This window comes from Pan paniscus, chromosome 13, assembly GCF_029289425.2.
Source record: "Pan paniscus chromosome 13, NHGRI_mPanPan1-v2.0_pri, whole genome shotgun sequence".
NCBI classification, from domain to species: domain Eukaryota; kingdom Metazoa; phylum Chordata; class Mammalia; order Primates; family Hominidae; genus Pan; species Pan paniscus.
In genome coordinates, this window is record NC_073262.2 from 121,695,634 (window position 1) to 121,835,108 (window position 139,475).

Genomic DNA, 139,475 nt, shown 5'->3' on the forward strand with positions numbered 1-139,475 from the left:
TAAGGAGGCTCATGTGTGGTGACCCAAGACAGCAGTGGTCATTAGCAGCCACTATCTCTTTCTATTAGGGAATATCTACCTTGATGCTGTAGTATAATAGGCACATAAGAACACAGAATGCAAACAGAAAAGTAGAAGATACAGTTGTCCTTGAGGAATTTACTATTTAACCTTAAAGACAAATCATGAAAATAAAAGACAATTACAAAGCCACAAATGCTACTCATAAAAGAATACAGAATAATGCATTATAAACTAGATAGGCTAATAGATTAGATGAATTTGGTCTAGGAGAATATGGAAATAAGAAATGATTAGCCTGGGATTAGATCTCTTGGATAAAATCAGTTCTGAAGGAGGGAAGGGAATGACTGAAAAGAATGAAGAGGATACTCAGGAAAGGGGAGCGGTACAAGCAAAGATGATGGCCTAGTAATGATGAAGAGCCAAGTTAGATGATCTAAGAAAGAGAGGAAACCCTAATATCATCTCACAAAACCTTCACAAAAACCTTGTGAAGTTCACACTATTATCTTGATTTTACAAATGCAGAAACTCAGGTTCAGAGCTTGTCCAATAGGGAGCTGGAGTTGGAATCCAGGCCCTTGTTGACTCCACGGTAACAGTCTCTTGGTGAATGATTCCCAGGGCAAGCATGCTGGGTTGTCCACCTCTGTTCAAGTCAATCATTTTCCTTCCTAAATCGAAGAAACTGTTTTTCCTCCTTCTAGAACTGTTACCTTCTTCTTGGGCTTTTAACACCTTATACTTTATTTGACTGACCACTTCCCCAACAGAATGGTGTCACTCTGACTTCTACTGTTGATTTTTTGAAAAGGTAAGCAACTCCACCAAATTTGGCCCCATATGCAGAAATAAAAGCATACCTGTCTTTCAAGCCTCTGATCAGTCCAGGTCACATTTGGAGATCCAACTAGAGCCACTCAAAACTAACAATGCTTTGAAAGCTGGCTGTTGATTAGAAACGGGAATGTCAAGTTACCTTTGCTCAAACAATAAGCTCATTACAAGGTACTTCAGAGAGAGTCAGGCATTAAAGACCTTGCTTTGATGACTTTGAAAAGCTAGGAAAAGGCAGAATTAGTTACAGAGTGTTTTCCCCTCAAATCAGAGACCAAAGATTGTGGGAAACTCTTATCTTATAGAAAGACATTTACAGAAAAAAAAAGACAGACGTCTTTTTTTCTAGGGCTGAGCTTGGTGGCTCACACCTGTAATCCCAGCACTTTGGGAGGCCAAAGCCAGTGCATCACTTGAGGTCAAGAGTTCAAGACCAGCCTGGCCAACATGGCGAAACTCCTTCTTTACTAAAAATACAAAATTTAGCTGGGTGTGGTGGTGCGCGCCTATAATCCCAGCTATTCAGGTGGCTGAGGCACAAGGATGGCTTGAACCCCGGAGGCAGAGGTTGTCGTGAGCCAAGATTGCACCATTGCACTCCAGCCTGGCCAACAGAGCAAGACTCTGTCAGAAGAAGAAGAAGGAGGAGGAGAAGGACATGGATTATAATATATTGACTAACTAATGAGCTTTATTTCTGAGCTACCACGCCCAGCCTTTATTTCTACTCCAGTCTCTATTTGAGAAGAAATGAGCTGCTTAATAGAAAATCTTAGAAAACACTAGTTCAGTGAATGTTCAATAATACTCAAGTGATTCCCTGGCACGCCTATCAGCTTTCTGTAACTGGGTTTGTACTAATCTACCCACACTCTCTCACCCGGTCCCTCTGGGTAGAGATGGTACCCTAAGGATGCTGGGGATCTGTAGCCAAAGAAAGCAAGAAAGGATATAGTCATTTGCTTTTTAGTAACTTGTATTCTTAGCTTCTGCAAAATGACAAGTTTATTCTATTACGGTTATAACTAACAAAAGGGTATTTAACACTCACACCCACCCTACAACAGAGTGCCCCAAACAAAACAGACTTCATTTATATCCACAAATTCCTAAAACCACCCAAGATACTGCTGGTGTGAACAGGGGTGTCTTATGTGTGTGATAATCTTTCTTCATTTATTCACTCCATAAAAAAAAATTTTGAGAACCTACTAAGTGCCAGACACTGTTCTAGGTGCTTGAAATGTGAGAGAACAAAAAACAAAACAAAACAAAATCCCTGTCCTCATGGAACTTTATTCTAGTAAAGAGGAGTTGGGGAGACGGACAATTAAAAACGAACATAAGAACAAATAACTCACTGAGCGCCATGGCTCATGCCTGTAATCCCAGCACTTTGGGAGGCCGAGGCGGGCAGATCATCTGAGGTCAGGAGTTTGAGACCAGCATGGCCAACATGGTGAAACCCCGTCTCTACTAAAAATACAAAAATTAGCCAGGCATGGTGGTATCCACCTGTAATCCCAGCTATTCAAATGGCTGAGGCACCAGAATTGCTTGAACCAGGGAGGCAGAGGTTGCAGTGAGCCAAGATCGCACCACTCCATTCCAGCCTGGGTGACAGAGCAAGACTCTGTCTCTAAATAAATAGGCTGGGCGCGGTGGTTCACACCTGTAATCCCAGGGAGGCGGAAGTGGGTGGATCACCTGAGGTCAGGAGTTTGAGACCAGCCTAGAAACATGGTGAAACCTCATCTCTACTAAAAATACAAAAATTAGCTGGGCATGGTGGTGCGTGCCTGTAATCCCAGCTACTAGGGAGACTGAGGCAGGAGAATCACTTGAACTCAGGAGGGACGTTTCAGTAAGCCGAGATGATGCCACCGCACTCCAGCCTGGGCAACAGAGTGAGGCTTCATCTCAAAAAATAAAATAAAATATATAGTTGCACTTCAGTTTACAATGGGGTTGTGTCCCACTAAACCCACTGTAAGTTGACAATATCCTAGCTTACCTTAAACATGCTCAGAACACTCACATTAGCCTACAGTTGGCCAATATCATCTAACACAAAACCTGTTTTATAATCCAGTGTTGAATATCTAATGTAATTTACTGAATACTATACTGCAAGTGAAAAACAGAATGATTGTACGGGCCCTCAAAGTACGGCTTCTACTGAATACAGATGGCTTTTGCACCATCATCGAATCAAAAAATTGTAAGTTGTAATACACCTAACCTAGCAATAAGAAAGGACTATGGGCAAAACACCACATTCCAAGCACAGGGTGAAAGGACTGGGGTGCAGCCAGCTTGTGGCAGGAGGGGGATGCAAGGTCAGAAGGCAGATTCCTCCGTTACGTAGAGTGGTTAATGTTGGTCTCATTGAGAAGGTGCGATTTGAGCAAAGGCCTGAAAGAGGTGAAGGTTTTGACCAAGCAGATACCTAGAGGAAGAGCACTCTAGGCAGACAGAACCACGGTATGTCAGGGAAATAGCAAGGAGACCATTGCGACTAAAGAAAATAAAGCTAGGTGGGAGAGTCGCCGGAGAGGAGGATGGAGTGAGTGAGTTTAACTTTCTACTTTCTGATCACGAGGGTGTTTTTCAAACTTTTTGTAAAGCTCAGAGTGAAGATAATTTACCCTTTAAAGAGATTTATGTATTGACATGTAAATATAGACACAACATAATTAAGTAAAAGTAGGTAACAAAACAGTATATACATATAGGATTCTTTTAAACTTTAAAAAAGAGAGAGAGAGAGACCCTGTCATGGTTCTCACTTTCTCCTTTGTACACTTAATTTTTTTTTTTTCTTCTGAGACAGAGTCTTGCTCTGTCGCCAGGCTGAAGTACAGTGGCACTATCTCCGCTCACTGCAACCTCCACCTCCTGGGTTCAAGTGATTCTCCTGCCTCAGCCTCCCGAGTAGCTGGGACTACAGGTGTGTGCCACCACACCCAGCTAATTTTTGTAATTTTAGTAAAAACGGGGTTTCACCATGTTGGCCAGGATGGTCTTGATCTCTTGACCTCGTGATCCACCCGACTCAGCCTCCCAAAGTGCTGGAATTACAGGTGCGAGCCACCTCACCTAGCTCCCATACTTGAAAAATTTGAGAGGAATGCTGGGTGTGGAGGCACTCGCCTATTGTCCCAGCTACTCAGGAAGTTGAGGTAAGGAGATTGTTTGAGACCAGAAATGTGAGACCAGACCAGGCAACTTAGTGAGACCCCGTGGGGGAGAAAATAAAAAAAGAAACAATTTGGGGGAAAGAATCTATCTTTTAAATATCAACTTTGGGCTGGGCCTAATGGCTTTCCTTGAGCCCAGGAAGTTGAGGCTGCAGTAAGCCATGATTGTGCCACTGCACTACAGCCTGGGCAAATGAGTGAGATACCTCGAAAATAAATAAATGGAAAATTTAAAAATAAAGGGGAAATTTAACACAGTGATATTTTCAGCAAAAGGCAGAGAAGACTCCTCACTAGGACACCCAGCTTGTGAGGCGACTGACTTCGAGTTTGTACTTGGCTGTCATGCACCCGGGATGCACCAGGCACAAGTCACAGCCACACTGTTTTCGGAGGTGTCACCAGTCAACGAGGTGAAGTACAGTGAGGCCCCAGTTCCTGCACTATGGACTAGTGAACGGTCAAAGTGTGTGTGCATTTTTAGGGTTTGACAAATGAAAATAGCAGAACTGTGCCAAATGAAACTATTTAATCTGTTCATATAGGGTAGGGGTGGAGCAACAGCAGAGAACACTTCAGGGTTTCTCACCTAGGGTGCTCTGTGATGACTCAGGGACTGGCCTGGCTCCTTTGGGTCATTCATCAAAGCCATTTTGAAGCAAGGACTGCTTAGTAGGAGCTGAGCTTTCCACCAGAAAGACAACTTAGGAAATAGTTCCTGGCTGTGAGAACCTAAGAGGTATGCATGGTTCTGGATGGGAATCTCAAAGATGATGGCGGTCATCAAATGGAACTGAAGCAGGTAGAGAAAGTGGTTTCAAAAGGATCTAAAGATGACGGAAAACATTTCAACAGTTAAACCACTTAGATAACTAATAGGAAGAATTCACTGGGAAGAAAAATCCCCACGGGAAGCTCCAGAGAATGGGCTATATTGCTGACCAGGAAGGGAGATATAGGAAACCTATAAAGTTGGCTTAAACCTCATGTTGATTAAACCTCATGGTGTTCACAGACTTGAACTGCAAGTGAGAAAATCCGATGGGAAAACATTCCAGATCGCTATAAAGCAATTCAAGGGAATGGCACTGGCTTGTAGGAAATGTATTGGGAATGAGATAGAGAAATCCACATTCAACAAGAAACAGGAATCATTAAACATGCATTAACTCAAATTATATACTTATTGACTGCACTGAGTGCTTATTCACTATCACCACCAACAGGGGCATTATGCTCCTTGCTGAATGGCCACAAACTGCCTGTGTTCAATAAGCCCACAATCTGCCACAGCCTCCGGAGTACCTGGGACTACAGGCGCACATCACCACACTAATTTTTTTTTTATTTTTATTTTTGAGATGGAGTCTTGCTCTGTCGCCCAGGGTGGAGTGCAGTGGCACGATCTCAGCTCACTGCAGCCTCTGCCTCCCGGGTTCCAGCGATTCTCCTGCCTCAGCCTCCTGAGTAGACTAGCTGGGATTACAGGTGTGCGCCACCACATCCAGCTAATTTTTGTATTTTTAGTAGAGATGGGGTTTCACCATGTTGGCCAGGCTGGTCTCAAATTCCTGACCTCAGGTGATCCACCTGCCTCAGCCTCCCAAAGTGCTGGGATTACAGGCGTGAGCCACTGCGCCTGGCCCACCACGCTAGTTTTAAAAATGTTTTGCAAAGACAGGGTTTTGCCATGTTGCCTAGGCTGGTCTCAAACTCCTAGCCTCAAGCAATCCTCCCGCCTCAGCCTCCCAAAGTGCTGGGATTACAGGCGTAAGCCATGGAGCCCAGTCTTAAATTTCCCCTTTAGCACAATCCAGACACTCAATCTTTTCTTTTTTTTTTTAATTCAAAATACCATTGTACAGCTTATCCTTCTGAAATGATCTATTCCCTTTGTCTTGCTATTCTAACTATGTAAATTTTCCTGCCAGATTTAATTCACACCTATGAAAGAGGGCAGCACAACAGACATTACCACTATCAGAAAACCACTCAAGTAGGGCCATCAGTATCACCTTCAAATGTCATCACACCGTTATTAGTATTTGCTGTTATCTATGAAACAAAATCTAAATTATTACCAGTTCTGCCTTCCACAACTAGTGCCTCCCCATTCCTCCCACGTGACAGGACGCCCTGAAATCCCCCCTAGGCAACAATGCTAAATGAAACTGGCAGTCTTCCCTTCTCATGTGGCATCAGGCTTTTTCTGTCTTGAGTAAGGGCTGTCTTTACCATGCATGATTCCCAACAGCACTGCTCTTGATCCCTGAGTGGAGACCCACACCCTGTGGGGCTTCCCTACCAGCTCCAACCCCTTTCACCATCCCCTGCTCAGCCTTCAAGGCCTGAGGTAGGAGGGAAAAGCCAGGATGAAGTGCCAGTCAAAAGGATCACCCTTCCCCTACTCCATTCTCCCCTCTCCTGTCACCCATTTCTGACTGGCCGTCAATCCTATCAGGGGTCCATAAAGCTAGGAGGACTCTGGCCCGGGAGAGGGGGGTAGGGGTTAGGCAAACAGGCCAGGGAGGCCGTTGGTTGAAATTTAACCACAATATTCTCGGTCTCTATTGTTTTGAGTGAGGCCCAATATTTCCACAGCAGGATTATAGGATCTGATTAACCATGTTAGACAACAATGCCGAGCTGGGATGGGCTTCCCCTTCCAGCTGCCAATATGAAAAAGTAAATACAACACATTTCAGAAGGGACTCCCAGCAGCCCCTGAACCCTACTCCCCAATTCTAACTCTGCTACTGTTTTGGGCCCCAGAGTAAGGGCAGAGAGGAAGAGTGTGGCACTGCATGCTCCTTTAACTACTGGCCCTTGGCCCAGCAGGACAAGTAATCCTAGCACAATCTTCCCAGGTGAGTCAATGGCTGTGTGCTCCCCACACCCTGGAGCTCTTCCAGTGCTTCTTCCGGGTTCCCCTGGTAGGCTGGCCCAGATTCTTGAGAACCCATAAGAGTTGGGTGCTGAGTGGGTGGAAGGATAGCAAAATCTGTTGGGCTCCAAATAGAGAAACTGAGTGGGGTGGGACTTAATAGCTCAGAAGAGTGATGAAGCCTTTGCTAGAATACTTGGGTGCTACCTAATGACTTCCTATGTGCTAGGATAGAGAACTGAGAGCCCAGAGCTGAGAGGATACATAAAAGGCCACCACAAAAAAAGTCTCAGAAGATGGGATGAAAGATCAAGAAAGATGGACTTCTAGATGTTCAAATAGAGAAGGATTCCCTATGGTCCCTCTTCCTCACATAAGACAAGCTACCTCATACCCTCCATGCACTGGATGTTCCGCTCATGGTGAGATCTTCTGAGGCCTTGGCCAAGAACACAAGGAAAAAACATAGAGCAACAAGCTGCCCTGGACAAGAGCACCCTGTAGCAGCTTCCAGGGCATCAATGCAGCTGGGAACCCCCCTCCTATAAAGTATGGGCTTCCTTCTCTTCCTGCATTCCCCTCTGTATCTAAGGGCCTAGTGTAATCCATTACAATTTTGCTAGCCCATACATTTATGGATATTAGTAACAGAGACGAGGAACCAAGGTTCTTGAGCTCTGAGTTTGGTGGCTTCCTTGCAGTATGTCATTTATTCCTTTCGAACAGTTTTTTCTTCAAGAAAAATTAGAAGACAGAAACTACTTCACAGTAGAGCTTAGAAAAACATATCCTGATTGTATCAAAACCTAGTTGACATAAAATTATATTTGTTAATGGTATAATACCCCTGAAGTGATATTTTCTGAGTTAGGGTTAAAACTGACCCTGTTCTCAAAGAGTATAACCTAATGAAAGGATGAAAACATAAAAGTGCACAGGAAATGTGTCTATTAACACAGTCTGCATTAACAGCATAAGCAGAACAGACAAAGTGAGCTTACCATGTCATGAGGAAGGGCTATTAAGAGAATTTAGGCTTCCTCTATACTCTTTGGAGCGAATCTGTGTAGTTTTCTAAGTAGGAGAAAATGAGAGACAGAATAAACAGAGAGAGGAAAATGCTCCTAGTGACAACGTAAGGAACGAAACCAGGAGGAGCAGCACAGCCTTTTCCATTCCCCACTCCTCCCGCCAGCTTTGTACGGAGTACACAAGGGGCCCCTGCTTATCTCCCAACAAACGTGGGCTAAGGAGGAGGTAAGGGCTTGGGAAAATGGGAGGTCTAAGTGAAAAGGAAGGAAAGAAAACGGAGTCCAAATGTACCGCTGGATAAAAACGAGCAGCAGTAGGGCTGAGTATCAAGAGATGTGAGCATCTCTCCTTCCCCCAGTGCTCACTGTGGGTGCGCTGCACCAGGCCTGTGGAAGGATTTTGGTCTCAACAGGCTAGACTCTTTCCAGTTCAGAGCATAGAAGCACAGATCTCACTCTTCGCCACCTTACACCATAGGAATTCGCTTCTCAGGAGTCAGGGAAAGATGGAGACTAGAAGCTTTCTTCCTGCCTTCTCAATAACTTTACTATCCCTTGGAAATCCTCCTTGATCTGGGAGACTGGCTGCCTGGTGACAAGAGAAGAGAATGACCCTAGTGATATCTTTTAGGACCCAGCCTGAGCTCTGCTTTTAAGGGTTGCTGGGGAAGCCCCCACTGAGGCATGAGAAAAGGAGGTGCTACCCAGCTAGAGTGGAAAGGGATGAGGCTTTCTCTCCAAGCAGGGAGCATGCCTGTCCTAGCTAACTATGGGGGACCAGCCGGCAAGGCCAAGTAGGCCTTGCAATCTAGGTGGCGCTATTTCTCTACTTTTTAGGTCAAGTTCCTGCTGGAACTTCCTCGAGGTCCCAAGTCCTGCTCCTGGTTTGCTGGCTTGCTCGTGTAAACCACCTTATATTATTTTTTTTTCTAAAAATACTCCAAAGCAATTGAAAGAGTCCCTTCTCCCACCAGCCAGCCCTGGCCCCAGCCCCAGCCCCGGGGAGCGGGCGGGTAGGCGGGGAGGTGGGCCACTGCTTTATTAAACACAGGGAAAACTAATATTTACGGAATAAAATTTATGGAGCAGCCACGAGAATTCGACCCTTTTATGTGCATGTAGAGTGGGGGTTGGGCCAGGCTGGGGGCCTCAGGGAGGGGCCCAAGCCAGGGGGCAGGGCTGGAATACAGCCTGGCTAGGCCAATTTGTCAAAGCAGGGATTTCCCTGGAGTTGCCTTAGGATGAATGATTCTCAACCACTACCCCTAGCTTTGGGGGGTAAGGGCTTCGGGGCAAGAATGCCTGTGGCAGGGCCTCTGGTAGCAATGTTTCTCTAACAACATATTTAAGCAATACCCCCATGGAGACAGCAACCTTTGGGGATGATGGGGGCAGTGGATGGAAGGTTACTAGCTATATTCTTACTTAACCTTTTTAGAAAGTCACACATTCTTTTTGAGAACATCAACAAAATTTTGCTCTTAAGATTTTACCTACAATTTTGAGGGATTCACAGGCCTCTGGCCCCACTGTGATGAAAAATGTCTTGAGTCTGTGCTCTTACAGTACAGGGAATGCCCAGGGTGAAGAACCGGTATTTTCTCCACGCTTGCAGGGGAAGCCTTTCCATTTTCCATGTGCCTTGTAGATACTGAAATCTGACTATCTAAATTATGCTAAAAAGAAACGAAAGATCGGCCAGGCACGGTGGCTCAAACGTGTAATCCCAGCACTTTGGGAGGCCGAGGCAGGTAGATCACCTGAGGTCAGGAGTTCGAGACCAGCCTAGCCAACATGGTGAAACCCTGTCTCTACAAAAAATACAAAAATTAGCCGGGCTTGGTGGCGGGCATCTAATCCCAGCTACTCGGGAGGCTGAGGCAGGAGAATCACTTGAACACAGGAGGTGGAGTTTGCAGTGAGCCAAAATTGTGCGATTGTACTCCAGCCTGGGCAACAAGAGCAAGACTCCATTAAAAAAAAAAAAAAGTAACGAAAGAGCAAAGTAAGCCAGCTGATAGGCTGTTTTTATATAGTTCCCAATTCACTTCGATGACAGTCACTACCACAGCACAGCACACTCTAGGGTCCTGTGGTCTGGGGGTAAAGAAAAGTTATCAGCAGTGACTGGGAATGAGCCTTGGTGGAGCTCTCAGACTCTGCTAGCAGGAAAAAGCATGAGGGTAAGTCCTGGAGTCCTCAAGAGCTCCTTCCTTGAAGAGCCCCTGGGGAGCAGACATCCTATTGAAAGGAGGCAAGGTCATGGGATAAGGAGGTTTACAGTGGGAGACTGGAAAGAAGAACCTAATGTCCTTTCTGGAAAATAAATGTTTTCATTAGTGTATATAATAATGCTGTTAAGAACTCAGCTGTCTGGGCTTAAATTCTGGCTGTCACTTATTAGCTGTATGACCTTTGATAAGTCACTTACTCACTTCAAGATCCAATTTCTTAATGGGTTAACAGCATCTTCCTCATATGATGCTATGAGGATCAATGTCAAGTGCTCATTAGAGTAGCTGGTATACATTAACTGCTCAATAAATGTTAGCTATTTATTATTGTTGTTCTTATTATAATTATTTTATTATTGTTTGATCATCTTCTCTCGAGACTTGACATCAGGACAGAAACACCAGTATATATACAGGATATTTGAATAAGGAGGCATTTAACCATCAAAAGTAAATAAACCAGAAATGGGATAGGCGTGGTAGCTCATGCCTGTAATCCCAGCACTTGGGGAGGTTGAGGTGGGCAGATCACTAGAGTCCAGGAGTTCAAGACCAGCCTGGGCAACATGGCAAAGCCTTGTCTCCACACACAAAAAAATACAAAAATTAGCTAGGTGTGGTGGTGTGTGCCTTTAGTCCCAGTTATGCAGAAGGATGAGGCGGGAGGATCGATAAACTACCCCACGTGGTAGTTTAACCTGTTGCCTATACTTTGGAAACAAAGAGAAAAATGCATCCAAGTTTGGCAAAGGAAAGCAGCAATCATCTATCTGTCTTGTGCCCACCATCAAGAGTTCTTGAGATCGAAGTTTCCAAATGGAGACTTAGCTCTGGCAACTGCAGAAAAGTTTATGAAGAATCTGAAGGACCGGAGTGATGGCTAGACTTCATCCAGAGACAACAATGGGGTGGGACCCAGTGAAGGAAGTGAATTGGGTTATGAGTTCCACAGCATAAGTAATCCCAAAAGCAGGGACTGTGAGTCCTTTTTATTCCATGCAAAAGAGAGAAGTGGGTCTCTGAGGAGTATCTGGGGCTGGCTGGCTAGAGACGCTAGGGAAAGGTAGACAAGGCTTCCTGAGTGTGTGGTGCTTTCTTGCTGACTTGCCCTATATACCTAAAGTCCATGGTAGAAACCTGAACCTACAGAACCTCCACCAAAAGAGAGGAGAGCACGGGATTCTCAGAGACTGGCTTCCACTTGAACAGGGAAGGCCAATTCCCTGTGGGCCTGTCAACATGAACTTCAGTTCTCTCGCCCTTACAGGAGGCCTCTGACTGTATCACTATTTTAGAAATATTGCTGCCACGTAAGCTTCTTTCAAGGTGAAGCTTGGAAGCTATTCTCCAAGTCCATCCTCAGCAGCTGAGGCCACAACAGATTAACTGAAGAGACCTCTTGGCTTCTTCCTCTTGACCTTTGACAGCTGAGGTCTCTGCAGAGGGCCTGAAGTACCCTAGAAAAAAGGGAACCCAAGTTAGTAGGGGTTTTGAAATAGTTCCACTGAAATTAGGAAAGGAACTTTCTTCCTCTCATGGCTCCTGGTTAGGATGAGGCCTTTTTTTTTTTTTTTCCACCCAGGCTGGAGTACATGGGCACAATCAGAGCTCACTGCAGCCTTGAACTCCTGGGCTCGAGCAATCCGCCTGTCTCAGCCTCCAAAGTAGCTGAGACCACAGGCACATGCTGCCATATCTGGCTAATTTTGTTTTTTGTAAAGATAGGGTTTCACTTTGTTGCCCAGGCTGGTATCAAACTCCTGGCTTCAAGTGATCCTCCTGCCTTGGCCTCCCACAGGTTGTGATAACAAGCATGAGCCACCATGCCCAGCTACAAAGAAGAGGCATTCAGGAAGTGTCTGACATAGGTATTTTGAAGTCTATGTCAGACAGCAAATGCGATATAAGACCCTAAGCAGGAGATGTAGATTCCCTTCTTCCCCAAGGAATAGCCTCGCTGACTATCACTGGTCATCACTGGCCATCACCGGAAGTGGGATAAGGTGAAAGAGGAGTCAAGGCACATCATTCGTACAAGACCTACAGAGAAGGGACACCAAGGGAAGATGTGCAAGACCATGACTCTCCATCTAGACACCTACAATTTGGAGCCTGGTCACAAATATCCCTCAATATTTTTGAGGCAGTGCCAATGAAGCAGCAATTCCAGGGACCACTGGCTTGGGGGCTATAGGTGCCAACTCTCAGAACACCATCCAGGAAGCTGCTCATGACTCACCGTGGACTCTTTCTCAGGTGCTGAGAGGGTTGGGGCTGAGGAGACCAGTTGTTCTGGCTGGTTTACACATTGGCTATCGATTCCTTGCAGGGAAGCACTGTTTGAGGTATGAGGATCTCCTGAAATCAGAAAGATCAAGAGAAGATAGTGATAAATGCCTTCTTCTTACCAGGAAGATATTAGCATTCACCAAGCATTCTGATAAAGGCTAGGGTTTGGTACAAATATATAAGCAGACAGAAGTAGCCACAAGTCCAACTTCCAGCTGACTTTCAGAAAGTCCTGTTTCTGCTATGAAGATTTCCCCAGGCCCACTTTCAGCAGGTAGGATGAGAGTTTCCTCGACTCAAAATAGCCAGCTGTTCTTCTACATATTCCCTGACATGTCTCAGGTATGGAGATTAATTTTTTTTTTTTTAAAAGAGATGAGGTTTTTGCTGTGTTGTCCAGGCTGGTCTCAAACTCCTGGCCTTTCCCACCTCGGCCTCCTGAAGTGCTGAGGTTACTGGTGTGAGCCACTGCGCCCAGCCAGGGAAACTAATCTTTCTCCTGGTTCTTTTGCTAACCCTTCTAAGTACCTAGACCAGTGCCACCCAATCGAACTTTCTGCAATGATGGAAATGTTCTGTGTCTGCACTAACTTGGTAGCCACCAACCACATGCGGCTACTAATCACTTGAAATGTGGCTACTGCAAAAGAGAAAATGCATTTTTAGTTTTATTTCATTTTTATTAATTTAAACTTAAAGAGTTATATGTGGCTAGAAAACTATCATATTGGACAGCATAAACCTAGATCCTAATTGTATCCTCACACAGACCGGGTACCTCTGGAGTGCTCACCAGTGCCTTGATGCTTCTGTCCCACTTGGACCTCTTGTTTGGTGACTGCCATATACAGATTCTGCAGATTCATGACAAAGGGCTTTCCATCACCAATGCTGCATGCCTCTGGCAGTTTCTGTAAGAGAGAGGAGATACTGTCATTGGTTACACTGTATTGCTAGAGAAGCGATCTAATACCCCACATGCAGAACTGGCATCAACCCCAAATGAATTAATATAAAGCAGTTAGATCCAATAGGGGGCGTCCATATCCAAGCCTGGTGGCAACCAATATAAAGATTTCTTGGGGCATCTCCTCTGAAGGGCAACTCCAAATGTATATCTTATTTCCCCTAATCCTTAGGTCTATTATGTTTTCCCATGAATACCCTATAGATTTCTAGGCTCTTTTTCCAAAGGGATGATTTCTTAGAAGGCTATTTTAGGAAATTATTTCCCCTAAATTTTCCCTGAGCTGAACAAATTACTATTTTCATTAAATTCATTCATAAACTAGAGAAAAATGATAAAATTCAGGATAAAGGAGAGAGAGCAAAATGGTAATGACAGACTGAGAGGCAAGAAACAATTATGGAGCTGTGATGTTCAGGCAGAGGAGACAGGAAAAACAAAGCTGACAAAGCTTTTGAGGCCCCCGGCCATTTTCCATTCCCCACTGCTGTCCCACCCTCCTTTACTATCACCCACATGCTCACAGTGGGCTGGCTGAGATTCCCCCAAGGGAGTGAAAACTGTTCTTGAGGGGTAAAAAAAACTGACTCTTTTAAAGTATAAAGCGTGTGCGTGCGCGCGCACACACACACACACACACAGTACATAAATAGATTTTTTGGTATACCTGTGGCATTAAAACTTCCTGACAGGGAGTGATTAGGCAAAAAATGTCTTAAAAGGTTCCTTAGGGAAGTGATAATTTTTAAAAGGCTGAGAAACACTGCTATGATTACATTATATTTATCTGTTTCCTTCACTACAGAATGAACTGTGGACTTACATCCACAGCAAAATACTTTGCCTAGTTGTAGTTTCATACACTTGGCTGAACTGGGTTGAGGTAATGGCTGAAGACTGAACAAAGTGCGATAAAAATGAGATGAAAGAGTAGAGTGTCTAGTGGTCCCAAACCTGGCTGCACTTCGGAATCTTGGAAAGGGCCCAGAACTATTTCACCTGTCCCTAGGCGTGCAAATCACCATGGTTCCCAGCCAAGTTAGCAGGTCCCCAAGAGCAGCCATGCCAGCAGCTCACATGGGAACCAACCCAAGAATCCTGGATTGGCCCATACCTTGGGTCAAGGGCACCTTTTTGTGCTGTAAGGGCATTCATTTCTGAAAGCCCTCTCATGGGAGAATAGAAAAGAGAAAGTGTGAGAAGCAGGAAAGCAGGTGCTGAACCAGTCAGGATAGCTGAAAACCTTGTTGATTACCAGGAAATGTCACATGCATTTCTACTCCAACCCTATCCCCATAAAGACTATATCAGGCCTGGACTTTCACTGGAAACCACAGGCAATGAATCAGAGCCCCGAGTCCAAACTTTGCCTCTAGCCAGTAATCACACTAGAGTCTAACAGCCCTCTGGCAGCATTCCCTGAGGAATGAACTGAAACAGGGAAGGTAAACTATCAGGCCACAGCACCTCTACCCTACCTCACTCTCCTTCCTAAGTTCAGCTCTCTAACTCCCAAGACACCGCCTTCAAAAGAGGATTCTCTCCTCCATAGCCAGAGAGCCCTGATGGTGGGGAGGCAAACAGCTGCCCTCCTTCCTTATATATTGACCTCTAGCATCTCCCTTCATACTACCCAAGAAATGAAGCCTCTCTTAGGGTCACTCATACATGACTTGGTAGGCACTGTGCTGTCTACACAAATGGGTTAGGCAGAATGAGGCAGTCCAGAGTCATTTCCTCCTGCCCTTTCCATGGAATCAAACAGATTCATCAATTTTTCAGGGCGACCTTCACTCAGCTCAAGTATTTAACCTCAAAAAGAAGTGCCAGAAATGCTGCACCTGGGTTTAAATGTGGAACCTAATCTAAGCCCTTCCGCTGTCCTTCCCCTTCTCAGAGAGATCTGGTCCTGCAGTTGCTGGCAAAGTTATTCCACCTGACTATCTATTCTCAGAAAAGTCCTAGGAACAGCATATTGCTAGAATTGTCGAATACTTAATATATGCTAGACATGGCCGGGCATGGTGGCTCACACCTGTAATCCCAGCACTTTGGGAGGCCGAGGCGGGCGGATCACTACGTCAGGAGAACGAGACCTCGGTGAAACCGCATCTCTACTAAAAAAGACAAAAAATTAGCCGGGCACGGTGGTGGGCGCCTGTAGTCCCAGCTGCTCGGGAGGCTGAGGCAGCAGAACGGCGTGAACCCGGCAGGCGGAGCTTGCGGTGAGCTGAGATTGCGCCACTGCACTCCAGCCTGGGCAACAGAGCAAGACTCTGTCTTAAAAAAAAAAAAAAAAAAAAAAATATATATATATATATATATGTATGCTTATATATATATGCTTTTATATATGCTTATATGTATGCTTTTATATATACGCTTATATATATGCTTATATATATGCTTTTATATATGCTTATATATATGCTTTTATATATACGCTTATATATATGCTTATATATGCTTTTATATATATACGCTTATATACATATGCTTATATATGCTAATATATATATATGCTAGACATTGCTCTAAGTACTTAAAATGTATTAAACCATTTTTGTGTTTTCTACTACTATTTCCCTGGCATCTAGAAGAACCCTGAGCTCACGGTAGAGGCTCAGTTCTATGTGTGAATGAATGAGCATGGTAGGCACTAGCATGACCCTGTTTGGCTGAGATGGTCCCAGCTAGTAAGTGGTGGCACAGGGTTAGAGGCTGGGCAGTCTGGCTTCAGGGCCCACACATATAATTACTATCCTATTTACTTCCCTGAACAGCAGAATTTTGGTCAAAAGAGCAATCCAGCTTCTCCCAGGATCACAACCTGCAAACATCCCAGATCACCTGCCATCCAGCTGAGGAACAAGCTCCCCAAGGTGACAAGAAAAGGGAGCAGATAAAAAGGAGACAGGTGGACCAGACTGGACCCCTTGGGGGCTGAGAGACCATACTCTTAATCCCATTCTAGCCATTCCCCATTATCACGGATTCCTTGGGCCTCATTCTCAGAATATACTAGGGAAGAGAGGTGGAGAGGCAGGAGCTTGGGAAAGAGAAACATTAGCTCCTGGGGCAGGACAATGGTAGTGGCTACCTGGGGCAGGCGGCAGAGATCAAAGGGAGAATGCTGGAGTCAGGAGTAAGTAAAGTAAATAGTGCCCCCTGCTATAAGTGCGACTGAGCCAGGAGCACGATGTACCGGCCACAATGCGGGTCACTGCCCAAAGTGGGGAGGGAAAGAAGAGTCAGGTCAGCCTACCTGTAGAACGTGTTCATCTGATTAACCCAGAATCAATTCTAGTAAGCAAAAAAGTTACTGAGAGTCTACTATGTGCCAGGCATTACAGGATTCAAGGCAGGGGAAACAGATGCATCAATCCTTCCCTCATAACAGGTCTGAGTTAATACAAAGATAGTAACTCAGAGTCCCTACTTCAAAGAGTTCATATTTGCATGTGGGAGATAGGCAGACATATGTTGTTTTGTTTTATTTTTCAAGTGATTTGCTCTAACAGAATTCTCAACAAAGGGTAATAGGGAACCAGAGAAGAAGAAAGGGATGAATTTTGACACAAGAGTTCTGCAAAAAGCATCAGAGGTGGTGACATCAAGACAAGCCTTGCAAAGTTAGACTTTGGATGTGCTGGAAGTAAGTGAAGCATAAAGGTGTGAAGACAGGGTATGTGGATGTGTCTCATGGGAAGCAAGACTAGAAGGCTAAGTTCACATTCACTAGTTTGCAAAGGACTTCATTTTCTGAATTAAATTAAGGTTATGCCCATGGGAATTTCTTTTTGTTTCATAAAGTGGCTTTCTCTACTCTACAACTGTTTGCCAAAGCTTCCTTGGCTCCAAACTAGTATTGATGGAACAATGAGGAATCCAGAGCTGCTTCCAGGCTTCCCTTTTTAGACTCTCTGTTACATTTACCTAAACTCTTAGTACTTCCTCATTACTTACTTATAGTAGTGTGATTTTTCAACAGCCACAAGAGCTATATTACTCTCCCATCTCCAATGCACTGGGACTTTGGACCCTGGTATACAGCCATATCAGAAACTTTAGGCAAACCAAAGTGACAGAAACCCTGTAGGGCATTTTATTTCCCCTTCTTGTCCCTACTGCAGCCCATCTTGGTTCTGAGGGTCCAACCTCCCCTCTTTAGAGGTAACTCTCATCTTCATGAGGTCTAAACTCACTCCCAGTGGTCCAGAAAGCCCAAGACTCTCTCAGGATTTGCTGGAGAGCTTCCAATCAGCATTTTCAACTACAAATACGTAATCTGCCTCTCCTCCCTGCCTCACCCCTCCTTTCCTCTGAGACTGTTTCAGAAAGGAAACTTCTAGAATCCTGGGTAAGAAAGGCTAGATCTGATCTACTGCTCACCCTATAAATATGGGCCCACAGTCTGAGGATACAGGTTTAATGAAGAAAAAGGGAAAATGAGCTAACTGGAGCTCTCCAGAGTCAGCCTTTGAGCATGTCTTTGGTTCTGGCACCCGCCCCAGAAACTGGCACAGCCCCAAGACCCTGGCACTGACCATCACAACATCACAAGGGCAGGGCCCACAACACGTGACTTCCCTAAGAGTAAGAATTCCGCTCCTCCCTCTTGCGATGTGGTAAACATTGCTGGTCTAGATACAAACTTCCTTCCCTTGGGAGCCCAGGTCTCCATTCAAAGGGAATCATGGCAATGTTCACCATCAGCTTCCCTTAGGAATAAGAGCATATTAGAAAACTCTTCTAAGGTCTCAAATGGCCAGGGGGTTTGCCAGAATAAAGAGAAAGGAACAAGAAACGTAATTTAGGAAGAAGACTCTAATGAGAAGGACTCTTCAAGAAACGTAACTCCCCCTTCGTCAATCCATTCATATTTAACAAATATTTGCTGATCATCTACTGTGGTGTTTGGGATTATTTAGATGCTGGGAATATGGTAGTGAACAAAAGAGATAAAATTCTCTGCCCTCTTGAAGTTTACATTCTAGAGGGGAGATCACCAACAAATATATAGCTAATTAAAATGTATACTCTGTGAAATGGTACTATTACCATCCAAATGAAATCCCTAAATCAAAGATAACCTGAAATGGCCCTGGGTCCATGACACAGACCCAACTGCAGTAGTAAAAGGCTGAGAGTCAGAAGGAAAGATGAACCCAACGTGCGAGGATAGTATCAAGGTTTAAAAAAGAAAGTCCAAAGTAGGTTCTCACTCAAAGAGGAAGAAGCAAGGCTATTCAGGAATTAGAAAAAAAATTACTAGAAAAAAAAAAAAAAAGAAATACACTTTAAGTTCTGGCCTTAAGGTCTCAAAGATGTGGATTTGTACCTAAGGTGGTCTTCTATTTGCTAGCTGTGACACTGTGGGAAAGCCATCATACTTAACAGTTTATTTTAAGAGAGAGAGGAGGGAAAGGAGAGAGACACTGGGAGTCAGGCACTGAGGGATCAAGACTAACAACATTTACATCACAGAATGTGTGAAAGGATTAAATGAGAGAATCGAGTAAGTGCCCAAGAAATGTCTGTTCCTTCCCTTTGCAAGGCACACTGAGACTTCTCTTGCCTGACCCTACTCCAGTGAGTGCTAAGTGGACTCATGAAGTGCCCTAATGATAAAGTACATAGAGAAACTAGGTCTGATCTAATTACAGATGGTTCCTGACTTAGGATTTTTCTATTTTACTGATGATGTGAAAGTGACAGGCATTCAATACACTCCTTGACCTATGATGGGGCTATCTCTGGATAGTCTCATAAGTCAAAAACGCACTTTCAACTCAGGATATTTTCTTTCTTTGCTTTTTTTTTTTTTGAGACTAAGTCTTGCTCTGTCTCCCAGGCTGGAGTGCAGTGGTACAGTCTTCGCTCACTGCAACCTCTCTCTCCCCGGTTCAAGCGATTCTCCTGCCTCAGCCTCCCGAGTAGCTGGGACCACAGGCACCTGCCACCACACCTGGCTAATTTTTGTATTTTTAGTAGAGATGGGGCTGCACCATGTTGGCCAGGAAGGTCTCAAACTCCTGACCTCAGGTGATCCACCCGCCTTGGCCTCCCAAAGTGCTGGGGTTACAGGCATGAGCCACCATGCTTGGTTCTGCTATTTTCAACTTAGGATGGATTTATTGGGATGCGGCCCCATCATAAGTTGAGAAGCATCTGTATTAACTTCTCTTCACTGGCGTCCCAAAGCATACTATTATCTAGTAATACAGTGACCAGTCAAGGTCCAGATCAGGGAGACACAGAAATCTACCCAGTAACCTGTGGGTAATTCACTGTCCCCCATCACACTAGCCAACTCCTCGGTCTCTAGTAATGACTGAGGCAGCATGGCTTTTGCATCAGAAGGTCCTGGGTTTAAATCCTGGCTTTGCCAGTTACCAGGTGTGTTACTAACCCCTTTTAGCCTCTGTTCCCTTACCAGAAAAATGAGGAGACCAACAGCTACTTTGATGAGGCTGATGGAAGGATTCCATGGGATGATATGTTAAAGGGTGCCTACTCAGTTGGTATAGTCTTCCTACCTCCCCAAAATAGCCCCTGCTTCTCAAAGCTCTCCTTTACTCTCCAATTCTTCAGGACCTACCCAAGAAGCCAAGGTTTCATCTTCATTCTCTCCACCCTCTTTTTTGGGTGGCAAGTATAACAGTGAAGAGTAAAGCTGCTACTCTCTCCAGAAGCACACAAAGCACAAACAGCTTGCTTCCAACAACATTTTAGCAAGAGTATTCTGCACAGCCCAAATGATCCTGCAATGCTTGAACCAAGAACTCTCTCACCACCATTTCCTGCTTCCTAATGTGGCTTGTGCAAATGCTCTGCTATGTCATTTCCATTTTTAAGTAATATACACTCAATAAGGGCTATCTGGAAAACACAAAAATATGACCTGCAGATATAGGCCATAAAAATAGCTAACAGTCAAATGGTTTTTGATGGGATTAATTTCACAGTTTCCTCAGAGTCTGAGAGAAAAAACTACTAGGACAGAGAAAAGAGATAGGGTGGTGATATCTAGACTTTTAGAAGACAACTGTTTCATTCTCCTTTCTCCTCATTTCAAATTTTCCACAGCTGATCACTTGGATGAGCTACCTCTGAGTTTCAGGCAATATCCAACCCTGATACGGGGTCTCTCTCTTTGTCCTCACAGAATACCCCTCTATCAGTTCACTGATCAGAAACCTTGGTGATCTGGGAGAAAATATAGTACCTTAAATACACAAGGCACACTGCCCTTGAAGGTCCGAATGTGAAACTGAAGACAGAGCTAACACTGCCCTGTGTTTGGTCTGATTTAGCTTTGTTTGGGTCTGTGCCTGCAACAAGGTCTTCCCTGATCATTCTGCCCTGCTGCTGCCGACCTCGCCATGCTCTATGATTAGCCTCCAGCTCCTGAGCATCCACTCAGTGCTGGGCTATAAGGAAAAAGAACACAGAGAAACCCAAACTTAATCTTGTGTTTAGGGACCTTGCAAATTAATTAAATCATAGTCAACTCACCCCCACCCCCACCACCTTTTAAAACAAGATGGGAGAATAGATGCAGCCATACAGTCATACACGCAAACATCTATGTATGCAATCTAGTCAAGTTACTGAATCACTTTCTTTGTGGCCTCCCTTCAAAATGAGATAATTTTGCTGCCTCTCTCTCACGATGCTGGACATGCAATGGAATAAGATAGGTGCAGAGTTCAAAACAGTTTGAGACAAAGTCCAGGTCCTACGTATACTATTCAGATTTTTCTGGTTCAGTCTGAGGTCTGGCTAGCTCTCTGGACTGCAGGGTCAGAAGAGGAGGGAGATGTGAAGAAAGACTATAAAAAGAGGTCCAAACAGAAGGCTTGAATAATATTAGTAAAATTAACTTTGTAAATGCTTTCTATGTGCTAGGTACTAGGCTATGCATTTTGACACATTACTGCAATTAACCTCCACTGTTACCCTATCAGTTGGGCTCTAAAATCATTCTCATTTTATTTATTTTGGGGTTTTTTTCTTATTTACTTGTCATGACTTGAAGCCCAATCTCATTTTATATATAAGAAAACAAAGGCTTGAAGAGATTAGGTAACTTGACTAAGGTCACAGCAGAATGGGGAAACAGAAGGCCCAGGAAGTTGAACTCTAGAACCTACACTTGAATCTCTACACTATAATGCCTCTTACCAATGAGACATCCATTTCTCCCTCCCATCTCCTTCCCCTGTAAGGAAGTTGGTCCCTGTTCTGAGGTCTAGCGGTACTAGAAGCTGGCTCTCACTTCCCTTCTTAAATCTCCAAAGAGCTCAAGAGGCTGAAAGAGGGAAAAGACAAAATGCCCTCTAGAAAAGGAAAGCCTTACTTCACCCCTTGAGTGTCCTCCAAGTATACTGGAAAATAGGAAAAATGAATCTCTGGTATGGGAAGTCTCTAGACTTGAATCTCCTTTTAAAATAAGTACAGCCCCTCAGAGTCATAGCAGGAAGGCCCCTCAGCTCTGCCCCCAAAGAAAAATAATGGTAAAGGGAGTGGAAGTGAAGGTGGGGGCGGGGCAGCTGCTCTCATAAGAGCCCTTTGTGGTGGCTGCCTCTGAAAGGAGGTTTTGCTAGACAAGGTGGAACTTCTCAAGGTGACAAGCAAATGGTACAGACTGAGCTGTGACCCTCTGCTTGCTCTATAACCACCCCTCCCCTTTGGAGGGCCAGAGCCTAAACTGTCCCTGGAGCCCCACCCAGCCCCAGCACAAACCATGGCTTTCTAGTCTGGAGGGCAACTAACGAGCAGCAGAGGGGCTCGGGGAACGCAAGTGGTTTCCTGGGGGGGACAGATCCTCAGAGCCCCTCAGAAAGTGTAGGAGCAACTCTCATTCCTTCTTTTCTCTACTCCCACTCCTCCAAGAAGAACAAGCAGCTCCTGTCAGCTCTGGCTCAGGGAAGGGGCTCCGACCAGCCTAGCAGGGGAACGAGCAGTTTGAACATTATTTTAGCACCTCTCTCAAATTCAGCCACCTCAACATCCTCTTCCCAAATGGAAGTGAAACAATGTGGTAGAAACTGGAAAGAACAAAAGCATCAGATTTAATAACAAAAAGAAAATCACAGCTATAAGGCAGATAGTCTGGCTCTGAAAGCTCTTCATCCCTGCCCTGTGCTACTAGCACTGTGCAGGAGTGCAGATTCCTTTTTTTTCCCCCTGACTTAGTGAGAAGAGAGGACAGTCAACGGGTGTGTAGGGCACAAAGTTGATTTAGAGTACCCTGCAGTATTCTCTGTAGGACCTCCACCACCAAAAGGATTCTCTTTCACTCCAGATTACACGCTTGACAGCTGGGAACACAGCCCACAGCAGCCAGGTTCTCATGGACTCCCTGCCCCCATCCCGCCTGCTGCCTGCCTCTCTGGAGGGTGACAGTGTCTTCTCTGCCCTGAGAAATCGTACTCTATAGGGTGATGCACCACCTCCCCCACCTGCCACACACACTGGAAATAAGGTACTGATCTTCATGACCTTGAGGAGGTAAAGATTTCTTAATAGGACACAAACCATAAAGGAAAAGGTTGATAAATTGGACTAGATTAAAATTAAGAACTTCTGTTCATCTAAAGAGACACTTAAGAGAGCAAAAAAGCAAGCTATAATGTAGGAGAAAATACTTGCAATACATATAACCAACAAAGAACTCATTTCCAAAATATATTAAAAACTCTTAAAAATCAGTAAGAAAAAGACTTAGTCATACCTAAGGCTTAGTCATATTTAAATGACTGATAATTACATAAAAATGTACAGAATCTCATTGAGAAAATTAAAACCACAACCGGGTATCTCTCCATCTTCATCATAATGGCTAGAAGGAAAAAGGATGATAATATCAAGTGTTGACAAAGACACAGTACAACCAGAATTCTCCTAAACTGCTTGTGTGGTTATAAATTGATACAGTCATTTTGGAAAACAGTTTGGCAGTATCTATTAAATCTAAAAATATACACAACTATGACCTAGCCACTCCACTTCTATGTATTTCCCCAACACAAGTAGGTAAATAAGTTGTGGTATAGCTTTACAATAAAATATTATACAGAAGTGAAATAAAGTATGGCTACAAAGAGCAACATAGATGAATTTCATTAATATTTCGGGCCAGGTGAGTAGCTCACACCTCTAATCCCAGCACTGTGGGAGGCCGAGGCAGGAGGATTGCTTGAGCCCGGGAGTTCAAGGCTACAGTGAGCTCTGATCATGCCACTGCAAGCCAGCCTGGGCGACAGAGTGAGACCCTGTCTCAAGAAAAGAAAAAAAAAAAAAATTAACATTTTATTGAGTAAAAGAAGTCATACACAAAAGAGTATATATTATTCCATTTCTATGAAGCTCAAAAACAAGCAAAATTAATGATCATATTAGAAGTCAGGATAGTGGTGTTACCCTTTGGAGGTGGTAGATATTGGTAGATAACAGGGGGGTACTTCTGAGTACTGGAAATTTTCTAGCTCTTGATTTGGGTGCTGGTTACACAGCTATGTTAATTTTGTAATAATTCTTCAAGCTGTACACTTCTGATATGGGCACTTTCCTACATGCATTTTATACTTCAGCTTTTTGTTTGTTTGTTTGTTTTTTGAGACAGAGTCTCACTCTGTTGCCCAGACTGGAGTGTGGTGGCGTGATCTCAGCTCACCACAAGCTCCGCCTCCCAGGTTCATGCCATTCTCCTGCCTCAGCCTCCCAAGTAGCTGGGACTACAGGCACCCACCACCACACCTGGCTAATTTTTTCTTTTTGTATTTTTTAGTAGAGATGGGGTTTCACTGTGTTAGCCAGGATGGTCTCGATCTCCTGACCTCGTGATCTGCCCGCCTCAGCCTCCCAAAGTGCTGGGATTAAAGGCATAAGCCATTGCGCCCAGCCTATACTTCAATTTTAAAAGTTTATTAATAAAAGATGAATCACTATGGAAAACAGCGAGGTAGTTACTAAAAATGTTAAGCATAGAGTTACTATTTGACCCAGCAATTCTACTCCTAGGTACATACCCAAGAGAACGGAAAACCTAGTTAACACAAAAATGTGCACACAAATGTTCATAATAGCATTATTCATAAGAGCCAAAAAGTAGAGACAACCCAAAAGTCCACCAACAGATGAATGGATAAACAAAATGTGGTATATCTGTACAATGGTATATTGTTCTACCATAAGAAGGAATAAAGTACTGATATTCGCTTTAATACATGAACCTTGAGAACATAATGCTAAGTGAAAGAAGCCAGACACGAAAGACCACATACTGTATGATTCCATTTGTATGAAATATGCTGAATAGGCAAATCCATAAAGACAGAGAGTAGTGATTTCCAGGGGATAGGAGACAGGGTGAATGGAGAATGACTGCAAATAGGTATGGCATTTCTTTTTGGGGTGATGAAAATGTTCTGGAATTAGATAGTAGTTATGGTTGCATAACCTTGTGAATACACCAAAACCACTGAATTGTATATACTTTTGGTATATACTTTTTTGTATATTTCATGGTATGTGGATTATAGCTCTAATTTTAAAAACAAGTTTTAAAATAGATAAAGTCTCTATTCTCCCCATCTTTTTTGCCTATTCTCCACTCTATTTCCTCTTTCAGGAATAGATGCTTAGGCTCCCAAAAGGCTTGGACAACTTTTAAAGAACTTTAAGGCAGTCAGTGGAGCAGATACCTACCAGTGGCTGAGAGACTGGAGGTGGCATGGAATGTTGAAAGACCACAGGATCTAGAGTCAGACAGACCTGGTTTTGAAAATAAGTCCACCACTTACATGTTTGTTTTATGATCTTGATCTTGGCCAAGTGACTTAATTTTTTGAGCCTCAATTTTCTCTCCATGAAATGAGTAAAGGAATTCCTACTAATGAGGGCTGTCCAAGGATTGTTAAATGAGACAACGTAGGTAACATATTAATTCTGTTCCCTTGAGAGTTCCATGCACTCTCTACTGTTTGAAGGCAACTGGGAAAATCACTTTATTCCAGCAAAAACAGTGTGGGCTCTGGAGTTAAATTGCTTACACTCAAATCCCTGATCCACTACTTCATCTTCATCTCTAAGCCTTAGTTTCTTCAACTGTGGAATGGGAATGATATTACTGCCTGCACTATGGAGTTATTATGAGGATTAAATGAGATAATGCTTGTAAAGTTCTCCCTATAGTGCCTGGCACATAGGAAGGGCTCAATAAATATTAACTGTTATTATTAATTCAATCATTAAACAAAATTGCCAAGGATACGCTATAGCATGCTGTGTCCTAAGGATAAGACAGGGTTCACTGCCCTCAAGGAGCTCATAGTCTGGTTGAAGAGTGAGACACATAAACAAATAATTGTTCTTCACCTCTAGCCACACATGGGAGCCTTTGATTCCCAGTCAACAGCACTAGGTCTGAGGCCTTACTAAACAAAGCTGGATATGTAAGGAACAGCATGGGGTGGGGACAGCAGTTAACAGACTAACCGTGAATCAACAGTAGGCCCTTCTTTTCCCACAAATAGCCTACAAAAATCTAGATAGGCATAAAGACTTTCTCCTCTGAATTACTACTAAGGGGCCATCTGTGTCCCCCAACTTCTTCAAGTGACTGGTTTCTTCTCATCTTTCAAGTCTCAGTTTAAATGTCACTTCTTCTGGCCCCCTGACCATATCATCTGAAGTGCTTTTACAGCACTCTATTCATTTTCCTCAAGTGATTATACTTTTTAGTTATTCATTTACTCATTTCCTGTCTTCCCCATTAGGCTGTGAGCCCCTAGAGTTCAGGGACCATTCATCTAGCAAATATAAGTATCTACTATGTGCCAGGCACTGAAGTATGTGCTGGGAATTCAGTTTGGGGGTAGAGACATGGCTACTGCCCTCATAGAACTTACAGTCTGTATCTGTGGAAAAAGTTTTGGGATGCAGGTTTATCCCAATTCCAGCTGAGGACTCTCTTAGGACTAGCCCAGTTAGATAGGAGCCTTTGGCTGCCAATCTCTCACTGAGTTCAAAAAGCCAGAAGCTGAAACTTGGGCGACTTCTCAGTTCTTTTTTCCGCAGTCCTAGATTCCTGTGGAGTTTAAGCTAGGGTAAACAGCATAACCTCAGAGCCATTTCTGCAAGTTCTTTCCTTATAAAGCTATTTCTATCGGCATTCTAAGGGCAAGCATGGTCGGTATCAGGCAAGAAACACATTGGCTGGGGTGGAGGGTGGGGTAGGGCATGGGGATAGGGAGGCAAGAGTCTCCCTAAGTCCTGTAGAGATGAAATGACTGAACTGGAGGGCTGAGCCCTCAGTGCCTTTCAAATTCTATGCCCTGAATTTCTCAGATGGCTGCTTCCCACAGTCTAAGCTTCTCTACCATTGAGTCTGACTTCGTCCTAAAGGCTACTTCCTGCTAAGCTAGCCTGAGGTCTAGCAATGTTGAATTCGACTCTAGGAAATACATTCTGCTGCAAACTCTCTGAGGAAACGCCAAGGGGACACTGTTTTCCAGGACTGGGAGATAAAAAAATTCAAAGGATTGTTGAAAAAGCTTCTTTAAATTTGTTATTAAATGAACAAGGGTATGTGTATATATGAAGTATGTGTGTATATAAAATTAATGAATAAATCTTTGCTTAATAGCAGGAGATAATGTCCTGAGAGCAGAATCCGGGACAAAGTTTCAAGCCACATAAGCAAACAGACCTATTCATTCAAGAACTATTTACTTGACACCCTCTCTGAGCCAGATTATTCTAGGTACAAAGAAATAAATGACTGATTGTGGGTTTAGCAAAATATGTTCAGTTCTATGATACAGGTCTATGTACAGTCTGCTTTGAGAGAAGAGCAGACCAGCCTGGGCAACATAGTAAGACTCTGTCTCTATAAAAAATGAAAACTTAGCCAGGTGTAGTGAGTGGCACATGCCTATGGTCCCAGCTACTCAGAGGCTAAGAAGGGAGGATTGCTTGAGCCTGGGAGCTCAAGGCTGCAGTGAGCTGTGATTGTGTCACTGCACTCCAGCCTGAGTGACAGAGTGAGACACTGCCTCAAAAAAAAAAAAAAAAAATTATAGGATTACAAAGGAAACCAATTAACTGAAATGTTATTCAAATATTTTAAAACTAATCTGTAATATTATAACATATGAGCTTCTTTATTAACACATTAAATCATGAGATCTAGCAATGAGTCTAATAACCATAATTTCAAGTAGTAATCAGCAAAAGCTGTATTTCAAGATATCTGCAGCAGTATAAAATGATACGAAAGTATCTGTGATTTCTACTGGTGACAGATACTTCTAATATACAGTGTCTTTTGCTTACATTTACAATTGAAGGAAATGCTAAATTTCAGTTACAGGTTAATGAAATAAAGATGCAACTTTCCCTCTCGTTCCATTCACGAAACCCTGAACTCACGAACCCAGGGTAAAAACCCCTGCTGTAAAGATGTAAAGGCTCTCATTGGGTAACAGTGGATGCATAATCAGAAAGACCACGTAGAGCCAGTTCAGAGTTAGCAGTAAGGGGAGCCAAAGCCACATGCCAGTCAATGGTCTGCAGGAGTAGAAACAAATTGGCTGTGGGGGGCAGAGATAAGAGATCTTGAGATCCCAGAGAAAGAAGCTGCCTGTCCAGTTTCTGTGAGGCATGGGTAGCCATCTGAAATTAGGTACCAAGAGACCTCCCTGTGCCTATTCAGTAAAACCCGTTATTACTTAAGCTAATTAATGGGATTTTTCTGCCTTACAATTAATTGCTGAGATAATACTTTAAACAAAAGTGCTCACTGAAACATGTTTGTAATAGACTATGTATATGTGTGTATATTAACAGCCTTCCAGATGAGAAATTCCTTAATTTATAATCGGTTCAGGGTATGTATACTCTAGATTCTGTAAAGCCCACAGCTGCTGATTTCCATAAACCTGCTGTAGAAGGTACCACTGTCGAATACCTTAGGGAGGAGGGAAAGCCACCTGTCCTCTACCCTGGCAGGCAGGGCGACTAATCAACAGGTAGACAGTGAACTCGTAGGAGCCAGAGGAAACGGAGCAGGATGAACAATCAGTAAAGAAGTCAGGGCACTATCTGAAACTGTGCATCTTTAGGTTTAAGGAGGCAAGGACAAGAGGGATATATAAATGGCCAGAAGAAGAATCCTAAGCTATCAGAGGTCCTCTTGCAAAATGTGTCTTAAACAGATTTTCGATATTATTGGCAGGGGAAAATTGAGAGGGATAAACTGTGCCCTGAACACAGAATGGTCAGTGCCTAAACTCCCACAAGACAGATGTAGATCTGGGGCCACTTCTGTGGAGAAGGGAACAGAATGACCTTCCAGGCCTCTCCAGCTGCTCTTCCCACTGTTTTTAATACCACTAAGGGCAAACAGGAAAGGAGAAGTGACTGGGAAAGGAACTGAATGTTACTATTAATTAAATGTTTAAAAATGCAGTTGAATAGTGGGTATATAGTGTTTGTTTTATTATATGGTCTTTTGTGTGTATTAAATATTTTATAGTAAAAATATTTTTAAAAGACACAGTGAAACCAAATCAAACCAAACACACAAATGGAAAATGAAATTACTTAACACAACATCAGCAGTGACTACCGAAGTCCAAGCACGGAACGTGCGTGGAGGAAATCTCCAGCCTGTGTCAATGCCTGGTCCCACTAGACTCCAAGTTTAAAGATGGGCAAGGATTCTGAGGAGAGGCTCTAGAGAAAAATTAGTAAGTTCTGGATACAAAGTCACTTTCCAGGAAATCAAGACTGGCAGGTTTTGAGGTGAGGAAGTCGAAGGGACAGAAGGTCAACTGCTAGGCTTGACTTATCGGCCACCAGTTTAACTTAAAAGACTCATTCTCAACAGGGTACCTGCCTAACCCATGGCTGGGGTGGTGATGGAGGGATCTGATCTGATCTAAAATGTTAGGATGACCCTAACATCCAGTGCCTGGGGAAAATTAAGCAGGACTTACTAGCCATTAAAAAGATCCCAGAAAAAGATGGAGGGTAGGGAGAAAAAAAGAACTGGAAATTAAGATATACTTCAATTCAGACCTCCCACTCAGAGCAGGAGTCTGGCAGTACTGTGGAAGCGGAGGTTGTGGCTGGGTGCTGGGAGAAGGGGACTGGAAAAAGAGAGAAGTATGAATCTGCAGAGGAGTCAAGATAGGCTTGATTTGGAAGAAGTTTTCCTAAATGGATATGATCAGGCTTGAGGCTAAGAGTTACTTCCTGAGACTTCTAGTTCCCCGGTTCAGAATTTCTTCATTCCTGTCCTCACTCCTGGCTATAGTCCAGGTACTCTAAAATGCCCAGATCATTTCTAGGTGTAGTACATCTCACACTCTTTTGGGTCTAGGTTTCACTAAGCAGGGGAGAATGCCCTGGTTACTTAATTTAGCATTTCCTAACTGATAATCTCTCCACTTCCTTGCAGGAAGTTATAGCTGTGGGTGTAGGATTCCCACTGAGTGTGCTAACCCCCTATCCTCAGGCTCACTTAGGAGGCACAAACAGGCAGCCCTGACACCGGGCTGACCCTACGCAACAGAACAGCACTCCAGGGTTCATCTCCAGGTGAGGCGATGAAGGAAAGACCAAATCTAGGCTCTGGTTACAGGGCATCTTGAACACCTGCTAATAATAAAACATCATCTGTCAAGGCCTTGACCCTCCAAACCACCAAAACAGAGGAAGAGGGTGGGAGAGGAATTTTAGTCCCTCTGATTTTCACCCCAGGTAATAACAACACCCCACTCCATCCCAAAGGCCACTAGCCAGAGTAGAAGAGCACCTAGGAGGATCTAAAGAAAAGACTGACCAAGGTATGTGGAAGACTGTATTGGTCCCATCCTAGAAGGTGGGCAGTGGGTGTGGCTAAGGAAACACTTGGCTAAATCAGCTTTCTTCCTTTCCCACTTCCATTCAGCCTAACTACCGAGGTGGCTTTTGTAAGATCTGTGAGACAGTATGTCAGGGAAGACAATGGAAACAAAAGCTTACCATGATAAAAAGAGACCGATGCAGCGTGTAGAGTTCTAGGCCAATATGCCGGGTCTCCAGTTTTGATGGGTATATCTTTTAACTAAGAGATGATAAATTATTTAGTTAGTAGTAGTCCTGACTGTTAAAAGATCTCACCATCAAGTTCTTAGCATGTGTTTCTGGGTGATATTGTACAATGCTTTAAACCTAATGGTCACTTAATAGCTGTCTCCTTCCCATATCATTCCCCATATAACTGAAACCTAAGTTAAAGACTCCTTAGCCTCTGCCAACTTCTTGTGGCCAGGCCTGGACTACTTCAAGGAAGCCCTTACCACAGGGATGAGAGCTCACAGCCAATGGGGAGAGCACCATCCATAGCAGGGATTAGTTTCTTGATTAAATTCTTAAGAGCCTAGGATCTAGTTCAGGGAGGAGGGGTATGGGTACTATTATAAATGCAATCAGAGAGCTAAGGGGCAGGTTTCAAAGTACACAGGAAATTCAAAACATTTTCCCGGAGGTAATGAGGAGGACTGAAAGCAGAAAACCAGATAAAAGCTGGCGAAGCAATAAATGTATCCATTTGACAACATCTGAATTGGGCCTAGGTAGAGAAGCTTTAAAAAAAAACTGGCAAAGGGTAAGAGGCTTGATAAACCAAAATTTAGATTCAGGGAAAGAGGTGGAGACTCATATTAAGGGGCTCCTAGATACAAAGCATTCTACATCATCAAGAAACATTTCCTAAAACTCAACATCAAAGCCCAGAAATCAAGGAATCAAACTTAGAGAGGGCCACTTGGAGAAAGGATACATGGTTTTCTAAGATTTCCTTCTTTCTAAATAATTCAAGGCAGGAGGAAAGTGAGAGGACCTATCTCTTGCTATTTACGTATTTTTTAATTCTTTGAATTTTTATTGTATAAAGTTGATAGAACTTTGCAAGACTAATCCCTCAGGAGAAGAATACTTGAGGACGCAGGAGAAAAAGAGTTGGCAATGACCTGGGAAAGATTCTGTAAACATAAAGTGCTGTAGAGATATATGAAATTACTACTCAATTGACTCAGATTTTCAGTCATTTTTGCTCCGCAATCATGCCTAAAAGTAGACAAGTATTAATTCAACAGGTATTTATTGAGGCCCTGCTATGTTCCAGGTACTGTTCTTGGCTACTGAGAAACAAAAGTCAACAGAACATACAAAAATCCCTGCCCTTGAGGAGCTTATATTATAGCAGTCAAACACCATCAATATTACAGTTATGTTAGGAAATGTTCAATGCAATGGGGGAAAAAAGAGTAGGGTAAAGGATTGGGAATGTAGGGATGAAAAGGTGGGATGCAATTTTAAATAAAGTGATCAGGGTAGGCTTTGATGAGATGACATTTAGCAAAGATTTGACAGTATGGGAATTAGCCTATGGATATCTGGGGCACAAGTGTTGGGAGCAGAGGGCATAAGACAGGAGTGTGCCCAGGGTGTTAAACAAAACAGTAAGATGACCAATGTAGCTAGAGTGAAGTGAGGGAGACAAAGGTGGTAAGAGATGAGGTCAGAAAGATTATAGGGATCAGATAAGAAGGGGCCTTGTGAGCCACTGTGACAACTGTTTTTACTTAGAGTAAAATGGAATCCCTTGCAGAGTTCTGAGCAAGGAAGTGGCATGAACTGACTCAGAACTTTAAAGAATCACTCCAGCTTCCAGGTTCAGAAGAGATTATAGACAGTTCCTGGCTTATGATTTTTTTGGCTTTACAATGGTGTGAAAGTGATATGCATTCAGTAGATATTCAGGGATATTCAACATTTCATTATAAAATAGGCTTTGTGTTAGATGATTCTGCCCAACAGAAGGCTAATATAAGTGTTCTGAGCATGCTTAAGATAGGCTAAGCTATAATGTTCCATAGGTTAAGTGTATTCAATACATTTTCAACTTATGATATTTTAAACTTACGATGGGTTTATCAGGATGTAACCCCATCATAAGTCAAGGGACATCTGTATAGGAGAACAAGGATGGAAACCCAGAGACAACTGCAGTCCCCTAAGCAAGAAATGATGGTGGCTCAGACCAAGGTATTAGAGCAGAGGCAGATTCTGTATTTATTTTGAAAGAAGGGCCAATAGAATCTCTTGATGGATTGGATGTGGGGTATGAGAGAAAGACAAGAGTCAAACATGACTCCAAGATTTATTTGTTTCAGACACAGAATCTTGCTATATTGTCCATGCTGGATTCAAACTCCTGGGCTCAAGAGATCCTCCTATCTTGGCCTTCCAAGTAACTGGGACTACCCATGTGCTCCACTATGTCTGGCACAACTCCAAGATTTTTAACCTGAGCAAGTCTGAAAGGGTGAAGTTGCCATTAACCAAGGAGAAGGCTATGGAATGAGCAGGCTTGATGTGGGGGTTGGGGGTAGGGGAGAAGAAATGAGAAGTTCAATATGAATATGTTGAGTTTGACCTATTAGACTTCCAGGTGGAAATGTTGAACAAGTAGTTGAATATACAAGTCTGGGGTTTGGGAGAAAGAACTGGGCTGAAGATACAGGGATAAAGATGATGTTTAAAGCCATGAGACTGAATGTGATCACCAACAGAGCAAATGTGGGTAGAGAATAGAAGAGGGCCAAGGACTGAGCCTTGGAGGTAGTGCAGAAGAAAAGAGATCAGCAAAGGAGATTGTGAAGAAGTAACTGATGAAGCAGAAAATAAAGCCAGGAAAGTGTATTGCTCTGGAAACCAAATGAAAGTATGTCGAGAAGGACTGGGCGACCAACTCTATCAAATGCTGTTTGACCAAATAAGATGAGAGATGAGAACTATTTACTGGATTTTGCAACGAAAAAGTCACTAGTAACCTTTTCAAGAACAATTTCAATGGAGTGATGGGACCCAAAACCCCATTTAAATGGTTTTAAGACAGAACTGGAAGAAAAGGAAGGTAAGATCACAGTAAAAATAGACAACACTTGTAAGGAGTTTTGTAGTGAAGGGGAGTGAAGATGTAGGGTGGTAACTGGTGGGCAAACTGGGGTGTCAGAAGGATTTTTAAGGTGGAAGAATAATAGTACATTTGAATACTAATATAACAATCTTATAGAAAACAAAAACTTAGGGAGAGGAGAATTACCAGAGCAATTTCCTTGATAGGTGAGATAGAATCTAATGCACAAATAGAGAGACAGCCTTTAGACAGAGGCATGGCTACTTTATCTTTGCACACAGGTGGAAAGGCAGTGTCTGAGGGTACATACGTTAGTAGGAAGTAGAAGTATGGTTTAAGTCTGCAAGAGTTCATTTCTGACTGATTCTTCTTTTTTAGGGAAATTTAATTGCCTGGCAGCATTAAGGCTGCATTTGAGAGGCAGGGTCAAGAACTTAAATTGAAACTAGGCAGGCTGGGTGCAGTGGCTCACTCCTGTAATTCCACCACTTTGAGAGGCCGAGGTAGGAGGATTGCTTAAGCCCAGAAGTTCGAGACTAGCCTGGGCAACACAGTGAGACTCTGTCTCTAAAAAATTTTTTTAAATAAATAAATAAAATGAAGAAACTAGTCAGCATGGTTTTATGTTTTGCTTTCTGACTACATTTGACTGCATAGGTATGGAGGAGGTAGAAAGTTGAGTTTAACTATACACAAGAAATGGGCAATAAAATCAGAAGTGTGTGCAAGGGAGTGATTACAATTGACCATAGATGCTGGGTAAGGAAGGGAGGCAGAATATCACAGGAGTCAGGACAATGAAAAGGAAGGTAAGGTCAATGGGCTGGAGCTCTCTGTAGGATTAAAGGAATGTTGAGTCAAGGTAGAGGAAGAAAGCCGGCAAAACAGGATGGGGATGTGCTCGGAAAGTGGGATGTTTAAAACTGAGAATATGGAGAAGTGCAATGATTGGTGATTACAAGACCTAGAGCAGACTCTAGAACAGAGCTTCTCAACAGTGGCACTACTGCCACTTTGCGCTGGACAATTCCTCATGCTGGAGGGCTGTCCTGTGCACTACAGGATGTTGAACAGTGTCCCTGGACTCTACTCACTGCACCAGATGCCAGTAGCACTTCTCAAGTTATGAGACCCAAAAATGTCTCTGGACCTTGCCAAATGTTCCCTGTGGGCAAAACCTCCCCTTGTTGAGAACCACTGCTCTAGGGTATGTCCAGAGAAGTCACTGAATGAGATAGGGCAAGAGTCAACATAATTAGAGAAGTACTGGAGAAGGCAATAGTGAGTCAGGAGCTAAACTCCTCAAGAAATGAGTAGGAATTACTCAGAGTCAGTGCATTTCATAACAGTGAAGAGTCCTGGGTGATAGGTTCAGATGCATCAGACTCAAAGCTGGGCTTTTTAAAGAAGAGGGAGGAGACATGGTCAGAAACCAGCAATTAGAAATAAGGAAGACGTGCATCCCAGCTCCATACTCACTAGTAAGAGGACTATGAAAGAAGAAACAGCCACCGTGTCAGAGTGAGGCAGAAAAGACATGGGAAAAGGCAGAAAAGACATGGGAAAAGTCTTTAGGGGAAGGCCAGCTTTCTCATCAAGAAGGAGAAAGTAATGCTCGAGGAAGAGACTGAAGATAAAGAAGATTTTGCTGATTATAAACTATGAATTTCAGAAGGTACAATGGTAGGGCCCAGAAACCAGGGAAGGGTAGGAAAAGAGGACAGAATGGGGAAATGCAAGCTGTATTTCTGAAACTGGTAGGTGGCATCCGGTGGGAGGTCCACTGAGGGGAGGGGTGGTATAGTGGAGGCAGATCTTTAATACAGGAGAAGAAGGAAGCCTTCGGTTATTGTGGCAAGAAGGTGGACATAAAGTAAGAATCTTCTGGGAACATGGCACATGACATATTCACACAATAGTCAGGAATCACTCTGTAATTACCAACCCTAGGCTAGAACTAGTTTAGAACAAAAAGGATAGTTTTCTAACCTTCAACAGCTTTAATATGAGGAAGTCGACCAAACAGATACAAATCTATCAGGACGTGAGAACAGGGTCTTCGAAGGTCCAGGAGCTAAGGAAACCTTCAAGAATGGTGAAACTTGGCTGTGCATGGTGGCTCACACCTGTAATTTCAGCACTTTGGGAGTCTGAGGCAGGTGGATTGTTTGAGGCCAGTTCGAGACCAGCTTAGCCAACATGGCAAAACTCGATCTCTACTAAAATGCAAAAAAAAAAAAAAAATAGCTGGGGATGGTAGTGCACACCTGTAATCCCACCTACTTGGGAGACTGAGGCATGAGAATCACTTGAATCCGGGAGTCAGAGGTTGCAGCGAGCTGAGATTGTGCCACTGAACTCCAGCCTGGGCGACAGAATAAGACTGTCTTTGAAAAAAAAAAAAGCAGCAATGAAATATGACTAAGAATCCAGAGAATCTGATCTAGTGCTTATACACGCTGGAAGAGAATTAGAATGCAGATTCCCACAGGGACCAAGAATCCCACCAAGCCAGACAGGTTGAGGAAAGTAATCTGGACCCACGAAGCTAACCAACTGAGCTAAGAAGTAGCAAAGAACTCTATCAAGATAAAGAATTGGTGCTGGGAAAATTCATCCATTCATATTTCTTCCTCTATGGGCATTTTACAAAATTATTTTTTAAATACTAATCAATGTAAACACTATAGATGTATATAAATAAAAGACTTCTACTCTTTAACTCCAATCCCCCCCTCAGAGGAAACCACTGTGAACAATTTGATGTGTATCCTCCCAGACTTTTTTTCTATTTGGTATAAACATCCCAAATGGGATCACATTACATATATTCTTATGCATTTTGCCTTTTTTGGGTAACAGTGTATCATGGCCATCTTTTCAAGGCTATTTATTTACTTATTTATTGGGGATGGAGTCTTGCTCTGTTGCCCAGGCTGGAGTGCAGTGGCACCATCTTGGCTCACTGCAACCTCTGCCTCCCGGGTTCAAGCAATTATCGTGCCTCAGCCTCCTGAGTAGCTGGGATTACAGGCGCGTACCACCACATCTAGCTAATTTTTGTATTTTTAGTAGAGATGGCATTTTGCCATGTTGGCCAGGCTGGTCTCAAACTCCTGACCTCAGGTGATCTGCTTGCCTTGGCCTCCCAAAGTGCTGGAATTACAGGGGTGAGCCACCGCGCCCGGCCTATTTATTTATTTTTGTGACAGGGTCTTGCTCAGCTGCCAGGCTGAAGTGCAGTGGTGGGATCATAGCTCACTGCAGCTTCAAACTCCTGGGCTCAAGCAATCCTCCCACCTCAGCCTCTTGAGTAGCTGGGACTACAGGAACTTGCCACTGTGCTTGGCTAACTTTTTAATTTTTTGTAGAGATGGAGTCTCGCTATGTTTCCCAGGCTGGTCTTGAACTCCGGGCCTCAAGTGATCTTCCTGCCTTGGCCTCCCAAAGTGCTGGGATTACAGGCCTCAGCCACCGCACTCGAACTACCTCATTCTTTTTTTTTTTTTGAGACAGAGTCTTGCTCTGTCGCCAGGCTGGAGTGCAGTGGCGCAATCTCAGCTCACCGCAACTTCTGCCTCCCGGGTTCAAGCAATTCCCCTGCCTCAGCCTCCCAAGTAGCTGAGATTACAGGCATGTGCCACCACATCCAGCTAATTTTTTGTATTTTAGTGGAGATGGCGTTTCACCATGTTGGCCAAGATGGTCTCGATCTCCTGACCTCGTGATCCGCCCGCCTCAGCTTCCCAAAGTGCTGGAATTACAGGCGTAAGCCACCGCACCCGGCCCTCATTCTTTTTAATGGCTTCATTGTATTATATTATATGGATAAGCCGTAATTTAGTCATATTTCCATAATGATGGACTTTTAAACCATTTCCAATTTTCTGTATTATAAACAATGCTGCTGGTGTTTTTGCATGTTTAATAATTTTATAGAGTACATTCCCACTGGCTAGATTAAAGGATATATTTGACACTGCCAAAAAAACGCCCTCGAAAAATGTACCAATATACCTTCCAACCAAAATTGCATAAAGTACCCAATTCCTCATACTCTAGTCAAAGCTGTAATAATCTTCATTTTTGCCAACTAATAGGAGAAGATCAACTCATTCTTGTTTTAATGTGAACTCTTTTTTTGGTTTTCTATATTTTAGTGGCAGGGGATATTTCAGTTTAAGAATACTGAAAACTTGCTGGGTGCAGCGTGTGCCTGTAGTTCCAGATACCAGGAGGCTGAGGCAGGAGGATTGCTTGAGCCCAGGAGTTCTAGGCTGTAGTGCGCTATGCCAATCAGGTGTCCGCACTAAGTTCAGCATCAGTATGGTGACTCCTGGGAATGGGCGACCACCAGATTGCCTAAGGAGGGGTGAACCAACCCAGGTTGTTAACAGAGCAGGTCAAAACTCCCATGCTGATCAGTAGTAGGATTGTGCCTGTGAATAGCTACTGCACTCTAGCCTGGGCAACATAAAAAAAAAAAAGCTGGGCACAGTGGCTCATGCCTGTAATCCCAGCACTTTGGGAGGCCAACACAGGCAGATCACTTGAGGTCAGGAGTTCAAGATCAGCCTGGCCAACATGGTGAAACCCTGTCTCTACTAAAAATACAAAAATTAGCCAGGCGTGGTGGTGGGTGCCTGTAATCCCAGCTACTTGGGAGGATGAGGCAGGAGAATCTCTTGAACCTGGGAGGCAGAGTTTGCAATGAGCTGAGATCACACCATTGCACTCTTTATTAAAAAAAGCAAAAACAGGAAAAAAAAAACTGAAAACTGTTTTCAGATTAGGTTATATGCATAAACATTGAACCAAGAGGATACTATTTTCATTTATTTATTTTTAACTTTTTTCTTTTTTCTTTGAGACAGAGTCTTGCTCTGTCGCCCAGGCTGGAATGCAGTGGCGCCACGTAGGCTCACTGCAACCTCTGCCTCCCGGGTTCAAGCGATTCTCCTGTCTCAGACTCCCAAGTAGCTGGGACTACAGGCACACACCACAATACCTGGCTAATTTTTGTATTTTTAGTAGAGATGAGGTTTCACCATGTTGGCCAGGATGGTCTCCATCTCCTGACCTCAAGTGATCCGTCCGCCTCGGCCTCCCAAAGTGCTGGGATTACAGGCGTGAGCCACCGTGCCTGACCACCATTTTTTTTAAAAACAAAATGACTGCTAAATGGAAAGAAACCTAAGAATAACAACATTACACATATAACTAATACTTTCAAATGCTTCTAATGTGCCAGACACTATGAAAAGCACTCAAGTATATCTCATTGAGCTCTCACAACTCTAAAGAGAACATTATCCCTATTTTACACCAAAATAAACTGGAGCCAGGTAGGTTAAGTAAGTTTCTCAAAGTCACACAGCTAGTAACTAAGTAGAGCCAGGTTTCAACTCAGATCACCAGACTCTGGAGCCCCCATTTAGACCAAAGTCAGCTCAACTGAAGTCAAAGAGCTAGCAAGTGGTACAGTCAGGATTCAAACCCAGGTTTGCCTAACTCTAGAGCACATATATGTAAGGTGTTTAATAGAATTTATATTATCTGTATGAATAATGTTATGATAGTGTTGGGAAGAATTTATTCTTACCCAAACATTTTTTTTGGTTCTGGTTTTGTTTTTTTTTGGTTTGTTTGTTTTGTTTTGTCTCAGGTTTAAAAAACAAAATGACATTGCCTTGGTTGAACAAAGTCAGGGTCACTGCACTGCATGAATCCAGGAGCATCCTGCTTTATGAGAATGGAACTCATTGGAGCTGTGCCATGCACAACCTGCAGGGCCAAACATGGTGGCCCCAGGACCAGGTACAGACTGAAGGAAAAAGGGGATTTCTGCCTGCAACTATGCCAAAAGAGCTAAGGGAAACAGTGTGTCCCCTAGTGGTTGAGAACAGTATTGACAGCTGCAAATGTCTAGCTAGAGAGCTCCAGAACTGACAGAATTAGGGTAGTTGCTGCAGTGAGATCAGCACACATGAAAACTTTAATTGCTGCTCTCTCTACCCAGGGTGTTCCCTTACAAGAGGGTGCAAGATCTATCAAGGCTACTCTTTGAAGAATCAGAGGTTCCCTAGGAAACAAAGGGGAATAGAGGAGAAGTATCACCCAAAACTTAAGTCTCAAGATTAAGATGCCTACATAATAAACGAAGAGAACAACTTTTACTACATGACAGAAGGTGGTAGAGAAAGAGGGATATACATAAATAGACTCAAGACTAGATAATCAATGCTGGAAACTTCGCAGTAATCTTCCAAAAGGCACCCCCCCACACACACAAAAAAGAAGAAACCACTAGAAAATTAAGAAAACCTTGAAAATGTTCTCAAGAGGGAAAATGATGCTAAAAGAAACCCAGATGTGGTGAATATAAAATGAATGGAATTTTGGAATCATTCCTACTGTCAGCCTCTCTTAGAATTGAGGCAAAGGCAATTGCAGACTTGGGAAGAAAGGCTTAACTTGACCAAATTAAAATGGCCTAAAGCCATGAAGAGACCATGGGTAAAACAGAAACACACATCAGCTGGGGTGGAAGGCAAGAACTCAGATGTATCACAGGAACTCAGGGAAATGAAGAGGATTCACCAAGGTAAACCTGATTATAGTTGAGTGCTGTCACTGCTTGATTGAGAGGGGGATATTCTGGTTAAACACATCTTCTAGTTTAGTATTTACCATTTGTTCTGTAAGTAGATTACTAATTTTCAAATAATTAGAAAGTATATTATAAAATAAAAATAACACACCTCATAATCTTCCAGTAACATAGGGTGTTAATCAGAAGTATCAACTGTCACTATAGTCTAAGGTTTGTGCAGAATCTGGTCTGTTATTGACTTGTCAAAGATATTTCTAAGAAGAAATATCTAGAAAGATGTAGGTGGCACCAGATTTCCACTGGCCAGACAGGAAAGAGACTTTTTTTAGTTCAAAGAACTTGTACAGTAAGACATGTGGTTAATTATCACAGCAATGGGACAGAAGGGAAACCCTGCCACATCCGTTTTGACAGCTCACTAGACTGCAAGCTCTATGAGAACAAGGACTTTGCTTTGGTCGCTGCTCTGCCACTGCCTCTAGAACAGTGACTGGCACACAGGAGGTGTTCACAAAGTATTTAAAGAAGAAATATTAACAAATGCTGTTCCATTTAATATGCCCTTTTCTCATTCTTTCAAAAAAACCTCTTGAAATAAAGAATGAATTCTGTTCATTCTGTCTAATACACTGTCTTCCTATCCTCTAATTAGGGAAATCTCATTTATGAAGGTCCAACTCAAATTTCTTCTCTTCCTTAAAGTCTTCCCTGATCCCTTTCTACTGCCTACAATCCTCCCTCCTTCAAATGGCCAGAATTAAATCTTCCTTATTCATTTTCCCATGGTACGTTACTTGGACCTATATTTGCTCTCATTTCGTTCTATACTGTATTTCAATTCAGTATTTACATGTCCAATTCTTCCATGGGGTTATAAGCTCCTCGAAGGCAAGGTTTCAGTTTCAGTTTTCCTTGAAGATCCATCTTCTAACATAATGCCTTGCAAATAGTAATTACTTAAATGTCTTTTAAGTTTAATAAAATAGAATTATATTCTTGGTGTTTAATAAGGCACCAGCATATACTAAGTGCTCACTAAACGTTCATTCCATGAATGAATGGAAAGAAAGGTAATACCAGCAAAACTAAGCTGCCTCAGATCCCAGGACTAGGAGGCATCATGCCTTGAAGACAGAGAAATGGTCTTTTTCTCTTGGGTCTAAGAAGACCTTGCCTGGCTCCTGCGCCCAATGTCAGGCACCCTGGCACCAAAACTGTAGAGATAAGTTTGAAGAAGTTCCAGGGAGGGTCACATAATTGACTTGGGGTGGGGGAGGAAAGGATAAAAAAGGAGCGATTAGGGGCTCAAGTTAGACAGATGGCCTAAGTGACGTCTGAGACTAGACATGATAACCTTCTGCTAACACTGGGAGAGTGTAAACACCCAAGAGGGGAGGAATTGTTTAGCCTGGTCCAGTGGGCTCAAAGTAGGAGAAAGGATGAGACAAGGGACGGGAGATCAAAGCCCTGTGACAGAAAGCCAAGCAAAAGAGACACTGCTCTCCTTGGACTCAGAGAAAACAAGGCCATATACATTTTCACAGATATCTACAAGTGTTATATCCTCATCTTCAGGCATAAAGGAGGCCTACAACAGATGGATTATTGAAACCTAATACAAAGAGCCTATGCTTGGAACAGAAAGCCCTTTTACCATTATGCAAAATGTAGCTCCATACTCAATGTTATTAAACAGTGCCCAAAAAACCCACAGATTCAGACTGTGCTCATCTTCAAGAGAAGATGAGAAAAGAAAAAGTACAGAGAGTCAGCAAAGCAGTGAACTGGAATCCCACAGTTTGGTAAAATGCATGAAATTTCTAACCTGTGTTCTCATTTGCTGTTTTCCATTTTACTCTAACAAAAACACCTCTCAAACTGGCATTTGCTGAAAAAATATTCATTTTTTCCTATTTCCCATTCTACTCCAAGTCGGCCTACCTGCCTTCTAGTACACTTGAGTGGGCTTCAATGGTGCCCACAACATTGATAGTGAGTGCTGAGAGAGCGATATAGAAGATATGGTGTCCTGCTTCAACAAGCTTCTAATCTACTTGAAGAGAAAAAAGGTAAGTATGTGAAAACAGCAAGAAAATAACTGCAAAGAAACATATGATATATGCAAGAGAAAGGAGGATAAATGAGCTATATAACTGCTAATGATCTGTCAAATCAGGGGAAGATAACTGAACTGATCATTCAGGGAGGGCTTCCCAGCAGAAGTGAAATTTTCTTCCTAAAGAGGAAAAATAGAAATCGATTGATTGAAACCAATTTATGGTTTACAAAAGCTAGAAGGAACCTCAGGGTGTATCTGATCAAAATTGCTCATCTGACAGATGAACCCCAGGGAGCATAATAATATGCCCAGGTGACAAATCAAAAAAGTGGAAGAACTGGAATTCAAATCAAAGTATTCTGATTTCAAAACCCAGGGCAGATGACAGGAACAAATGCAGAGAAGCAAGAAACAGCAATGTCTGTCAGGAAGAAGGTAAGCAGACTGGCATCGTGGGGACAGAGGAACTGTTTCACAGAGTAAGGAGAAATAAGAAGCCCCAGGCTGCTCCCAAATAATCTTAGTTGCTCCATATGGACCCCACTTCTCTCTCTCTCTTCAGGAACATCCACCATACCTTAAATTAGTGGCATGTGCCCTGCAGGACTTATGTATTTCCCATACCACATGCCCTGCTCTGGGGCCTAATCTCCCTCTAAGGGCCACAATTCTCACTCCCAGAGTCCATACTGGTTCTAAGGGCTCTAGAAGCTCCAAGATATACATATGGCAAAACTAACCAAGAAGTTACTCCACATACGAACTTCTTGTTCTGCTTACAGCCCCACCCTCCTCCCTTGCCCCACCAACACTAGGAAACCAGATGTACAAATGGTTAACAGAGAAAAAAAAAAATCCCACCCAGACCACTTGAAACGCGGCTAGTCTGGCTGGGCTTCGAGTCCGCTCAGCGACTGCGCCATGACTGCTATTTATAGCTTCTGGGTGCCCAGCCCAGCTTCCAGGTCACTAATTGTGGCCCAGCCCCGAGCCAACCCCCACACCTCCTCCCCTGCCCTGTAACACAGGGAACAAGAAGAAAATCTAGCTTTGTCCAGCCCAGGAAGAACAGCCAGGAGTGAGATCTGAATCCAAGACCCTGTATTATATGCCTTGTGAACAGTATCAAAACTGTCAGAAGGCTCTGCCCTCGTTCCACACATCTTGAAGAGCTGAGTGTCCCTCCTTCCACAGCAGCCTCCTTTCCTGAATTCTCTAAGTTCATCCAGAGTTGAATCCTGAGTTCAGTCTAATCCATCCAAATGCTAGAGAGTGAGAGATAGGTTTTGGCTATCAAGGACACCAGCCAACAGTTAAGTAAAGAGCATATGTCTTTGAGCAAGCATCTAAGCACCCTTGGATTCATGTGTTTGCCTTTTCCTAGGGTCTATTTGTTAGATTATCTGTCCATTTATTTGTGTTACTACTCTAGTCATCCACAAAAAAGTACCCAGGCAGGAGGCACGCTCAGAACTAAACTTCTAAAAATTCTTTTCTAGCATTTACCAAATACATTTTAAGTTCCACATATTCTTAGTTTCAGACAGAGGACCTGAATAAGATAGTTTTATGAGAGTGCTATAAATAATCCCTTCTGATTCCAAGATGCTATTATTTGAGTATTATTCTATAATACTGTTTTCCCCCTAGAGATACAGATTACTGAGATGGGCAATGACCCTTTTTTGGCATATGAGGCTTTGTGAAGTTATCCTGGGTGGAAAAAAAAAAAAGGTTTTTCTAAGGTATAAGAGTTAATGGCAAAAAGACTCAGTGAAGCTTACTCTGTTAGTTCTATACCTGTGCTACAGTGGGGAAACCACCATGGGCCACATTCCCCTGTGAATTCTACATCTGAACCCTTGTTCCCATCCCAATTAAACTTAACCACTGTCAATGACATCTATATTCAGAACAAAGGATTGGGACTAGAGATGAAAGAAGAGTTAAGAGACTTAGAATAAGAGTGAGATATCTCTTTCTTTTTCCAGTGCCCCAGCACCTAAACTATGGTTACCATTCTCAGACAGAACAACAAGCCCCCAACCCTCTACATCCTTGACTGATGCTGCCTAAGACTACACATCTCAATGCCAGTCTTTTCCTTCTCATTTTGGGGTTCATTTGGGCAACTGGATAATATGCCAGGGATTCTGGTTATTGGAGCCAGAACCAGAATGCTGCTGTGCTATCTCATCATCACCCACAAATACCAATTCCCAGCCCCAAATGGTCCCAAATCTTTCCTCCCAAGACCACAACGGATAAAAAAAAAGTTTCCAAATTAAAAAACTAAAACTGGCAACAAAGGTGCCCCATGGCAGTAACCTTTAAAACTGGCCATTAAAGTTTATAAGTCAGACGGGCACCAACGTGAAGGATCAAGAAGAGAAAAACAGCCCCCTCCCTTGGGGACCCGGAGCCACAGCCTTCCCCCTAAAGCCACAGAGCTGATGTCACAAGAAGCGCTTGCTGCATCAAGGGCTCTCTGTGTCCCAACTACAACCATTCACAATGCAGGCAGACTCTGCGTGCTGGAGGCGGGCTGGTGTCTGGCAGAGAATAAAGGAAAGGGGAGGGGCAAGGAGGCGTGGGTTGGGAGTATATATGAGGTAGGGAAAGGTGAGAAAGGAGAGAAAAACATCAAATCTCCTCCTAGCCCTCAGGACTGCCTGCAATTCACAGGCCAGGAGGAAACAGGCCCTGTCAGACTGCCTAAGATAGTGGTTCTCTTTTTCCACCTAACACATAAAAGGCATACCACAGATTTTCATCAGTAACGACAGTATATTATGCAATAATCCTTAACTATCTTGGGGTGGATAGTTTTTTGATATGTGCATATCAAAAATTTTTTGGTAAGGGTATGAATAGTTTGAAAAGGCTTCCAAATAATTCTAACCATCTCCCCGATTGGGTATGTACCCCCTATGAAGAATCATGAGCTTAAAGAGCCTACTTTTCCCTCCCTCCCTTCCTTCCTTCCATGTATTCAACAAATACATTTTGAGAGCTTACATGTGCCAAGCATTGTTCTATTGACACTGGAGAGACAGCAATGAACACACAGACAAAAATCCCTGCCCTCATTGAGAATCCATGTCTTCACATGGGGTAAAATCAACGTAATTAAAAAGCAGAATCTAAGGGGTGCCCACTGCACCCTGTAATCCCAGCACTTTGGGATGCCAAGGCAAGAGGACTGCTTGAGCCCAGGAGTTCAAAACCAGCCTGCGTAACATGGAAAAATCCCGTCTCTATAAAAAATATATATATATAAATTAGCCAGGTGTGGTAGGGTGCACCTGTAGTCCCAACTACTCGGGAGGCTAAGGTGAGAGGATCGCTTGAACCCCAGGAGGTTGAGGCTGCAGTGAGCTGTGTTTGCACCATTGCACTCCAGTCTGGGCAACAGAGTGAGATGCTGCCAAAAAAAAAAAAAAAGTAGAAATGTGTGGTATATTGGGTTATGGTAAGTGCTATGGAGAAAAGTACAGCAGAGACAGAGACAGAAAGTGCTGGTGGGGTGGGGGTGGAGGTGGGGCTGAAATTTTAGATGGGGTGGCCGGGAAGTCCTCAATTAGAAGGTATCACTTGAAAAAAGACCTGAAGGAAGTGAAGGAATGAATCATGCAGATATCTGGGAAAGACCATTCTTAGCAGAGGGAACGGCAAGTGAGAAGGTCCTGAGGTGGGGCACCGGTCTCAGATGTTCAAGAAACAGGAAGGAGGCGGCCACCGTGGATGGAGTCCATATGCTACTGTTCATCACAGCACTCCTCCTCCATTTCAGATCCTTTGGCTCTGAGGAGTCTGGGCTGACTGCATGTTGGACTGAACTGTCCAAGCCAGGAACATGCTCGCAAGCAGAAAGAACTTAAATAGCTTGGTGAAAAGGGACATGGGTAGATAAGATGAGCTTAGTTTTAAAGTATTTCTCTTTACTGAAACAGCTCAAAGTTCCTTTAAATAAAACATCACCCAACCTCACAAAATGCTTGTAAGGAACAAAGGTCATATTCCTTAACTAAGGACCAGAGGGGGGAAAATCATTTTAAAGATGATTTTAGAACTGGAATAGAATTTACTCGTGATACCCAGACCAATGCTCTATTATTCATAAAAGCATAGACTACTAAAAGGTGGAAGCCAGATTTATCTCACCCATTCTCCTCATTTACTCAAAAGGCAGCTGACAAAATTAGAACCCAGGTTTCTTGGATAAGGGGTTAACACTCCTTAAAAAGCAAAGTAGGGGGATGGTACAGCTTTTAAAAGAGGGGACCAGCTCTCAAATCGTGCATTCTAGAAACTCTCCTACAAGGGAAAGATATGGTGATGACATTAGCATTACAGAATACTAATAAACAGTCTTCTCTGTCCCCTGACCCCTAGAAAAAATCTAGTTATCCCACACGCTTGGCCCACTCCCCTTATCTAGATCCCTTTAGCCCCAAATGTCTTTCATGAGACAGTGTGGCCAAGCCAGTGGGCTGCAGGTTCTGAAGACCAGAATTAAGTCTACAGTGTGAATACAGACACACACACACACACACACACACACACACACACAGAGAGAGAGAGAGAGAGATACATACAGTCAGTGGGAAGGAAGGGGAAAGGAAAGCACACACAACACAACACACCAGGGCAGCTGCAGAAAACAACTGCTTGTTAAGTTAAAATTAAACTCTGTACAAATATTGACCTTTGGAGGGGACAGAAACCGGTCCCATATTTACCAGCTTTATAAATGGGACTGACCACAGCTGCCCCACGCGCTTGGCCAGCATCATGGCAGGATGGGGCGAGGCCATGCTTTAGGGGTGGGGGGATGAATGAGAGGGGCAGGAGACATTTTAAACACTCTCTTAAATGTAGTTACTACTGGTAGGTCAAAGTTCCCAAAAGCCTTAAAAGGGGAATTTCTAGGAAAGCAAATAAGGCAGTCTCTGAAAGTGGGGGTCAGAGAAATAGGAATAGGAAAAGCTTCGGCAAGGAAAAATTGCTAAAAAGAATGAGAAATACAACAGAGATTGTAACTAAATGGTGAAAGCACTGGGGAGCTTATCCTTTTGAACCCTGGCCCTTGGTCAAATCAAGAGTCATAAGGTAGAAGACCAGGTGACCAATTTAAGTAACCTAATGGAACAATTTAAACTGACCTGGTTTGAGTTTTGGCTCTGTTGCTTACTTGCTATGTTACCTTGGGAAACTCAAGGACCTCCAGTTTCCTCATCTATAAAATAGGGATAGTAATACAAAAATATTGTCCTAATTCACAAAGACTAGGACCAACCATAAATATCACGCATATATAAATCATCATTATAATTAATTCCATTCCAGCTAACTGTGCCTTTTACACTCCAAACTGGCCAAGAAACTGCAGTCTCTCCAGGAACAAAGTCAAGGGCTAGAAAGGAGAGCTTGACCTTGCCTTGAACTTGTAAAAGTCTCCTAGGGGCACACACCTAGACCCTTCTCTTGCTGCAGGATAACAGGGAGGCCAACCTGCTGAAACAGGCCCCAAAAGTCATACTCAGGTTGCAAAAGGTCCAGATATGAAGGAGGAGAAAGGACTCATCAATACTACTTCCCTGAAAGCTGATCTCTAGCAACCTGAAGTTTTTCAGGAACAAACATCACAGATGCTGGGCAACTTAGTTCTGTTCCAAACCCCTGAAACTTCGCCCTCTTTTATGCCCTCCTTTACACTCATGACTTTCACAATGAATAAGAGTAAGCAGAAAAAGACCGGATCCATCTCCATATGATAGGACATGAAACATGCACACACACACATACACGCACTGTGCCACCAAGAATCACAATTCTGAAAGTATTTCCAGTAAAAACACATGAAAAGATTTTGCTGAAATTAGTTGCCCAGATTTATAGAAAGCTCTTATGCCTTTATGTGGTATATTGTTTATGCTATACATCTTAAAATCATGGGGTAGGCAGGCAACTATCACGGCATATGAAAAAGGCAACGACTAAGTCAAAGTACTTTACCTCCTCAGTGCTAACCAAACATGTGTCACCAGCATCTCTCGACTCTGCTTCACTTGTTCAATGTTTTACCTTAATATATTACAGTTTATATTGTTAAACGTGTGTCATAAAACATAAACAATGTACAGCAGAACCAGGTCAGCAATTCAGGAAGAATTTCCAACGCTGCAGTCTCTGTGGTCACAGGGCAAGATAATTTGCATTTGGTGCACCAAATACGTGCTGAAGCACAAACTCAAAACAAATTGAGGAGGAAGAGATGGACAGGAATAGAAAAGGGGAGGAAAATGGAGAAACTATCCTCCAGGTAGGGACCAGCTTCCTTGAATTCTGATTCAATATATATATATATTTTTTGTAATCTGACATTTTTACCATCAAGAACTTATCTTAAAATGTAATCATTATTTATCTCTATAACCCGCTTTCTCTGGCTTTGTCCTTCTTCAGAGGCTCCAGATAAGTGATAAGCCTCCAAGTTTAGCCACTCAGAGCCTCCAAGGCTTTTGTTCTGACATAGAAAAGAGCCCTTACCTCAGTCCACTCTCATTTTTCTCCCCCTCCATAAGTCTTCGTGTCACCTTCTATAAACTATAGAGAAGTGGAGTTAGTTGGCCTTACCTGTATGAGCCTAAGATCCTTGGCAAACCTATTAAGCTACAGCCAGAACTGCTATCATTTCCAAGGTATTCCATACTTGGAATACCTTTCTAGAAAAGGGAGATTTATCATAATGATGACCATCACCCATTTAATACTCCAAAAAAAGTTCGTCCCTCTCATTCTCAGCAACAACACTCACAGGAGAAGCCCGAAACAGAACTCAGTCTATCACTCTTCAGGATCCTCTTCCCACAATATTCTCATCCAAACAAAACCAATGCCTTAGACAGGGAGGTTTCTAGGCTAGGAAAGTGGGGCAGGGGCTGAAAACAAGCATCTTCCAAAGCAAAATATTCTTAGGGAGAAGTTCACGGCTTTGAGCATGTTAAGGAAATCTCTGAAAACACACACACACAAGCCCACAAGGGGACAAACAATTGTCATCCAGCAATTAGAAGTGATATGTCCAAGGACACTTTGCTTATGAAGGGGTCTCCTGACTCTCCACCCATAGCTCCATCTGTGAGACCCTGCTGATTACCTCCCAGACTAAATTCAGGCTGCCTACATTCAACTCGATTCAGCAAAATGCAACCCCACAGAGGATTTCTAGTTGAATATTGTTTGTTTCAGTGATCTCATAATCTCTCCTAGCCAAACTTGTATATCAATCTCAGAGAAGTCCCTAAGCAGATCATGTGCCTGGACTGATTCCTTTTAGAATGTCTTGGCCTAAGCAAGCAAAATGTCATTCTCAGGGGCTTCCAGACAGAAGGGCACTCCAACATTGAAGATGACAGCAGCATAAGTACTCCATAGGCCTACAAGAGGTAATGCTTACACAGGCCTAAGAAATAGAAAATGGAAGCCAAGATCCCAGGAAAATGCTCTGATGCAGCCCAACAAGAAGGACGAGAAGGGGACTCTTACACAGAAACTGGGTAAGGCTGGGAGCAGACTGCAAGCACGAAGTGACCCACAGACCTGGAGACCAGTGCCCATCTAATTCTGTATCTGGGGCCCAGACATGGCAGAGGTTTCTGATTTTATAAGAACTATATCTGTAATCCAGAAACAACTAAATTTCAAGCATGCTAGGAAGCATCCCTCTACTGTAGTCTCTGAAGTCCCTAGAGAGGCAAATAAGGAAACATTGCTACCGGGTACCAGTGAGTGCTGCCGACTTACCAGGCCTAAGAAATGTCTGAACAGAGTCTTATTCAAGCCAAAGGAAAACGCTGTTAAAACACACAAAACTCCTTTGACTAATGTGAGAGGGGGAAAGAGCCTCTATAATTAACAGAAACTGTCACAGGCATTGGGGGCCTCCGACGTGTTCAATGCAAACCACTTGAAAAGACCCGGTCTTCTAGGAGGTTGGGGTTTGTGAGTGGGGCTCCAACAGACTGGGGACAGCTTTTCCAAAAGAATCCCACCGTATTTTAAAAAAAGGAAGAAGAAGAAGAAGAAGAAGAAGAAGAAGAAGAAGAAGAAGAAGAAGAAAGGGGGCAGGGGGAGGAAAAACCCAAACCTCAGCTTAATGTTTTTCCACCAGTGGAACTAAAAAGCAAAAAAGAAGAAGAAAAGTCCAAATGTAACCAGTTTTCAATTAGGGCCTAATTAGAAAGAAAAGTGGCCATGCTATTACAGATCTAGGAAGGAAGAAATGCAGTCAATGACTTTAGTTTGGGCTGAGCCATCCACTTGAAAGCTATGATGATTAGAGGGATAATTTATGGTGAGAGATGGTAGAGGGGAAGGGAGGAACAGAAGAAGAGAGCCTGGGGGGCTGACTGATCATGCAAGTCAAGAGCCTGAGCAAATAGTCAAAAATATGTATCGATCAGCCACAATCTGCAAAGCATTACACAAAGGGCTAGAAAGAGAAACAAAGATCACAACAGATATAACTCTGACCTAAAGAGGCTTATAAACACTGTCCCTGCAATAAGCACCCACCTCTTAACACTCAGCCACTGTATACACATGCACAAATCTTCAGAGAAAATTCAACCTCAACTTCTTTTCATACACAAAGTCCACTCCGACAACTCATGTGGGCTGTCTCCGCATTTTTCCCAGCTCCCTACTCGTTTGCAATTATGACATACAGAGACCCCATAAGAAAAAGATGTTATCACATCAAATATAATTCCTGACCTGGCCCGGTGGCTCACACCTGTAATCCCAGCACTTTGGGAGGCCGAGGCGGGCAGATCACGAGGTCAAGAGATTGAGACCATGCTGGCCAACATGGTGAAACTCTGCCTCTACTAAAAATATAAAAATTCGCTGGGCGTGGGGGTGTGTGCCTGTAGTCCCAGCTACTCGGAGGGCTGAGGCAGGAGAATCACTTGAACCTGAGAGGCAGAGGTTGCAGTGAGCCCAGATCATACCATTGCACTCCAGCCTGGCAACAGAGCAAGACTCCAACTCAAACAACAACATCAAAAATATATAATTCCTAAATGAAGTGATTGGATTTGCCTCTGCCCTCAAAAGAAGCCAGTCAAGGCCTATGCCCTGGCTCAGGCAGGCTGAGACACTGCATGAAAACGGAGAATCTGAGAACAGCTGAAAGAGCATTTCTTGATTTCTTTTTTCTTTTTTTAATTAAAAATAAAAGAGATCCAAGTAAGGTTTACACATTGCAATTGGTGGATATATCTCTTAGGATTTTTTTTTTCTTTTTGAAACAGGGTCTCACTTTGTAGCCCAGGCTGGAGTGCAGTGACGTGAACACAGCTCACAGCAGCCTTGACCTCCCAGGCTCAAGCAATCCTTCCACCTCATCCTCCTCAGTAGCTGGGACTACAGACATGCACCACCACACCTGGCTAATTTTTGTCTTTTTTTGTAGAGATGGGGTTTCGCCATGTTGCCCAGGCTGTCTCGAACTACTGGGCTCAAGCGATCAACCTGACTTGGCCTCCCAAAGTACTGGGATTACAGGTGTAAGCTACCATACCCAGCCTTTCTGCTTTCTTTATGATCCCAAAGGATTCAGGTCCATTTTCTGTGTAAAGGCCATAATACATGAGAACAAGCAGAAAGAAACTGGGGATGGGCACCCTTGTATATGGCTATAGGAAGGAAAGGATCAGCTGGTTCCATTCCACATTTGCAATAAACAAACCAGTTTGATTGGGAGAGGCATGGAATACTTTCTACCCCTTGCTCTGGGGTACCCTCTCCTTTGTTGATTTAGTTCAGGCAACTTGGAGGAGGGACAGGAAGGGCTAGGGCAAACATGTCACAGCCTGCAGTGAATAGAGCCAACAGAAAGGAGAGGCAAAGAACAGAGCTGAGAGGAGAGGAAAAGAGGAGAGGCCTCTCTTCCCATCCCACAACCTGGGCTCCATCCAACACAAAGTTAATTCCTAACCTCGGCTTCACCACCCTGCCCACTGCTTGCATGATTTATCCCCCTATCTGCCTGCATCGCCTTTACAAGCCTCCCAGCCCTGCAGACCATTATAAAAGCTGTCTGTGCTACTGGCTCGACCTGGCCTGGCCCAGGCTCCTGCCACGGTAACCCTTCTCCACCCCTTCATTTTACAAGCCTTCCACCATCATGGAAATCTGAAATCCCACGAAAGAACAGTAAACATCGCAGGGAAAAGAAAATACCTAGCCAGGCTACTCTGGACAGCAGAGTCCCAAACAGACTGATGTCTCTAAGCCAGGGATGAAGGCCTCTAGGCAACAGTGAGCTACCTTCTTGCCTGGACTCACCTGGTCAGTAACAAAGAGATGCACACACAGATGCCAATTCTTCATGGGGCACAGCCAAGTATCCTGGTGCCCTGGGAGTTCCCAGGCTCAGAGAATCAGCCAGAATGTTGGGGAAACTCACAAGTAAACACAGGTGTCAGGTTCAGAGAACCATGTGGAAATGTGAAATTTTAAATAACAGAAAGAGACTAAACATTTTTCAAACCACGAACTCAGAATCAGCTCTGTCGCCTTCTTATGGGCTCCAAAGGGAAGTGACATGGTGTAGTGGAAACAGCATAGGCTTTCAATTCAGCTGAATGGGTCTGAAAGCTGGCTTCATCGCTTATTTATTAGCTGTGCGACTTTGGACAACTCATATTTTCTGAATCTCAGTTTTACTCTGTATCATAGAAAAATAACAACTTGTAAAAAGGTTGTGAAGATTAACAATAACATTTATAGCCAGGATGCCTGGCATACAATAGGTACAAAAAGTTGTAGCTATTACTGATTACTGTTATTTGGGATGTTAGACATCCTAAAATGGGGGTGTGGTAAGGGTGGACAGGTCCTATTCCTTCTCCATGCAAATACAGCCTTTTTAATAGGTTTCCCCTTTATTCTATGCAGTTCCCTTTCTACACCAGATTCCACTGTTTGATCTCCTGGCCAGGGAAAGAGCCAAAGATAATTTCCTAGGGGAGTATTCTTTCCTACCCATTGCCATGAGGACCCCTGCCCCTTCATGACTTTGAACTCACATAACCTAGCTCTACTCCTGGCCCTTCTTACTAGGCCCGCATTGGCTTCTTCAGCCTCAGTTTATAAAGGCTCTTCTTCTTTCTCTTCAGACTCCTCAAGAGAACCTGCCAGCACCCAATGGATTTCATTCTTTTCACGAAATGTTGGGCTGCCCTATTACAACAGACCCTAAGCCAGAAGTGAGGGTTCATACCTTCCTGAACTAACATAGTGGAGAATGGACACTAAGGAATTCTCCAGTCTCTGGGGGTCCAAAATGCTCTGCCAAGGAGACTGAGTGCTCCCCAGAGCTCCGTTATTCACTTGGGGGTAGGCAGTGGGAAGATGGAGGGGGAGGGATGGGGAGGGCAGGAAGAGAAGAGAGCCTTGATTCAGGGGGCCAGACTGAGTCCGCTACAGGCCAGGCTCCGCTGAGGTTTCTCGGGTGAAACACGCCTCTGTGATGGCTGTGTCTGTAAAGCGGATGGAAATGCCCATAAAGCCGTATCAAACCCTGTGCAGAGAAGGACAGGGATATATATAGAACCAGGAACCAAAGGGGCCACAGGGGATTCAGGCGGACAGCTCCGCCCAGCCCTTAAACCCGCCCCAGGGAAGGGGGAGGCCCAAGGAACAAGCTGAAGGAATGAAGGCTGGAGACAGCCCGGCGGGCTTATGAAGGGAGTGGGGAAATTAGGGGCGTCAGAGACAATGCTGGAAGAGAGCTAACGACTGAGCTGTGGGAATCAATGGCGGCTGGTGAGAGCTGGGGCCCGCTCCAGCACACAGACAGATGCTAAAGGGCAGACTCTGAGTTTCAGCAGATCCTGGGGGGACTTGAACCATCTGCTTTGGTGTCCCACAGTCTTGACAGTGCTCTGCTTCCTTCTCAGGACCAACAAACCTCTAACAAACCACTTTCCCTGTCTTCCTCTGCATCCCAACCAGTACCTGCAGTTTAAATTAGTCGAGGAGCCGATGTTCTCCATGCCTCACTCCCTTAACCCCACTCCCAGTCTCCCGGAGAAATAAGAGTTGGGGGCAAGTGAAAAAAAGAAACCTATCTGTAAAGAAGTGTCCTGAAGCAAGAAAAGTATTTCAAGACGGAAATCAGTCAAAAGACAGAAACAAATTCACAGAAAAGAAAAAGAGGCTCACAGAATGAGACAATAGTGTAGAAACTATGGCATCTGGTGGAATTGGCCCTAAAGGAGTCTTGCCAGGGACAGAAAGTGAACTGTCTTCCACTCTGGATTGCTGGGATCCCCCTCTCCCCATCAACCTTCCTGTCAAATCAAGACGTTAAGGGCAGAGATTCCAGTGATGGGGAGCTAGAAGACATTAAGCCCACAATAATTTCTTACCTGAGCAACAGCCAGGGTAACCAATCCCCCACTCCCCCATCCCTATTTCAGAAGAGAATCCCTCCCCCTCACAAACCTGAGTCCTCCCCGCCACCCTGCCCCTGGCCCAGCACAAGTAGGACAATGTTTTGGCGCCACCTGCTGTCCTTTCATGACAACTGAGTAGAACAGATCTTTGAATTGAGTGGACCTCAAGCTACCTTCCTTAATTCACCATAAATCCTAAAGGAATTTAATCTAAGAGAAGAGAAACCATAATTTCTATTAAAGAGAGTATTCCTGTGGAGCACACTGGAGAAATCCAGTGCTCCAATCTTCTCCTGTTTCCTTGGACCTTAACTAGCCAGAACATTCTCATAGGATTTTTATATCCAGTCCTACAGCTCTTTGTGACGTTCCTTCTCCAAGAGTCTGGCCGATTTGAGAAAGACAAATACTCAACAAACCCTTTCTCTACTTAATAGAGTCCACATATTTTGAAATTACTATATCACACTGTTTTGGCTTTCTTGGTTTGGCGCAGAAATTCGAATTTAGCACCGAGAGGACATGATCTAGTGTTTGTCATCAAACACTAATGAACGCAGTATCACCCAAAAAGCAATGACTTAGATATATTATGCTGCTGTACCATTCCTATGGTCTTCACTCTGGGCAAACATTCTAATATGTAGTAAGTTCATTGAGCAGTCACTTCATCTCACAAAGATACTTTTTCATTCATTTAACAATTTCTACAGCCCCTATTATATGCCAGCCACAAACTGGAGGTACAGTGGTGAGTGAGTCACACAAGGTCCATACTCTCAGAAAGGCTACATTCTAGGATCATTTATCTGACTCAATAAGGTAGTGTAGCAATTTCTCATTCATCTTAAAGAAAATCTAAGTGAATAGCAAAGATCAAGACAAAAATATAAACAGGCTTTGGAAAAAGGCAAAATGAAGAAATATAAGAAGAAGGAATCAGAATAGGGGGCAATGAATGAGTATATAAAAAAGTGTTAATATTATTCTTTCTGGCTATGTTTTTTCCCTAAACCCCATTCCTGGACCTAACTCTAGGAATTGCATGCCAGTGTCCAAGGTCAGCTTCCTCAGACCTCAAGATTTACAGGTCTTTGTAGACAGAATGAAGAAGAGGCGATATTTATTCAATACCTAGGATTGCTAGCTTAAATTATATGCAAGTATTTCCCCCAAATGTCAACTTGGGAAATATGTGGGGCTCCATCAAGTATACTGCCATTTGTAGAAGAGAGAAAAGTCTCTGATCGGCCCTAGTATGAGCCAGTAAATCTAGGGAAATAGAGAGCCACCAAATCTTAGGGCTAGCCATGTCCTCTCCTAACCTCGTCCTCTAATTGTTCCAAGCAGGACTCTACTATACTGATCATTATGTAAAGAATCTTAAGGAAACAGCTCAGGCACAGTGGCTCATGCCTGTAATCCCAGCACTCTGGGAGGCTGAGGTGGGTGGATCACTTGAGGTCAGGAGTTCGAGACCAGCCTGACCAACATGGTGAAACCCCATGTCTACTAAAAATACAAAATTAGCCAGGCATGGTGGTGCATGCCTATAATCCCAGCTACGTGGGAGGCTAAGGCACCAGAATCACTTGAACCCGGGAGGCTGAGGTTGCAGTGAGCCAAGAATGCGCCATTGCACTCCAGCCTGGGCAACAAGAGCAAAACTCCGTCTCCAAAAAAAAAAAAAAAAAAAAAAAAAGAAATCTAGGAAAGGAGTTCCCAAAGCTTCCCTAGTAACATAATCTAGTCAGGTAAAAATTCTCTCTACTTCAACTACATCCTTATAATTCAAGTTTATCCCTTCTTGTACTATCTTAAGCAAAATGCAGGAAAGCTATTTACTATCCTATATGTGTTAATTTCCCATATTTAAAAGAATGAACTACCATTCAATCTACTCTCTGAATTAAATAATTCCATTGTCCTTGGATTTTTCTTATTTATTCTATGTCCACCTCTTTTATTATTGTTCTGATTTTTTCTATGGGCATTAAGGCCCCCGTGCATCTTTCACACGTGACATCAAAACCTCAAGAGCAGCTGGACACAGTGGCTCATACCTATAATCCTGGCACTTCGGAAGGCTGAGGCAGGTGGATCACTTAAGTCCAGGAGTTTGAGACCAGCCTGGGCAACATGGTGAAACCCCATCTCTACTAAAAATACAAAAAATCAGCTGGACATGCTCCTAGCTACTTGAGAGGTTGAGGTGGAAGGATCAGTTGAGCCTGGGAGGTCAAGGCTGCAGTGAGCCCTGATTGCACCACCACACTCCAGCCTGGGCAATAGACCCTATCTTAAAAAAAAAAAAATTAAATTAATGAAAATTGTTTAAAAACCTGAAGAGCTCAACTAATGCTAAATACAATAGTAGGGTGGCTTGGGGTTTTCATGCTATTCTTTTAATTATAGTCTGGAATTATATTCATCTTTTTAAATACCCAAAATATACCAAGAACTATATCGCAACTGGGAGCTCTTACTAGTTAAATCTTTCAAGAAAAAAGGTGGGGCAATATCTCCCACCTAAGGAGTAGAAGACCACTTTATAAGCAAGAAGTTCTATTCAACAAGAGATTAGACCACAGGGGAACCATCTGACAGCAGGAGCAGCAGCCACGGCTGGTAAGTAGGGAGCCCAGGAGGGTATTTACAGCCTTGTGGAGGGTTATTCAAGAAGTCACAAAAATTTTACTTTACTTTCCTTAGATCCACGCACCTTTCAAGAGCTCCCTGGGGATCTTTCACTAATTTCCCCACCAGGGAATGACTTCCTCATCTGTCCTCACTGAGCACTTCATGTTTGTCTTTATTACAGCACTCTTACTTTGGTAAGATAAGTGTGTGTACACCTATCTATCTCCTTTTCTGAGCCATATGCTTCTTGGGGGCAGGAATCATGTTAGTTATCTCTGTACCCTTGGCACAGTAAGTACTTAAATATGCTAGTTTCCTATCCCCCATAGTACCGGTACAAGAACCTAAACCCAGTGGTATTCAATAAATGCTGGATAAGGATGATAACATTAATAACAGCCATTCAGCGCAACTCCACTAAGTTGTCAGACCAGTTTAGGATATTGGCATGAAAAATGCTTTTTCTCCTGGCCCAGACATTTACTCTTAAGATTTGCCTCCTCCTCAATAGACTCCAGGAAATAGGGTTAGTTTTAAGTTCTAGAAACTCTAATCATTCCTGTTTTCTCCAAACTAGGGGCCTGAAGGAAGACTGCAGATACCTCATGAATATTGATGAGCCTCTGCGGTCACATGAATATTAACAACACCCTGTGGCTTTCGGGAACAGCAGCCCAGCTAGAAGGTCTAATATTAACCTTGGCTAGGCCCAAAAAGTAGAAAGCGCATATGCCCATACATCCCCATGGGGAGTAAAGAGTGGATAGCGGAGGCCAGTTTGGAGCTTGGCCCCTATGCAAACACTGGGCACACAGGCAGTTAAGAAAGAACTAAACATTGTGTCCTACGTCCCTGGCACTGGGGGGCTCTGTTAGTAGCTACCCAGGCAGGAATCCCCAATTCTCAAGCTTTGGAGAAGTTAGGATGTAGAGGCTAAATCATACTCAATTCAGAAAAACACTGGTAGGGATACACTGACCTAGTTCAATAGCTACAATAGAGGGGTAGGAAAGGTTGACAGTCAGATCACATAGGACAAAAACCAGAATCAAATTACAAGGCTCAATTAGGCAACAAAGACATATTTTGTAGATCACACATTAACAGTAAGTAAAGTTCTATAAACTGGAGTTTCCAGCCCCATACCCTCCCATGAGACTAGTGGACACAGAGAACAATGACTGAGACTTAAGCGGAAAGCTATTCTACGATTGATGCAGTGAGAGACAGAAGGAGTCAGATTCTTTTTGCACCTACAGATCCTCAACCCAGGAAACATCAGAAAGAATGATGATCATTATTAAAAACAAACAAAAACAACAAAACAAAAAGTACTGTGAATCAGAGTTAACCAAAGAAACCCATGTACTCCTAGCCCTGGGTCTAAGTTCAAAATCTACTTCTATGTCACATGACAGAACTATTAAAAGGAAAGGCAGGTTAAGTAACCCCATGCAGTGGCTGGAATTAATGCTAATAAGATTCCTGCTGTACTCATCCACCAAGACAGACTACATTTAAAACTAGAAAAGTGCGTCTTTACTCCTCTAGCCTGATCCTACTCAAAGGCCTTCACCCCTTAGCTCTGCCTGAAAAGCTGATCCGACCCCCTTTACCCACACTCAAGAGGAACAGAGAGGCCTGTAGGCCTAGCCCAAGCTGAGGTGGTGAGAGGCCACACCTAGGAAGAGGGTGGGGGCTACTCTCAGGCGCTGTGTTCTGTCACACAATTACCATATTATGTAGCTCTAATAAAAAGAAATACTTGAAGTTTTATTAGTGCCATATAATAAAGTATTTATAGAATCCTGGCGGTGGGGGCAGAGGTAGAGAGAGGGAGAAGGAAATAGGAGGAATCGAAATTGTTAGCAATAACGCTAGCAATGGCAGCCCCCAGCATTCGCCACCCTGGGTAAACCTCAAAGACTTCAGCCTGGGACATCAGGCCAGCTGTCATCAACCCAGATCAGCATAGCTTACTGTTCACTCCCTCTACAACAGTCTGTCTCTGACTTCTTCCTGGTTAACAAAGAAAGAGGTGAGGAACTGGGAGGAGTAGGGAAGAGGAATAAAGAATTGATATCAGCAAAACTGTGGAGCCTAGGCCTGAAAAGGCTGGGAAGCAGAGGAAAGTGGGCATCAATTGAAAGAATGAGTGGAATGTAAGCTTTAAAAGGTTCCATTCTGGAGCTAAATTTGAGTTCTCACCATCCAGCATATCTGACCGTTTTGAAATTTGCCCAAACAGGGTTTTCCATTACTGCACTGGCCCCTTCTGCACACCTCTCATACACCCACTCCAACCACACTCTCCACTCACCACCACCACCACGAGAGGAGTGCACCCCACACCTACTCCAACCACATGACACACACCCACACCTTCTCCCACACCGCCCCTCCTCACACATGGTCCTCACAGCCACAGTGCACACACATACAACACACTCACCACAGCACACTCCTTCTTAAGGCTACCAGCTGCCTGCATTTCCTGGGCATCTTCCCAACTTAAGACACATCCTAGATAAAAACATTTTCGGAGTCTACAACACTCTTTAACATTTTAAAATTTTCTATTACCCAGAAAATCTCCCCAAAGAGAGAGAGAAGTGAGGGCTGTGACATTATTACAGAGAAGACTATAAACAGAACAAATATAGTGCTGCTTTATTACAAGGCAGTGTGGGGTTGGTGGCTGGCTGATTACAGGGCCACTCCCCAGAGCTCTCTGCAGTCCCAGACCTCAATAAAGGCCAGACTTGAGCTGCCTTCAACTGAGGGGCCCCCTAGAATCCCTTCAGATTCCAGCCCAGGATGTGCTATCTGCCTTGGTTGAAGATAAGGAGGAAAGCAAACACAATCTAAGAACAACCATGCTTGGCAAAGAGCCACTTGACCATCTTCTCAAAGGCAAACACAATTAAGATGGTTTGGGTTTCTTGGAATCAATAGATTCCAAACTTTGGAAATTAAAAAAAAAAAACCTAGAGAGATCAAGAACTGATAGACTTAAAAACCCATACACATCATAGATAGTGCAGAGTAAGGGGGAGGAATGGATTAGAGGACAGAAAGAGAAGCAACGCAGCTTGAGTGACTAAAGCAACCCATATTACGCATAAAATCATAGAAGGAAAGAGTGGGAAATCCACAAGTCCTCTCTTCTGGGCTCTGGGCACACAGCGTCCCTTCTTGGGTGACTCACACTGGGATCACCTTCACCCCTGCTTCATGTGGTAAGGGCCTCTTTATAAGGAGACACACCACGAGCCTTCTCCTCCTCCACCCCTGCGAGCCAGGGCAATTGCGTCACTGACCTCCACACACACTCACTCCCTCCTCTTTCCAGCCGGCCACCACACAAGGGATCTTGTCTTGTGGTCCCTGCGATCCTTTCATCTGGGCTCCAAACCCACTGTCACCTTGGCCCTGAATCACTCCCCAGGAGACACTGGGAAAACAGAGCTGGACAAAGAGTGTCTGGGTCCTGTATGGCTAGAATTTACTGATCCCTGCCGGTGAGAGAACCCAGGCTATGCTCTTCTCTGCCCAAAGGCAGGGCACAGGAGTAATTTTTAACTTGGCCTTGTGGCCAGCCCTGCCTCCAGACTAGGTGTCCACTGATTTGGGTGATACCCAGCCCCCAACAGCTGAAGGATAAAAAGGGCTGAGAGGCAGTCCTAAAGGTTCTAGCTCCTCTGCCTTACTTGTTCCGTGGCTGAGGAATTGCTAGAGTTGGAAGAGTGCCAGCAAGTATCCCCCTAGTTCTGCTCTCATCCCACTTGGCTATTCTGTTCTGAGCGTAGCCCCAAGGAAAACATTTTGGCAGCTGAAAATGTCACTGTTTCTTAGATCCTTCTCCAAGATAGAGGATTCCCTCCAACTGTGTCTTAGCTCATTTCCATGTTTCATGGTCCTAACATTTTTCCTTGACCTTCTGTGTAATGATATTCCACTTTGGGACTTTGCCATTTTTCTGTAATTTCAGAACCTGTGGTTCAATGGGCAGATTTTAGGATGAGTTACAGGAACGCTATTTACTGAGTTTTCTCCCTTTTCAAATATATTTCATTACAACAAAGCCTCTAAGATAGCATGGGATAATGGGGAAAAGCTCTGCACTAGAAAGTCAAAGGACAAGGTTCTGTTTTCTACCTATTACTTGTGCAACTCGAGGCCATTCAATTTCTCTGAGCCAACCCATCGTACCTCCTCATCCTTAAGTTGCCCTAGTGGGCTTTCAAAACAAACAAACAAATCCTCAAAATAATAATTATGTCAATTTGGTCTTCTTTTTATCTGAGTAGGTGATCAATATATTTGTGTTGAACTTTACCCAAGGAAGCCTGCTCATTTTACCAGGCAGTTATGCGAATCAAATGAAATCAAAAAGGCAAAAGTTCTCTGCAGAATTCATAGTAGCACAAACATTTACTGAGTGTTTACAATGGATCAGACAAGTTAAACAAGACATCATATCCCTGCCCTTGGGGAACTTACCACCTAGTAGGAGGAGCCAGAAAAACCAGTAATTATAGTACAGTGTTGATATGGCCTACGATAGAGCAAACAGAATAGCATATAAGAAGGGCAAGTAAACTGAACTCAGAGGGCCAGGGAGAATTCCCTAGAGGAAGTAACATACTCACTGAAATCCAAACAATGAACAGGAGTTACCCAAGTGAAAAGGTGGAAGGGGGTTTCCAGAGGGAACGGCATGTGCCAAGGACTAGAGGTAGCAGAATGACGGGCTCTAGCAACTGATAGCAGTTCACTGTGGCAGAAGTGTAGATCTAAGAAGCAAGGTGGAGAGTGTGGATGGGGTTGGGGAGGAGGGGGTTAGTGTGGCCTAGCAGAAGAGTAGCAGACGAAGCTGAAGATGTAAGTAGTGGCCAGATCATAAGGGCCTTAACGATCTTTTTAAGAAGTTTGGACTTTATCCTAAGGACAGCAGGAAGCCACTGAACAGTTTTAAGCAGGAACACATGACCAGATTTACGTTGATCAGCAGGTTCCATTTGGCTTCTTTTCCTGATTGTAGATCCCTGGGGCTAGGGAGGTGTCAAAAAGAAAAGAACCAGAGGTTCAGACGTGGCCTACTTCTTTTCTTTCCATGGAACCCAGCAGGTTCCCACTCCCTTCCTCATGGGACTCTCCAGTCCTTTAAGTGCTTAGCTTACTTTCCAGTCTTCCCTCTCAGTCAGTCCCCTTACTCCTCTCTCTTTCTCTGGCAAAGAAAAACCTTTTATGATGTGGCAAGTCCTTTCCAATCAGCTGTCCTATTGACCTGGGATATTAGCCTCTTTTCTTGAATATTATCCCCTCACCAGCAACCTCCAAAGAGGGCTGTCAAGTAACCCTGCCACTAATCCACATTTCTAATCCAAGGCCCATTTCTTATCTCTTACTTAAATTCCACCAACTCTGCCAATATTTACTTTTCTCCTCAATCCAAGATCTCTCAACCTCTAAAAACAATTTGGTGGCCTCCTAACAGAAGACCAAGATATGCTGACCAAACAGGTGATCAATCTGAAAGGCCTCATAAGAAAGACCTTATATCTAGATGATAATGATAAACTAGCAAATGAACTCTATGAAAACATTCATTCCTTTTCTTTCTTCCTTATCTCCTCTTAAACTGCAGTTTAAGGTTTAGAATCAATCCCATACAGGAAAATCATCATGGTCATTAATTTTATCTCTTGGCATTACCATTTAACCTTAGAATCAAAGAACCTTGGCACTGGAAAATAAACCTTTAGTCCAATCTTCTACCTCAGTGTCAGAGCTCTTTGGTATGACTTGGCAATTGAGATCAGATTGCTTTTTACTGCCTGAAATTTCCTGAGAATTCCTTTTCCTACTCATCCCCACTGAACAGGTTTAGAGCAAGACCTCTATATCCATTAGGAAATAGCTCAACTCATCAGGTCTTAAGGTTCTAGAACAATGCTATTCAAAGTATGATCAGCAAACTGGTGAGTGCTGGTCTGTGAACTCTTTGTAACTAGCCCATGATGCAATAAGTATAGAAATTGAGTGTAAGCATTTTAAAACTTTTAAAGCAACTTGACATTACCAGGACATCAAAACATGTATTCAGAGGACTTATCTCAATGAACAGCGTATCAAACAGTTTGAGTACTATTGAACTTGTATGGTAAGTCACATATGGTACATGCTGCATACTAGTTAGGCACATTAAGACCATATGTCAGATTACTTTGAAAAGCACTATTCTAGAAAGTTTTCAGAAGGGAAGAGGATAGGTCTGGTGGTAGGGGGGCTAGCTCTCTTCTTTTTTTCCCCCTTCTGGGTACAATAGACAGTGAATCTGCTACCTCGGATGAGGAACAGGAAGCTGCTCCCACCAAGCCACTGACTGTATGGGGTGAAGAGGAGGGCAGGAGTTGGTGGCCAGGTTATCAGGCAATAACAAACTCAGCATCCAAGCACGCGACTTCCAGCAATGCAAGGAGCTTCCTTTGTTTTGGGAAAACAAGAGCTGCAAGAAGCCTCTCCTTGACACGTTCTTGCCTGGCCTCAGGAGAAGCCCAACCACCCCTGACACACAAATAGGAGAGTCCTGGCCAATGACCGGCCAGCCAGAATCCTGACCACAACCCCTGTTTGCTTTTCCTTTTCCACCACTTCCTCAGTTCGAGGGCCACTGTGGGGCCATAGGTAGCTGCCAGCCTAGGTCACCCTTCAAGAACTTCACCCCCAATGACCCAGTACCTAGTCCATACAACTCTTCCAATGCACTTCCTATAGCCTACTTTCTATCCCCCATATGGTTTGGTCTAAAAGCAAGGGCTTTTGGCCCCTTCCCTAGAGTTGTAGGTAAAATTAAGTCTTGGAATACCACTCTAACAAAGGCCATGGTATGCTGTACCAAACTAAATCCGAGAAGATCATCATCTAACCAAGTGCCCAAGAAGAACAATATTTGAGGCTTCAATAGAATATTCTGAGCAACTATTTTTACCTAAACAGACTTACTTGATTGCATTAGATCCTCAACTTCAAGAATCCAGTTATCATCAAGACTAAAATATGTAAAACAGTGCACCTATGCATGATGCAGAATGTCAAAACTAAACTTCCAAGGAGTTAGCTAGGAAGTTTAGAACCAAAGACCAAAAATCCAACACCTGGGAGCCTAGTTCTTGGATGTATAAACAGAGTAAGAGTCTCAACTCTCAGACTCACATGAAGGTGCCATCTAATCTAAGACGAAAGACTTTGGGACATTTTCTCCAAGAGCTCTGAGAAGTGGGACTAGCAAGTCCCACCTATGACTTTGCTCTGATAAATCAAGAACCTTGGGGACCAGCAAACCTTCCTCCCTCTCTGATTAATCAAGGAAGCTTACTCTTTATCCTGACGGTCCAAGAGCCCAAGTTTCTATGAAGACTAATTTGTCCTGTAAGGGGAGGGATGTGGGGGCGGGACTCCCCCCACTCCAGGCCTCCTTCATGCCAAAGAAGGAGGAAACAGAATAAGCAAAATAAAATTCATAAAGCGAAGCAGTAATTATGGTGTGGTCAACAAGAGGCTGCTCCTCAGGCCCATCATTATGTGGCTAAATTTAACGCCCTGCGCGGCCAGGGGAGCCGTGCGCCCCGGGCACCGTGTGTCCACACAGACGCCAGCTCCGCCACCTTCACCCGTTCGACAGCCGCCAGGGCTGCCAGAAAGCAGGTCACAATTTTTTTTATAGTCTGTTTACCAAGATGCTGTTTTTACTGCCGAGGTTTCTCTCATTTTATCTCTTTTTCCCTTTTCCCCAAACAGACTAGCCTGTATTTTCTGTCCTGTTTTTTTTTTTTCTTTCTCCCTCTCTCAGTTCTATTTTCAGAACTCTAATTTTATATGGTATGTCCCTTCTTTTTTTTTTTGGTAAATATTTGCCATAACTAAGCCGGGCACATCCAGTTTAAAAGGCTCCGTCCCACAAAACATCAGGCTTTTAATGATATGCATCTCATTAGCGTGTCCTATGAAAGGGGGTATAGAAAAAAAATGCAACTTACAGACTTTCTCACTTTTTATATCTAGAGAGACCTATATTTATATATGAGGACAAGCTGAAAACTGACATTCTGAGCCCCAATACAAGGCTAGTACAATGGTCATTTGATTCAGGCTTTGAGACCTCAGAAGCAGTTTCAGGAGAGAGGGGCTGTAATACTGCTGGTCCTCCCAGGTGGTTCTGACAAGGTAAGTACAGCTAGAACCAGTCCTCAGACCCAGAGGTATTAGGGCTCTCAAGATCAGAGGAACAAAACTCTGGGAAGTCCTCTGACACAAAATTTCCAAAAATGGCTGTAAGAAAACAGAGCGGTAATAGGGCATCAATATTTCCCTCCTTCTCTGGCTGATAAGTTAAAGAAAAGAAAGTTATGAGTTACAAGTGCTTGGAGAGATCCTTTCCAAGCTAGAACTTCCGCATCTCCCATTTACTGTCCAAAGGCTTCTCCAGCTGTGCAAAGCCCCAGAATTGAAGGGAAGATTTTTCTGTACATGTTAGGTTGGATGAAATGGGTTGTATGGTTGAGTCCACTTACGGTACTGAACAAAAGACACAGCATCAAATAAGCACTCTCCAAATACTAGTCTGTGATGTGCTTTTAAATCCAGTGTGAGGCTGGTTGCAGTGCCTCAGGTGTGTGTAATCCCAGCATTTTGGGAGGCTGAGGCAGGAGGATCGCTTGAGGCCAGGAGTTCAAGACCAGCCTGGGAAAAATAGTGAGACCCAGGATCTACTAAAAATAACAAAAACATCAGCTAGGCATGGTGGTACATGCCTATTGTCCCAGCTACTCGGGAGGCTGAGGTGGGAGGATCACTTGAGCCTGGAACATCAAGTCTGCAGTAAGCAATGATCACACCACTGCACTCCAGCTTGGGCAACAGAGCGAGACTCTGTCTCAAAAAGAAAAAAAACAAACAAACTGCAGCTTGACATTCTAAGATGGTGTTAGAGGAGCCCCCAGCATTCAGTGTTTTTGATAAGACATGTTGGGGGAGGGAAATAGATACATGAATTGAAAGACCCTGCATGGCTGTTCAGGTAGCACCTCCTGGGGACTCTATACATTGCGGGGGTCACCAAAGGTCCAGAGTCTCTAACTCAGTTTTTATTAGTTCATTTAGGGATGTTCAGAGTTTAGAAGACTGGCTGATGTTAACTAAAAATTATAAGAGACTAATTTCGAAATTAAAATGCCAATTTATTAGTTTACAAGGTGAAGTCTAGTCCAGTTACCAAAATATCTTCGGCTGCTTTTTCCTGGGAAGCTGAATAAATATTGAGAGTGCTACTTGTTAAACACAGGAAAAGGGCAAAAATCGGCAAATAGCTTTAGGGGGTAGTTTACATACATTGTGCAAGCTAGACATTCATCTTGTTCTACTGTATCACTGTTTTGGCATTGTGCTAGATAAATTAATAAACAGTTACTCCTTGGTTTTTCTTTTTTTGGATTCTATACAACTCTGTTCCTCTGTTAGTACATTTCCTCACACATCATTAATTAATTACATAAAAGTTTTTCTTTAATTGCTTGTAAGAGTCTAGAGGTGTACAAGACTAAAAGTGGCAAGAAAGGAATGTGGAATAAGAAAAGAGGCAGTACTTGGGGCAGAGCGCTCTAGCTTTGAACCATTTTCCTATATTTTAAGTTAGGTCTCTATACTGCTCACAAATTCATCTCAATCTTGCCTACTGCCCACAAAACTTCCAACAGGTGTAACACGTGGCAAGGCAATCTGACATGATGGAAGAATACTGGACCAGAAGGTCAGAGTCCTGGGCTCTGGTGCCAAATTTCACAATTGTTTGTCTATGTAGAGTTATTTTATCCTTATGGACCCCAATTTCCACATAAGTAAAAGAGAGTGGCTTGATACAGCCTTAGACTGATAAAGTCACTTCAAAATTCCGTGGCTCTAATCTGGACAAAATATTTCAGAGGCTATAATTTCCTTCATTGAGATACTGGTCCAGGCCCTTGAGATTTGTAATCTAGTTTCATGAGCAATGTATTTATAAACTGTTGGATAGATTACTCAGTAGATAGCTAATCTTATCCATTTTATATTGATTCTTCTTTATATCTCAGTATGAGAGGTTACACCAAATTTAGGGGGGGATACTCTGCTTAAGACTTGCATTTCCTATGTACTCACTAAACTCAGCAATTTCGCTATGCTCTTCCCCTAGCTGCTGGGGGCTGCAGAAAACAGAATGCAGTTGCCATCAACTATTCCTTCTTTAAACCAAGCAGTATTATCCCATCTCAAAATTTCTCTTCATTGTTAGCTTTACCCATATCAAATTAGAAGGGGTTCTCTGGAGTAAAAGATTCTAAGAGAGCAATCCATAGCATCAGAATTGCTCAGGCTTCAAGCATAAGATTAACAAAAGCCAAAGAGCTTTTAAAGGATTCCTTCAAACCATCACACTTCAGGAAAGCCCCTTAGATTGTGTAACTCAGTGAAAGATCTAGCTGTGTCTTTTCCTTCAGCAGCCACTCTCCATACAATATTCCTCTGAACTCTTACCTCAAGAGTAACTTCTTCCAAAAATACTTTTCCCAAACTGGCCTGCTATGAACCCCAGATCCCATCCAAATGAATCCATTTCTTCCTCCTCTCAGGTACCATATATATAAATATATTATGTATTTAGAATATTCTTTGTAGATATGTAAATTCCAGCAGTTTAATCTCTATCAAAAGTCCATTTTTTAAGGGCAGAAAACATGTTTTAACTTTTCAGTATAATTCCATCAAGTTTCGTATCTTCAACGGGCTTAATAAGTACTGTCCATAAACAGTTTAAACTTCTAAATAGAAAAACAAATAGACCAAAGATCTCCCACACTGAATGAAAAAAATTCTTCTGGGACCTTCTGGCAATTTCTCCCTTCATAATTTCCTTATGGAAGATAACAAGGATGTCCATGAATCCTGCAGTCTCATTTCCTAAATACTGGACAGCTAAGCTGCCAACCTACAGGACTCAGCCTTTATAGATCTCTCACTTTTCAATGTGGCCCACTATGCAAAAGAAATATCACCCGTAAGTGAAGGATATAAGAGAACGCTTTGGGTATATGGTTAAAATTATGAAGCCAACAGACCAGGTAAAACTTAGAGGTCAGTTGTTTGATACTTTCTTTTCTCCTAATTTCTATAACCAGAGACAACATGTCCCAATGTGAGAGAGTCCTCTCATGCCACGACCTTTAAAAAGGCTACAACCAGGTACCTCCTGTCTACAAGGCCCTGAGATAGAGTTAGAAGAAGAAACAAAATGAGCAAGACAGTTCTGCTCTTAAGAACTCTGTAAGCTAACAGGGAGAGAAGTATAGCAATTCTTAGAACACAAGGCAAAAGTGATAAGTGACACAGGAAAGAGAAAGCATTGAGAGTTCAGAAGAGGAAAATAATATAGCTTGTGCTTTTACTACTGTCCCTTTCACTATTTCTGTCATAACAGAAAGGTCATTGTAACCATCTGACTCTCTTTTTAAGTCTGGAAAATTAAATGCCCTTGGAAAAGACTTTAAAAATTATTGGATGAAAAGGCTGCATCTCCTGGGGGAAAGAAGCTGGAAGTATGCAGAAATCTACTAATCTATCTTCAAAATATCACCCATCCCTTCATGACATCCACAAATCCCACAGAAAGAACTAATCCTTCCCCTTGGTTCAACTCCACAGGTCCCTGCTTCCACACCATTCCTTTCCCTTCATCGGCATAAGTTTTTCCTTTTCCGCTGGTTTCTCCTTTGCCTTCAAACACATATGCATCTTTCCATCTTATTTCGTTTAAACTACTTCTAGCTCTCCAGCTATCTCATTTATTTCCTTCTCATTGTGAAACTTCTCTGGTGAAGAGTTCTACACTCATTGTCTCCATTGCCTTATCCATTGATCGTTCTTTAACAGCCTGCTTTCTTCTGATATTGCCCAAGACCATGAATTGCCTAATGGTCTTTCCTCTGTCAGTCAGTTACCCCTTCTCTTTGGCCTCTCTCCTGCACATGACTGTGGCCACCCTTGGTGACGGAAATAGCACAGGATTTGAGTCAAGACAAATATGGGTAAATCAACGGGATGGCCTTAGGCAAATTAGTTCACCACTGAGCCTCTACTTCTTTATCTTTCAAATGAAGATATCACCTAGCTCATAGGTTTGTTGTAAGGATTAAATTATAACTTAGATAAAGCACCTGTGTCTAGCACACACAGAGTATGGACTTTATATTTGTTAGTTACCCTTTCTTGGCTAATCTACTATGCTATTCTGATTATCTTCCTGTCTCACATTTCCATCACTGGCTATTACTCCTTCCAGTTATGACTATTCCCCATATCTCAATCTTTGGGCCTTTGTTCTTTTTTCCATATTCTTCCCAGCTAAAGATCCATCCATTCTCATGGCATCAAATATCATTTCTTTGTAGAAGATTCTCAAAGCTATTTTCTGTAGACCCTTTTTTTCGACCTGAGCTTCAACCCTAGTTTTTCAACTCTTTCCTAGGCATTCTCACTTGTACGTCCCATAATCAATTTAAATTCAACATGTGGCCAGGCGCGGTGGCTCACGCCGGTAATCCCAGCACTTTGGGAGGCTGAGGTAGGTGGATCACGAGGTCAGGAGTTCGAGACCAGCCTGGCCAACATGGTGAAACCCCGTCTCTACTAAAAATACAAAAATTAGCCGGGTGTGGTGTGGTGGGCTCCTGTAATCCCAGCTACTCGGGATGCTGAGGCAGGAGAATTGCTTGAAACCGGAAGGCAGAGGTTGCAGTGAGCCGAGATCATGCCATTGCACTCCAGCCGGGCAACAAGGGTGAAACTCCGTCTCAATTAAAAAAAAAAAAAAAAAAAAAAAAATTCAACATGTATGTGAAAAAAATCTTCATCTTATGTTTTTAAATTAACTCTAATTATAAATAAGCCACTGATTTTGTAAAAAATAGGCTAAGGCATTGTTAAATTACCATACTGTAACAAATGGATTTTTATGAAACCCTTCTTCTACTAGGGGAAAGAGGAGGGAGACTCAACTGTGTAAATCTTCACAAAAAGCTCTGGAGGTACATGAAGCTTATAGGTTAGGCCCAAAAGGGCTAGGTATTTGTCAGAAGTAAGACATCAAGGCCGGGCACAGTGGCTCACGCCTATAATCCCAGCACTTTGGGAGGCCGAGGTGGGAGGATCACTCAAGGTCAGGAGTTTGAGACCAGCCTGGCCAACACGGTGAAACCTTGTCTCTACTAAAAATACAAAAAAATTAGCCAGGCCTGGTGGCAGGTGCCTGTAATCTTAGTAATTCGGGAGGCTGAGGCAGGAGAATTGCTTGAACCCAGGAGGCAGAGGTTGCAGTGAGCCGAGATCACCCCACTGCACTCCAGCCTACAGGACAGAGTGAGATTCCTTCTCAAAAGTAAAGAAGTAAGACATCAAATATCATCACTGCCTCACAAATCAAATCTGAACCAAATGGATTTCTTAGACTGGAGATTTAAAGCAAGTAAGTGTGGCTCATGCCTGTAATCCCAGCACTTTGGGAGGCTGTGGCAGGCAAATTGCTTGAGCCCAGGAGTTCAAGACCAGCCCTCGGCTACATAGTGAGATCCTGTCTCTTTTAGAAAACAAATAAATAAATAAATAAACCAAATGAGAGACTAATGGTGGATTTGATGGAGCAAAACAGAGGAAAAAATAGTTTTCACTTTGGCAGAGTTGGTAACTTCCTTTGAGTAAAGTAAGATATACAACCCCCTGGAGCGCAGTCTGTTAAACTGTGCTAGCCTATCCAGGTCTAGATACAGGGACATGCATGATTTCGTTTTCCACAGGCCCCTACAACTCTCTATTGTCTTCTATCCAGCCTGATATACATGTTTATGTAATATGACTGGCCCCTGTAGATATCTGATTTTGTAATATCTGGTTTTGAGATTTTTTAGGATAAGAGAATTTGAGATATGGGAAACTCCTTTGCTATTGGGATTCTTAGAATCAGAAACCCAAAATGGATAATTTTTACCCCCTTTGTATTCTTTCTTTCTTTTTCTGAGACAGTGTCTTTCTCATAATGTATTCCCACTTGGTTTCTTTTTTTTTTTTTTTTTTAGAGACAAGGTCTCGCTTTGTCGCTCAGGCTGGAGTGCAGTGATGCAATCTTGGCTGACTGCAACCTCAGCCTCCAGAGTTCAAGTGATTCTCCTGCCTCAGTCTCCCAAGTAGCTGGGATCACAAGCCTGTGCCACCAAGCCCGGCTAATTTTTGTATTTTTAGTAGAGATGGAGTTTCGCCATGTTAGCCAGGCTGGTCTCGAACTCCTGACCTCTGGTGATCCACCCACCTCAGCCTCCCAAACTGTTGGGATTATAGGCGTGAGCCACCACACGTAGCCCCTACTTGGTTTCTTTCTTTGTTTGTTTCTTTGAGATGGAGTCTTGCTCTGTTGCCCAGGCTGGAGTGCAGTGGCACAATCTCGGCTCACTGCAACCTCTGCTTCTGAGATTCAAGCGATTCTCCTGCTTCAGCCTCCTGAGTAGCTGGGATTACAGGCACCCACCATTGCACCCAGCTAGTTTTCTTATCTTTAGTAGAGATGGGGTTTCGCCATGTTGGCCAGGCTGATCTCAAACTCCCGACCTCAACTGATCTGCCCGCCTCAGCCTCCCAAAGTGCTGGGATTACAGACCTGAGCCACCGCACCTGGCCCCATTTGTATTTTCTATATTGATTTCCTTTTTTTTCTCTCTCAAAATTTTAACAATTTTTTTTAAAAATTACTTTAAAATTTTTAATAAATTTCCTTTTGAAAACATAAGCCCTTATAAGCCTTTGCAAAAGGAAAATAAAGAAAGAGGTCTTTTTAGCTCTTCTTGAGAAAAAAAAAAAAAAAAGAAGTGGTAACCCCTGGTTACTACAGGATTCACAGTGAGAAAACCCCAAAGAGAAGGTGAAATTCAGAAAAAACAAAATATAGTTGAGAAACATGCACAGCCATACCTTCCTCCCTGGAGATTTTCATTCCAGAGCTCAAATACTGGTACATTCATATTTTCAGTAAGGAAAACAATTCTTTTACATGCCCACGGTTAAACCGACCCCACCCATGATCTTCCTAGTCTATCAATGGCATCACTATTCTTCAAATCACATAAGCATATGACCAAGAGCCTAATATTCCTAAAGATCACCTTCATATGTCAATTCTCCAGTCAAAACTTTCAATGGCTTCCCACTATCTGCAACAGTAATTAATAAGTGCAAGGAGAATGTGCCCCATCTCCTTCCTAGGAGATGTGTCCCCACTTGAGAATCACAGCACATAATGATAGTTGTTAACAATTGAACTAAATGGAGAAATAAATGTGTTACAGGCAAAAAAAAAAAAACTGAAAACCACCTTCAGAATAAAACACTAATCTGCCAGCCCAACATTTAAGGCCCCCACAATTTAGCCTCAAGTTATTATCTTGCTAACTTTATTTTCTACTAATCCTCATCCATTCTTATTCTTATTTTCCATCCTTTGCCCAAGTGCTTCCCACCTAAAATGTCTTCCACATAGTTTTCAATCAAAGCCTAAATCAAAGCCCAGTTCAAGTCCTGCCATTTATAGAAAGCTTTTTCTAATCACTCCACTACTATGGCCCTTATTATCATTCACTAAGCACTATAAGCTCTTTGATGGCAATATTATCATACCTTATATGCTCACAGAACCTCACTCAGCCCGCGTGCACCTGACCGAATACCGAAAGGATGAATTAACTGCAAGTTTTTCTAGGTCGGAGAACTGACACACATAATAGGAGGGAGGATATTCTCATGCATCTAGACTTATCCTTTTTTACGATGCCCACATGGACACTAAAAAAAAACCACCCTGAATCCTATGGCTTGCTCTACATATTGAACAACAGGTACATGGTAAAAGGGTAGCCCTTCTAACTATGGAAGTGGAGCCCTTGTGACTCTATGACTAATTTTCTTTCCAGGATTTTGTTAGGTACTTATTCTTTTGACTTTTGAGGTGTTAGTCTCTTAACTGGCTCTAAAAAAAGAGAGGTTCTGGGATTTCTCAATAATAAAAGATTCAAGGTTTATATACACTTCATCCCGAAGTTGGGACTGCCTTTCAGAAAACATAAATGTCAAACAAATAAGGCAGGTGGTAGAATGGGAATATAGGCTACTCATCTATTTACATGTAAGGCTGCCTATGTCTAAGGCTACCAATAGGTGATTATTTGATGGCCTATTCATAAGAGGAGGAAAATAAAAAAGAGTGGGAAGATATGATTCCTTCATCTATTCAACAAATACTTATAGAGTGCCTACTATGTGTGGAGGCACTGTTCTAGGCACTTGGGCTAGACCAGTGCACAAAACATACATCTTTGTCCTTGTTGAGCTTACATTCTAACAGACAGGAGACAGACCATAAACAGTAAGTATAATAAAATAAGTAAATTTTATGGCAATATGTTGGAAACTAGGTGCTATGGAAAAAATAAAAAGTAGAGGATGGTAAGATGAAATGGGAGTGCTAAGGTGCAGGGGGGACAAATGGAGCTTACAACTTTAAATGAGTAGTCAGGGTAAACTCTATTGGGAAGGTAACATTTGAAAAAAGACATTGTTGTAGTCCATGTAGATGGATGTAGTCTATGTAGATATGTCTCCAAATTCTTTGACACAGCTCCCCTTAAGAGGTGAAGTTTAATTAATTACCTTCCACTTAAGTGTGACCCAGACTTAGTGACTCATTTCTAATAAAAAGAATACAGTGAGATAGTGATAGAATGTAACTTCTGAAATTAGGTTATAAAAGGACTGCAGGTCCATTTGGTCTTGGTTTCGTTTCTCATTTTCTTTTCTTTTTCTTTTTTTTTTTGAGACAGAGTCTCATTCTGTTGCCCAGGCTGGAGTGCAGTGGTGTGATCTCAGCTCACTGCAACCTCTGCCTCCCGGGTTCAAGCAATTCTCCCACCTCAGCCTCCTGAGTAGCTGGGATTACAGGTGCATGCCACCATGTCCAGCTAATTTTTGTATTTTTAGTAGAGACGAAGTTTCACCATGTTGGCCAGGCTGGTCTTGAACTCTTAACCTCAGGTGATCTGCCCGCCTCAGCCTCCAAAAGTGCTGGGATTACAGGCATGAGCCACCACACCTGGCCTTGGTCTTTGTCTCTTGGATCACTGGCTCTGGAGGAAACCAGGTCCTGTGAGTAGCCCTATGGACAGGCCACATAGCAAGAAATGGCACCTCCTGCCAACAGCCACATGAGAAAGCTTGGATATGAATTATCCAGATGTTACAATGACTGCGTTACCAGCTGACATACTGACTGCAACTTCATGAGAGACACTGAGCCAGAATCACACCCACTAAGCTGCTCCCAGATTCCTGACCCTCAGAAACCATGCAAGATAATAAATGTGTTTTTGGTTTTTTTGGGTTTTTTGTTTTTGTTTTCTGAGACAGAGTCTCGCTCTTTCACCCAGACTGGAGTGCAGTGGCACGATCTCGGCTCACTGCAAGCTCTGAGACCTCCCAGGTTCACGCCATTCTCCCGCCTCAGCCTCCCAAGTAGCTAGGACTACAGGCGGCTGCCACCACACCCGGCTAATTTTTTGTATTTTTATTAGAGACAGGGTTTCACCGTGTTAGCCAGGATGGTCTTGATTTCCTGACCTCATGATCCATCTGCCTTGGCCTCCCAAAGTGCTGTGATTACAGGCGTTAAGCCACCGCACCCAGCCTGTTATTTTAAGCCATTACATTTTGGGACAATTTGTTACACAGCAATGGATAACTAATACAGACTTTAAGGAAGTGAGGAAGTTGGCCACACAAATATCTGAAGAAAGAACATTCCAGGCAGAGGGAACAGCCAATGTAAAGGCCTAAAGGCAGTGTTAGAGTGTTAGAAAAACACTTAGAGTGTTAGAAAAACACTTAAGAGTGTTAGAAAAACAGCAAGAGGCCAGTGTGGCTGCAGTGGAGTGAATGAGGGAGGAAGTTGTAGGAGATGAGGTCAGAAAGGTAAGAGAGTTCTATAAGATCATATAGGGTTTTATAGGCCATGGTAAAGTCTTTGGATTTTACTCTATAAATGAAGTGTTAAGCCAGTGAAGGGCTTTGAGCAGAAGAATATCATGATGTGCCTTGCAACTTAATAAGATAGCTTTGTTGATAATAGGCCAGGAGGGGGTAGGAGTAGCTGCAGGATACAAATAAGGAGGCTTTTGCCATAATGCAGGTAGGAGATGATGGTGGCTCCAGTATGGCAGCAGCAGAGGTGAGATTACGGGCATAGTTTTAAGGTAAAGCCAACAGGATTTCCTGATGGGCTTTGGCTGTAGGAAGTGAGAGGACAGCAGTCAGGATGACTCCAAGGTTTTTTCACCCAACTAAAAGTGAAAGAATGAACCTTCCATCAACTTAGATGGGAGGGGGTTGTTGGAAAAGTAAATCTGGGCATACGACTGGAAGTTCAATTTTGGACGTGTTGAATTTAAGATATTTTTTAAACTTCTTCACAAAAATGTTAAACAAGCAGTCTGGAGTTTCAGGGTAAGACCTACAGTGAAGAATAAATGTGAGATTCATCCACAAGGTGGTATTTAAAGATGCTATAGTGGAATGCCAGAGGAGCAGGCTGAAGATGTCAAAAGGATCAAATCATAAATGATCACGTGTGGCGTGCAAGGAGTTTGAACTTTATCCTGTAGAAAACCGGGAGCCACTAAAGGACCCTGAGCAAAAAGTATCATAATCAAGTTTCAGTTTCAAAGACATCACTCTGACAAAACTACAAATTCAACTGCAGGGGAATAAGAACTGAACAGGAGACAAGTTAGGAGGCTGTTGCATGGTCAAGCCAAAAAAGGGACAGAAAGGCCAGGAACAGTGGCTCACACCTGTAATCCCAACACTTTGGGAGGCCAAGGCAGGTGGATCACCTTAGGTCAGGAGTTCAAGACCAGCCTGGCCAACATGGTGAAACTCCATCTCTACAAAAAATGCAAAAATTAGCCGGGCGTGGTGGCTCAAGCCTGTAGTCCCAGCTACTCAGGAGGCTGGGGCATGAGAATCTCTTGAACCCAGGAGGCAGAGGTTACAGTGAGCCGAGATCATGCCACTGCACTCTAGCCTGGGCAACAGAGTGAGACTTGGTCTCAAAAAAAAAAGCAGGGGGGGAGTGGGGGAAAAGGGAGAGAAAAATGGCTAATTTCAGACAACGGGAGGTGGAATAGAGAAGATAGGCAGATTCAAAAGACGGTCAATAAATTAGGCTTTGAAAGTAAGAACAAAGAGGAAAGTGAGTGACTCCCAAATTTCTAGCTTAGAAAACTGAATGGATGATGGTATAATTCCCCAAGATAAGGAATATAAGAGAAATAGTCTGGGGGAGTAGATAATTCATTTTGGACATGTTTAGGATGTGCTTTATGTGGGACATCCAGGTGGAAATGCCAAATATGCAGAAAGAAATATGGGCCTAAAACACAGTGGAGATATAAAATTGGTATTCAGCGATGTACCAACAATAGTTGACACTGGGGTCTAGATGAGATGACCCAGGGGAAGGAAAGTGAAGTCTCAGAGGATCAGGGACCTGATCCTGGGAAACACTAACCTTTAAGAGGCAGGCAGAAGATGGAGAGCCAGCCAAAGAAACCAATTAGAAGTGTGAACAAGCTTAACAAGATGGCAATTTTCAAGTTAAAGCATTGCCCATCTTCCCCAGGCGATATAAGCTCTAGCTTCATAAGAGCAGCAGTGACTCTCTTCATAGTTTAAAGTATCTGCTCTAGAATCAGGCTGCAACCAGACAGGAGCTGAAGACAGTAACTAAAACTAGGCAGAATATAACAACCATGGCTGCACTTAGGATGCTAAGTCAAATCAGTGTTAACTATAGCCCCCTAATTTCTTAGCTAAGGTATTATACTGAACAGATTAAGACTTATAAGGCATTCAGAATGCAGCAGTAAGATCGACTGCAGGGAAGAGAAGAGAAGAGAAGAGAAGAGAAGAGAAGAGAAGAGGAGAGAATTGCAAAATCTCCATCTCTGCTAAGGGACCCCTACCAAAGGAAGCCAACTTCAAGCAACTGCCCAGGTGTTGGTGTCAAGGGCTGATTCCTAGCCAGGGGTTGCCAGCTGTAGAGGGCGGGGCTCTATTTTGGGCTGCCTGCTGTCCCTGAGCCTGGCCGCGTCTGGTTTGAGCAGCATGCAGCCCCAGTGACTCACACACCCATGCAAACTGCCTGTGGCTCAGTGGCATGGCCTTGGAATGCCAGCCTTAGGCCAGCTCCCTCCTCACCCCATTACACTGGGATAAATAAATAAAGAGCCCGCCAGCAGCCACACAGCCTGATGGCAACCAGATGGAGAGAGCGAGGCATGGACAGGGCCAGGGGAAGGAACTCCCTCCAGTGGACTAGACTGAGAGTGGGCTCTGCCCAGTCATCCTAAACTTCCTTTTTCATATAGTTCCTACTGCCGTGTAACAACAGTCCCTAAGTCCCTGACTCTTCTTTCACTCCTAAAGATGCCTCTCAACCCCCAGTCCTACAAAATGCCCTATATAGGGTTCTTGGCCTCCATGAAGATCATGCCAACAGCCATCCCACCCAGGCTTGACTTGAGTCAATATTGTCAGTATCACCCTCTAGTTAGGCCACTATCAATTGGCTCCTTGGGTTCCCCAGAATTGAGAAATCAGAGGCTCTTAGACAGAGTGGAAAAACAAAAGGACCAAATAGGGAGAAGTAACCCCTGTTCAATTCTTATTTTCCCGAGCCTTAGTATCCTAGCCACCTGCCTGGCCTACTGTCTCCTGTGCCTTATTGTCTATAGTCTCTTGCCTAGTAATAATCCCAATGAGAATTTTAAAAACTGACCCCAGGCAATGACCGCATGGCCCTCTGACACCAGCCCTGGCCCCCCTGCGCCTTCATCTTGAGCTCTCTCCCTGGTTTGTTTATCTTCCTATTCCATCTTGCTTATTTTGATGGCACATCCTTTCAGTTCAGTCTTGGGTGACCCCATGACCCTTCTGTGTCCTGTTTGTAGGACCCTGGGCAAGCAGAGTAACTAAAAAGATGCAGTAGTCATAAGAAGTTCTACAGCCCCAGTAGGAAACCTTTCAGTTCCAGCAGCTAAACAGGACATTCTGAGGACAGTGCAATGACCCCAGAGGTCACAAGAATTCCATATTACCCCAGCCCTTATGTCTCCCCTAACAGGTGTGTACAACCAGTTAAACTAGCAAAACAAAACAGGGATAATCCTAGACTATGTGTCAAGAAATATGAGAAGTCCTAAACATAAAGCTACAGCTATATGACCTTAGGCAAGTCACTTAACCTCTCTGAGGCTCAACTTCTTCATCTATAAAATAGAAAGCTGTAACTACAACTACCTATCTCTCACTTCCTTTCCAGATATAATAAAATTCTACAAGTCTATGAGGTTGATCCACCCAGAAACTACAGGACCAGTATTCTTGAAGTAGCTGGTTCCAAAACACTGATACTCTTCCTGTGCTGCCACCTAAATTCTGTATGCTTTCTCATTCAATTCCGCAGGGCTCCTCCCAACCCCATAGTATGAAAACGATGAGCCTCTAATTTTACAAATGAGAAGTGATTTATCCAAAGCTGCAAAATGAACCATGAGAATAACTGAAGACCCCAAATATAGGTCTAATAAGCAACACTGAGCCAGGTGCAGTGGCTCACGCCTGTAATCTCAGCACTTTGAGAGGCCAAGGTGGGCGGACCACATGAGGCCAGGCATTCAAAACCAGCCTGGCCAACATGGTAAAACCCTGTCTCTACTAAAACTACAAAAATTAGCCAGGTGTGGTGGTGCATACCTGTAATCCCAGCTACTCAGGAGGCTGAGGCACAAGAATCTCTTGAACCCGGGAGGCAGAGATTACAGTGAGCCGAGATCACCCCACTGCACTCCAGCCAAAAAAAAGCAACACTGTATCCACAGGCCACAGTGTCATAATCTGTATAAAATCCCCCTAGCATAGACTTATCAAAATATTAATCCAAACTTATTGAAGACTTACTACCTGTAGGCACCACGCACAGTGCTGGGGATATAGAAATGCATTCAGCATGGTCCTTGCCTCAAAGAGTCCACAGATCAGTGGAGGAGAAAGCCATAGTCTTGCAGGCATACAAACAGTAATATTACAATGTTATAAGTGGTAAAACAGAGGTATAATCCAAGGTACTATAGTAGCAGGGAAGAAGAATAGTCTTTACAAGCAGAGTACAGAATGGTCTCCCAAACAAGGTGAAGCTGACATCTAGAAGATTAATAGAAGTTTACAAGTTAGATAAGGCCAGAACATTGGACATTCTAGATCATGGGAAGAATGTGTATCTAAAGATAAGATGAAACAGCATTGGGGCAAATTAAAAGTCATTCCATATAGCTAAGGCATAAAGTACACAGAGAAAAATGTCAAGAAGTCAAGCTGGAGAGGTATGCAGGCACTAGATCAGGAAGAGACCTCTCTACTGAGCTAAGAACAAGCCTTGCATTGTTTAACTAAGGGGATGAGGCCGGGAACCAGCATGTTATCCCCAGCCTTGATACCTAAACTTATAGACAGGGGAAGCTATCTAAGAGAAAAACGGCCTAAGAAATCTCTCTTAGTCACAAGTTTAGGTTTAACGGTCTCTCTTTACCCATAAAAACTTGAAACCTTTTCTAGGCTAGGCATGGTGGCTCACATCTATAATTCCAGCACTTTGGGAGGTCAAGGAGGGTGGATCACTTGAGGCCAGGAGTTCAAGACCAGCCTGATCAACATGGCGAAACCCCGTTTCTACTAAAAATACAAAAATTAGCTGGGTGTGGTGGTGCGCACCTGTAATCCCAGCTACTTGGAAGGCTGAGGCAGGAGAATTGCTTGAACCTGGGAAAGGGATGTTGCAGTGAGCCAAGATTGTGCCATGGCACTCCAGTCTGGGTGACAGAGCAAGTGAGGCTTCGTTTCAAAAACAACAACAACAACAACAAAAAGACTTGAAACCTTTTCTCTTTCAGGACTTAGCAATACAAGTTTTCCTTCTTCTTCAGACTTACAATTGCTTCAGTACCTGGACTGAGCACCTACCTCACATTTTTTGCTTTTAGTGTTTAGACCCCAAGCATTGTAGCTCAGTCAATGCACAGAGGCAGAACAGGAGGTTCCAAATAAAGAATACCTGCTTTATGCCTAGCCCTTTAAAAAGTGCTAATTCAGGGTTCAAAAGAGGTATGGGACACAGACCCTGTCCACAAAGAGCTTACAAATTAATCTAGAAGACAATAAAGAAATACAAATAATCTATACATAATACCAGATTATAATAGCATTATTTACTTACATGATAAAGTACCAACTTGGGTAACACATATAATTAGAAAACGAGGCAATAGGCCGGGCGCAGTGGCTCACACTTGTAATCCCAGCACTTTGGGAGGCCGAGGTGGGTGGTCACCTGAGGTCGGGAGTTCCAGACCAGCCTGACCAACATGGAGAAATCCCATCTCTACTAAAAATACAAAATTAGCTGGGTGTGGTGGCACATGCCTGTAATCCCAGCTACTCAGGAGGTTGAGGCAGGATAATCGCTTGAACCCAGGAGGCGGAGGTTGCTGTGAGCCGAGATCGCACCATTGCACTCCAGCCTGGACAACAAGAGTGAAACTCCATCTCAAAAAAAAAATAAAAAAATAAAAAAGAAAATGGGGCAATAATACTAAGGTACTAACTGTACAACCAACAAGTCACAGAAGAGGGAGGGAAGGAGAAGATCAATATTGACTGGCATTATCAAAGGTCACTATTATTAATACTTTCCCTATTTGGCATTTAATAGATGTTTCTTTTGGCTGAGCTCAATCCTTAGAAGGGAAACCTAGGCAGGAGCTTCTGACAGGCCACAATTATCTACTCCCCATTCATTCCTTTGCCAGTCCCCTTGTATAAACACTGTGATTTTCCACAACCTACTGTGCCCACAAGACAGCCCCCAAATGGTAGCCCTAAGCTTTTTACCTTCCTCTCCTGCAGGATCCTGAAAGGGCCTAGACAAGTAATGACGCCTACCCTTCTCCTCCACAGTCCAGACCTTACGACCAGATCTCAACAAGCAAAAATTTAATAACTGATCAACCAACCTTTCCAAGGTTAGAGAATTCCAAATGAAATCCCTGGTACTTTAACAGAGATGTTTTATAAATATCAATCAGCCCACTTCCGCCTCTTATGTTCTTTCCCCGTTTTTTCCCTCATCCTCCCTAAGTACATCTCAAGCCTTATCAGACTTTCTATGGGCAACTTTTTCAGACAAAGGGCATTCCAACCACACAAGCCACCTAACACCCAAAACACAAATGGCCACTCAGGCACCTGGAAAGAGGAAGTAGGGTAAAGACACACAAGAAAATAACAAATACCTTACCTCTATCATAAATTGTTCCAAGAAGGAATTTTCTTCAAATGGTTCTGTCTTCAATCGATCTGTAATAAGAAGGATCAGAAAAAAGAAATATGAGTCATACAGGATGAGTTTCTTACCTGATGGAAAGGGAACAGAACAGGGCTACTTAGGAAAGAGGAGGAAGGTGCATCATGCAGAGACACCTAGTTCAGTGGGACAAGAAGGGCTGAGAGCATGTGGGCAAACAGTAGTGGGAGAGGGTGATTAGCAATAAATGGCAGGTTTGGTGGCAGCATCTGCTCTAGGAGTTTTTCCTGCCACAAAAACAAAGGCCAAACTGAATTTTTATTCTGAAGTTGGAGCCATGAAGCTTCCTAAACTCCCAAGTCCATGTTGCTCTGGTACAATTCTGTATAGCTATTGGCTCCTTTCCAAAGTCTTTCCCTGCCATTGCCTAGGGCATGTCTGGACTCGGTTACAGCTTCTATTGGCCACTTGGGCTCCAGCCAGGTACTCGAGGCAGAGAAAAGTGTCACCTAGGCCAGGCATGGTGGCTCACGCCTGTAATCCCAGCACTTTGGGAGGCCAAGGCAGGCAGATCACTTGAGGTCAGGAGTTCGAGACCAGCCTGACCAACATGGTGAAACCCCGTCTATATTAAAAATACAAAAAAATTAGCCAGGCATGGTGGCGTGCATCTACAATCCCAGCTACTCGGGAGGCTGAGGCAGGAGAATCGCTTGAGCCCACGAGGCGGAAGTTGCAGTAAGCTGAGATCATACCACTACACTCCAGCCTAGCTGACAGAGCGAGACTCCGTCTCCAAAACAAACAAACAAAAAAGAGTCACCTAATATCAAGACTCCAGTTTCTGGTTAGTATTCAGCACCCATCCTGGGGGAGGCACTTCTCTAATGCAAATGAGTCTCCCTCTTCGCTAAGACCCTTCGACTATTTTTAACACGCCCCACCCAACTCCTCCAAGAATGTCCTCTCACCTCGAATCAGCGTAGCCCCACTCTCCTGGTAGTCTTGGATCTCTAGGTCTTTCATATGAAGTAACGTTGCTAGCTCCCTCACTTGGCACTGTAATGCCAGACTCATGCCCATCAGAGGACGAATCAAATGTTGGGAGACCTTTGAGGGAACAGATATCAATTAGCCAAAAGACTCTTATAAAGTACTTTCCAATTCAGTATTAGGTACCAGAAAAAATACTGAAAAATAAATGTTCTTGCAGAAACTTATAGTTTCATAGGCAAGTAACCCATTTACATGAATGTAAACACAAATACAATAATTAAATATATTAAGAAGGTGGCTGGTGCAGTGGCTAACGTCTGTAATCCCAACACTTTGTAAGGCCAGGGCGGGTGGGTCACTTGAGGTCAGGAGTTTGACACAAGCACGGCCAACATGGCCAAACCCTATCTCTACTAAAAATACAAAAATTAACTGGGCTTGGTGGCAGGCGCTTGTAATCCCAGCCACTCGAGAGGCTGAGGCACAAGAATTGTTTGAACCCAGGAGGCAGAGGTTGCAGTGAGCCAAGATTGCACCACTGCATTCTAGCCTGGGTGACAGAGTGAGACTCTTTCTCAAAAACAAGATCCCACCAGCTGAGATGGCTCATGCCTGTAATCCCAGCACTCTGGGAGGCCGAGGTAGGAACTCACTTAAGCCCAGGAGTTCAAGAGCAGCCTGAGAAACATAGTGAGACCCCATCTCTACCAAAAAAAATTTTTTTAACATTAGCCAGGCACAGTAGCATGCATCTGTAATCCCAACTACTCGGGAGGCTGAGGTGGGAGGATCGCTTGAGCCAAGGAGGTCAAGGCTTCAGTGAGCTGTGATCATGCCACTGCATTCCAGCCTGGGCAACAGAGCAAGACTGCATCTCAAAACAACAAGAAGAAAACAAACAAACAAACAAACAAGAAAAGCCGAAGATCCAAGTAGCCCTCAAGAAAATAAGTGTGGCAAAAACAGAGTACACTAGCTAAAGTGTAACAGAAGACAAAAATCAACAGAAGGTAAAGACCCTTGAAGATCAAATTAGATCCAGACACTAAGAGCCATTTCAGGGCTCATGATAGCCCAGAAGGACCCTGGAGTTTCAATCTGTTCCCACAAATGCAGCATAGTCTAAGGTTATTGTTATAATAGAAGCAAGCCAGCTACCAAGAACTAGCCTAGGAAGGTATAAGCCAACGCACTCTACACACAACCCCCCTTTTTTTTTTTTTGAGAAGGAGTTTCGCTCATGTTGCCCAGGCTACAGTACAATAGCACGATCTCAGCTCACTACAACCTCCACCTCCCAGGTTCAAGCGATTCTCCTGCCTCACCCTCCCGAGTAGCTGAGATTACAGGCATGCACCAGGATGCCCGGCTAATTTTTGTATTTTTAGTAGAGACGGGGTTTCACCATGTTGGTCAGGCTGGTCTTGAACTCCTGACCTCAGGTGATCTGCCTGCCTCGGCCTCCCAAAGTGCTGGGATTACAGGCGTGAGCCACCGTGCCCAGCCCACACACCCCATTTTTAACAAGAGGTAAGAAGAATGCAAACGCAGCCATACTGCCGTACAAATAGGGTGATACTCTCATATGATAATGTATAGCTATATAGAATAATCATTTAATTCACCTACACAAGGTGTCCATTAACCTGTGAAAAAAAATAACTAGGCCGGCATGGTGGCTCATGCCTGTAATCCCAGCATTTTGGGAGGCCAACATTGGAGGATTGCTTGAGTCCAAGAGTTCGAGTCCAGCCTGGGAAACGTGATGAAACCCAGTCTCTACAAAAAATACAAAAATTAGCCAGGCATGGTGGCACATGCCTGTAATCCCAGCTACTCGGGAGACTGAGGCACAAGAATCGCTTGAATCCGGGAGGCAGAAGTTGCGGTGAGCCAAGATCATGCCATTACACTCCAGCCTGGGTGACAGAACAAGATCCTGTCTCAAAATAAAATAAAATAATTCAAATTAATAATCTATCTGTGACTAAGGGAAGTTATCAGACTTCCTTTCCCTTTCCTTAGGGAGATGAACTAAAGAAGGCACTAAAAAGAAGAAATGCCCTAGATCAGAGGTCAGCAAACTTTTTCTATAAAGGGCCAGATAGTTAACATTTTTGGCTTTGTGGCCTATCCAGTCCCTGTTGCAACTACTTGACTCTCCTGTTGTAGCACAAAAGCAGCCACAGACAATATGTAAACAAATCAAGTGGCTGTGTTCCAACAGAGCTTTACAAAAACAGGCAGCAAGCCAGAATTGGCCCATGGCCATAGTATGCCAACCCCTGTCCTAGACCTGAAAAAGGAGTACTTTTAGACAAGATACCCCAACAGGCTTGAAATGAGGAAAAGGTACTAGAGTGTCCCATAATATGTGCAAGCCAGACTCATCGGGATCCAGATTAGACGTCTGGACTCTTTCAGACCTTTGTGTTTTCATTTTCCATTCATTTTCTAGGTAAAAGTTACTACTAAAAGTTCTAATTGTGCTTTGGCTCAAATTAAGAGGAAAAGACTTTTTTCCACATTTCTGCTAGATTAGAAGAGAAAAGACTGGATGTGGGGAGGTGGGAAGAAAGGAAGTTAGTGGCGGCAGCTTTTGTACCAAAACCAAGGACTAAGAAATGGAAGGGTTCTGGCACAGAGGGGAAAGCCAGAAATAAAGTCCAGCTATAGATACTAGAGTCTTCCTTCTACCACACAGCACATCCTAACCTGGCACTGACTCCCAATTGAGGTCCTTAGCAAAAACTTAACCCTCTAGGAAGTACTGTTCAGAATGTGGCAGAAGTTCAGCTTTGGAAAAATTTATCTGCTCTACACTCGATCTTCTTTCCTAGGAATTGTTTTGTTCAATTTGGTCCTGCTGGGCGGGCATGGTGGCTCATGCCTATAATCCCAGCATTTTGGGAGGCCAAGGCAGGCGGATCGCTTGAGCTTAGGAGTTTGAGACCAGCCTGGGCAACATGGTGAAACCTCATCTCTACTAAAAATACAAAAAATTGGCCGGACGCAGTGGCTCACACCTGTAATCCCAGCACTGTGGGAGGCCGAGGCAAGTGGATCACCTGAGGTCAGGAGCTCAAGATCAGCCTGGCCAACACGGTGAAACCCCGTCTCTACCAAAAATACAAAAATTAGCTGGGCATGGTGGCGGGTGCCTGTAATTCCAGCTACTTGGGAGGCTGAGACAGAAGAATCGCCTGAACCCAGGAGGCGGAGGTTGCAGTGAGCCGAGACTGCGCCATTGCACTCCAGCCTGGGTAACAGGGTGAGACTCCATCTCAAAAAAAACAGAAAAAAAAAAATTAGCCAGGTGTGCTGAGGCATGCCTATATTTTCAGCTACTTAGGAGGCTGAGGTGGGAGAACTGCTTGAGCCCAGGAGGTGGACGTTGCAGTGGGCTGAGATTGCACCACTGCACTCCAGACTGGGTGACAGAGTGAGACCTTATCTCAAAAAAAAAAAAAAAAAAGAAAAGTTTGGTACTGTTTAAGGTAGATCAGGAGGAAAACAGGCAAATACTTGTATAAATGACAGTGAATATTTGATGAGTTGAATTGAAATAACTGTCATTACCACCCAAGCAGCAACACCATCCAATTGGCGGCAGCACTGAAACAACAGAAACTCCTAAATTAATAACCAGCTTCCCTCTGGATGGCTACCTCAATAGCAATTTCCTCGAGTGACAGTAAATATTATATAAAAACATGAAACATGACAAGGAACAGCTTTTAATTAATGTCATGTCTAATTAAATATGATAATGCCACACCAGGCAACTGAAATTATCTATCAGACCCCAATGTCTATTTGGTTTAAAGAAAGTTTTTTTATCAGTAAATATTGTAACTGCTAAAATAATTTCATAGGATTGGGTTACAGCATTTTGAATTATTGAGGTATAATTCATTTCGAAGTTAGATGAACACCAAAATGATTTCTCTTAGACCAGATAGGCTTAAATTAATGCTCAGTAGAAATTTTGAAAATATGTGTTAATGGGCATATGAGAGACTAGATAAAATGTGTAAAAAAGTCCCAGCACTTTGGGAGGCTGAGGTGGGCAGATGACCCGAAGCCAGGAATGCAAGATCAGCCTGGCCAACATGGTGAAACCCTGTCTCTACTAAAAACACAAAAAATTAGCCAGACATGGTGGCACGCACCTGTAGTCCCAGCTACTCAGGAGACTGAGGCACAAGAATCACTTGAACCTGAGAAGCAGAGGCTGCAGTGAGCTGAGATCATGCCACTGCACTCCAGCCTGGGTGACACAGAGAGACTCCATCTCAAATAACAATAATAATAATAATAATGTGTAAATAGTTCAAAGCAAATCCACAGACACTATAAGGAAAAATCTTGAAGGGCTTTAGGATGTCAGGGGCACTCCCCGTAATTTAGAGACAGCAATATATGAAGATATACAGTTCATCAGTCAATTCAACAGATATCTACTGGGTTCCTAATATGTACTCTGACCCTATGAGGCCTCTGCCATCAAAGAGCTTACAACAGTTAAGGAGGTTAGGAAGTGTAATAGATATACAAACAGGAGTTGCTAATCTTTTTCCGAGGAAAAGCTATTTATAATTTTCTCCAAAGTCTTCAGATTTTCCATAGAAATGTTCATAAGTCATGAGCAGGGGAGCAGAATGATAGGTCTCAATCTCAAGATGAATCAAGCTGGAGGCTAAAGAGGGAGAATCACTTAGGCCCAGGAGTTCAAGACCAGCCTGGGCAACATAGTAAGACCCCCATCTCATAAACAAACAAACAAATAAACAAAAAAGATCAAGATGAATCATATCAGGAGATCCAGTGAAGGCTGGAGCACAGTAGCACAATCACAGCTTACTGCAGCCTTGAACTGGGCTCAAGTGATTCTCCCACTTCAGCCTTCCAAGTAGCTAGGACTACAGGCACATGCCACCACACCCACCTATTTTTTTTATTTTTTAATTTTTTTGTAGCTATGGGTTTCACTGTGTTGCCCAGGCTGGTCCCAAACTCCTGGTCTCAAGCAATCCTCCTGTCTTGGCCTCCCAAACTGGTGGGACTACAGGCATGAGCCATCATCCCCGGGATCTCTTTCATTTATTTATTTTTATTTATTTATTTATTTATTTTGAGAGAGTCTCGCTGTGGCCAGGCTGGAGTGCAATGGCGCAATCTCAGCTCACTGCAACCTCCACCTCCCGGGTTCAAGCAATTCTCTTACCTCAGCCTCCTGAGCAGCTGAGATTACAGGCATGCACCACCATGCCCGGCTAATTTTTGTATTTTTAGTAGAGATAGGGTTTTGCTATGTTGACCAGGCTGGTCTCGAACTCCTGACCTCAGGTGATCCGCCCGCCTCGGCCTCCCAGTGTTAGGATTACAGGCGTGAGCCACTGTGCCTGGCCCCAGCATCTCTTTTAAAACGAAAAGTTATGGAGTTGAAATATTTGCCCTCACAGGTCCACTATAATGCTAAACATAAGTAATATTACATATGTTCTTTTATTTAATCCTTACGACTAGACAGTAAGGTTGTGGTTGATTTATTTTACAGATGAAGAAACTGAATCATAAAAATTCAGTACTTATCCAAATTAATACAAGTAGTCTCAAAGAGGTGGAGTTGAGTTACAAATTCAAGTCTGCTGGTTCCAAAACCTATCTCTTTCTGCCACTAAGAAACCTTTGGATATAGCTCCTAGGAATCATAAAATGTCCAAAGATATCACAAATCTGAAAGTTAAAATGTGGAATATCAAGAATTATATTAGATATTAGAAAGAACAGACAACAGGAAAGAGTAAGAGATGAAGTCTGTCCTAAATGAAGATGGACTCAGTGTTAGAACCCAGAGACCTGGGGCCAAGCATGGAGGCTTACGCCTATAATTCCGACTCTTTGGGAAGCCAAAGTGAGAGGATCACTTGAGCTGAGGAATTCAAGACCAAGCTGGGCAATATGATGAGACTTAATCTCAAAAGAAAAAGAAAGAAAAGGGGGGGGGGCGGAGAGAGAGAGAGAGCAAGCAAGCAAACAGAGACCCAAAACCTAATATATTCCATAATACCCTTGCAGACTTAGAAACCATTAGCTTGTTAATGTGAGTATGTTATGCTGGAGAAGTATGAGGAACAGGTATTCTCCTCTTTCCTGTACAGCTGGAAGGAGTTAAGCTGCATAATGTCTCTGAAAGACAATTTGGCATTATGTTATGTGGCAAGATTAAAAGATACAAATATTCCTTGACCCAGCCATTCCACTTAGGGGAATTTACTCACACATTTACATGCAGAAAAAGTAAATACAAGGATAGTAACTGTATACAACAACAAAAGACTTAGGTGTCTACTGACAGCAGATCAATTAAATATATGATACATTCATTAAATACAATGCTATGTTGCAATTAAAAAACACAAAGGCAGGTCCTCTGAATGTGTTGATATGAATAATCTCTAAGTTTTTTTTTTAAGGCTCATCAAGTGAAGCAGTGGGTAAGTTCTACAATTAACTGAAAAAAGGAAGGTACTAAACAGTGCGTACAGCATGATACTATTTGTCAAAAAATACACATATACATAGATATATATTTGGTCGTATGAAGATATATATACAATATATACATATATAGCTTTAAGAATTCACAAGAAGCTGATATTGGTAGTTGCTTTGCAAAAGGAAAAGGAGGGACTAGGGAACGGGGTAGAAAGATCTATTTTTTCACTGTATACACTTAAATGCTGTTTGAAATGTTTGCCTTTTTCAAGAATTACTCATTCAAAAAAATTAAATGAAAACGATCACAAGAATGAGTTACAAACAAAAATTATGACTGTGTGACCTTACAGACATACACACAAGCCTGAAATAGTATCCACCTACATCCTTACCCGTGTCCACTGGCTCTAACTTTTTCCATATAAAGCTCTCTCAGGTTCAGGCGTTTCCCTAGGAGGGCATTCTTCTTTTAATGATGAGTATTTTATTTTAACTTAAAGCACAATTGTTCATGAATTGCTCAAATCTAATTTCTTCCTATGGCAAACCAAGACTCATCCCTCCCTAAACACTGTTGTCTCTTTCCTTTAATGTAGTTCCCCAATTAGAGAAATTTGCCTAGAATAGCTAGTTTTTCTTTACATACTTTTATATTATATTGTATTATATATTATATATTATATAATACATTATATTATACCATTACGTATTATATTAATATAGATTAATATAACATAATATATGTTAATATATATTATATATTACATATATTTATATATTAATCTGTAATATAGATATACTATATAATTGTAATATCATTATATTAGTGTTCCTTACTGTATTCTTTTGAAAGAAGAAACTATTAGAGCCCATCAGCCTCCAAGGAGAACTGTCTCCACAATCACACTACATATTCCGCATTTCTAGGTCCATGTAATGCAAAATGAGATTAGCTATTGCTAGGGATTCCCAAAGGCTGCCCAAATGGTTTGGTCCCAGAACAAACATTATTGAGGAAACACTGCCCCCTGGTGTTACTTAGAAAGTTGAAATGTTTTAAACGAAATAGATAAAGTATGGGATGGGGCCAGGGTCCTGCTTGTAATCCCAACACCTTGGGAGGCCAACGCAGGAGGATTGCTTGAGGTGAGGAATTCGAGGCCACCCTGGTCAACACAGAGAGACCCCCCCATCTCTACAAAAAAATTTTTTTAATTTTATTTATTTTTTTAATTTTATTTTTTTAATTTATTTATTAAATTTTATTTATGTATTTTTATTTGCAAGATGGAAAAGTTCACAAGAAATTAATTTAAAATAAACAAATGTGAGTATATGTTAAGTACTGTTGATAGACCTTAGAAGTTAATAAATGAATAAGTAATTCTCTCAGCACTCAGTTCTAGTTTTACCGGGCTCCAGATCAAAAATAAACATCAGGGCCGGGCGCGGTGGCTCACGCCTGTAATCCCAGCACTTTGGGAGGCCGAGGTGAGCGGATCACAAGGTCAGGAAATTGAGACCATCCTGGCTAACACGATGAAACCCTGTCTCTACTAAAAAATACAACAAAAATTAGCCGGGCGTGGTGGTGTGCACCTGTAGTCCCAGCTACGAGGGGCGCTGAGGCAGGAGAATGGCATGAATCCAGGAGGCGGAGCTTGTAGTGAGCTGAGATCACGCCACTGCACTCCAGCCTGGGCGACAGAGCAAGACTCCGTCTCAAAAAACACACAAAAAAATAAAATTAAAATAAAAATAAACATCAGGCCGGGTGCGGTGGCTCACACCTGTAATCCCAGCACTTTGGGAGGCCGAGGTGGGCGGATCACGAGGTCAGGAGATCGAGACCATCCTGGCTAACACGGTGAAACCTGTCTCTACTAAAAAATAGAAAAAATTAGCCGGGCACGGTGGCAGGCACCTGTAGTCTCAGCTACTCAGGAGGCTGAGGCAGGAGAACGGCATGAACCCGGGAGGCGGAGCTTGCAGTGAGCTGAGATCACACCACTGCACTCAAACCTGGGCGACAGAGTGAAACTCCGTCTCAAAAAAAATAAATAAAATAAAATAAAATAAACATCAGCAAACAGTTTCTCAAAAAGTCTTTCTATCCAGTCATCTATTGATGCCAAAGCATCACATCCCCTGTGGGAAACTGAAGAAGAGAGAAAAAAATGATGTCCTCTTGTCTTCAGATCCCTCTGCTAACAAATCTATACTTTTAGGCTTCCCAAAGAAGACCCTGTCCCCTAAGTGCTACTGACTAAAACTGTGTCTGTTATTCCAGAAAACTAGTCTTTAACATCCACTCTTAATTTCTAATAAAATCTCCTGGGAAATATAAAGCTATGAGTGAGTAGAGGATATTATCCCCCTAGTCTCTGAAAATGAGGCTTTGGACCAGACTAATCTGGGATTCAAATTCCAACTCATTTATTCATAAGCTGATGGCTTTGGACAAGTTATTTTCAATCTCAGTATTCTACTCTGAAAAACAAGGATAACAGTACTTATCCTGAAGGACAGTTGTGAGGATTAAATGATGAGATAATGTTTAGAAAGGTACCTAACACTGGTACATATTCTACCCTGTTGCCAGAATAATCTTGATAAACCATGAACTGGATCATGTTAAATTCCTGTTTAAAGTTTTTCAGTGAATCCTGTTGCCTTTGAGATAAAATCCAAACTCATTAGAATCCTTCAAGATCCACTGCCTCCCTCATTTCTCATGCCTTCCTATCTACACAGCAGTCATGAAGTTCCCGAACTTGCTCCTCACTTACACATCTCTACATCTCTTGCCTACAATGACTTTTCTATTTATTTTCTCCTACTCATCTTCAAAACTTAGCTCAGTAACAGTCTCTTCAAAGAGGTTTTCTCCAATCCTCAGCCATCCAGGGTCTACCTCAATCAAAGAACCTATCATACTTTATCATAATTTCCTGTTTGTCTGTCTTCTCACTAGATTATGAACTCCAGGAAGAGGCTATATTGTTTTAGGTCTGGATAACCAACAATTAGCCCATTGTAGATGCTTTTAAAATGCTGAATAAATTAATTAGTGAATAAAGACACTCAATACTCTGCTCCTTTTGCAAGGAAAGGATTTAACAGTCAAGAATCCTTTTTGCCTTCTGTTTAGTCAAGGAAAGTTTTCTGATTGGAGAAGAATTTCAAACAAGGTTTGCAAAAAAAATAAAAGCACCTAAAGCTTCCTCTCAAAGCAACTGGCATCCCTCCCCCAACCCCATATTCGAATTACACTTACCAGGGAAGGATTAGCTAGGATGCAGTGGAAATTCCAATAGAAGGGGAGGCCAGAGAGCTCACTTCGCACCCGTAGAATCAGTGCATCTGCCACACAATCACAGGAGAAGGTAGCTTCGCTAGGGTGAGCAGCGTCCTTCAACAATGGGCGAAGGAGATTATCCAAATGACAGAGGAAAGCTGCAGGAGGAGCAGTGAGCCGCTTGTTCAGCTCCTAAAGAGAGAGCAGTGGTACAGAGTAAGGGTGCTAAAAGGAAACTAATTCCCTCATAAGTAACAGCAAAGGAAAGCCCTGGTTAACACGAAGGCAATGGACATGAGAGGAAGGGGAGAGAAGATAAAAACATCACAAGGGGAAAGAAGAAAACAAAAAGAAGAGAGTCACAAAGACCAATTGGCCTACTTCACAATTCTGCCTTGGGCAAGATTAAATCACAAAAGGCCTATCTAGATCAAATAATATATTCATTATCATGCATCGGGTAGGGAAACTAACTTTCTTTCTCTCTCTCTCTCTCTCTCTCTCTCACACACACACACACACACACACACACACACACAAAGATTCCAGGCAGAAGTACAGGACATTAACTGGAATTGTCTCAAACCGATTCAACCTTCCTTGGGAAACTACAGGCCAGCAAGCTGGTTGATGTTCACATCCCTGACACAGCAGTACTTCTCCTCATACTTACCTTGGCTCGCTGGCTGACCACACTAGTGTCCACCTGTTCATGCCACACCTGTTGAAGATCTGAAACCAACAAGGCATAGCCCTGCTTGGTGATAAAAACCTTGGCCAAGAGGGAGTTCTCTGCAAGCTGTAGCCACGCCCATGGCTGCATCAACAGGCCTTGCTCCAGTTCTTCCATCTGCAAAAAAGTCCTCATTTAGTAAAGAGCCTCAGGGTCATGCTGGCCTAGGGAGGGCACCACCCAAACCAGTCTGTATCAACTAAAATCTCATGAAAATCCTCCCTGATAAAATAGAAGGCATGGATTTACGTTCTCCTAGTATACAACCAGCTGAGCACTGACTTTACTACCTCCTGGCCACTAAAAGTATATTTAAAATCTTGAGGGTTTTTTTTTTTTCCCCATATTACATTCCTAGAGGACAGAAAATCTTTCTTCCATAGTGTTTAAGCCTCATCATATTGCTGTATTTCTGCTTTCTAATACTATAACATAACGTGGAAACCTAAACCCTTCTTGTTCCATCTTTATCACATTCCGAATAAATATGTCACTCCTATCCTTTCCCAGAACTAGAAGAGAAGGAATAGTTCTTGTCTTATAAAACATCGTAAGTCATAGTGTCAGGGCCAGGAAATTCGAAGTATTTGATCATTATCTAAAAACAAAGTTTAGGAAGCTCTCAGGATTTTTTTTTAAAATCCCTAAAACAGGTTCTTAATCTAGAGTCAATGCATGTGAATCCTCTAGAATTATATGAAAATGTTACGTGTACACGCATATATGCATGGGGAGGGGGAAGAGGTCTACAGCTACCATCAAACTCTCAGGGATCGATGACACAAAAAAGAGCTAAGAACCTGTGTCCAGGAGCAACAGAAAAGACCTAAATTTCATTTCAACAAGAACCAGAATGACTAGGAAATCATGAATACAAGGCAGAGCACATCACAGAGGTAAAGACTGAATTAACTTCCACTTAACTCATCCTCCACATTCCCACTCCAGTGCACTGCCACCAATGACAACATGCCCAGCCTGGAACCCCTGCAAAACAACTTTTCTATCTCAGCAGCTAAAGTAGTAGGCTTAACCTAGTAGACAATCAGAACTACGGCTGCTTGACAGAGAATGTGATTGTTTTTCCTGTGGGGGAGGAAAAAAAGATGTCAATTTCCTTCATTATTCCAGTCTACAAATATAAAATGAACAGAAGTACCAGGAAGGAAAAATTTAGAATGTAAATAATGAAATTCCTTATTAAGTCTGATTAACACAGTCATTTCCCCTAGCTTTTGAAGTGTGCCCTTGTGACTTGTGACATAACTTTATATATATATATATATATGCGTATATATACATATATGTGGTGATCTTTCTTTATGGCATCCTCAAAGCCTTGTGTTTGGAGGATGGTGTTTCCGTCACATTTCCCACATGCTGCTCTTATGGGGACAGAAGTGGTCATGGGATGATTAAGCTAGTCCTAGCCGGACAAGAGCTCCACAATGCCAAAGGTCACAAACGCAAATAAAGTCGCCAAACACTTTCATCTCCCTTATAGGCACTCCCCAGTGTACTCTTAACAGTTGCCAAAATTGGGTTTACTATTCTAGCCCATTCCTTCGGAAAGCCCGGAAGCTCGGAACCCTCAAATTGATGGGTTTTGTTTGTCCGTTGGGTAAAGGGGGAGGAGTTTAAAATGTGGCCAGGAGTAACCGGCCCTATAAAAAGGCCTGACACATTGGGCACCAGACCCCGGCTGCCTGCTCCCACCACACGCGTCCCGTTCTGCGTCCGAGGCTTCTACACTTCACCCTTTTCTTTTTTCCTTCAAGGCTGCCTTTAACATTCACATTAACGAGATTCGCGGGTTTATTTCTCTTGAGTGGAGGGGCGCTGAGCGGCATCCCGGCGGAGGGGTCCCTTGAGAACCTTTATCTGCACCGAGTTCCGCTCCTCAGCAGTGACCCCTCTGGGCAGTTCCTCCGACGCCCTGCAGAGGGCAGTAGAGGCCCAGAGAGCATCCCGGCTGGGCCCCGCCCGGTCCCCCTGGGACAGCGCGAACCCTAGGTCCCACAACCATAGCCCCACCCCAGGAGCCGCCAGGCGTCCCGCTTCCACCCGCCCCAGCTAGAACAGCCTTCGCCGTCCGCCTTCCCATTTCTACAGCACTGGCTGCACTGGGGCGCGGCTTCAAGGAGCAACAAAGCCGGCCACCAGCGGCTTCGTCGCACCAAACAGGCGACCAACGAGTACCTTCACTCGAGCCCTACCATCCACGCCGGGCAGCAGCCAGCGGACTGCGCACGCGCGGCCCCGCCCACCCCTCCCCCGGAGGCCTGCCCTGGACCCCGGCAGCGCGCGCTCCCTCCAGGGAGAAAAGGCCAGAGCCAGGGCCAACCCGCAGCGTCTGAGCAGCCCCTCGCTGGCTTGCTCCTGCCCGGACTCGAACGCGATTCCACCTACCGTCAGCGGCCGCGAGAGCGCCCACCCTCTTAGCCGCACGCACGCTTTCCTGCCCGCTCGCGCAAACCGAAAGGCCTAGAGTAAGAGGCCGCTTTCCCCCCACCGCAAGAGGAGGCAGGGTCTTGGGATACAGGGGCGGGGCCTATGCCTGGCGTGGGCGGGGCTTCTGGGCCTGGGACGCTGATGAGAGGAGCGCCGCAGTGGCCAGGGTAACTGGAGGAGAGGCCGGGCGGCCGGCTAGTAGAAGGGTAGTGGCGCGTCTTGGAGTCGCGCTGGCCGAGTAGAAAGAATAGCGGGCGAGGCGCAGGAGAGGGGAGCCCAGGTTTGGATTTGTCAAACTTGAGTCACTTCTCTTCCCTCCCCTACCTATCCGGTCTCTTTTTAACAAAATAAGGGATTGAACTTCTGTAGATGATCTCTCAGGTCCTCCACCAGCACTAGAGTTGTTGAAGGAAGGAGTCTCCCAGGCATAAGTCCCATAGTCCGACCTCATCAGGAGAGGTAAACTCTCCTGCTTCATTTCTCCATCATCCCCGTACTTATACTCCCTCACTACTGAGAAATTTGAAACTCCTCACCTATCTTGGACTTTGTACAACCCATGGCTTTGCTCAAGCTGGACCCCGAACCTGAAAACTTCTCTGCATCCATTTTCCAAAACCAAAAATCCTCATTTGTCAAGGCCATTCTCATTGCTTCTTGCATAAAGCCTTTCCCACTGTCCCCAATCAGAATTCATTATCCCTTCCTCTTTGCTCCCACGGCATTATTTTAATCTTTATTACAGACTGCTTTCTGCTTTGCATTTTCGTTAGTAATTACAACGGTCTTTTTAAACCGTAAATGCCTTGAGACGGCATGGACCCTGTCTTATCCCTGTAGTTCCAGGACCTTGCACATGGGAGATGTTCAGTAAGTATTAAAATGAATGCTGGGGTTCAAGTGGCATTGATAGTACACAGGCAAAATCTCATTCATTCATGGTCCACTAAATCATGGCCTCTGCTCTGGAACAGTTAGGCCTAATTAAGACAAGGAAAGTCAACCCACCCTATTGGGAAATGGAACCTCTAGACAGTCCCATGTAATACACACACACATACCCTCTGCCTACAAGAAAGAACAGTTTGGGAGCTGACTCTCCAGCAGATGAGAGTTAGGGCTAAATTAACCAGGGCAGAAGTAGGCGTGCTAGTCATTTCTGGGACCTAAACCCTTCTCTGCTAGATTCAGGGCATGGCTCCCCTGAGCCAGGCAGCAAGTCTGCCATCTCTTCTGGCTCAGAGGAGCCTCCTTCCTCATCCCCAGGGTCTTCAGGCAGTGGGCAGAGGCAGCGGAGAGGCTGGGGGATGCAGGGACAGAGGTTTTGGATGGGGAAAGGAAGTCTGTACACTTGAGCAGCCTTCTCCCTGGGCTTCTGAGGCATTCGAGCCTCTTGGGCAGTGAAAGGAGATGGTAGCCCTTGACCTAGGCCTCGCTCAAGCTGTGTGCCTGCAAAAGAGAGGTTTGTCAGGCTATTGCCCATCCCAGGGAGGGATGGCTTCCTGGCCACTCCCCAGTCTGCTAGGGCCTAGCCTCAACTTACCAGGAATCGTGTTCTCTAGTAGGAAGCCTGAGAGTCCAGCCAGGAAGATGGGCTGTGTCAGCAGTGAGTGCAGTAATACATCCAAGGGGCTCCAGCCTATGAAGAGTTGGGGCCAGGCAGGAAGGGAACTCTGATCCTATATCCAAGCCCAGGAGTCTTACCCTCCCAGACCTAAACCTAAGCCTTGGACTAAGGACAGATCTTTCTGAATTGTCATTTCATCCCTCTCACCCTTTGTCTTTCTACTCTCCACTTTCCAAATCCAGGCCTTTCCCACAGGATTCCTGCTCAACACCCTGTGTTCTGATCATCCACACACCCTCCATATATGCTTTGACTATTCCAGGTTCCCTTTCTCTAGAAAGCATAATATTTAAGCCCCAACCTCATCTCCCATTTTTTACCCTCTATGCTCTATCCTGGGTTTTTCAACCTCAGTCCTACTGACATCTTGGACCAGATAATTCTTTGTTGGGGGTGGTGGTGCAGGGGGGATGTCCTGTACAGTGTAGGATGTTTAGCAGCATCTTTCTAGCCACTAAACCCTAGTAACAACTCCCTCTTCCTCCATTTGTAACAGCCAAAAATGTCTCCAGACATTGCCAAATGTCCCCATGGGGGCAAAATCACCCAGTTGAGAACTGGGTGAGACAAATTAAGCAATTTACTGCTCTCAGGACATATCCTAAGACTTCCCACTTCTGTGTCTTTGCATAAATGATGGTTCCTCCATCCGGAATGACCTTCTTCTCACCAAAGATGTTTAAAACTTACCATCCTTCAAGACCAGCTCTGTTACTGGATCACCTCAAACAGAAGCTATCTCTCTTGTCACTGAGCACTGTAGCTCTTTATCTGAACCTTTCCTGTTATTTTCCTACACATCTCATCTCTTGTACTACGCTGTAATAACGGAAGGCATCTTTGTATTCCAAATGGCTAGCATAGTGCTCAATAAATATCTGTTAAACAAATGGATGAAGTATTTACACCAAAGCCCAGAGAAGGCTGTGGGGCCAGGAGTCCAGGCAGCCTGAAGCCTCAACTTGCTTTCCTGCTACTGAGCAACGCCTCTTCCCTTCCACCTACCTGTGCTGAACAGGACTGGGGCTTCCCGAAACCATCTTGGCAGCAGCAAGGCCATGAAGATGGAGAAGCCCACAATGAAGATATTTCGCCCAGAGTCTATGTCAGCCAGGTAGAAGCTGGAGAATCCAGCAGACAAAACCACAGCCTGGGTCACCCCCAGCACCCCACCTGTCTCATACAGAAGAAATCAAGGGGGTCAGGAGGAGTCAAGGGGGCTCACATAGCATGGAGTATTGCAGGGCAAGCAGGTTGTAATGGGAAAAAAATAAAACCCAAGAGAATGATTTTTGTTTGTTTGTTTGTTTGTTTGTTTTGAGAGCAAGTCTCACTGTGACGCCCAGCCTGGAGTGCAGTGGTGCAATCTCGGCTCACTGCAACCTCTGCTTCCTACTCCCGGATTCAAGCGATTTCTCCTGCCTCAGCCTCCCGAGTAGCTGGGATTACAGGCATGTGCCACCACGCCCAGCTAATTTTTGCACTTTTAGTAGAGACAGGGTTTCATCATGTTGGCCAGGCTGATCTCGAACTCCTGACCTCAAGTGATCTGCCTGTGTTGGCCTCCCAAAGTGCTGGGATTACAGGTGTGAGCCACCATGCCCAGCCTGAGGCTGATTTCTGATTCTTCAGGAAGCCCAGAAGCCCAATCAAGAGAAGACCAAAATGTTGGGCTGAGAAATTGAGGCTGACACATGCTCATATCCATCCATCCATCCATCCACCCATCCATCCAGGAAAGCTATTTAGAAGGAAAGGGTGCCATCCTAAAGAACTGATCGGGCCACACTGGGGAGTAGCAGTTCAATACCAGCCCTGTTGATACATCCACTCACCAACCACAGGCAGTGGGATGGTGGTGAGGAGCTGAGCCAACCTGGGGGAGAGTCCAAGCCCCACGCAGAGTAGCCCCACTAAGTGAGCCACTTGCTGAGATCCAGCCTGCATGAAGAAAAGACACTGGAAAACACAGCCACTTCCTCAGACTGTCCCAGGTCTTTGCCTTACTGGTTTCTTCTCATCATTTGGATCCCAGCTCAAATGTTACTCTTCCAAGAAGCCTTCCTGGCCAGTCTATCTAAACGTGCCTCCTTTCCATCCCACTACCCTGATTTTTTTATATAGCACTTATTGCCTTCTGAAATTTTCTTCACTTTTCTTTTTTTAATTTTTAATTTTTTGAGATGGAGTCTCGCTCTGTCGCCCAGGCTGGAGTGCAGTGGTGCGGTCTCGGCTCACAGCAACCTCTGCCTCCCAGGCTCAAGCGATTCTCCTGCCTCAGCCTCCTGAGTAGCTGGAATTATAGGTGCACAACACCACGCCCAGATAATTTTTGTATTTTTAGTAGAGACAGGGTTTCACCATGTTGGCCAGGCTGGTCTTGAATTCCTAGCCTAAGTGATCTGCCTGCCTCAGCCTCCCCACGTGCTAGGATTACAGGTGTGAGCCACCATGCCTGGCCCACTTTTTTAAAAAGATACTTTTTTCCTTCAACTGTCTGCCTCTCCCTCTATGAAGTCCCCAAGAGAGCAGAAATTTATGTGACTGGTTCTTTGCCCCAGCCTTGATACAGTGCCTCATGCACAGGAGTTCCGTGGTGATTTGTTCACTTCCCCACTCTCTTAGCCCAAAGTCTAATCTTAGGCACCTCCCCAAGTAAGATAGTTGATGTGAGGTGCTAGGCACACCTGGCAATCAATCGGTGTAAGTTCCTGTCCTTCTTCCTCCCCTCTAGCTCCATCCTACCCCACTCCCATCCCAGGTCCACGTACCTGGATAAGACCCACTTTGCCCACGTTGGGGAAGCTGGATGCAGTGCCCATGGGGCTTCCCAGCAGCCCGGCCAGCACACTGCCCAGCCCCTCCAGGCTCAGCCCTCGACTGCAGGCATGTGGAGGTGGGGGAGGCAAATGCAGCAGCCGGCCACACAGGGCATAGCAGCCCAGGGAACTGGTGGAGGCTGCCAAGGCCATGGAGATGCCTGCAGCCAGAGCTCTGGGCGTCAGCAAAGGCCAATTCCACTCACCTGGGGAGGGAGAAGAAGCCACTTTGGGGCCAGACTCAAGTCAGGAGTACCCCCTGCCTCCAACAGCCTGTGCCACAAGAATCCTAGATGCCTCAATGTCTTTGAAGATAATGTCTTGGGACAGAACTACTGAACTCTAAGGAGAAAGACCCATCCCTTTACCATGGTCTACAAGGTCCTCTTTGGTCTGGCCCTTCCCTCTCTCTGCAGCCTTATCTCCCAGCACACTCTGCCTCACTTCCTTCACTCCTGCCACACTGGCCTTGTTGTAGGCCTTTGTACATGCTGTGCTCCCAGCCACCACAGGGCCTTTACATATGCAGTTTCCTGCAACTAGAATGCGCTTCCCTCCTGCCTTTGTCTAGTTAGCTCCTACTCATCTCTTCCATCTCAACTCAGTGGCCACATCCTCAAGAATATCTTTACTTAGGCGGGGTGCAGTAGCTCACGCCTGTAATCCCAGCACTTTGGGAGGCCGAGGCAGGTGGCTCACCTGAGGTCAGGAGTTTGTGACCAGCCTGGCCAACATGGTGAAACCCCATCTCTACTAAAAATACAAAATTAGCCAGGCATGGTGGTGCATGCCTGTAATCCCAGCCACTTGGGAGGTGGAAGCAGGAGAATCACTTGAACCCGGAAGGCAGAGGTGCAGTTAGCCAAGATCACACCATTGCACTCCAGCCTGGGCGACAAGAGTGAAACTCCATCTCAAAAAAAAAAAAAAATTTACTGACCTCCCTGATAAATTCAAATTCCCTATTATAAGTTTTTTGGTTTGTTTGTTTGTTTTGAGACAGGTCCTTGCTCTGTTACCCAGGCTGAAGTGCAGTAATGCAATCATAGCTCACTGCAGCCTCAATCTCTTGGGCTCAAGCGATCCTCCCACCTTAGCCTCCGAAGTAACTGGGACTAAAGGTGCATGCCACCATATCTGGCTAATTTTTTATACTGTTAATAGAGACAAGGTCTCACTATGTTGCCCAGGCTGGTCTCTAACTCCTGAGCTCAAGCAATCCTCCCACCTCAGCCTCCCAAAGTGCTGGAATTTCAGGTGTGAGCCATGGTGCCTGGCTATTTTATTTTATTTTATTTTATTTATTTTAATTTATTTTATTTTTATAAACAAGGTCTCACTCTGTCGCCTGGGCTAGAATGCAGTGGTGCAATCATAGCACACCACAGCCTCCAACTCCTGGGCTCAAGTGATCCTCCTGCCTCAGTCTCCTGAGTAGCTAGGCCTACAAGCATGTGCCACTAGGCCCAGCTAATTTTTTTATGTTTTGTAGAGTGGAGTCTTGCTTTATTACCCAGGCTGCTCTCGAAATCCTTGCCTCAAGCAGTCTTCCTGCTTCTGCCTCCCAAAGTGCTGGGATTATAGGTGTGAGCCACTGTGCCTGGCCTCCATTATAAGCTCTTAGGACACAATGTATCTCCCTTTGGTTACACTTCCCACAATGGCAATTTTATATTTCCTCGGGTGACTCTTTAATTAGTATCTGTATTCCCCAATAGACTGTAAGCTCCCCGAAGGCAAGTACTGTTTCTGTCATGTTCATCACTATGTCCTCTACCATGTGCCTAGCACATAATCAGCAGTCAGCAGATCCTTATTAAATTAATGAACAACCAGCCTGGACAACATGGCGAAATCCCGTCTCTACAAAACAACACAAAAATTAGCCAGGCATGGTGGTGCACGCTTGTAATCCCAGCTACTTGTGGGGCTGAGGCACAAGGATAGCTTGAGCCAAGGAGGTTGAGGCTGCAGTGAGCCATGTTTGCATCAATGCTCTCAGCCTGGGTAACACAGCAAGACCCTGTCCCAAAAAGTAAATTAAATAAATAAATAAATTGAAGAATGAGCAAATTTCACATACAATGCCTCAAAAGCAATCTTTATACATAGGTTGCCAAGTCAAATGCCCATAGGGGCTGGTAACATAAATGTGTTCATTGGGTAAGGAGTATTGGTAGTGAGTATCGGGGGTTACAGAAACAACAGATGTCTGTCTCCTAACACTGACCCAAATAAAACACCTGCAGTGGGATGGGGCACAGTGGCTCATGCCTGTAATCCCAGCATTTAATCAAGCAGATCACTTGAGCCCAGGAGTTTGAGACCAGCCTGGGCAACATGGTGAAACCCTGTCTCTACAAAAAAAAAAAAAAAAAAGCACACCTGTAGTCCCAGCTACTCCGGAGGCTTAGGTGGGAGGATCACCTGGGCCTGGGAGGTTGAGGTTGCAGTGAGCCATGATCACGCCATGCACTCCACCCTGTATGACAGAGTGAGACCCTGTCTCAAACAAACAAACAAAAAAACACCTACAGTGAGGGGCTAGCATTGTCTGTCTCTCAGACTGATAATTTCTCTCTCCTATATGTTTTCAAAAAACACAGGATTTAACTCAGAAATAAAATCCATTAAGTTCTTTGAGTTCAAATAGATACCTTTATTTGAACAAGAGAATGGAGGACTAGGAGAAAACCTACCTGGGTGAGGCAGCCAAATCCATGGTGCCTTGGTGGGGGCAGACAGTTCCTGGGGGATAACACTGAATCCCACAAAGGCAGAAACAATCCACACACAGGCCACTGGGATCAGCACCTGAGGGGCGAGACTGAGAAAAGAACTCCTCCCCCAGAACCTTCTGAGCCAGCCTTGCAGGGGTAGACAGAAGCCAAAAGGTAGGGGATGGAGTGAGCACTCCAGGCCAGCCCTTCTGACCTCTACTGCCCTGCCCAGACCCACACATACCGAAAGGAGCCGGAAGACAGGGAGAGGAGTGTGAGTTGATGATGTTGAAGCTCGCCTCCAGGGGCACACATGAAACTGGCAGGAGCCCAGGTGCTGAGAACAGACCACCATGAGCAGGATAACCCTAGGAGACAGAAGGCTTTAGGAGCAAGAGGCAGTGGGTATCCTGAGGGATGGGAAAGGAGGTGGGAGTGGGCAGAATATCATAAAAGCGGGGGGTGATACCAGAGAAGGAAACTCCCATGGAAGGAATAGGAAGTGACCTTGGGGGACAGCAGAAAACAGTGTGAAATTCAAGGAGACCAGATGAATCAAGGAAAAGTCTTGGATTCCAAATATAAAATATGTCCCTATTCCAGTCGCTGCTGAATCTGATAGGACCAGCAGTTCTGCCCTCCCCTAGTCCCCCCATACACCCCCACTGGGCACCATCCCACGCCTCTCAGGACTCACGTACAGCAAGGCCAACCCCCAGTGTGTGAAGCAGAACTGGGCTACCTCCCTGTGGGCAGAGAGCCCTGCCACAACCAGGCTGGGAGCCAGCACCAGGGGCCCACAGTGGGGGAACACGCGGCTGGGACTCCCCAGCAGCCCCATCGTGCCCTGCAGCAGCCCAGATACTACCACTGCCCCGGACACCTGGTAGAAGAGAGGAGAGGATGGAGAGAAAACATTCTGCTCAATCAAACTGGCCTCAGCCTGGTCTTCCTAATTCTAGGTATGGGTTCCTCCCAAAACTCCTTTCCAGGAGCATCTCAGTCTCTGCATAATGGAAACAAGAGCCCCCCCCCAAGCCTGGCACCACCCTTATCCCTTCTCACCTCCAGACACCCACCTCCTGGAGAGAAGTGTTCCAGTGCCCCAGGCCATGGCAGCTAGGTCCCCTACACAGGTGCAGCATGAGGGAGGCTAGGAAAAGTTTGGGGCATGGAGAAGAGAAGGGTGAATGGAATGGAGACCCATTGCTCTACAGTCCCACTCCTGGCACAGGTCCAAGCCCCCTACAGTGTCACAGTCTCACCACTGCCCAATCTCAATTCTGCACCCACCTACACCTGCACGCTCAGATGAGAACCCAGCCCCACCCTTACCCCTTGCCCTTGCTCTGTGCTCACAGTTTCCAGGTGTCTGGATGGCCAGGGGTAGCTTCTGGCTGGTCAGCACCAGAGCAGGGATAAGGAACTCTAAGGATGGAGCCTGGACAAGAGGCAGCCTGTAGGAACAGCAGCCCCAGCAGGTCTGGGACTATGTGGCAGCCAGCAAGGCTCCCCCAAACCTCTCCTACCCTCCAGGACTCTGCCCCTCTCTCCAGGGAGGTTCCTCTCACCTGCTGCCCATCCAAGTTTGCAGGATGGTAGACATACCACATGAAAAGAAGCTGGAGGCCAGGAGCTGAGAAGGGGAGTAAGAGAGTCCTCCTGGGGAGAGACTGCAAAGCAGGAGCAGGTGGGAGACACAGAGCAGAGAAGCCATGACCAAGACATGCTGCAGGTGGAGGAATGGGGAGGGCAGTCTTCAGAGAAGTGGAAATACCTACAATACTTCCAGAGGCTTTCACATGCCACATCTACACCTACTTCCCCACACGCACCATCAGGCAGCACCAACTCCTGCACCTCTGCCTCCTACCTGCAGAGCCAGAAGACAGCTGAGGCCCCAAGGCAGAGATCCACACAAAGGGTCCCAAGAGTGGGTGGAGGGATTCTGGGGAGCAGGTGGAGGCAAGGGGGCCAGGGCATCCTGGGAGCCCACTGATCGGAGTTGGCTGGGATTGAGGGGTGATCGGCTCATGCTGCCTTGCCTTTCGCTTTGTCTTGGCTGCCCGGGACCAGAGTTAAGTAGAGAGAGTAAGAGGTCAGAGTTTGGGTGAAGCCTGGGGTGGGGAGAAGGTGGGGAGAGGGTGGGGGTGTCAATGAAGCGGAGCAAAGGTATAAGGAATTTGGGGCAGGGCACCACCCTTTCACCTTTGCCCAGCTGTTGTGCAAATTCCATCAGCCATTAACTGGGGAGCTGAGTTCTGGGGCCCTCCCCCGAGAATCTTCTTCCAGATTTCCTGCCCCTAGACCAGGCTGTAGAAAGTAGGATAGGAGGGGTGGGGAGGAGAGGAGCTCTTCAAAATAATCTGGGGAAATTTTGCAGACTTTATTCCCTCCCATTTAAAACCATCACTATTTGATCCACAGTCCTCACCCCTTTCAGAACCAAGGCCCCTGGACTACTTCAAAATGAAACTTGTGGGCTCAGTATGGTGGCTCATGCCTGTAATCACAACACTTTGGGAGGCCGAACTGGGTGTATCACTTGAGGTGAGGAGTTCAAGACCAGCCTGGCAACATGGTGAAACCATCTCTACTAAAAATACAAAACTTAGCTGGATGTGGTGGCACATCCCTGTAATCCCACCTACTCGGGAGGCTGAGGCACAAGAATTGCTTGAACCCAGAAGGCGGAGGTTGTAGTGAGCTGAGACCATGCCACTGCACTCCAGCCTGGGTGACAGAGTGAGACTGTGTCAAAAAAAAAAAGAAAAAAGAAAAAAAGAAACTTGTGGACAATATATCCTACATCACGTGACAACCACAACTACCTGAAACATGCTCACTGTAAAGAATAAAATTTATAATAACATGTATTTCATTACGTGAGGGCTTAAGCACAACTAAACCAGAAGACAATAAAGTACAATGAAGTAGTCCAATCCCACACCCTATGAGAATTGCTGTGGTTGCAATAGCTGCAATGCCAGCTGATATCGGTGCTTTATCGGTGACTCTGATGTTGGTAACCCGATTTTCCAAAATGGCAAACAAACTCTTGGTTAAGGTGCCAAGCAAAACAAAGTCGTCTTAATTTACATGGGAATGAATTCCTAGCAAACTGAGTCTTTTCAAAACGCACAAACACTATTTCACATTTACATGTGCAAAGACAGTTCTAGGCTCAGATAAACAGGGTTTTCATATACATAAAGCTGGTCATTCAAAAGTTGTCTTGGGAATTCTTCACAGTAAGGGAGGTCTGAGCATTTCATGATGTCTAGCATCCCGCCCAGGTTGACGAAATGCCAGTAGCACCCCATCCCCTCGAATCCTTTTGACAATGAAAAAATAGCCCATAATTTCCAAAATGCCCCCTAGGGGGCAGAACCACTTCTTCCGTGAAGTATCCTCAGCAGTCCCAAATACCCTCAGCCAAGCTGCCCAGACTGTCTTCCTTCCTCCAGTGATGACCCAGCCTTGGAGTTCTTCAAGTTCTTGGAATTGTTAAGCACCATGTGACCATCACCATGTGTCAGACCAGTGAGGAGGTCAGGAGAGAGAAGCGTCCTCGTGGCTTGCCCTCAGGAGCTCACAAGGCTCTGCTGGTTACAAGGCCTGGCCCCTCTCCACGAGATGTGCTTTGGGATCCACAAGGAGAGTGCTTACCCAGAACAAGTGACAGACAGGGCCAACTCAGGGACAGGACAGTCACCGTGTGTGTCCCATGGCATCCCAAGTTGAGCAGTGCTAGGGCCCAGGGTCCTGGGAGCAGGAACAAAGTTGGAAATGGAAGCCTATGCCTATCAAACGATAGGAAAGTCCTGAGATGAGGCTGAGAAAACAGTTTGTGAGATGACAGGATCAGGAAGCAGGGAGGCTTGGAAGGCAGATACAGGGAGGAAAAATCTTCAAGGGCTGCCGCAGAAGGAAAAGTCCAGGCCATGCAACTGAAACTGTTTATTGAAACCTCAGTTCTACAAAAGCGTGAAAAACCCTGATACAAAGCAGTGGCCAGAGAGGCCTGGGAAGAGAATACCTGGGAGAAGAACCAGAAGAGAGGGAAACCTAGGAGCAGGACACTAAGAGAAGACTGGAAGACAAAAAGTCAGGGTTGAAGGTCCCAGCAGTCCTTGGCTCCATTAGACTAAAGCTAAGGAATAGGAGTGAAAAGGGTTCCCTGCCTCACCCAGCAGCTCCCACCTGACCCCATCAGTCCCCGGCTCTTCTGCCTCAGGGACATCACACAGGCCCATGCCAACATTTCCTTTCTCCTCTCACCCCACTTCCCTTATCTCCCACCTATACTCTTCCATCCTAGGGAAATCAAAAGTAAAAGTCTAAAAAATCCCAGGGAGGCAGAGAGGGGCTTCTATGTCCATCTGAGACATGTCCCTGGTCACCAAGCGGAAGCTCTCCCTGGCGGCATCACTGTCCTGGCCAAGCAGCCAGCCACTGAGATCTAGGAGTGAATTACCTTCAGTCCTTCTGCCCCACCACCCCATAAGCTCCCACCCAGGAGGACAGGGGACCTGCCAAGGACCCAGCGAGGCAGACAGGATCTGAATCAAGCTTTGCTCCTCCAGGTTCTCAGAAACTCCCAAACCCTCTTAATGCATTCCTCGCAGCCCTACCTAGCCTGGGAAAATGAAAGACTTGAGGCGAGCCAGCTCCATGACACTGAAAAGAGAACATTGCTGAGGCTGAGGAAGTGAAAGGGGCACCGGGCTCCAAGGCCAGGGGGGAGCCAGGCCATAGGTATGGTACCAGGGGCTGGACAGCGCAGTGGGGACTGTACGGTTGGGGTGGAGGCAGGCATGGCAGGTTGGGGAGTCTCTCTGGAGCTTCTGGCAAAGGTGGCAGTTATGAAGAAGAGTGGGAGGGGCAGGGGGGTCTGGGGGAGGCAATGGTGGAGGAGTCAGTGAGGCCAGAAGACTGCCCCAGAGTGACCGCAGCCCCATGCTGCCTTCCAGGCAGCTGGAGACATTGGCGGGAGACGGTAGGCATTGTGGCACAGAAGGTATGCAGGGCTCCAGGAGGCAACGGGAGGTCAGTCCAAGGTCAGGCGGCCCAGGTGTAGGGGTGCAGGACAGCCCCAAAGACTGATGTATTACGGCCACCGATGCCACAACCAGGGCCACACTGCTCACATATGCCACAGCTAACAGGCAAGACAGCTGCAGGAGAGGAGGTAAGAAAGGATTCTGTCTTTAACACATTCACCCCTTGTCTCTAGAAATTTGTGTTCCAGTTGGAGGTCTCTATAGCCATTTACACCCCACTCTGCCCATCTATTCCCAACCCCATCTCCTGAGCTTTTCAGCCATCACTTCACACCATCCCACCCTACACACTGGCCTGCTCAAGCTCCCTATCCTTCCGAGCCCCTCCTCACCTTTACCAGCCGCTGGCAGAGGGAGCCCAAGGCCAACTGCCAGGTCGGCTGCTCCAGCAGCACACACAGGTCTGTGTAGGTGTACCAGCCTCGCCGCCGTCCCTGCTGCTCAGCCACACTGGGGGAGGTGGAGAAATGACAAGAGTATGCAACTGTCCTGTAGCCAGCCCAGTGGCACCCTCATACCACTCAGGACCCACCAGGAAACACTGGGAAGCCTGTTAAACCCAGATTCCTAGGCTATCTGCTGATCTAGAAACTAAAGGTGAGACCAAGACCTATATTTTATTTATTTTTATTTATTTATTTTGTTAAGACAGGATCTTGCTGTCTCCCAGGCTGAAGTGCAGTAGTGCAATCATAGCTCACTGCAGACTCAACATCCTGGACTCAAATGATCCTCTTGTCTCAGCCTCCTGAGTAGCTGGGATTATGGGTGTACACCACTGCATCTGGCTAGTATTTTTTTCTGGTAGGGTCAGGCATTCTGCTATATTGCCCAGGCTGGTCTCGAACTCCTGGACTCAAGTAATCCTCCAGCCTCACCCTCCCAGAGTGCTAGGATTATAGACATAACTACCATACCCACCCAATACATGTATTTTAAATAAGCTGCTTCTCACCTTCCCAAAGGTGGTGAAGAAGAGGACAACGGGTCTGGGAACCACTATCTGGGCAATTCTCTTTCTTGTCTCCTCCCTCCCCTAGTTACACAGACTCTCATCTCTAGCTCCTATGGCTGAGGCCTCAGCCCCCAAATCCCTCGAGCCCTTCTTCCCAACTCCTAGAACCTACCAGCTCTCCAACCAGCTCAGCACCTCAAAGATCTCCCGAGGGTCAGTGTAGAGATGCCAATCCTGTGAGTACGGAGAGTGGACATCACACCAGACATGGATGAGCCACAGTCATTTAATAATAAGAGCCACAGCAGCAACTGCAACCGCCCCTATGGCTAATGCATATTTGGCACTTACCATGTGCCAGATACTGTCTCAAAAGTTTTTACACATTAACTCATTGAATCACCACCTGCCTGGTTTCACATTATACTCTCCACTAAGCAAGAGGAGAGAAAATGACCCTGAGAATGGTCTGTGTCCACAGGGAGCTAAACATCTAGGGGCAGAGAAAGTATGGACACAAATATTCAGAACCCAATAGGATAAACTCTGACTCAGAGTGTACCCTGTGGGGCCCTGGAGGAATAGAGGAGGCGAGGAAATATTCCGCTCTTGGCCTCACTGCTCTACGAATCTCCAAAAACTGGTTAGTACTGAAGAGATAGGAAAGGAAGACACTAACACAAAGGCAGGAGGAGGACAGGAAGAGAAATGACGAACGAACAGAAGACTGAGAGAGAACAAAGGACTAAGGACGGTTAAAGATGGGCCAGGGAAACTGAGCAAGAGAGAGAACAGCTGCTCACCATGGCACTCAGGAAGCTCCTCTCCAAGGCATTGAGAGTGGGCACGGCCACACCCCCAGCAGCTCCCCATTCGTCATTGAAGACCTCCTCCTCCTCCCCTTCATCATAGAGGTACTTACTGGCCACCATCTGCAGAGGAACCAGAAGTGGTGGAGCAGAGCTCACAGCAGGCTCTTGGCTCTTTAGGGAGATGGGGAGGGGGTGTCTTACCATGGAGATCAGGAACAAGTCAGAGGATGACACATGCTGCAGGTAGTCTGGGTTTCGGTGCCGGAGCCGTTCAATGTACACCAGAGCCAGCATCATAGCACACGGGGAGATGCATGCCTCCCTGGGTGGTAGAAAGGATCACTAATTAAACCCAAGGGTCCTTCAGCTCTTGCAAGTCTTATGATGCTCGTTCCTGTCTTTACCTCTTATCTTCGGAAAAAAACTATTCCTGGCTGGGCACGGTGGCTCATGTCTGTAATCCCAGCACTTTGGAAGACCAAGGTGGGTGGACTGACACCAAGAGTTTGACACCAGCCTGGCCAACATGGTGAAACCCTGTCTTTACTAAAAATACAAAAATTAGCCAGGGGCGGTGGTGTGTGCCTGTAGTCCCAGCTACTGGGGAGGCTGAGGCACAAGAATCACTGGAACCCAGGAGGCGGAGGTTGCGGTGAGCCGAGATTGTGCCACTGCACTCCAGCCTGGGTGACAAAGCGAGACTGTCTCAAAAAAAAAAAAAAGAAAGAAAGAAAAGAAAGAAAAGACGATTCCCCTTTCTCTAGGGCCCAAACACTCTCATCCTATCCTCATTTCCAGGCTCACCGGGACACATGAGCTACGTATTTCTTCTGGAGTCGGCGAATAGGGCTGGGGGCTGCCTTCTGGAGCAGTTCGACAGCAATGTCTGCAAGGGACAGAAGGAAGGCCGAGTGAGCAAACAAGCACCCACACCCAACACACCAGTCCCCACTGCTAGCAGAAGACCCAGATCTGTATTTTCTGAGGACTTGGGGACAGGACCATAGTAACAAAATAGAGATCAAATTCTCGCACACTGAGACAAAAAGCCCATTCCAAGTTTGAATTTCAGCTCATTCTAACAGGAAAGCTTATTGCCCTGTCACGTCAAACTATCCAGATTTGTCTGTCACTGCTGTTCATCTGTGGCATAAACATGCCTTGTTTACTTGGAGAACATATGATGGATATCCTTCGAAAATTAACTTTTCAATATATAAATCAAGAGTGATTTGTATAGATATATGTGGCAGCAATGTTTTTTATTCATTTGGGCTAAAAGAATGGGAAATGCAAACTGCCCTTTTGAACCAAGTACCAACAAGCTAGCAATGAAGAGACAGTGCAGCCACGGGGCAAACCTCGAGCCATTTTAGTGCCTGATGACAATCCCATTTTCATGCTTCTCACTTGTCCAGTCACACAACACTGCCTAACCTGCCACCGGGCTGGAGAGCTCCTCCAGGCTACAGTCGGCTTCCCAGTCCCAGCCATAGTAGAGCCTCCTTCGGATCCGGGCACTCAGCTTCTGGTGTCCTGGGAGGAACTGAAACAGGGCAGGGGCAGCGGAGGGTGAAGGGCAGGGAAAGGTATGATGCAGATCCTGGCTCTGGGCTGGAAGGCGGGGCGGGGGACAGGCCGGCCTCGCTGCTAGGGGGCCCGTGCCTTACCCAGACCCGCGTTCTGTAAATCGCTTGCCAATGGCAGCCTGGTCCATAGAGGGAGGAATGCCCCCACCCCCATCGAGGGTTCCCCGGGAGAAGTTCTCCGAGAAGGGCCCTCGTGTGGCCACCCCTACGCCCATTCCTATACTCCGCGGCTCTCCCTCCCGGCCCAAGCAGCCGCGGCCTCAAGGAAGCACTGCTCGAGCAGCTGCCGCCCAGTCCCGGCACAGCAGTCAGGCGAGCTCGCAGCGCCGCTCAGGCCGGGAGGGGCGCGCCGGGAGGCTGGGGAGGGGGCGGGACCCCCACTCACCGTGAAGTCCTGGAAGCCGGCGAGGGAGAAGGTGCCTTCTTCGTCCAGCAGGAGCCCGGTCAGGTCCATCGCGCCGCCAGTCGCCGCCCTGCGAAGGTGAACGGAAGGAAACGAGTTGTAGGGGGCTCGCGGAGCTGTCCTTGCCCGCCTGTCTACCTGCCCGCCTGCCTCCCCGGGGCGGGCCGCCTTCCTCGCCCTCGCCCTCGCAGCTCCCTCCCCCCGGCTGCGGAAGGCGGGGCCCGGGCTGAACTGGGCGCCTCTTCCTGTTCCGCCCCGGGCTTGGCGCGGCGCGCGGGGGCCCTAGGCCCGGGAAGGGAGGTGTCAAACGTCCGTGCGACGGTCACCTCGCGGAGTAGAAAGGAGACGCGGCTGCGAGGCGCGTACTCCGCCTGTGCCGCGTCCGCCCGGCGTTTACAAGCCGCGGGGGTGCCGCCTGCAAGTCAGCGCCTGGCACTTCCTGCCGCCCGTCTAGCCCAGCCTCCCGCCCCGACCCGCGGGCAGGAACCGGACTCGAACTCCTGGTCTCACGGAACGTGGCCAAGCCCCAGGCGCCTCTGTCTGAGAAATGGGGACAATTCGTGGGGGGGGGGGACCACGCCGCACTGAGGATAAACAAGCCAGGCGTAGCAATGGAGAAGTTAATGTGAATAAGACGAAACGCACAACAGGAAGTTGTTCCCAGTTGCTTTTTAGGAGAGATATTATACATACTCAGCAATGCATACGAAAAGCGTCTGAAAGGACACACAGGAAATTTAGCAGTGGGTGAACTATGAAAAGGAAGAGAAACTCAGGGGTTTTTTTTACTGTAATTTGAACTTTTAAACCTAAGGCTACTGAGGAAATTCTGTGATCTTAAGCGAATGTAATGCCTCAAAACGTGTCAACACGTCCACCCAAAAGTAAACTGCATCTACCCAAGGTTTTGTTTTGAAACCCACCTCCCGCCTCCGATCTCATGCTTGAGTAGGCCGAGGTGGGAAGAAGCTCCGATATGTGGAAGTGGGAAAGTTTAAGGAGATAGGAAAGAAACAACTTTTCTGAGTAGATGTTGTTTTCGAGTCTGTCGAGTCAAGCGCTGGTGTGTGTTTGTTTACCCACTGAGGGGAGGGAACTGGGAGGACCAGTGCGTTGAGGGTTGGTTGAGTAATGGGACGGCCAACGCCCTTCCCGACCGAGCAGAAGCAGACCCTACCGGGGATACTGGGAATCTGGAAGCCCACTTCCTGCCCCACACGGGGATACCGGGGCAGCACCACACTCCCTAGCCGCCCTGCCTACTGTGGGATAAGAAAACGGGCTCGACTGCCTGGACCTAGACCCGGACTTGGAACCCGGGGTACTTCGTCAACCAGAAAACGAACCTGTGTAGGCGCAGGGTCAGCGGCAGCCGCCGGCGCGCATGCGCGGGCCGCCCTATCCGGGCGGTTAGGCCGCGTCACGTGACGGGCTCAGCGCTCCGCAGTCACGTGACGCTCGTCCGCAGCCTCTGCTGTCCGCCGCGGCGCCCCCTTCCGCCTGACGCGCCCCCGGCGGCGGCCGCGCAGCCCTGGCTCCTCGCGGGCTCGGGCGGCGGCTGCGGCGGGGCTATGGCGAGCGGCGGTGGCGGGGGTAACACCGGCGCGGGTGGGGGGCCAGGGATGGGCCTGAGCCTGGGCCTGGGTCTGGGTCTGAGCCTAGGCATGAGTGAGGCCACCAGTGAGGCAGAGGAGGAGGCGGCCGCGGCCGAGGCGGTGGGACGCCTGGCCACGACGCTGTGGCTGCGGCTCCGCGGCTGGGAGGCGGTGCTGGCGGCGGCGCAGCGGTTGCTGGTGTGGGAGAAGCCGCTGCACAGCCTGGTCACGGCGGCCGCGCTCAACGGCCTCTTCTGGTAACGGCCGCGGAGGAGGGGGCGGGGCCGGGATGAGCGGGGCAGGGAGGGGTCGAGAGCACCATTCCCCTTTCTGTGTTATCACTTGGCCTGGGGGCATGACCCATCCCCAGTTTTTGCAGGCTGACATCCGCTTGAATTGCCCGTTTTTTTCTATCTCTGAGTCGTGAGTCGCGAGTTAGGCCTGGAGGTGCCATTACCCCATCAGTAGGCGCCTTTCCACCTTCTGAGATGGATGCATGAGCCTGTCTCACCCACTCACTGCTGAGGTGCCTGTCTCTCCCTAAGGTTGCTGTCTTCCTCGTCCCTCCGGCCCTTCTTCCTACTCAGCGTCTCACTTTTGGCCTATTTTCTGCTGGATCTCTGGCAGCCTCGCTTTCTCCCTGACGTTTCAGGTGAGTGTTTCTTCATTCAGTAAGCACCCATTGGGTACTTGCTTGGTGCCTGATTCCGCTGGGTGGGGTTAAGTGGCGAGGGGAACGTACAGCAGGCCACCTGCCTCCCAGGCATGGCCCACTTCCTTTTTGTACGGAATTCCCTAAAATGAGAATTGCCCCCTTCCCAAACTAATACTACTGTAGATGCAGTGGTTAAGATGGTGAAGTCTGCAGCCATATTACCTGGGTTCCAGTCTCTGTTCTGCCACTTACCATTGCTGTGACCTTGTAAAAGTAGCTCAATTTCTGTTTGTCTCAATTTCCTTATCTGTAAAACACAGATGATAGAACTTACTTCATAGAGAGGTGAGGAGAGGATTAATGAGTTAATACACATGCTATGCTTATGATAGTGCTTCACATATAAGCCTTATAAATAGAACGTCAGTGTTGTTTTTCTTGTTATCCATATAATTTACTTAGTAGGTGACAGGCTGTATGTGAGTTGCTTGGGAGATAAGCATGAGTAAAATCTAGTTCTTATGTTGGAGAAGGGTAATGTCTAAAGAAGGAGACAGACGCAAACAAAAACATGTAACAGCTCCCCCATTGACATCTGAAGAAGGTGCTCTGGGGCTGCAGAGGAGGGACAACTATTTCTGCCTTGGGGAGTGTCTCCCAGGGCCCCTACCACTCAATAATTTGCCCCCCTCCTCTCTCTCTAGCATCATCCCCAGAGGAGCCACACTCTGACAGGTGAGTACAGGCCACCTCTTGAAGACAAATGCCCACATCCTGTCCTGCTTGCTGGTGCCAGTGTCACCATGGAGCAGGGCAGTGCCCCAGCATTGTGAATGAACTGGTAACAAGCCATGGGTTTTTCATGGTCCTAGGCTCCTGTGTAGGTGTTTGCGTGCCTGCTCCTTTTGGGGCAGAGGGTTGGGTCCTCCTGGCTTTGCTTCTAAGACCAGGACAGCCTCCTTTTGAGAGGTGGGGTCATTTGCTTTTTTAGGCTAAAGATATGTTTGGCATTCTCAGAGGGATTTAAGTGTCTAGGAAGCTGGTATCTGAGGCCTCCAGGGGTCATGTCATGTCTCCCCAGTGAGGGTGCGGGGTCAGGCGCCCGGCCGCACCTGCTGAGTGTGCCTGAGTTGTGCAGATACCTGGCTGAGAGCTGGCTCACCTTCCAGATTCACCTGCAGGAGCTGCTGCAGTACAAGAGGCAGAATCCAGCTCAGGTAACCTCCCCTACATCATACAACAGTTCACTACACTGAAGGGGAATAGAGGTGGCGGGGTATGGGAGTGGAGTGATATAAACTCCCCGCTTGGAGACCCTGAAAGAAGAGGCCTGGGCGCCTTCTTGAGGCAACATTCACAGCTAATCCCTGGTGCAGGAGGCAGTCTCACCTCAGGAAATAAGCTTTTGATAGCCTGACACTTTCTCCTGCCAAGGCAGACCAGTGTGAATTACAGGTGGTGGGCATTATGTATTGCCAGCTTCCTGAATTGGTGGTCTTGAGCATCCTCTTAACCAAACTGGACCACCCCATTCCTTGAGTACATACCCATCCTTCTACCAGCTGAGCAGTAGTTTCTTACCCAGCTGAGCGGGGCACATATCTCAGCGTGATGTTCTTAGACTTTGCTCTTCTCTGCAGTTCTGCGTTCGAGTCTGCTGTGGCTGTGCTGTGTTGGCTGTGTTGGGACACTATGTTCCAGGGATTATGATTTCCTACATTGTCTGTGAGTAGGGTCTGTTCCTGCCCTATTTAAAGCCCTCTTCTTTCTTCTTTCCTGGACTGACCCAGAGGGAAGACTATGCTCTCTCTGCTCAGTTTCTGATTTGTGGAGATCTCCAGGGATGCTTTAGTATTAGTAACTGTGGAAGACTTACCTGGGGAGGAGGGCAGTGGATGTGGCAAGAAGAGGTTGGCACAGCCTTGGGAAAGGACCTTGCCTACCTTCAGCACTTCAGTTTAGGGACCAGTTGAATGGGAGCTCTTAGGAAATTGGCGTAGGGAGCTCTTAGTTCACGTTCTTAACCCATAGTGTTGAGTATCCTGCTGTGGCCCCTGGTGGTTTATCATGAGCTGATCCAGAGGATGTACACTCGCCTGGAGCCCCTGCTCATGCAGCTGGACTACAGCATGAAGGCAGAAGCCAATGCCCTGCATCACAAACATGACAAGAGGAGTAAGGGGCTGCCCTAATCCAGGAGGGTGAAAGAGCGGGAGGGCCTTGGCTTGGGGTTCATGAGATGCCCTAGAATTGAGATCTTCAGTTCTTTAACTGTGTTTGTCTCCCATCCCATCATTCATGCTTGGTCATTGCTCTACTACTCTTGCTTTTCTAGAGCGTCAGGGGAAGAATGCACCCCCAGGAGGTGATGAGCCACTGGCAGAGACAGAGAGTGAAAGCGAGGCAGAGCTGGCTGGCTTCTCCCCAGTGGTGAGGTCCAGGGAAAGCGGGGGTGTCAAATAGAAAGCCAGAGGAAAAATCTTTCTGCTTTGGAGCTGCCACCTCCAAAGGAGGTGGAAGCCAGAGGTTTTGGGAGAGGGGATGCTCCTGATAAATTGTTTCTCTTATCCCCTCACATGTCGTGTTCATCCTGGTTCTCCTGCCAGGTGGATGTGAAGAAAACAGCATTGGCCTTGGCCATTACAGACTCAGAGCTGTCAGATGAGGAGGCTTCTATCTTGGAGAGTGGTGGCTTCTCCGTATCCCGGGCCACAACTCCGCAGCTGACTGATGTCTCCGAGGGTATGGGGAGCCCTTTGCTGCCCTGCTCCCCGCCACAATCTTTGTGTTCCCTACCATGGGTACTTACTGTGCTCTCTGGCCCACTCACTCTCTAATTCTACTCAGCTCCTAAAAGACCTTAACACCTAAGGCTTGGCCCAGCTTTCCATGTCTTGAGTTCTCATCCTTGAACTCATTGTCTGTTGTGGCTAATCAGAGCAGCAGCAGGCCCATTCTTAATTCTTTGTTCTCTGCACAGATTTGGACCAGCAGAGCCTGCCAAGTGAACCAGAGGAGACCCTAAACAGGGACCTAGGGGAGGGAGAGGAGGGAGAGCTGGCCCCTCCCGAAGACCTACTAGGCCGTCCTCAAGCTCTGTCAAGGCAAGCCCTGGACTCGGAGGAAGAGGAAGAAGATGTGGCAGCTAAGGAAACCTTGTTGCGGCTCTCATCCCCCCTCCACTTTGTGAACACGCACTTCAATGGGGCAGGGTCCCCCCCAGATGGAGTGAAATGCTCCCCTGGAGGACCAGTGGAGACACTGAGCCCCAAGACAGTGAGTGGTGGCCTCACTGCTCTGCCCGGCACCCTGTCACCTCCACTTTGCCTTGTTGGAAGTGACCCAGCCCCCTCCCCTTCCATTCTCCCACCTGTTCCCCAGGACTCACCCCAGCCCCTGCCTGCCCCTGAGGAAGAAGAGGCACTCACCACTGAGGACTTTGAGTTGCTGGATCAGGGGGAGCTGGAGCAGCTGAATGCAGAGCTGGGCTTGGAGCCAGAGACACCGCCAAAACCCCCTGATGCTCCACCCCTGGGGCCCGACATCCATTCTCTGGTACAGTCAGACCAAGAAGCTCAGGCCGTGGCAGAGCCATGAGCCAGCCATTGGGGAAGGAGCTGCAGGCACAGTAGGGCTTCCTGGCTAGGAGTGTTGCTGTTTCCTCCTTTGCCTACCACTCTGGGGTGGGGCAGTGTGTGGGGAAGCTGGCTGTCGGATGGTAGCTATTCCACCCTCTGCCTGCCTGCCTGCCTGCTGTCCTGGGCATGGTGCAGTACCTGTGCCTAGGATTGGTTTTAAATTTGTAAATAATTTTCCATTTGGGTTAGTGGATGTGAACAGGGCTAGGGAAGTCCTTCCCACAGCCTGCGCTTGCCTCCCTGCCTCATCTCTATTCTCATTCCACTATGCCCCAAGCCCTGGTGGTCTGGCCCTTTTTTTCTCCTATCCTCAGGGACCTGTGCTGCTCTGCCCTCATGTCCCACTTGGTTGTTTAGTTGAGGCACTTTATAATTTTTCTCTTGTCTTGTGTTCCTTTCTGCTTTATTTCCCTGCTGTGTCCTGTCCTTAGCAGCTCAACCCCATCCTTTGCCAGCTCCTCGTATCCTGTGGGCCCTGGCCAAGCTTTAGGGAGGCTCCTGGTCTGGGAAGTAAAGAGTAAACCTGGGGCAGTGGGTCAGGCCAGTAGTTACACTCTTAGGTCACTGTAGTCTGTGTAACCTTCACTGCATCCTTGCCCCATTCAGCCCGGCCTTTCATGATGCAGGAGAGCAGGGATCCCGCAGTACATGGCGCCAGCACTGGAGTTGGTGAGCATGTGCTCTCTCTTGAGATTAGGAGCTTCCTTACTGCTCCTCTGGGTGATCCAAGTGTAGTGGGACCCCCTACTAGGGTCAGGAAGTGGACACTAACATCTGTGCAGGTGTTGACTTGAAAAATAAAGTGTTGATTGGCTAGAACTGCTGCCTCCCTGACTGTGAGCTGCCTTCCACACCCTGCACTGCACTGTGTTCTCTCCTCACCCTTAACCTGCTTCACTCCAGTCTGTTCTGGCTGTTTATTACCTTGTTGCAAACCAGGGCCGAAGCAAGGATTACCTTGACAACCCTAGCTTCTCCTTAGCCATCTTCCTTGACAGTGTGATCTGTTTAGTGAGATTTAGCATGTGTGAATAAAGTGTATGCAGGAGGAAATTGCTTTGTCTTCCCAATCGGTAGAAATTCGGGACCATAAAAATTGTGTTTTACCATGTGGCCTACAACCTTAACACTGCTTTCTTAAGAAGTCTTCACCCATCTACATGCTAACAACTCACTCAGCCTGGATTTATCTTTACTGGGGAAGCCAAACAAGCAATAGAGGACCTTTACCTGTGTTAGAAGTGAGTTGGAGCCAAGGAACACTGAAGAAATAGTATCTTAACAGTTACTGAGTCCATTGTATGTGCTTGGCTCTGCTCTGAGTGATTTATATGTATTAAGATTTTTGCTCACAGCTCAGATATATACTGTTACTAACTTCATTTTATAGACAGGTTAAGTTTCCTGAAGGCCACAGGTCCCAGTAAATTGTGGGGCCAGAACCCAAACCCAAGAAGTTTTGGTTTCAGCAAATGTATCAAACAGCCCCCTGTCCATTAATAGGGCACAGGTAGGAAGATGCACAAGGATGTGGGAACTATAGAGAACCAATCTGATGCCTTGGCTTAACAAAGAGTGGACATGGCAAGCCTTCCTCTTCGGGGAAGAAAAGCCCAGAACTGAGCAGATGGCCTCCTTTATGAGTTCATGTCCTCCGCCTTCAGCTGGAGGTACCATATGGCGATGCTACCTGTCTTTCTGCTGGAGGTACCATATGGTAATGCTGCCTGTCTTTCTGAGGTTGACTTTTATGCCATGTCTTTCCTAAGTGTGTAAGAATTTTTCTGTTTGCTTCACATTTGAGAATCATTCTAGGGTTTGATTGAGCCCCTGTCCTGTGCCACTGAAGGAACTCGAACTTTTCATCACTTAGAGATTTGAGAGGGGAATGGAAAAACAGTTCTAATCAATAAGCAAGCAATTCAGGAAAAATAGAATTAATCAGGCAATGGCTGCAACATGTCCTATCTTTAATCCATTTTCTTATTAAGCTTGGACATCGACAATAGAACCAGAAGCTTGTAGCTGGATCAAAATATTCTCCATAGGCCTGGAGTTTCATGAGGGTCTATTGTTGATGTTTTGTTTTGTTTTGTTTTTTTTTTTTTTTTTTTTTTTTTTGAGACGGAGTCTTGTTCTGTTGCCCAGGCTGGAGTGCAATGGTGCAATCTTGGCTCACTGCAACTTCTGCCTCCCAGGTTCAAACAATTCTCCTGCCTCAGCCATCCAAGTAGCTGGGATTACAGGTGCATGCCACAATGCCTGGCTATTTTTTGTATTTTTAGTAGAGGTGGGGTTTCACCATGTTGGCCAGGCTGGTCTCGAACTCCTGACCTCAGGTGATTCGCCCACCTCGGCCTCCCAAAGTGCTGGGATTACAGGTGTGAGCCACGGCGCCCAGCCTCATGAGGGTCTATTCTTTACATTCACCATGGTCTGATGGTTGCTACATGTTTGTCTATGATTTTTTTTTTTTTCTATTATCAGGTGTCTTGGCCGGTTCATGCCCCATGATGAAAGGGCCAGAGGTTTTCATATGAGTAAAAGAAAAAAGCAGAAATGTGAAACCTACAATTAGGCTAAACAAAAATCAATTGGAAAAGTACAGGCTGAAGGGAGAAGAGTTGGCTACATGTTTATGTTAGGGGAGGAGGCAGTACATTTTAGCTATGTATTCAAACAGCTAATAGTTTAATGTTGCTGCTTATAAACTTAATTTTAGGCTGCATTAATAAAAGTGTAGTCTCCAAAACAAGAAATGTGGTAATTCTAGTGTCCTGTGCACGAATATTCTAATACTTCCAGAGGATGGCTTGCTAGGCTTGTGGGCAAATTGTAGTATGTCCAGGAGATGACTGCTAGAAATGAAGGCTGAAAATCATCATAGGACAAACTGTTGGAGGAACTGGGAATCTCTAATCCAAGAAGAGAGCTGAGTTGGTTCACATCAGCTGGCTTCAAACTTCAAAGGTTTGTCTGCAGGGCAGATACGAGTTGAGTTTGGTTGATAATAGTGCTAGGTAGAATTTAATTTTCTAGTCAAGGGAATATTGCAAAGCAGATTTAAATGATCTTCAAAAGTATGATCAAGGGCGGTAATTTTAAGAATAATTCCATCATGGAAGGACAATATTATCACCATGTTTTGCTTTTAGTGTCCAACTAAAGTCAGCTTGGACTTCTCTTCCTCTGTCTGCTCCCTTAAAAGTTGGTATTTTGGACCGGGCGCGGTGGCTGACGCCTGTAATCCCAGCACTTTGGGAGTCCGAGGCAGGCGGATCACAAGGTCAGGAGTTTGAGACCAGCCTGGCCTACATGGTGAAACCCCATCTCTACTAAAGTACAAAAATTATCCGGGTGTGGTGGCGCATGCCTGTAATCCCAGTTACTGGGGAGGCTGAGGCAGGATAATTGCTTGAACCCGGGAGGTGGAGGTTGCAGTGAGCCGAGATTGTGCCACTGCACTCCAGCCTGGGCGACAGAGCGAAACTCTGCCCCTCACCCCACAACCTAAAAATGTTGGTATTTTGTTGGGTGTCAGTGGCTCACTTGTCTTTGCCCTCTGCTCACTCATCATAGACAATTTCATATATTCACCCATTTAGTTCCCACTCAGATGCGGATGCCTTCTAAATCTTAGTTCATTTCCTTTCCCAGAACTCCCAACTAGGCATCTCCACTTGAATGTCCCATGGGTACTGCTATGATTTGAATATTTGTCCCCTTCAAAACTCAGTTGAAATTTAATCCCTAATGTGGCAATATTGACAGATGGGCCTTTAAGAGGTGAATGGAGGCTGGATGCAGTGGCTCACACCTGAATCCCAGCACTTTGGGAGGCCAAGGTGGGCGGATCACTTGAGGTCAGGATTTCGAGACTAGCCTGGCCAAGATGGTGAAACCCCGTCTCTACTAAAAATACAAAAATAATCCGGGTGTGCTGGCACGTGCCTGTAATCCCAGCTACTTGGGAGGCTGAGGCAGGAGAATTGCTTGAACCAGGAAAGTGGAGGTTGCAGTGAGCCTAGATCATACCATTGCACTCCAGCCCAGGCGAAGAAGCAAGACTCCGTCTCAGAAAAAAAAAAAAAAAAAAAAAAGTGAATGGATAAATCCGTTCATAAATTAATGGGGTGATGGAGTAATGAGTTATCATGGGAGTGGAACTCATGGCTATATAAAAAGAGGAAGAGAGATCTGAGCTAGCATGCTCAGCCCCCTCACCATGTGATCCTCTGTGCTACCTGAAGACTCTGCAGAGTCCCTGTCAGCAAGAAGACCCTCACCAGATGTGGCTCCTCGACCTTCGACTTCTCATTCCCCATCACTGTAAGAAATTATTTTCCTTTATGAATTACCCAGTTTCAGGTATTCTGTTACGATATAAACAACGGAAAATGGATGAAGACAGGTAACCTTCTGCTCATTATATCCAAAACTGAACACATCCTCTTTCCACTCTGCACTCCACTCCCCCACCTCCCCAAAACAGAAGTCTTTTTCTGTAATTTCCATCTCACTTGCTGGTATACCAACCACGAAGGCCTCCTTCTCCCTCATCTCACACTCAGTTGATCACCAGTTGCTGCTGATTTCTTGACTGTCACCTCCATCACAGCCCTGACTCACATCCTCCTCATCTCATCTGGCCCAGTGGGACAGTTTCCCTGCCATATTCTTGTCCCCCCACCTGAAATTTGTGCCCAAGAAGGTGGCTGGATTATCTTAAAACACAAATCTGATGACCTCTCTACTACTTACTGTTAACTGAAGGCTCTCCTCTGAGCATAAATTCAACCTCCCTGATACAGTCAAGAAGTCTTCTGAGGCAGGGCACAGTGGCTCACGCCTGTAATCCCAGCACTTCGGGAGGCTGAGGCGGGCGGATCACCTGAGGTCAGGAGTTTGAGACCTGGCCAACATAATGAAACCCTGTGTCTACCAAAAATACAAACATTAGCCAAGAGTGGCGGTGCACACCTGTAATCCTAGCTACTGGAGAGGCTGAGGCCAGAGAATCGCTTGAACCTGAGAGGAAGAAGTTGCAGTGAGCCGAGATCATGCCATTGCACTCCAGGCTGGGTGACAGGAGCAAAACTCCCTCTTGGGGAAAAAAAAAAAAAAGGAAGTCTCTGAGGCTGGGTGCAGTGGCTCATGCCTGTAATCCCAGCACTTTGGGAGGTCAAGGTGGGCGGATCACCTGAGGTCAAGAATTTAAGACCAGCCTGGCGCCACAACATGGTGAAACCCCATCTCCACTAAAAATACAAAAACTAGCCAAGAGTGGTGGCGTGCTCCTGTAATCCCAGCTACTGGGGAGGTGGAGGCATGAGAATCACTTGAACCCAGGAGGTGGAGGTTGCAGTGAGCCAAGATCGCCCAACTGCACTCCAGCCTGGGCGACAAAGTGAGACTCTGTCTCAAAAACAAAACAAAAGTAATCCCAGCACTTTGAGAGGCCGAGGATGGCTCATTTGAGGTCAGGAGTTCAAGACCAGCCTGGCCAACATGGTGAAACCCCGTCTCTACTAAAAATACAAAAATTAGCCGGGTGTGGTGGCACATGCCTGTAGTCCCAGCTACTCAGGAGGCTGAGGTGGGAGAATCGCTTGAACCCGGGAGGCAGAGGTTGCAGTGAGCCGAGATCATGCCACAGCACTCCAGCCTGGGCAGCAGAGCAAGACTCCATCTCAAAAAAAAAAAAAAAAAAGTATTCTGAGATTTGACCCTGGCCTGTCTTTACAGCAATAGCAAACCCCAAACAGCTTGTCCTCCCCACTGCTCAGTTGTGCTGCCCTCCCCTACCTCTGCTCTACACACACACCCCCTATCCCTTCACTTGGCAAATGTCTCACTTAACTTTTTATTTTATTTTATTTTATTGAGATGGAGTCTCGCTCTGTCGCCCAGGCTGGAGTGCAGTGGCATAATCTTCAGCTTACTGCAACCTCCACCTCCCGGGTTCAAGCGATTCTCCTGCCTCAGCCTCCCAAGTAGCTGGGACTACAGGCTCACACCACCATGCCCAGTTAATTTTTTTGTATTTTTAGTAGAGACATGGTTTCATCATGTTGGTCAGGCTGGTCTCAAACTCCTAACCTCAAATGATCCACCCGCCTCTGCCTCCCAAAGTGCTGGGATTACAATCGAGAGCTACCATGCCCGACTTTCACTTATCTTTTAAGATGCACTTCAGGCCACACCTCATCTACCAATGTCCCCTGATATCCCTCACCATGCCACCCCCCACCCCAATGTCAGTCCCGCTCTCCTAGTGCTTTTGTAGTCTATTGGGCATACTTCTGTTTTCCCACTTACCACAGGGAATCCTTATACCCTCTCTGAAAGTATGTGGATATAGAGTATATAGGTCTGTGTGTGTGTGTGTGTGTGTATACAGATACATATATATGTAAGTATACCCGCCACAATACTGCTTATTCTTGAAGGCAGAGACAATGTCTTATCATCTGAATATCCTCAAAGCCTAGCATAGTGTCTGGCACATAGTAGGTGCTCAAAAAATGCGTGTTAGACTAAACTGAACTAATACTAGAGTAACCAGTTATAGATTTTGAAGCAACTAGTGAAAAGAGTTTGGTGACTGATACATGGCTATGTTATTGATGCATGCCTTTGCTTGTCCATTGCTGTTCTAGAGGGAATAGTAGCTAGGTTAAAATAATCGGCAGATAGACTTGTGAGTTCTTTTTCCCTGGACTAGGTTAAAGGCAATTCAAACAATCTAGAGCTGGAGATTCGTATTTGCTGGTTTGGGAGCGGGGTTTTCTGAGTTTAAGGTAAGATTGCCCAACTAGCTTGATCTTCTGTGATTGCATCAAATTATTATGTTATTTGGAAAACAATTTTGGATTTAGACTCTTTTTTGAGACAGAGTCTTGCTCTGTTGGCCAGGCTGGAGTGCAGCTGTAAGGTCATAGCTCACTGCAGCCTTAAACTCCTGGGCTCAAGTGACCCCTTTGCCCCAGCCTCCCGAGTAGCTGGGACTACAGGTGCCCACTACCATGCCCAGCTAATTTTTTGTTTGTTTTGAGACAGAATTTCACTCTTGTTGCATAGGCTGGAGTGAAATGGTGCGATCTCAGCTCACCGCAAACTCCACCTCCCGGGTTCAAGTGATTCTCCTGCCTCAGCCTCCCTAGTAGCTGGGATTACAGGCATGCACCACCACACCTGGCTAATTTTGTATTTTTAGTAGAGACAGGGTTTCTCCATGTTGGTAAGGCTGGTCTCAAACTCCCGACCTCAGGTGATCCACCTGCCTCAGCCTCCCAAAATGCTGGGATTACAGGTGTGAGCCACCGCACCTGGCCCAGCTAATTTTTAAAGTATCTTTTAGAGACAAGGTCTTGCTTTGTTGCCCAGGCTGGTCTCAAATTCTTGACTTCAAACAATCTTCCCACCACAGCCTCCTGAGAAGCTAGGATTACAGGCATGAGCCACTGCACCTGTGATATGGTTTGGTTGTGTCCTCACCCAAATCTCTCACCCTTTAGGAAATGACTAGATCATGAAAGCTCCACCCTCATAAATGGGATTAGTTGGCTAGGCATCGTGGCTCACCCCTGTAATCCCAGTACTTTGGGAGGCCAAGGCCAGTAGATCACTTGAGGTCAGGAATTCGAAACCAGCCTGGCCAACATGGTGAAACTTGGGAGGCAGAGGTTGCAGTGAGCTGAGATCACGCCATTGCACTCCAGCCTGGGCGACAAAGTGAGACTCTGTCTCAAAAAAAAAAAAAAAAAAAAAAGGCTGGGCACGGTGGCTCATGCCTGTAATCCCAGCACTTTGGGAGGCCGAGGCAGGTGGATCACCTGAAGTCAGGAGTTCGAGACCAGCCTGACCAACATGGTGAAAGCTTGTCTCTACTAAAAATACAAAAATTAGCCTGGCATGGTGGTGCACGCCTGTAGTCCCAGGTACTCAGGAGCCTGAGGCAGGATAATCACTTGAACCCAGGAGGCAGAGGTTGCAGTGAGCCAGGATAGTGCCACTGCACTCCAGCCTGGGTGACAGAGACAGACGGTGTCTCAAAAAAAAAAAATTGGGGTTAGTGCCCTTATAAAAGGACTTGAGATAACCTAACCCTGTTTGCGCCTTCTACCATTTGAGAACACATAGAAGGTGCCATCTATGAGGATGGGCCCTCACTAGACACCAAAGCTGCTGGTGCCTTGATCTTGGACTTCCCAGCATCCAGAATTGTAAGCAATAAACTTTGTTTATAAATTATCTAGTCTCAGGTATTTAGTTATAGCAGCCCAAATGGACTAAGACAACACTTCAGTAAAAAGTGTCAATACCAAAGTGTACTGATAATTTACTTCTGCATAACAAACTACTCTAAAGTTAGCAGCCTAAAACAACAAACATTATCTCACACTACTTCTGAGGATTAGGAATCTGGGTAGTTGGCCGGGTGTGGTGGCTCACGCCTGTAATCCCAGCACTTTGGGAGGCTGAGGTGGGCAGATCACGAGGTCAGGAGTTCGAGACCATCCTGGCCAACCTGGTAAAACCCTGTCTCTACTAAAATACAAAAATAAGCTGGGTGTGGTGGCATGTGCCTGTAATCCCAGCTACTCAGGAGGCTGAGACACAAGAATCACTTGAACCTAGGAGGCGGAGGTTGCAGTGAGCCGAGATCGTGCCACTGCACTCCAGCCTGGGCGACACAGCAAGACTCCGTCTCAAAAAAAAAAAAAAAATCCACCTCTTGAAGGGAGAAGTATCAAAGAAATTGTAGATATAGTTTTAAACTACCACACAAAATTTACTTGGAAATTATATCAAAGGATTTGGACTGACAATGTACTAATTTTTTAAAATTAAAAATACAATTTATCAACACATGAGAAATGAACAAATTTAGTAATAACTAAGAAATATACAAACAAGTCGGGCGTGGTGGCTCATGCTGAGGCGGTAGGATCACTTGAACCTAGGAATTCGAGGCTACAGTGAGCTATAATCGTGCCACTGCATTCCAGCCTGGGTAACAGAGTGAGGCCCCATCTTAATAAAAATAGGCTGGGTGCAATGGTTTACGCCTGTAATCCCAGCACTTTGGGAGGCCAAGAGTTCAAGACCAGCCTAGGCAACATAGTGAGACCCACCCCCCAATCTCTATAAAATATATATAATTAAAAAATTAGCCAGGTGAGGTGCTTGTGCCTATGATCTCAGCTACTCTGGAAGCTGAGGCAGGAGGATCGCTTGAGCCCATGAGGTTGAGGCTGCAGTGAGCCGTAACTGAGCTACTGCACTCCAACCTAGGCAACAGAGCAAGACCCTGTCTCATAAAAAAAAAAAAGCACAAACTAATAATATACATTTGTTAATTATTGAGTATGTGTCAGTCACAGAATTCAGTGCTTTACATGCATCATTTTATTTAATCTTCATCACTCCACATCGATGTAGGAACTGATTTTTATAGATGAGGAACTGGAGGCTTATTGAGGTAAAATGACTTGGCCAAAGTCACGCAGCTGGTTGTGATCACAATACTGTTTTTCAGTATTCTGGTATTCCCACATATCCTCATATTTTAAAGTACCAAAACAGAACTTTAGTTGAGGCGAAATAATTCCATTTATTTATTTAGTTTTTTTGAGACGGAGTATCACTCTGTCACTCAGGCTGGAGTGCAGTGGCACAATCTGGGATCACTGCTACCTCCGCCTCCCAGGTTCAAGAGATTCTTCTGCCTCAGCCTCCCGAGTAGCTGGGACTATAGGTGCGCACCACCATGCCTGGCAAATTTTTGTATTTTTTTAGTAGGGACAGAGTTTCACTACGTTGGTCAGGCTGGTCTTGAACTCCTGACCTCCACCTGCCTCGGCCTCCCAAAGTGCTGGGATTACAGGCGTGAGCCACTGCGCCCGGCCCTAGGTGAAATAATTCTTTAAGCATTAAAAAAAGAGATCTGACTTCTAGATCATTTGTAAATGAGGTATAGCTGCATTAAAAATTTGAACACACAAGGGCTTATTTGTTTAGAAAGCATTGTTGCATTCCACAGACTTCAAAAGGAGAAAAAAATGTCAATGGACAAAACAAGCTTCTGTTGTGACAACAGTTATTCTAGTTCAAAGACTCTTTAAACAAGTAGACCTTAGAAACAGGACATTAAATTTTAAATGAGTTTTCTGCATCAGAATCTCAATCTATATTCAATGAAATTGAAAAAGATGGATATAGGGCTCTGCATGGTGGCTCATGCCTGTAATCCCAGCTTTTTGGGAGGCTGAGACAGAAGGATCCCTTGAGCCCAGAAGTTTGAGGCTGCAGTGAGCCATGATCATGCTATTGCACTCCAGAATGGGTGACAGAGTGAGACCCGATCTCTAAAAAATAAATAAATAAATAAATAATAACTGAGAAAAGAAGATGGATTCAAACCAAAAATATGTCCTTCGAAGAAAAAACTAGAGCTCACCAGAATTTAAAACAAAAAAACACATCTATGCAAAGAAACAAAATAATTGTTCAAAAAGATCTCATCCAGCATCATGAGAGCTATTTTTTTAAAAAAAGGAAAAAAAATAAAACTCCTCAAAGTTACCAAACAAGAAATAATGAAATAACTATGTGAAGTTAAATTATAACCATCTCTTTACCATTCTCCTGAGTAGTATAACACCAGAAAGAGCTTTTTAGAAGCTAGCAAAATTTGCACAAAAAATACATTTGCAACTTAACAGTAACACCTTTATATATTTTAAGAGATCTCTATTCTTTTTTTTTTTTTTTGAGACAGAGTCTCACTCTGTTGCCCAGGCTGGAGCGCAATGGCGCCATCGTGGCTCACTGCAAGCTCCGCCTCCCGGGTTCATGCCATTCTCCCTCCTCAGCCTCCCGAGTAGCTGGGACTACAGGCGCCCGCCACCACGCCCGGCTATTTTTTTGTATTTTTAGTAGAGACAGGGTTTCACTGTGTTAGCCAGGATGGTCTCGATCTCCTGACCTCGTGATCCACCCGCCTTGGCCTCCCAAAGTGCTGGGATTACAGGTGTGAGCCACCACGCCCGGCCAAGAGATCTCTAGTCTTAAAAAAAGCAGGCCAGGAATGGTGGCTCACACCTGTAATCCCAGCACTTTGGGAGGCCGAGGTGGGTGGATCATTTGAGGTTAGGAGTTCGAGACCAGCCTGACCAACATGGTGAAACCTCATCTCTACTAAAAATACAAAAATTAGCTGGGTGTGGTGGTGCGTGCTTGTAATACCAGCTACTCAGAAGGCTGAGGCAGGAGAGTTGCTTGAACCCGGCTTGAACCCGGGAGGCAGGGGTTGTGGTCAGTGGAGATCGCGCCACTGCACTCCAGCCTGGGCAACAGAGTGAGACTCCATCTCAAAAAATAAAAAAACAAAAAGAGCAAATAATTTTATTTTCAATTATTTATGATTACATTTTCATTTTTATTAGTTTAATTTTTTACTTTAACGTTATTACTTCTGTTGATTTATATTAAAATAATTATATTTAAGTCATATTTTTACATTTAGTTATATATATATACATAAATGTTTGTCTTTCAAAGGTATTAAGCATTTTGTTTTTAATGCTGAACATTTTGCTTTAAAAATAAATTACCATTTTATATAAAATAAATACTGAAATACTAGTGAAGTCACTGTGCACTGGTCTTTCCATTTCTAACCGCTGGTAATTACTGGCACTGGGATTTGAACTCAGAATAGCTCCAGTTTTACATTTCGTCTAAATCAGGGTTTCTCAAAGACTGTACTACTGACATTTTGAGCCAGATAATTATTATTTGGTGGTAGGTGGGGCTGACTGTCTTATTCATTGTAGAATGTTTTTTGTTTGGTTGGTTTTGGGTTTTTTGTTTTGTTTTGTTTTTTGGTTTTGAGACAGGGTCTCACTTTGTTGCCCAGGCTGGAGTGCAGTGGCATGAACACAGCTCACCTGCAGCCTCAACCTCCTGGGCTCAAGTGATCCTCCCACTTCAGCCTCCCAAGTATATGGGGACTACAGTTGTGTGCCACCACACTCAGCTAATTAGAATTTTTTTTTTTTATTTTTAATGTGTGTGGGTACATTGTATGTGTATATATTTATGGGGTACATGAGATATTTTGATACAGGCATGCAATGAGTAATAATGACACCAGGGCAAATGGGGGTATCCATCACCTCAAGCATTTATCCTTTGTGTTACAAACAATCCAATTATACTCTTTTAGTTATTTTTAAATGTACAATTAAATTATTTTTGACTATAGTCACTCTGTTGTGCTAGCAAATACTAGGTCTTATTCATTCTAATTTTTAAAATTTTTGTAGCGCCTGGGTCCCGCCATGTTGCCCAGGCGACGTAGAATGTTTAGTATCATCCTCGCTTGCTTGCCACCCATTTGATGCCAAAAGACACCCCCCTCCTACCTCCCCACCCCCCAAATATCCCCTGGAGGCAAAATTGCCCTGGTGGATCACCACTGATCTAACTGATAGTACCCTCTGGTTATATGGGAAAACTGCTAAACTTGGAAGCAGGAGGTGAGTTTGAACCCTAGTTTTTGCCACCTGAATATAGATGTTTATACACACACATTTCAAAACAATACAAAAATTATCTGGCTGTTCAGCTTCATATCTCTCCCCATTTCCTTCCTCTAATGGGACATTCCAACCCCAGAACAGCAGGTGTTTATAACCCTCCCTTCTCATTCCTCTCTTGTATTTGCATCTTTCAGTCAGGACCACTTTTCTGTCCATCTCACCTGGACAATCCTGAGTCACTCTTCAAGACTGAGCTCAGACAAGCTAAAGGCAGGCCCCTGAAAGGCAGAGGTGGCTAGCCCCATGGCAGGAGAGGGCTTAGAGGCTGTGATTAAAGATTCAAAGCCACTAGGACCTTGGTTTTAATGTTAAGGGACCACCTAAACTTTCCTGAAGATGAGGTTAATTCTGGCTGAGGGAAAACAAAAGAAGCCAGGAAGCTTCTCAGGAAGTAAAACTGAGGAACAGAGCTCGAATCTGACTCAAGAAACCAGATTTGAAGAGACAGAACACAAATAAGCCTTGCATTCCTTGAAAACAGATTCCCAACAAATGATAGGAGGTGGGGTTCAGGAGAAGGTCCAGACAGCCTCTCCAATTTTTTTTTCTTTGAGACAGAGTCTTGCTCTTGTTGCCCAGGCTCTAGTGCAGTGGCGCAATCTAGACTCACTGCAACCTCCACCTTCCAGTTTCAAGAGATTCTCCTGCCTCAGCCTCCCGAGTAGCTGGGATAACAGGCGCCTACCACCATGCCTGGCTAATTTCTGTATTTTTAGTAGAGACACGGTTTCACCATGTTGGCCAGGCAGGTCTCGAACTCCTGACCTTGTGATCTGCCTGCCTTAGCCTCCCAAAGTGCTGGGATTACAGATGTGAGCCACCGCACCTGGCCGCCTTCCTTATCTTAACAGACAAACTCCTCAGACTGTGCAGGGTTTTTTTTCGTGTTTTTTTGTTTTTGTTTTTGAGACGGAGGCTTGCTCTGTTGCCCAGGCTGGAGTGCAGTGGTGTGATCTCAGCTCACTGCAATCTCCGCCTCCCAGGTTCAAGTGATTCTCCTGCCTCAGCCTCCTGAGCAGCTGGGACTACAGGCATGTGTCACCATGCCCAGCTAATTTTTGTATTTTTAGTAGAGATGGGTTTCTCCGTGTTGGCCAGGCTGGTCTCAAACTCCTGACCTCAGGTAATCCACCCGCCTCGGCCTCCCAAAGTGCTGAGATTACAGGCGTGAGCCACCGCACCCAGCCTGTTTTGTTTTGTTTTGAGATGGAGTCTCCCTCTGTAGCCCAGGCTGGAGTGCAGTGGTGTGATCTTGACTCACTGCAACCTCTGCCCTCTGGGTTCAGGCAATCTCCTGCCTCAGTCTCCCAAGTAGCTGGGATTACAGGCATGAGCCACCATGCCCAGCTATTTTTCTTTTTCTTTTTTTTTTTTTTTTCTGAGACGGAGTCTCCCTCCGTCGCCCTGGCTGGAGTGCAATGGCAGGATCTCGGCTCACTGCAACCTCCGCCTCCCTGGTTCAAGCAATCCTCGTGCCTCAGCCTCCCAAGTAGCTGGGATTACAGGCGTCCACTACCAAGGCTGACTCATTTTTTTTTTTTTTTTTTTTTTTTTGAGACAGAGTCTCACTCTGTCGCCCAGGCTGGAGTGCAGTGGCACAATCTCGGCTCACTGCAAGCTCCGCCTCCTGGGTTCATGCCATTCTCCCGCCTCAGCCTCCCGAGTAGCTGGGACTACAGGCACCCGCCACCATGCCCGGCTAATTTTTTGTATTTTTAGTAGAGACCGGGTTTCACCATGTTAGCCAGGATGGTCTCGATCTCCTGACCTCATGATCCGCCCACCTCAGCATCCCAAAATGCTGGGATTACAGGAGTAAGCCACCGCGCCCAGCTTCTAACCTCTACTTTTTGAAAAATAATTTCCTCCCATCCAGTTTCTGTTTTGGGCACTCCTGTTCATAAAATCTTGAAACTCCTGGACTGATATTCTACTTTGCTTATTTTCCATTCCTTTACATTTTTTTGTTCTCCTTCCTATATTTTCTCAACTTTATGTTGTATCCATTCTTTGGAATGTGCTATATTTCTGTGATTATATTTTTAAAAATGTCTACGAGCTTTATTTTCTGAATATCCTTCCCCCTGTCCTCCCCACCCCCCATTTTATGAGATAGAATTTCACTATGTTGCTCAATCTGGACTCCAACTCCTGGGCTTGAGCAAACCTCTTGCTTCAGCCTCCTGTGTAGCTGGGATTACAGGTACACACCATTACACCTGGCTTGAATATCCCTTTTTATGATTTTTTGCTCCTGTGTGTTAAATGAAAAATCTGGTCCCTGAGCTGGGCACAGTGGCTCACGCCTGTAATCCCAGCACTTTGGAAGGCCAAGGCGGGTGGATCACCTGAGGTCGGGAGTTCGAGACCAGCCTGACCAACATGGAGAAACCCCGTCTCTACTGAAAATACAAAAATCAGCCGGGCATGGTGGTGCATGCCTGTAATCCCAGCTGCTAGGGAGGCTGAGGCAGGAGAATCGCTTGCACCTGGGAGGTGGAGGTTGTGGTGAGCCGAGATCGTGCCACTGCACTCCAGCCTGGGCAACAAGAGTAAAACTCCATCTCAAAAAAAAAAAAAAAAAATCTGCTTCCTGAGTACACTGTATTAATATTAATCATTATTATTATTTTTTTTTTTGAGACAGAGTCTTACTCTGTCGCCTAGGCTGGAGTGCAGTGGCACTATCTCAGCTCACTGTAACCTCTGCCTCCCGGGTTCAAGTGATTCTCCTGCCTCAGTCTCCCGAGTAGCTGGGATTACAGGCGCCTGCTACCAAGCCCAGCTAATTTTTGTATTTTTAGTAGAGACAGGGTTTCGCCATGTTGGCCAGTCTGGTCTCAAACTCCTGACCTCAAGTGATCCAACTGCCTTGGCCTCCCAAGGTGCTGGAATTACAGGCGTGAGCCACCACGCCTGGCCTAATCTTTTTTTTTTTTTTTTTTTGAGACAGAGTCTCACTCTGTTGCCCAGGCTGGAGTGTAGTGGCGCCATCTTGGCTCACTGCAACCTCTGCCTCCTGGGTTCAAGCGATTCTCCTGCCTCAGCCTCCCAAGTAGCTGGGACTATGGGCACCCACCACCACACCAGCTAATTTTTGTCTTTTTAGTAGAGACAGGGTTTTACCATGTTGGCCAGGCTGGTCTCGAACTCCTGACCTCAGGTGATCTGCCCACCTCAGTCTCCCAAAGTTTGGGATTACAGGCGTGAGCCACTGCCCCCAGCCCTGAGCATTCTTAATAAGTTATATTATTATATTAGTAGTAGTCTAGTTATATAAATTATATTTTTACATTCCCTGCATTGTACTTGTTTTCCTCCTCACCACCATTTATGTCTTTATTTTGGCTTCTGTCTTTCATGGAAGAGACTTCCCTCAAACCCTGGTTTGCTCCTTCGTATCTGAGCAGAGGCACTTAAAGGCCAACTGAATGCTCTCTAAAACTCGAAGATTTGCATCTTCCCTGCAGGGTGAGGTGGCAGAGACAACCATTGTGTTGAGATCCCTCAATGCCCAGAGAATTTTTAGGCTGCTCGGTTCTTCCAGAGAAGAACCCTGCAGCCTCTGGCCTGGGGACCATGAACCTGGCTGCTAGTGCTCTAGAGTCAGGAGAAAATAGCTGCAGTTTCTCTCCCTCTCCACCCTCAGCTGGCTGACAACCTGAAGCCCAGGGACCCATTGCTTCATTCTCTCCAGAGAGCCCAGATACCTCCTGCCTTTTCTGGGGGGGCAGTGGGAGAGGGGCAGTCACCCAGCTGCCCAGGCTGGAGGAGGGAACATGAGGGTCTAACTGCTCCTTATGTCGAGTTTAAACTCACCCTTCATTTCCAGCCCCCTCCTTCCACCCCTACCTTTGGAAAGCTTGATGCTCCCAGTCCCAAGCCTTTCAGCGGCAACGAAGTCAACACTGGCCTGCTGCTTGTTGTTCCCACCGTTTCAACTTCCTCGGACCCTAGTCAGTTTTCCTTCTTCCATCAGATGTTTAGCTCCCAAAATGTTTTTGTCATATCTTCATGTATTGTTTTCGCTTCTGTTCTCCTTATTGTTTTACTGTTATTTTGGTGGGGTTTGGGAAGGAAGCAAACATAAAATCACATGCATTCATTTTACCACATTTAGCAGAGTCTCTTTCACCTCTCACCTCTTGCACCCTCAGACTCCTCTGAGCTCTACTTGAAGGTCATCCATAATCTTTGTGCTGCTCTCCCCAGGCCCCGCCTCTGGCTAGAGTGCATTTAGCATCTTGTCTGCCTGAAGCACTCTCACTGTGCCTCCCCAGCCTCACTCTTGGCCATTACTGGCTCCCATTTCCGTGTCCTGCACCTTCCCATTAGAGCATCGGTTTCAAACGTGGAGTTATGAAATTAGTGGGCTGTGCAATCAATTCGGTGCAGCTTAAACAACATTGATTTTATATTTATATACATTGGGAGGAGATGTAAGATATATTTCTTACTGTAGGTCAAAGTTGAAAAACTTGGAAAGCCACTGTATTCGGTCCTTCTCACTTTGAACTAGTTGCTGCATCTAAGACCTGACAACTCCAGTTGGTATTTAGCGGATTGTGGCCAGGCGCGGTGGCTCATGCTTGTAATTCTAGCATTTTGTGAGGCTGAGGCGGGCAGATCACCCTAACTCACCCTAAGTCAGGAGTTTGAGACCAGCCTGGCCAACATGGTGAAACCCTGTCTCTACTAAGAATACAAAAATTAGCTGGGTGTAGTGGCAGGTGCCTGAAATCCCAGCTACTTGGGAGGCTGATGCTGAAGAATCACTTGAACCCAGGAGGCGGAGGTTGCAGTGAGCCGAGATCATGCCACTGCATTCCAGCCTGGGCAACAAGAGCAAAACTCCATCTGAAAAAAAAAAAATTATATATATATATATATATATATATATACATACATACACACACACATACATACACACACACACACTTTAGCAGATTGAATATATATGAAATCACTGTATAACCTGTAAAGTTATATGAATCTGAACTATTCGTCTAAACTAGGCATCTAAAATGAGCTTGTATCCGGAATTGGTGGGTTCTTGGTCTCACTGACTTCAAGAATGGAGCCGCGGACCCTCGCGGTGAGTGTTACAGCTCTTAAGGTGGCGCATGTGGAGTCTGTCCCTTCTGATGTTCAGATGTGTTCGGAGTTTCTTCTTTCTGGTGGGTTCGTGGTCTCGCTGGCTCAGGAGTGAAGCTGCAGACCTTCGCGGTGAGCGTTACAGCTCTTAAGGTAGCGCGTCCGGAGTTGTTCGTTCCTCCTGGTGGGCTCGTGGTCTTGCTGGGCTCAGAAGTGAAGCTGCAGATCTTCGCGGTGAGTGTTACAGCTCATAAAAGCAGCGTGAACCCAAAGAGTGAGCAGTAGCAAGATTTATTGCAAAGAGCAAAAGAACAAAGATTCCATAGTGTGGAAGACAACCCCAGCGCGTTGCCAATGCTAGCTCGGGCAGCCTGCTTTTATTCTCTTATCTGGCCCCACCCACATCCTGCTGATTGGTAGAGCCCAGCAGCCTGTTTTGTCAGGGCGCTGATTAGTGCGTTTACAATTCCTGAGCTAGATACAAAGGTTCTCCACGTCCCCAGCAGATTAGTTAGATACAGAGTTTCCACACACAGGTTCTGCAAGGCCCCACCAGAGCAGCTAGATACAGAGTGTCGATTGGTGCATTCACAAACCTCGAGCTAAACACAGGGTGCTGATTGGTGTGTTTACAAACCTTGAGCTAGATACAGAGTGCCGATTAGTGTATTTACAATCCCTGAGCTAGACATAAAGACTCTCCACGTCCTCACCAGAGCAGCTAGATACAGAGTGTCGATTGGTGCACTCACAAACCTTGAGCTAAACACAGGGTGCTGATTGGTGTGTTTACAATCCCTGAGCTAGATATAAAGGTTCTCCACGGCCCCACCAGACTCAGGAGCCCAGCTGGCTTCACCTAGTAGATCCCGCACCGTGGCTGCAGGTGGAGCTGCCTGCCAGTCCTGTGCCGTGCGCTCGCATTCCTCAGCCCTTGGGTGGTCGATGGGACTGGGCGCCGTGGAGCAGGGGGTGGTGCTTGTTGGGGAGGCTCAGGCCGCACAGGAGCCCATGGAGTGGGTGGGAGGCTCAGGCATGGTGGGCTGCAGGTCCCGAACCCTGCCCGGCGGGAAGGCAGCTAAGGCTCAGTGAGAAATTGAGCACAGTGCCGGTGGGCCGGCACTGCTGGGGGACCCAGTACACCCTCCGCAGCCACTGGCCCAGGTGCTAAGTCCCCCATTGCCCGGGGCCAGCAGGGCTGGCTGGCTGCTCCGAGTGCAGGGCCCACCAAGCCCACGCCCACCTGGAACTCCAGCTGGCCTGGAAGCGCCCCACACAGCCCCGGTTCCCGCTTGTGCCTCTCCCTCCACACCTCCCTGCAAGCTGAGGGAGTGGGCTCCGGCCTTGGCCAGCCCAGAAAGGGGCTCCCACAGTGCAGTGGGGGACTGAAGGGCTCCTCAAATGCCACGAAAGTGGGAGCCCAGGCAGGGGAGGTGCGAGAGCAGGCGAGGGCTCTGAGGACTGCCAGCACGCTGTCACCTCTCAAGCTCACGGGAGAGCTAGTGCACCTGAGGACAAACGGCTGAGCATTGTCACAAAGACTGTGTATCACACACCCAAGAGGGCAAGGCAGAACTCAGGGAAGACAGTCATGCCAGCCGACTAATCTCCTAGGATCTGAAACCAGCTTCAATCAGCTTCCCCATCCTGGTACTTCACTTAAATATTTAAATACCTTGCACTGATAAGGTGTTTGATTTTTGATAACCCACGGAGAGATTTGGGATTTTCCCCAAACACTCTGAGAAAAATCATCACTTAAGATTCCTTTTTTTGACTTGGGCATGGTGGCTCACACCTGTAATCCTAACACTTTGGGAGGCAGAGGTGGGTGGATCATGAGGTCAGGAGTTCTAGACCAGCCTGGCCAATATGGTGAAACCCCATCTCTACTAAAAATTAGCCGGGTGTGGTGGCGGGCGCCTGTAGTCCCAGCTACTTGGGAGGCTGAGGCAGGAGAGTTGCTTGAACCCAGGAGGCAGAGGTTGCAGTGAGCTGAGATCACGCCACTGCACTCCAGCCTGGGCGACAGAGCGATACTCCATCTCAAAAAAAAAAAAAAAAAAAAGATTCCTCTTTTCAGTAGTTAAGGAGGGTCCAAGAGTAGATTTTTGGGAGGCAAATTTGTATGATGGAAAGAACATAGAACTGAAGACAATACAAAAATTTAGGTCCAGATTCTGACTTCGTAGCAAGTAATTTAATCTCTCTCAACTTCAGATTTTTTATCTGCAAAATGGGGATACATGATATCTTCTTCAAAAGATTTTCTTTCCTTCTTTCTTTTTTTTTTGAGACAGAGTCTCACTCTGTTGCCCAAGCTGGAGTGCAGTGGCACAATCTCGGCTCACTGCAAGCTCCGCCTCCCGGGTTCACGCCATTCTCCTGCTTCAGCCTCCCGAGTAGCTGGGACCACAGGTGCCCGCCACCACGCCCGGCTAATTTTTTGTATTTTTAGTAGAGACAGCGTTTCACCGTGTTAGCCAGGATGGTCTCGATCTCCTGACCTTGTGATCTGCCCGCCTTGGCCTCCCAAAGTGCTGGGATTACAGGCGTGAGCCACCGTGCCCGGCCTACTTCAAAGGATTTCCACAGGGGATTAAATAAGCTAACACATGAGGAAGAGCAGGACACAACAATAAGTGCTAGTTTTTCTTTCCATTTCTTTTTTTTTCCTGTTTCTTTATTAATTGAGACATTAGTCTCGCTCTGTTGCCACCATGCCTGGCTGATTTTTGTATTTTTAGTAAAGACAGGGTTTCACCATGTTGGCCAGGGTGGTCTTGAACTCCTGGCTTCTGGTGATCTGCCCACCTCAGCCCTCCAAAGTGTTGGGATTATAGGCATGAGCCATCGTGCCTGGCCTTTTCTTTCCATTTCTATATGCACTGTTTCACTAAGAGTCAATTGAGAGGCGGAAAACCACTGAGACAAATACCATTAAACTAATATTCAAGTTGAATTGGAGCCAAGACACCTTTTCTGGCTATCCTCAGTTTGATCTTGTCTGCTTTAGACCTGCTAAAGCTAAAATAACTGGCGTCTGGCTATGACTATGCCTGCGAATTTATAGAGGAACCTATGTCTACTGTCCCAGTGAGAGGCTGCAGCTCAGTTACCCACAGCTAAAGCGCAAGGCTGCTTAGCAGGTCTGTGTATGCTTTGTTGGTCTACGATAAAAGAGACTTAAGCAATGTTCAGTTGTTAATTGATATCTCCTAAAATAGCTTATTCAAGTTGCAAAATGTTATTTGATTTCTCTCTCAGTGTTCTCCTGGCTTCTTTTATTCAGGAAGCAAGGAGGCTACATTGGGGAATGGTGACTTTGGTTTGTGCGGGCACTCTTTTTAAATCGTGGGATGAGAGCATCACCCAGTGAGAAAGCCCCTGGGCTGGTAATCAGCACAGAGAGCTTAGTCAGGACTATAACCCATCAGTCAGAAAAATGTTTGCCTGGGAAGAGAGATACTACTGTGAGAGCTTCATTCACTTTCATTGTGGTCGCTGGGGTCTCTGAGGTAAGTCTGTTACGGCATGATATGGTCTGGATATGTGTCCCCTCCAAATCTCATGTTGAAATGTATTCCCGCCGGGCGCAGTGGCTCACGCCTGTAATTCCAGCACTTTGGGAGGCCGAGGCGGGTGGATCACGAGGTCAGGAGATCGAGACCATCCTGGCTAACACGGTGAAACCCCATCTCTCCTAAAAATACAAAAAATTAGCCGGGCGTGGTGGCATGCGCCTGTAATCCCAGCTACTTGGGAGGCTGAGGCAGGAGAATGGTGTGAACCCGGGAGGCGGAGGTTGCAGTGAGCTGAGACTGTGCCACTGCACTCCAGCCTGGGCGACAGAGTGAGACTCTGTCTCAAAAAAAAAAAAAAAAAAGAAAAGAAAAGAAAAAGAAATGTATTCCCAATGTCAGAGGTGGGACCTGGCAGGAGGTGATTGGAACCTGAGGGTGGACCCCTCATGAATGGCTTAGTGCCATCCTCTTGGTGATGAGTGAATTCTCACTCAGTTCACATCAGATCTGGTTTTGAAAAGACTCTGGGACCTCCCTCTTCTCTCTCTTGCTCCCACTCTTGCCATGTGACATGCCTGTTCCCCCTAGGCCTTCTGCAATGATTAGAAGCTTCCTGAGGCCTCA

General features: G+C 45.3%; 4 protein-coding genes across 13 annotated transcripts; 1 reads left to right on the forward strand and 3 right to left on the reverse strand.

The window, feature by feature from the left end:
• Positions 1–10,530: 10,530 nt before the first annotated feature.
• NHEJ1 (non-homologous end joining factor 1) lies at positions 10,531–98,384 on the reverse strand. Of its 5 annotated transcripts, XM_063595565.1 has the most exons (9): positions 97,293–98,384; positions 97,099–97,198; positions 93,239–93,415; positions 92,545–92,757; positions 82,739–82,877; positions 81,762–81,820; positions 13,293–13,410; positions 12,450–12,568; positions 10,531–11,667 (listed from the first exon to the last, which is right to left on the reverse strand). In XM_063595565.1, exons 3-9 carry the CDS (start codon positions 93,413–93,415, stop codon positions 11,593–11,595), a joined length of 900 nt encoding a protein of 299 aa, XP_063451635.1. In that variant the 5' UTR covers positions 97,099–97,198; positions 97,293–98,384; the 3' UTR covers positions 10,531–11,592. The 5 variants fall into 5 exon arrangements, with proteins under 5 accessions (XP_063451635.1, XP_003818685.1, XP_003818686.1 ...); XM_003818637.5 differs by lacking the exons at positions 97,099–97,198; positions 97,293–98,384 and adding an exon at positions 95,708–96,336; XM_003818638.5 differs by lacking the exons at positions 97,099–97,198; positions 97,293–98,384 and adding an exon at positions 95,498–95,544.
• SLC23A3 (solute carrier family 23 member 3) lies at positions 96,459–105,280 on the reverse strand. 4 transcript variants are annotated; one of them, XM_063595561.1, is made up of 13 exons: positions 105,124–105,280; positions 104,789–104,977; positions 104,487–104,644; positions 104,275–104,372; positions 103,995–104,068; positions 103,617–103,798; positions 103,160–103,283; positions 102,895–103,009; positions 100,148–100,401; positions 99,212–99,317; positions 98,382–98,549; positions 97,293–97,388; positions 96,459–97,198 (listed from the first exon to the last, which is right to left on the reverse strand). In XM_063595561.1, exons 2-13 carry the CDS (start codon positions 104,948–104,950, stop codon positions 96,903–96,905), a joined length of 1,833 nt encoding a protein of 610 aa, XP_063451631.1. In that variant the 5' UTR covers positions 104,951–104,977; positions 105,124–105,280; the 3' UTR covers positions 96,459–96,902. The 4 variants fall into 4 exon arrangements, with proteins under 4 accessions (XP_063451631.1, XP_003818682.3, XP_063451632.1 ...); XM_003818634.6 differs by having other exon boundaries at positions 104,789–105,151; XM_063595562.1 differs by having other exon boundaries at positions 104,251–104,372; positions 104,789–105,151.
• Positions 105,281–106,860: 1,580 nt separating this feature from the next.
• CNPPD1 (cyclin Pas1/PHO80 domain containing 1) lies at positions 106,861–113,137 on the reverse strand. Of its 2 annotated transcripts, none has more exons than XM_008971988.5 (9): positions 113,084–113,137; positions 111,720–111,807; positions 111,183–111,291; positions 110,550–110,631; positions 109,947–110,067; positions 109,737–109,865; positions 109,106–109,167; positions 108,311–108,428; positions 106,861–108,092 (listed from the first exon to the last, which is right to left on the reverse strand). In XM_008971988.5, exons 2-9 carry the CDS (start codon positions 111,786–111,788, stop codon positions 107,550–107,552), a joined length of 1,233 nt encoding a protein of 410 aa, XP_008970236.1. In that variant the 5' UTR covers positions 111,789–111,807; positions 113,084–113,137; the 3' UTR covers positions 106,861–107,549. The 2 variants fall into 2 exon arrangements, with proteins under 2 accessions (XP_008970236.1, XP_008970234.2); XM_008971986.4 differs by lacking the exon at positions 113,084–113,137 and adding an exon at positions 112,064–112,847.
• On the forward strand, positions 113,077–118,678 carry RETREG2 (reticulophagy regulator family member 2). Of its 2 annotated transcripts, XM_034955184.3 has the most exons (10): positions 113,228–113,589; positions 113,878–113,984; positions 114,692–114,722; positions 115,069–115,204; positions 115,628–115,712; positions 116,019–116,162; positions 116,323–116,417; positions 116,594–116,729; positions 116,968–117,263; positions 117,369–118,678. In XM_034955184.3, the coding sequence occupies exons 1-10, from the start codon at positions 113,309–113,311 to the stop codon at positions 117,582–117,584; spliced, it is 1,527 nt and encodes a 508-aa protein (XP_034811075.1). In that variant the 5' UTR covers positions 113,228–113,308; the 3' UTR covers positions 117,585–118,678. The 2 variants fall into 2 exon arrangements, with proteins under 2 accessions (XP_003818687.2, XP_034811075.1); XM_003818639.6 differs by having other exon boundaries at positions 113,077–113,589; positions 116,968–118,678.
• The last annotated feature ends 20,797 nt before the right edge of the window (positions 118,679–139,475 follow it).

Excerpts from the sequence above, each read along its gene's own strand:
- SLC23A3 (XM_063595562.1), bottom strand. The coding sequence starts at position 105,151 with ATGGAATTTGCACAACAGCTGGGCAAAGGTGAAAGGGTGGTGCCCTGC. Across the intron at positions 103,010-103,159 it reads CTGTCTTCCGGCTCCTTTCG|GTGCTGATCCCAGTGGCCTG; the intron begins GTATGTGTGGGT and ends CTCGCCCCTCAG. Across the intron at positions 100,402-102,894 it reads GATTTGGCTGCCTCACCCAG|GTGAGTGGAATTGGCCTTTG; the intron begins GTAGGTTTTCTC and ends CTCCCTCCCCAG.
- CNPPD1 (XM_008971986.4), bottom strand. The coding sequence starts at position 112,428 with ATGTATAATATCTCTCCTAAAAAGCAACTGGGAACAACTTCCTGTTGT. Across the intron at positions 111,292-111,719 it reads CCGGCTTCCAGGACTTCACG|TTCCTCCCAGGACACCAGAA; the intron begins GTGAGTGGGGGT and ends GCCCTGTTTCAG. Across the intron at positions 110,632-111,182 it reads GCTCTCCAGCCCGGTGGCAG|ACATTGCTGTCGAACTGCTC; the intron begins GTTAGGCAGTGT and ends TGTCCCTTGCAG.
- NHEJ1 (XM_063595563.1), bottom strand. The coding sequence starts at position 95,148 with ATGCCGCTCAGCGCCCCTCCACTCAAGAGAAATAAACCCGCGAATCTC. Across the intron at positions 93,416-95,055 it reads TTGAAGGAAAAAAGAAAAGG|ATGGAAGAACTGGAGCAAGG; the intron begins GTGAAGTGTAGA and ends ACTTTTTTGCAG. Across the intron at positions 11,668-12,449 it reads CACCTGAGAAAGAGTCCACG|GGTACTTCAGGCCCTCTGCA; the intron begins GTGAGTCATGAG and ends CCTTTTTTCTAG.
- RETREG2 (XM_003818639.6), top strand. The coding sequence starts at position 113,309 with ATGGCGAGCGGCGGTGGCGGGGGTAACACCGGCGCGGGTGGGGGGCCA. Across the intron at positions 116,418-116,593 it reads TGGCTGGCTTCTCCCCAGTG|GTGGATGTGAAGAAAACAGC; the intron begins GTGAGGTCCAGG and ends TTCTCCTGCCAG. Across the intron at positions 116,730-116,967 it reads GCTGACTGATGTCTCCGAGG|ATTTGGACCAGCAGAGCCTG; the intron begins GTATGGGGAGCC and ends TTCTCTGCACAG.